This window comes from Panthera onca, chromosome D2, assembly GCF_046562875.1.
Source record: "Panthera onca isolate mPanOnc1 chromosome D2, mPanOnc1 haplotype 2, whole genome shotgun sequence".
NCBI lineage: Eukaryota > Metazoa > Chordata > Mammalia > Carnivora > Felidae > Panthera > Panthera onca.
Genome location: NC_138349.1, coordinates 42209859 through 42352726, shown reverse-complemented (window position 1 = coordinate 42352726; position 142868 = coordinate 42209859). Strand labels below are relative to the sequence as shown.

The 142868-nt window shown below is 46.8% G+C and overlaps 3 protein-coding genes across 4 annotated transcripts in view; all 3 read right to left on the bottom strand.

Moving 5' to 3' along the window:
- Positions 1-16707, bottom strand: part of LOC132685199 (annexin A8) — a 17306-nt gene extending 599 nt beyond the window's left edge. Inside the window, exons 1-12 of the mRNA XM_060642251.3 lie at positions 16562-16707; positions 11669-11759; positions 10566-10660; positions 9102-9215; positions 8254-8344; positions 7433-7512; positions 6870-6929; positions 6249-6342; positions 5899-5994; positions 4143-4201; positions 2882-3004; positions 1-275 (exon numbers count right to left, since the gene is read on the bottom strand). The exon at positions 1-275 is cut by the window's left edge and continues 599 nt beyond it. Of these exons, the coding sequence (XP_060498234.1) occupies positions 216-275; positions 2882-3004; positions 4143-4201; positions 5899-5994; positions 6249-6342; positions 6870-6929; positions 7433-7512; positions 8254-8344; positions 9102-9215; positions 10566-10660; positions 11669-11759; positions 16562-16582 (984 nt within the window). The 5' untranslated portion in view covers positions 16583-16707 and the 3' untranslated portion in view covers positions 1-215. The remainder of the gene's footprint in view (positions 276-2881; positions 3005-4142; positions 4202-5898; positions 5995-6248; positions 6343-6869; positions 6930-7432; positions 7513-8253; positions 8345-9101; positions 9216-10565; positions 10661-11668; positions 11760-16561) is intronic.
- A 10796-nt stretch (positions 16708-27503) lies between these two features.
- On the bottom strand, positions 27504-64743 carry ANTXRL (ANTXR like). 2 transcript variants are annotated; one of them, XM_078434492.2, is made up of 18 exons: positions 64237-64743; positions 54450-54521; positions 53081-53152; positions 49314-49395; positions 49187-49220; positions 48088-48167; positions 47943-48011; positions 47523-47603; positions 47369-47429; positions 40922-41020; positions 39646-39715; positions 38994-39084; positions 37244-37429; positions 35953-35988; positions 34787-34867; positions 33270-33347; positions 28166-28449; positions 27504-28016 (listed from the first exon to the last, which is right to left on the bottom strand). In XM_078434492.2, the coding sequence occupies exons 1-17, from the start codon at positions 64509-64511 to the stop codon at positions 28195-28197; spliced, it is 1722 nt and encodes a 573-aa protein (XP_078290618.2). In that variant the 5' UTR covers positions 64512-64743; the 3' UTR covers positions 27504-28016; positions 28166-28194. The 2 variants fall into 2 exon arrangements, with proteins under 2 accessions (XP_078290618.2, XP_078290617.2); XM_078434491.2 differs by lacking the exon at positions 27504-28016 and having other exon boundaries at positions 28134-28449.
- Positions 64744-81683: 16940 nt separating this feature from the next.
- LOC132685198 (uncharacterized) lies at positions 81684-133841 on the bottom strand. Its single transcript, XM_078434494.2, has 8 exons — positions 133335-133841; positions 120146-120221; positions 118852-118923; positions 108468-108543; positions 98427-98642; positions 97207-97290; positions 95914-95991; positions 81684-85905 (listed from the first exon to the last, which is right to left on the bottom strand). The coding sequence occupies exons 4-8, from the start codon at positions 108537-108539 to the stop codon at positions 85678-85680; spliced, it is 678 nt and encodes a 225-aa protein (XP_078290620.1). The 5' UTR covers positions 108540-108543; positions 118852-118923; positions 120146-120221; positions 133335-133841; the 3' UTR covers positions 81684-85677.
- Between the last annotated feature and the right edge of the window lie 9027 nt (positions 133842-142868).

The following is a 142868-nucleotide window of genomic DNA, read 5'->3' as shown; positions in this document are numbered from 1 at the left end:
TTGGCAATGTGCTCACATCCAGAACTGACTGGGGGAGGGGGCAGTGGAGGGAGGAGCCCCAGGCAGAGAAGCTGGCTGGAAAGCACTAGAAGCTGGGAGACAGAAAACTGAAAGGCAAGTTGTGCCCCCCCACCCCCACCCCCCCAATCCATGGCCAAGGTTGAGCAGGCAAGACCCTGTGGCTCCGGCTTCGGCCTTTGCCCCACTCTGAGCCTTCAGGAATCACTGCCCACCAGGTTCAGCAGGGCGTTCTTGTAGTCACCACTGGTGTCTCCCTGAAGACAGGAGGGACAAGAGAGTCACAGGGGTATCTGTCAGCTGCGGTTATTACTACAAGTCATGGTCTTCGGGAAGAGACCTGGCACATCCCCTGTGGGTTCCCATGACACAGGCCCACGCTATGTCACCCACCTGTTCTTGTTTTCCATTTCAGGCTATTTCTTTGTATCTCCTTTGATTCTCTTATGAGTACAGGGGAGCTTAATGTAGAAAATGAATCACAGACACAGTTCTGCTCTGGAGCAAGGAAGGCATTTGGATGGTCCCCTACCCCCGTCAGCTGTCCCAGGACTCTTCCCCATGTCAGGGCCTGGGCAGGCCCCACCACTCATTTATTTGACATGACCCATCATTTATTCAACACCTCCTACTGCAGATCAGGGAACCGAGGTTGGAAGTAGGGCCCCCAGGGCCATATACCCATACCCACATACCTAGAGGCAGTGGGGGAGGTGGTGAGAGCCCCGGCTTTGGGTCCACGCAGAACCCAGACGAAAGCTCTGTCACTCACTGACCCTGTGGCTGAGGCAAGTCCTGTCTCCACCCTGAGACTCCCGCTCATCATGCTGATAATACAAGCATTGCTAAGATGTGCTGAGGAGTGACTAGCAGGGGAAACGTGGGCTTGCCTGCATAGCAGGTGGCTCACATAGGGGTGCAGCAGCTGTCTCCCAATAGGATAGACCCCACAAGGCCAATGGCTGAACCCCATATGTGTGGTCTACCAGTCCCCTTTAGCTATGAGGCGGGTCCTGATAGGTCTGGCTGGTCCAGGATCTGCACACAGAGCCAGGGAGAACAGGGGAGGGCATATCACCAACTCCCTTTTTATGAAGTTGAGGAAAAGGGGAGGGTGAGGATATAAGTGATAGGGGTGGGCCAGTTCCCCTTTCCTATGCGCTACAGCAGTTTATGCCTCATGAGAATCACCGAGTCCTTATCGGTTTAGTCAGCTTTGCTTGTGCAATCATTTGGGCGTGAAATTTTCTTGTAGATTTTTAACCACATTTAAAATTTCTTCCTTCCTTCCTTTCTCCCTCCCTCTTGTCCTCCCTCCCTCCCTCCCTCCCTCCGTTCCTTCCTTCCTCCCCCTCCCTCCCTCCCTCCCTCCTGTCCTCCCTCCCTCCCTCCTTCCTACCTTCCTTCCTTCCTTCCTTCCTTCCTCTTTTACTATTCACAAAACAATTTTTGTAATATAGCATTTTTGTTTCTGTGTTATTTTGCTTTTTTTCAGAAAACTATTCATGGTGTCTATCTTTTTAAATGTGTGGGTATAAAGTTATCCATGGTTTTTTTTTTAATTTTTCTATTAATTTCTATACAGAAGTTTTTAATGCTGGTATCACCATTGGGCATCATTTTTGCTTTGATGACAACTACAGAGAGTGGTCTATATTAAAAAGAAAATATTTGGCAATTCCAAGTAAATTTTCGTAAGTGACAACAGTAGGCAAAACCTAACGAGGGCGGGCTTTCTTGTATGTCTAGACGGGGGACTAGATCATCGATGATATTTTTCAGGCGCTAATTAGCCTGCTAAGTCTCCATCATGAAGTCTATACACTGGATGCATCAAAGTGATCATTTTCGCTCAGTGTTTCTGTTCCTCTGAAGTCTGCCTGTGGCTCAATCTAACTGTGATGGTGAGAAGGTAGAGACATTTCCCCGATGCCATAGAAACCATGTATGGTTGAAAATTTTCCTAACACTCTCCTGGGACTGGAGGCTGGGAAAGCCATTGCTGCAGGTGACACGTCAGGAGCCAGGGGTGGGTTTTGGGCAGCCCTCCTGTCTTTTGACAACACTGGCTGGAAAGCCAAAAACAAAACAAAGAATAATCCCGCGGTCCTTCACCCCCACCTACCCACTGGCCCATCCTGAGACATTTTAAAGTAGAAATGTCTTTTTACCATACTGTGAGCTATGTGTTTCTTGGAAAGAGTGGCTGACAACAGATATTTGTAGAATAACTAGAGACTTGACTTGACCCAATGGAGACTTAAGGGTGTACTTCTCGAGGTTTGACTTCTGTTCATAAAACTGTCAAGACCTCATTTGCATTAATAACTAGAAGAGCTATTACAAAATTACAGCGGTGTGATTATCACTGCATTTTCTCAGGTCCAGAAGGTTTACTGACCAGCATCTGGTTTGGTAGTGTGCTGGAGCCCATCTGACTTATCTCCTTAAAATCATGCTGCTAGGATGAGATGTGAAGTCTAGATTTGAAAGCTACTGCCTCAACTCCTACCAAACTATATACTGTCATTGACATTTGGACATGGCTTCCTCCCTCTGAAATGATTCAGTGTGTCATTTTCAAAGGGACGACCATAGCTCGAACGCAAAGCCAACTCCGGGTGTGATGTACACGGGCCTCCATGATCTGGTCAGTGTGCACCTGCCCAAGTTCCCTCCCAGCCCTAGCCACACTCACCCCCTTGCCAATCCCTGTACCCACTGCGTGGCAATGAATGCTCGAGTGTGACACCCACTGGGAAAGGATGGACACATGTGACTTAGGACTTTGGTCACAGCATCCAGGCCTCCCAGTAATGCCTCCGTTTCAAACTAGTGGTAGAATCAGGAACTCATGGCTTACCATGATCATGCTGCTGAGGGTCTTGCCGTACATCTTCGTGAACTGACACTTGATAAGATTTAAGTCAATTTCGCTTCTTGAAACGATGTTTCTTATCAGGGTTCCATCACGCGTCCCTGCTCCCTGGACAAGACACAGCAATCAACGATCACTGCTGGCCCTTCTGGTCCATCTCTGTGATGAGGGACGCATCTGTGCTTTGGGTGCAGGGGGCCTTACGGGGGGACGGAGATGCAGGAATGAGCCTCTGCTTCATCGGGTGAAGCACTGAGAGGGGTACTTTCGTAGCTCAGGATCTCCATTCCCTCAATCTCTTCTCCCTCACTGGCCCACGTATCAGCCCCTACTGGGAGCCAAATGTCCCAAAGTGCACTGTGTGTTGGCTTTGCCACATCAGATTCTAGGCACAGAATACTCACCACTAAAGGAATACGACGTCTTCCTAGGGTAGCGACATCATGAAGCTCGGCTCAACTGGCCAAGTCACAAGCAGGACCTTCCTGCTTACTTTCATCTTTGACTAGTCTCATGTCAGATGGCCAAGGGAACCCCATGCCCTCTCTCACTTCCTGGCCATAGAACTTAGGACTCTAATTGCAGGTGGTACCAACAAGCACAGATCAGAGAAGGTGGCCACTGACTTCAGTCTCAGGGAATCACTTTGAATGTCTATCTTCCAGTTTGGTTCCAGGTGCCGGAAACTTCACCCGATACAAGTGGCTTGGATGTCTGTTTGAATGGCTAGTGCAGCCTCTTGGACAACAGACAAACCCAGATTGGCATATCTGGGATGCACACGAAAGTTGAGTGCTGCGTGTGACAATCTCCCTCTGAACTTCCATTCAAAGGGCGCCTTGACTTCCTGCTCTCTCCAGGACGTCACATGGTGGGATAAAACGGACAGGTGGACTGGCTTGGGTTCAAATCAAGGCTCTGCCACTTACCAGCTGTGTGACCTTGACCACAAGCCCTACTTTCACCATCTCTAGGATGGCAGCTATGACACAGGTCTCACAGGATTGTGATAGAAGGTCAGTGCAATGAACACCTGCGAAAACACCTGCTCAGATTCACCCTCACGAGGTGTGGATTCCCTTCTCTGGACTCAGCTTGCCCTTTGAGAGCTACAGCATTCTGATCACAAGAGGTTGGAATAAGAGAAGACACAGGGTTGAAGACGGTAGTGGCTCTGAACACCTTGGCTTTGTAGTTGGTGCCGAGTAGGGCTGACAATAAAGGGAACAAAAGGCAGAATAGTTACCTTCAAGGCGTAGTAAAGTCGCTCTGCAAAGTAGCTGTGGAGGTTCCGGGTGCATTTCACTGACAAACAAGAAAGCTCTGTTAACACTAGAGGTTGTAGGTGGCATTGTGTACATGTTTATTTATTTACGTCCTGCCTTGGGTCTTAAGGGCCAGCATTATGAAATTCTTGGCCTATTTATTTATGCTTTGCCTCGTTCAAAAACAAGAGGCTTTGCGTTGGGTGGGGCGGGACAGGGAAGGAAGCCTGAGGCACTGGGCACAGGTCCGAAGGCACAGAGCAAGCAGGCAAAGCATGAGGTGTAAATGCACTGGGGTCCACAGGGCTGGCCCGTGGGAGCTTGGCTCTGTCCAGGGCAGCCCCTAGGCTCTTACACTCCAGAGCCAGCTTTGCCAAGAATCCGGCCACTCAGCTCCACAGAAGAGCCATGGTTATAGTGACCACCGGCCTCGGAATGTCCACTTTACCTGTCGCTTATCAGTAAGGTCCCTGCATTTGAATTTCCATGTGACAGATGGGCCCCAGCCCCAGAGCACTAAGGGCATCAGAGGGTGGGCCCCACACTCGCTTTCATAGATGCTGCTGCAGAGACTCGGCATCTGGGTCAGGGAGGTTGGCACTCTAGCCCAGGGCAGCAGAAAGAGTGTGGACTTTGCTTGAGGTAGGCTGGTGTTCAACAGCCTGCTGATGGCCTGGCATGACTTCATTGTCTGACCTGCCTGCCTTACCCAGTCCTCATCTGTGAGGGGGATGATGGGAGTCTTCAAGGAGAATAGGAAGTGGCCAGCACAGGAGGGAACTGCACACCCTGCTTTTCCCTGTCTGAAGATTTACCAGGAGGTCGTTCAAACTCCATGCAGGGGCTGACTGACTGAGATTGGAGCGGGGGGTATGCTGAGATGCTCCGACATAGACGGGTTTTTATCACAGCAGTCAAAGCCTGCTGGGGAGTGTCAGATGCCCCGGGCCACCCTGCAAGACCCAGGCACACCGTGGAGCTCCCCTGACTGCCCAGCACCGGACGGGGACAGCCTGGTGTGGAGGTGAGTGTCCTAGCCCCGGGGCCCTGACCTTGGCTCCATCATGGCAGGGAGGAGAGGACAAGTCCCTCTGCCCCTGGGCCTCAGCTCTTTGCTGTGCCACGGTTCCCCTCCCTGTGATCTCAGTTCTGGCCCCCAAGATGTGGTCAAGCTTTAGGGAAGGTTCTCAGTGCTCCCCAGCATCAGCCCATCAATCACTCAGTTTGGACTCCAACTATGCGTCATCATTTCTTCGATGAGCAACCAAGGAAGAGACCAGGCTGCTGGCTCAGGTCTAGACAGGTGGCTTTCTTCAGGGCTTCACAGCCAGAACCAGAATATTCCCTGTGTGGCTGTTGGAGGGGAGCACAGGCCCTGGGTCTGACATAATCCTGCAAACGCACACACACATTCACATACTCACTTATTCTCACATGCCTCCTGCTCACACTAGCACTCACACTCACACTCGCACTCACATAGCACAGGGATTACGTGGGCAGTACTGAGAATAGTCCTTGGTGGGACACGCCACACGGAAGACACGGGGGGTAGAATAATTCCAGTGTCCTGGGCTGAAGGGTACATGTGTGTGGCCTGGCGGTGGCCAGCGGTGGTCCCTTGAAGGTGGACATAGGGACCCAGTTGCTTGCTATTGCCACCCCGGGCACAGCCCCACTGCCGAGCCCCGTGACTGTGGACGCACGCGTGTCTGAGCACCGAGCCCCATCTCTTACCCACTGTGAGCATGGCCTCCTCCAGGGAGCCGTGGGTCTCACTCTTGATGCTGTCCTCAATGCTCTTGCTGGCGATTTTCTCATATTCCTCAAACACTGTAGAGAAACACCCTTTCTTAAGGGATATGCGGTCTCAGCGCGACACCCCCGGCGTCTCAGATCAGAGACTGCATACCCATGTGCCATCCCTGACCTCCACCTGTTTACCGGGGAAAGGGTCCCTTTCCCTGGCTCTCACCCCAGCTGCATGACTAGACAAGGATGCACACTGGATAGTCAGCGTGAAGGGAGAGGCCCTGTGGCCAGGCCGCCCTGTGCCGCCTTACATTGCCTCCTTCCTTCCCCGGTACCTCTCATCAGGTGCGTGGCACTGCGTGTGCACAGGATGGTGATGAATTTCATCTCGTCAGTCCCGTGAATCTTCTCGCCCGCGGCGTACAGATCCTAGCATTGGGACAGCCGCAACAAGCCAGTGAAGGGGAGCAAGGAGGTGAGGTCTCCCCCCGACCCACCCACCAGGTCGGTTAAAATCCCTTCTGGATACCGGGCCAGAAGCCACCCTGCCAGCTCCCCTGCCTCCCCCTGGGGCTTTGCTCTGCCTCTGGGCATCTCCAAGCACTCTGCCAGCAGGCAGAACTATGGCAATCTGAATGTGCCCAGTGGGTCCTCAGAGGCCTAGAGTCCCCAGGTTGGACTGTTCCAGGACAGAGCTCCAGTGGACCCCTCCCAAGTCACTCCCCTTCTTGCTTTCTGAGTGTCTCCGACAACCTCACTTTCCTCCCGGGACACCAAGGAGATAAAGGTCTGCAGAGAGCGGGGCGGGGTCCCCGCCTAGCTTAGTGCCAAAGAGAACCCGGATGGGCAGAGGGGCTGAGTGAGGCTTCCAGGCATCAGCCCCAGGAGTCTAGATGGCAGAGGGTGGGGCAGGAGGCCTGCAGGGCAGAAGCAGCTGAGGGTGTATGTAGCCTCACCTGTGCATCTTGGACGGCCAGTCCTGGGTCCACAAAGCCGCTCACGTCATCCCTGCTGCCCTAGGAACAGAAAAGGTGACCATGTAAGGCAGGCTAGCCCAGCAGAGCAGCTGAGGCAGAGGGGAGAGCTGGGCAGGAGGGAAGGCAGGGCTCTACAGCTTTCTGGCCATGGGCACTTCAGCAGGCCAGTTACCCTGTCCGGGGCCAGGTTTTCTCATCTGTAAAATAAGAGTAGTAAGGGCTGCCTCCGAGGGAGCTGGGGGAATCAGTGAGCTAAGGTAAGCAGAGTGCCTGGCAAGGGCTGCATGTGTGAAGCACCCCCTAGGGGACAGGGCACTTTCCTCCCAGTTCTGTGGCGCCCCCATGTGGCTGTCAGGGAGGTGCAGGTGTGAGAATCCTCCAACCACGCAGGGAGGTAGGTACCCAATGAGCCCAGGCCGCTGGGGAGGTACCTCGGCCCTTGCTCCACCCCACCCCAGCAGCTCTGCCCAAGAACTGCTCCCTGGGGCCCAGCTGATGCGGTTCTCCAGGCAAGGGGCTCCCAGCAGCCTGGGCTGTGATACCTGCAGGAGGCACACCAGGATCCTCTCCAGGTAGCCGCTGGTGTCTGCCTGGATGTCTTCCTCCAGGCTGGCCCCATAGTCTGCAGGGGAGACAGAACCGTGAGGCACAGACCCGCTTTCCTCCTCCCAGCCCCATTCCCTGCGCTTCCCCCAGTTAAAGCCTTCTGGTAAGAACGAGTCACGTGGAGTGGACATACTCCCCAGGTGCCTGAATGGCAGAGGCCCCACCTCCTGGTGGGGAAGCAACACAGACTGCCAGCCCACCTCCGATCACAAAGGTGGGTCAGGCCAGAAAGCCCCTCTAGGGGCTGCCTCCTGAGTTCTGCTTCATGTGCAGTTTGGCAAAGCCAGAGCTTTCAGGCACATTGCCCACCAGGCAGACCACGGGGAGGACATGCTGGCTTCCGTTTGCCTTGCATCCAGCAGACTCCACGATAGCTGGCCTGTGGTCTACACCCCCCATTGCAATGGGGCCCCCGCACGGTCCCCAGGGTCAGCCTGTGTCCAGCCAGGAAGGAGCCAGCCCCATCCAGCGTGGACACAGCCCGGGGCCCACCGCACTGCCATGCCCTCAAGGGGCAGAGAGTTTAGCGTGCGTGCCCCTCTCCCCCAGCAGCCCGTGGGCTTCAGGGGGCTTAGAGACCATCAGGCACAGGACTGGACATACAGTAGGTGCTTAGCACCCATGTGTGGAAAGGCCCAGAAAGGGTCTCTTCCAGTGTGGCTCAGTGCACCGCTTGTCCCTCATCCCCTCCCAGGCTGCCAAAGCCTGTGGCCATTTCCAAGTGAGCCTCGATCTCAGGCCTCGCACCTTCCCTCACCTTCCTCATAAGCCTTCATTATCTCCTGCAGCTGGTTCTTGGTCCGAGAAGCCAGGATTTCGATGATGACGCCCTCTTTGGTTCCCAAGCCCTGTGGATAAAAACCTCTGTCTGCTGGAGAGCTCTGCCCGTGCCCTCCTGCTCTGTCCACACCCTCTTAACTAGAGGCAGAACCGGTCACTGCTCTGCCCCCTCCGATGGGGGCCTTCACTGGGGGGTGTTTCTGGAGGAAGTCGCACGTGTTTGTCTCCAGTGGTGGATCCTGTGGGCAGGTGAGGTGATGGGAAAGTTCTGTTTTGGCTCCGCCCTCCATGCTGGTTGGTCTCCAGCCAGGTCTCTCCACCTCTCTGAGCCTAAGGCTTCTCTCCTCCGGATAAAAAGCTGCCCGCCCCGAAGGAGGATTAGAGATAACAGATGTCAAATGCTGGGGCCGCACACCCAGTGAGTGTCCTTTCTATGGAGATGATTCTTCTAGCCGGACCCTGATTCCCTCCTTGATCATCTGCCAGGGTGGAAGGAGCAGTGGGAGTAATAGGAAATCCGAGAGACCAGGCAGAGACCGCAGACGTAGCTCTCTATTTCTTACACACCTGGTCTGGCGCTGTCCTGAGAAGTGCTGAGTTTGGCTTCCTTGTGGTGGGGGGACGGCAGAGGCCAGCCAGTCTGGGTGTGGGGGCAGTCAGGGCAGCAGGCTGCAGGCTCAGCCGGCCCGGTCATTTCAAAAGGTGGCTCAAGGGGAGCTCGGAGCTCCCAGTGCCAGGCTCTCTTGGGAAAGGTGTCCCAGGCAGCGCCCCCACCCAGTCCTCCTAGGTGTTTCTGCCCCTCCCCCACCCCACCTGCTTAGTTACCTTCATGGCATCGTGCAGCTCCTTGGCTTCATATCTGTATGGTGGGTACATGAGGGCCACGATGAGCCTCTCAAACTTGCCACTCAGCTCCGACTTCAAGGTCTCGGTGAGATCCTAATGCAAGAGAAGGAAGGACAATGTTCTGGGTGTCCTGCCCACCTGAGTGTGGACAGCAGGGTGTGCCAGCCAGTCCTGGGGGCTCTGGCTGGACTCCCCTGTGGGCTCTGCCACACGCTGGTGCTGGCTGGGGTTTCTTGGGCCAACCGCTTTGCCTCTCTGAGTGTCATCATCCTTACCTGTGAAATGGAGACAGAGATGCTCCTGCTTTATACCATTGCTTAGGGGACTGGCCGAGAGATGTGTGTGGCTCGACTCAGCTCTCAGTGCGGTGCTGGGCCGAAATACACATTTATCATTGCTCATCATCAAATCCCATCATAGCCCATGGGCACTGAATAGATGCATGATTGAATTAAGGAATCTATCTCATGTGTGTCTCCTTCTAGGGACACTGGTCTCCAGAAGAAGCCACAAGACCACACCCAGCTGATCTGCACGACACAGCAAAGGACCAAGGACCTTGTCAGACCTGGATTTAAATCCCAACCTTGTTGCCTGTAGGCTCTGGGATCTTGGGTAACTTATTCCACCTCTTAAAACATCAGTTTCCCCTAATGCTGAATGCAGAGAATAATGCCAGTTGTGAAGATTAAGAGAAAGAAATTTAAAAAAAAAGTTAAAAAGGACACTGGTGCCCCCTGGAATATTTAGACTTCATCATTCACTTTCCTGCGTCAAATCTTCCAACTCATGGCATGCGTTGGTGGAGGTTTCCTCCAGCCATGGCTATGTGTGCCTTTGTTCCTGTGTTTGGCTAGTGCCCCAGTGCCTGGCTCTGACCCGAGCTGGTGGAAGGAAAGGGGAGAGAAGAAGGGTCCAGCCTGTGTGCTCCCTGGAGCTCCCTTGAGGCAGAGAGAGGAGGCACAGGGCACAAGAAGCTCCAAAATGAAGGGAGAGTCCTGTGCCATAGAACGGAGCGGAGCTTGGCCTGCACCTCTGTGCGTGGGCAAGAGAAGGGCGTTCCAGGCTGTGGGAACAGGGTGAGCAAGGTACAGAGGCCGGGAAACAGCTCAAGGACAGGGCTGTGGAGCCAATGTCAAGGAGCTCGGTGAGAGAGACGGGGGTGGAGAGGAGGAGGCGGGCAGGCTGGACTGTAGAATGTCTGACACCAAGCCAGGGGTGTGAGGAGCCATAGGTAGCTTTTCCCAATAAAACGCAGGATGGCTAGTGAAATTCTAACTTCAGATAAGCAATTAATATTTTTGGTGTAAGCGTGCCCTATCCGCCCCATGGTTCTAGAAGCTGGCCTCAGACAAGGGCCACACCCAGAAGAGGCTGTCTCCGGCCACAGCAGTGCCTGCCCACCCCCACCCCGAGGAAACCGGACTCCCGTCCCACCCTTACCTTGCCAAACTGCGCCTTGAAGGACTTGGCAATCTGTTGCCGCTGTGCGTTGCTTCTCTTCGTGAGCACATCAATGATGGCCTGCTCGTTGGTCCCTGCAGGGGGTCACAGTGTGAGCACCCCCACTGCTCCCAGGGAGGCTGGGGGCTGAGCAGGAAGGAGGGAAGCTGCCTGGTGGCCAAGAAGTGGGCACACACCTCCTAGATAGCTCCAAAACCTGACGATTTCATGGTGTCGATAAGACACCTAGGCCGGAAATCCTTCTGTCCTTTCCCCACCTCCTACCCACACAGTGTTGGGGTGCTGCCTGGGGCCAGTCTCAGGGTGATAGAATCTGAGGACCCTCTGGTCATCTGGTCTGCTCTGGACGTCGCCTGGGGCCTTTGGAGCTTGGACAGTGAGACCTCCCATCCTGTCTTCTCTTGTGCTAATGGCAGTGGGGGGAAATAGGACCGAGCGCCCAGCAAACTGGTTCTTAGTCCCATTCCAGCAGCCCGTGGGCAAGCAGCTTCATCTCCCCGAGCATCCCTTTCCTCCTTTGGGAAGTGGAGATGATGGCAGAGATCTCACAGGAAGTAGAGGTCATGAGCATGCTGTCAAGGTTCACCTAGAAACGGCGCTTCCAGGCCCTGGCTGGATTCAGGAATGCGCACACCGGAGACAAGGAAGGAGGCCCCCTGTGCCCAGCCCAAGCAGAGGAGGGAAGCTGAGTGTCCCAGTTCAGCCCTACAGAACCTTCAGCTTCATCCCTTCCAAAACTTACAGTGACAGGCGGGTCCAGAGTTCCTGAGGCCATTCTGTGAGAAGCCTCAGACCGAGCCGGGTAAAGTTGCCCACCCAGGGACGCATAGGCATGCACAGCAGATGGCCTCTTCTTCCCGCCCAGGGAGGCGCAACCACCCTTCCCCTTCTCCTGCCTTGGGGGGTGGGGGTGCACGTAGACCAGGGCTGGGGGAGGGGGCCTGTGTGCTTCTCTGGGTGCCGGGAGTCAGTCCCAGACTCCCAGGCTGTCCCCTGACATCCCCTTTGCAGAGCCGTGAGTGCAGCGGTCTTGAGCAGAGTGGGCAGGCGCTCCTGAGGGAAGGCGGAGGACGTCCACTCACCAATCCCCTTCATGGCTTTGTAGAGGGTCTCCGCGTCGGGGTCTGGGTTAAAGTGGGGACTGCCCTTGACGGTAACACCCTCCTGTTCAATCTGTAAAAGAACCCAGGCCTGTTCAAAGTGGGAAGGCAGGGAAGGCAGAGCAGACTGCCAGCCCACCTCGCAGGCTGCCCCTGCAGGGCGAGCACACAGTTCAGCCTCTGTGGGCCACTGGTGGAGGATCTCAGCTTTCGGTGCCAGCGCCAGCCCTGGGGAGTTGGGGGACGCAGACTCGTGAAGGTGGCTGGCACTGTGGCCACTTTCAGAGCCGCCGCCCAGCCTCTGGTGTCGGGAGGAGGGAAAAACCAGAAGGAGGCCCTAGGATGGGGGGCTGGCCTGAGAAAGGAGCAGCAGGGGCTTGGGGGGACCTCCTTCAGAGTCCAGCAATGGTTCTATGGGGATGACAAAGGCAATTAACCACGACGTGCTCCTGTCCACCTGGCTGCCTTCGGAAGAGGCTTACAGTTTCCCTGCCTCAATGTTCTCACCAGACCTGTTCTTGGATCTTTTGTGAGAAGAATCCTGAGGCTGGGGAGGAGGTTTACCTGAGGTGATGGGAGCTTGGGAGGAGAAGGGGGGGCCCTGCAGGGTGTGTGTACAAAGGAACACGAATGGCAGTATATCCTATGAAGTGTAGCTTGGGGTTAGACCTCCTGGGGGGTCTCTGACTCAGGCCAGCCGCCCAGGAGTCAGCTGTGTGGGGAAGCTACTATTAAGTGAGGGTTCCCTGAGAGACCACAGCCTGCCTGGCCTGGTTGTAAGGGGTCCGTGGTTCTCCTCTGGGCTCTGTGGGACTGCCAGATCACCTCCCCAGAACCGCTCTTTGGTTAATAGGCTGGCACCACCCAGAACCACAGCTTGTGGAAGGGAGCCACATAACCTCTCCTGCCCCTGCCCCTGCCCTGGGGTGTGGGCTCCGATCAGGCCAGGCCTCTCCCAGCTAGTGCCATCTGAGGGCAGGGAGCAGGCCCCACCCACCACACCCCCCAGCTCCCTCCAGCATGGTTGACAGGCAGTGGGAAAGGACAACGCACCCCAAACCACAAGGACAATGAGCAAGCAAGGACAGGCTTCATGGAGTTGAACGCGCTACCTGGAGAGTGGGCAGACAAGGCTGGGAAGAGAGGCATGGTCTGAGCTCAAGCTGCCTCCTTTCTGAGAAGCGGGTACTTAGAAGAAGGTAGAGAGTCAGGGCACCCAGCTGAGCATCCTGACAGCTTAGGGCCTTTGCAAGTCCCCAGGCTCATGGAGGACAGAATGTTAGGTTTAGAAAGACCTGCATGGTGCTCTGAAAATTGTGATATAAACAAGATAACCAAAGTACTTGGGCCCTTGACCTGGGCCAAATCTTTAATTAAGGGCTTGCCTGAAGGCTCTTTAGAGTTGTGCCCTGTAGAATTTCACAGATGCAAATGAATGATCTTTTTTAAGTATGTGTTTGCGGGAAAGGGATAGTAGAGGAGTGAAGGGAGATTGGACATTGGAATCTGAAGAAGACTCAAGAGATCCTTCAAAGGAAAGGAGTTTAGTCCCATTGTGTTTGGTCTCTCGTGCACTTACACACCTACTTCTTCTATCTGCCCCTCATCCACTCATCTACTTTCCCACCTACCCACCCACCAGCCCACTCATTCATTCATCTATTCATCCATTCTTCACCCATTCAACAGCCACATCCACTCATCCATCCACCCATCCATCCACCCATTTAATCACCACATCCATCCTTCCTTCCTCCCTCCCTCCCTCCCTCCTTTCCTTTCCTTCCTTCCTTCCTTCCTTCCTTCCTTCCTTCCTTCCTTCCTTGTCCTGATTAGATACAGGGCAGATTGCCATCCATGGGGTATATATGAGGATATTCCTTTTGAGTAAGAGGTAAAAAGCCTTTCTATACCCTTTGGTTGAATGTCCAATGTCCAATGTCTGGTAACAAATTTTCCTATCTCATTTCTTAGCACCATGCACAAGAAACATTTCCTTGCTCAAAGTCCATCCAGAAGAGCCTGTGTGGTCCCAGAGGTTGCCCAATTGTGTGCATGAATACAGTGTATCCCTTGTTTTGTGGAGTCTGAGCTGCTGTTACTACCCGTAGCCATTTGATCATCTCCTTTGGGCCAGGCCCTCTGTGCAAGATGCTGTAGGTGTTGTAAGTGCAATGCTGCACAACTCCTTGACTTCTCCAATAGTTGCACTAGGTAGGTATGAATGCCCCATTTTACAGGACAGGGAGTTGGGCTCAGAGCACTTGGCAAGGTGACACAGCTAGTAAGTGGTGGTGTCGGCACTGGTCCCAGAATCTGACTCAGAAGTTGAGCTCTGTGTACTTCCTTCTTTCGATGATGACTATTGATGACTCCACCTTTTCGAGACAGTGAACTTCCCTAGAACCCTTCACTGAAGGAAGCCTTGCCCACAGGGTGTCTGGGGGCTCGAGCTCTGGGTGCCACCCGTGAGGGGCTTTCTCCCTGCCCCCAAACTGGCAGTAAACGTGCAGTGACCGAGTCACTGGGGAGCAGCCCATTCAGCAAGTCTGAGGTCAGCTCGGGCGGTGGTGTTAGTCAGCTGCTCCCAGGGGGCGGGGGTGGTGATTTTGCTGCATTAAGAAGCCTCAGCCTCTCTGCCCACTCCGAGGTTTTAGGGGATAAAAAGTACAATTATCTGGAATCAGACCCCCGAATATTAGCAGGGAGGGATAGAACTCCAGATCTTCCTATCTGAAACACCGCGCTGTTGGAGGAAGAGTCTGTCTGGACCCCCTGCCTGGAGTGAGCTTGTCCAGACAGGAACATTTTCACCGAAAGGATGACCGCCCTGCCTGAGACTCTATCTGTAAGAGCTCTGTTCAGGGAAGCCGCCACACCTTTACCCTCCCTCGTCTCGTCATGAGGCTGCCCTGGGAGACAGGACTTCATCTCAGTGAGACAGGCACAGACAGGCGCCCTCTAGCTGATCTTTCACAAGCCACCCCCCACCCCCACCCCCACCCCAGTCCTGGGCCTGGTCCTCACTGGCAGCTCAAGCTGTCCCAGGTGGGGTCTACCTGTGATCTTGCTGACCCAAACCAGTTCCCTCCACTGGTTTTGGGGCAGCCAAGGTCCACCGTTTGGGCTCTGGAAATGGGTTTCTCAGAGTCTAACCCAGATTCTAGCACTTACTAGCATGGCCACCTTGGGTACCCGCTGAGCCTCCCGTGCCTCAGTTTCTTCATCTGTGGATAAGGACACTGGCATCTACATTGTAGAGGTGGGACGAGGCTCAAGGGAGATATTGAATGTGAGATGCTTAGAGGGATCTCTGGCACACGACAGGTGCTCAGCGAAGGTCATCATTATCCTGCCAGGTTGGCAGGTCCCTGCAAGGAGGCTTCACCCTGGGGTTCCTGCCACACTGAGAGCAAGGCCCAGAGCCAGGCAGGCTAGGCCAGCAGCTGACAGTGGGAAAGTGCCCAACACCGGGCTCTCCCTGCCACATCTGCGTCAGGCCAGGCCAGGCCAGGACAAAACTGGAGGCCACTGTAGCCCCTTGACCTGTCCCGGCTGCTTCGCCGGGACCCAGACAACTGCCCCACCATTGCCACTAGCTTCCTCTCTGTCCAGGCCTGGTTTGTCTGAACCCAACAACTCCTGGGTTGAGACATTTGTGGCAAAGAGATTTCCTGAAGCAGGATAAGCCTGGGTCACCCACTGCCCCTCACAGACAGCTTGGGGACGGGGTGGAGAGAGACCTGAATTCTAGCTAGATCCCTGCCTGCTAGCTGTGGGACTGAGCAAGTCACCCAGTGTCTCTGAGACTCAGTTTTCTCATCTGTAAAATGGAAAGAGCAGCCCTGATGTCCTGGGGTGCTTGGGGATGAAATGCAGGAGTCGTGCCTGGGCACAATGTCACCTGCAGGTGTCATCTGCTTGTCCTCTTTGTCCCTGTCTTGTGTTTTCAACTCCTTTGCATGAGATGGCCTCAGACTCAAAGCCAGGTGAAACACTCCCAAGAATCTGTTAATTCAGCTGGGACGCAGGAGACTTGGGGACAGGCTGTGCTGTCTTCCCCACCTCAGTCCTCCATGACTCTATAAAGCATGGATTTTAGCCACTTAAGGCCCCTGTGGGCCAGGTCCTCCTGCCCTCTCTTCTCTTTCTTCAATCTTGATGAATAAACACCACTGATCGCCGGAGGACTGCCTGCCCTCCCATGCCCTAAGGTGTAGGCATTGATGGGTCTGCCAACATCAGCCAATTTGATCGTGTTGCTCATCATCTCAAGGGTCTTCAGTGGCTCCCCATTACTCTTAAGGTAAAGCCCAAGCCCCTTGGCCTGCCATGCGAGGCCTTTTAGGACCTGCCCTGCCTGCTTCTTTAGGTCTCTCTGCCCCCATTCCTCTCTCCTCTCACCCAGGACCCTCTCTGGAGCCACTTCTCTCCAAAGCCAAGCTGCCCACCCTTCTGGGCTTTTGCGTGTGTGTTCCCTCTGCAAGGAGCCATCTGCTTGATTCTCCTCAAACACACGGATGTGCACACATACCACATGCATGCACATATGACTCACACATGATAACCCGTAGCTTCGAGCAGCCTGACCCCTCCTTGCCGGGGCTTGTCCTCTGGGCTTCCCCAGCCTCTCAGTTCCCCTCAGTGCATTTCAGGGTTTCTTTATCTGTCTGCCCCCCGCCCCCCACTACACACACACAACTTCTCTCCTAACTGTGAGCGCCTCCAGGGCTGGGACAGTCTCTTCTCTCTTGCCTCCTCAATGGGCAGTCTGGTGCATGGCCGGCAGGCAGCGTGATTGTTGACTGAGCTGTCTTCTGTCTACCGACACCCTGCAGGCACCCAACCTTCCACCTCTGCTTGCTCTGCACTTACCCAGGCTTTCCACCAGGCCATCTTGTTCACCTCTCGATCGTCCTTCCCCAGGGAGACGAAGTAGGACCGGTCCACCTTCCCTCCGCTCCGAGAGGCACAGGACTGGCCCTCCAGAGGAGGGGCCGGGTTGCTTGGGGTTGGGTGTGGTGGTGCAAGCAGGCCCCAGGCCCCACCCTGAGCCGCCCCCGCCCCCCTCCCTTTCCCTCTGGGCTCTGCCTGGCTCTGGGTCCCTCCTGTGGCTCCCAGGCCGCACCCAGGCACCGCCCCGGCCTGCCGGTGGAATTTTGCCACTCGCTGCCAGACGTCTGGGCTGTGGCTGTTATGCAGACTGGAAAGTCTGAGTCCCGACCTTTGAAGTCCCCCCTTAGTAAACATCTTTACTAGATCCGATCTATATAAAAAAAAGAAGGAAACCACCTCTCCCTTTCTTTTATGGCGCAGTTTCTATGCCATTAACAGGGCAGTGGGGAGCCCGGCAAAGGACATGGGCACTGGCGGCCTCCATTTGTTGGGGTGTCTCTAAGTCTGGACACCTCTTTAATCACTGCGTGCATTCTGTCCCCCTTATTCTTTGCCTCAACCCCAAAAGCAGGTGTGGGCGCCATGTGCTACAGTGAGAAAGAGGTTCCAGTGTTCAGATCCTTTGCACAAATCCTGCTTCTTGAGCTGTCATCCACCAGGTCTCTCTGACTTGTTCTGCGCCTGCTCTGTGCTGGGCCTCATAGGATGCCAGCCGAGGGAGGGAGCCAGCTCCCTAGGGAAGAGGTTCATTTTTTCCTCTCTGGAGCTTGGCTTCCCTGGGTCCCCTGACTAGAATGTTCCGCAGCACACTCTTTCTACCCAACTCTTAACCCTCCCTTCAGGGTAAACACAGTGGCTCAGGGTTACAGCGAGGCCCCTCCATCCTGGGGAGGCTCTCCCAGGGCTTCCAGAACCCCTGAGCGAAAAATAGCCCCACAGTGGTGTGATTGTTTCATGTTTAGTGAAACCTCTCAGGGTAACAGATAAAAGTGATCCCTTGATGCAAAAATCCTCTGGTTTCCTGACCCTGAGTCCAATACTCTTTGCTCCACACGCACGGTGTCCCAGGCTGTTCTTTCTGGAAGTGTGGGCTGGGGTGGGTGGGGACAGAGCTGGATGCATAGGCTGAGGGAGGCAGCCACCACCCAGAGCTGCCTGAAGACTGGGTATCACTATTGCATAGCGCTGTGCGGTGCCATCAGAAAGTCACATGGACTTTGGAGGCCAACACTCCCAGGCTCCTTGGGAGCCCTTTGGGTCAGAAGCGAGGTGCCCTCAATGGTGGGGCTTCTCAGGACTTCAGCTGCCCATGCCCATGTGCATGTGGGGGCGTGCCCATGCTGTGGCATGAGTATGAGTGTCTAGTGAGTGCGTCCCCTCCAGGAGGCTGCGGTTGAAGTCTAGTTATGAGGATGACCTTAGACAGGCCTAGTGTGATGGGCCCTGGCAGAGCCCAGAGAGTAATGCTGGACCCTGAGACCAGGACAGGCCACAGAGTTTGGTACAGACACGATCTGGCCCTCTGAGGGGCCATCCTTCTTAGTCTCTTTATTACTACCCTAACTGACCCCTGGGTCTCCTTCCTGGGCCCTCTGTTCTTCCCCCTCCTCATCAGAGGTTCTGAACCTTGGCCGTCCTTTGGGATTGCTTGGTCACCTCCTACTCCAGGGACAAAAGCCCTGAGCCTTCCCCGTCTCCCATCCCCCCTCCTGCAGGGTCCCTTGACTCAGTAGCCCCATCCCTGGATCATCCATTGGGCCCCACATTCCTGTGGGCCTCTGACATCATGTGTTGTCACCATGCCCATTCTGGAGTCTCTCACTTGCCCCCTTGTGCCCACGTTCTGCCCTTGTGCCTATTTCTTCCTCCTGATGGCCTTTCCTCACTTTTGGGTGGATGTGGGCAGCTTGCTGGCCTTGGCTATAGTCCTCCACCCCATCTGGAGTGACACTTTGTCCCTGGATTACTGGGTCACTGAGTCAGGCAGGCAGAAGTTGCCTGAGGCCACGTTGAGTGCCTGAGCACAGTGCCTGCGCCCTGCTGAGTGAGCTCTGGCCCAGGTGTCAGACAGAACAGATCGCTGGCCACCTCTGGGGTGCCTGTCTGAACACTTTGTGTAGGCTCCTCATGGGGGAAATCACTGCAGTCTGTCCTTCCCACAGCTCAGGCAGATAGTGTGAGGGCCACACCCAACAACAAGGCTGGCAGAACCTGGCCCAGGGCCTGGGGGTGCTCAGTACCTACCCAGGCTAAGCTAGACTTCTCATGAGCAGTGTTAGGAGCTTCCTGTGGGGTGCCAAGATCTCCAGCCACACGTGTCACTCATGGCACAAAGAATGATGGATGCTGCTGTGTTCCTGACACCCAGCTGTGCGGGGGAGTGGGAGGGTGCTGGAGAGCAGTGGGTGCCATGGAGCAATGCGGTTGGTATGAAGGCAACACGAGCAGAGAGTGGCCTTACCAGGAAGGCCGTGTGGGCCAAGGAAGGCGTTTTTAAGGCAGGAGGGCATTGAGAGTGTTTAAGTGCTCTTGGAATGTCGAGAAGGAGAAGTGAAGACATAGGAGAGAGAAAACAGAACAGTGACACCAGTTCCCTAAGAAGTGGGAGCCAGGGCACAGCCAGAGACTTTGACATTAGTTAGGAAGGAAAACCCCAACCCCAACCCCAACACTCTTTGTCGTGATCTGTAAAGGAGATGGGCAGAGAATGAGGGCATGTCAGTAAAGAGAAGGCATTCCTTCCAAGTGTTCTCAGGTTGTTTTAGTCTGTTTAGCAGGAGGTGATAGAAAATGCTGAGTGTGGGGTGAAGTAGTGAGGTCGGAGGTTGGCCGAGGTTTGAAATTGTCATTGTGGTAAAAAATGAACCTACGGCGGATATCCAACTTGAATATTGGTCATAGACTGAATCACCCTGACGTGCCAAGCCTGAGTGAAGACCTCCCTGGTCCATATGAACATGGGACTTGTTTTAACCAACTGTGTACAGACCCAGGAACCCGTTCTGTCCCATCCAGAGAGCTAGTTCTGCCTCCTTGATCAGCCCCACGAGCCCTTCTAGAGCCTTCTGGAGAGTCTGCTGCCTCTCCCTCTCAGCAGACCTCTCAGTGGGTTTCTCTGTGGTGTTTGCTCTCTGGCCTGGTGAGTCAGCAAACGTGGATTTGTTCCTTTGTGTGTTTGAGTTCCAGGGCCTTTGTTTTATCCTTTGATCACTGGGGATGAAAGAATGAGCTGCTATGGCTATAGTGTCTCATTCTCTCCTCATTTATTAATTTCCCTTTTCTGGTTTCCATCTCAGGGAAAAACCAGGGACAGCATCTGCAGATCCATCTCTCAAATTCTTCCATTTTTTTTTTCTCTTCAATTATGTCTAGTCGTAGTAAATTTCTAAGTTAATGCCATTTTAAAACTTTGATCTTTGGTAAGCTCTGGCATTTTCATAATTAGTTGTTCTTGTCTTACAGCTTTTCTTTCTTTCTTTCTTTCTTTCTTTCTTTCTTTCTTTTGTTTGAACCTTTCACACAATCCTATTTTAATGTCCCGTTTAGACTTCTCTATTATCTCTACTTTCTGGGCCCTGAGTCTTATCGTTTCTTTTATCTGCTGGCTCTCTTTGGTTAGACACCTAGAATTTTTTCCCCTTGAGCTCCTTTTCAGCAGCAAATGTTCTCCAAGAGACCCCTATGCCCTGGATGGGGAAGGCATCTCCAGAGGGAGAGGGTCATGGTTGGTTTTGCTGAAACCTGGTAGATTCTGTTAGGTCCAGAAGGACTTTAACGCTAGGTTTCAGCTCATATTTTCCACACCCTCTCATACCACACTGGGGACTTAGGGCCCTAATTTCCCCTCATCTGGGCACTGGCTTGGGCTGGGGTTGAGGATTCTGGTTCTGTTTTATGGGGACCATTACCCTCTGCAGCTCTGACCTAAAAGGGAGTAGATCCAATCTCTACGTGCCTGAGGGCTGAGGCTTCACCTCTCAACGCATCTGGCCAGAGGGCCTTTGCTCTGACCAGATGTAAATATCGTGCTCAAGTCTTCAAGGTCTAATAGCCACACACCGTTGTGAATCGACTTAACTTCAAGTTTCTTCCTCCTCCTCCTCCTCTTCTTCTTCTTAAATTTCTGGCAATTAGAAAATGGCCTCTCTTGGGGCGCCTGGGTGACTCAGTTGGTTAAGCGTCCCGCTTCGGCTCGGGTCACGATCTCGCGGTCCGTGAGTTCGAGCCCCGCGTCGGGCGCTGTGCTGACAGCTCAGAGCCTGGATCCTGTTTCAGATTCTGTGTCTCCCTCTCTCTCTGACCCTCCCCCATTCATGCTCTGTCTTTCTCTGTCTCAAAAATAAATAAACGTTAAAAAAAATTAAAAAAAAAAAAAAAAGAAAATGACCTCTCTTATGTTTAGCCAGAACTTGTGTTGAAAGTTGTGTTCAGCACTGAGGCCTCAGTGGCATAGGTTTCCCCCAGTAGTATTCAGTAGCCCAGGGCAGGCACAGAAAAGGCAAAGAACTGGTTCCATCCATGTGAATCAGAAGTTTTACGCTGAGCGTGTGACACAAAGAAATGGGACCAGAGAAGTGCATCATATTGGAGTGAGGTTGGTCTAGATGCTGGGCCCTGGGGCCTGTGCTGTAAAGAGAAGGGGAATGACTATGGATGGGCCGTCCTGACAGGGTTAAAAAGCAATGGGGTGGGAGGAACGAGTCAGTAAATTGGGAGCATACATGGTGTTGGTGAGAGGGAGAGGTCTGAATTGTGCAGTTAAGGGATTACGGGGCTCAGGGTGCATTCAGGGGTAGGGAGATGGAAGTTCGGTGCAGGAAGGTGGCCAAGAGGTCAAGGATTAAGAGGTCACGGCATTGGATGGGACATGCCACGAATGTTGAGGTTCCCTGGGATAACAGCATGCGTCGGACTGCATGGCTGTGTCAGCCAGGTGCCCACGTGTGCAGTCAAAGGGGAGGAGATGGGCGACTGGGGGGAGAAGGGAAGAGGGCGGCACAGCAGAGTGGGTCTTCCCTGAGCCTTGGCAGTGTGCAGAGCCCATGCACTTGGGCACACTGGGCTGGGGTACAGAGGCTGGAGTGGGCCCCCTGGCACAGATCTAGCCGCCCCAGCCATGAGTCTGCTGTTAAACAGGAGGCTATCTGTTTGGTGAGAGGCCTGTGGGTTGGAAAAGTGTGTGCTGAGGGTTTAGGGCATTTCAGACCCCCCCAGCCCTGCCAATACTCTCCCATTTCTCCAGGTTTTAAAGACATATCTACTGTCTCCAGAAAAAGGAAAAATATGTGTGACGCATAATGGACGCTCAGTTAACTAAGTGGCGAGACAGAAGCCTCCATCATGTTTGTTCCATGGCTCTGTTTAACACGGACATTTTAAAATGGATCTTTAAGTTGGGCTAGTAAATGAATGTAAGCTCTGAGCGCCATCTCCTGGAACGATCTATCACATCATACTGGCCTCCGGTCATCCTCATCCCATCCCTAATGAGGCACCTGGGTACCTACTGCCCGAGGTTACAGGCAGGAAGGCTCCTGGGCTGGGGACATGGGGGAACACTACAGGAGATGCCCATCCATCTCTGCCTTCTGCCTCCTGACCCCCCGGGAACTTCTGCTGATTTAGCCCCGTCCCATCTCGGCCCAGCTCCTGGCCCTGGCTCACCTAAAGCAGGGCCCCTGCTCTTATCCTCCTTCCCCTTTACGGCCTCCTGTCTGTGTGGCAAACACCTTTCGCCACCAGCCATCTGCTGTCTGAGCCAGAGTTTGCTTCCCAGGGATGTCCACCACCCATGGGTAGAGGAAAAGAAAACAGAAAGGTTCAGGGTTTCCAGTTACAAGGAACTGCACTTTTGGGTTTGAGCGTCCCAGCTCACCTTTGGGCTTAAGGACTGCAATGCTGGGCATTCTGTATGTCATTGGAGCCCCAGAACTTCTGCAAGGATCATGGACACGGGACCGTGGCCCCCAGAATGATGAGGCACCAACACTCTCGTTTTCAGCTCCTCATTCGTCAAAGGAGGTGATGAGCCCCCAAGGTCCCTTCCCTATCTTGCAGTCTGACCTGAGCAGGTGGGTCCTGACCCAGCATCGCCTCAAATTCCCAAGAGAGCGTCACAGGATCTGCCACTTCGGAACCCCCACTCTGTGTGTGAGGTCAGGGAGCTTTGCACATCAGCACACTCAATCCTCACATGGCTGTAGTCTCTACAGAGGCAAGAGTCACCTGCCTGTGCTCCCCCAGCTTGTCCTTAACCATGGAGCTTTTTCACAGGACCTCCCCCATCTCCCCCAGAACCCCCACTTCAAAAAGTATCAGCTGATAAATAGCTATTAGGGGCTGAACTGTGTCCTCCCCAAATTAATCTGTTGACGTCCTCATCCCCTAGTACCTCAGAATGTAACTATTTGGAGATGGGGTCGTTAAAGTAATAATAAAATTAACTGAGGTCATTAGGGCGGGCCCTATTCCAATATGACCACTGTCCTGAATGGAGAGGTTAGGACACGGATACACATAGAGCAGACACCTGTGAGGACACAGGGAGGAGATGGCCATTTATTTACAAACCAAGAAGAGAGGCCTCAGAAGGAATGAAACCTGCAGACACCTTGACCTTGGAATTAAGAAAATAAATTTATTTTTTTAAAGATTTAAAAAAATGTTTATTTATTTATTTGAGAGAGAGAGAGAGAGAGAGGCAGAGATAGAGGGAGACAGAGAATCCCAAGCAGCCTCCACACTGACGCAGGCTTGAACACATAAACAGCAATATCATGACCTGAGCCAGACGCTCAGTGGACCGAGCCACCCAGGCACCCCAAGAAAATAAATTTCTTTTTTTTAAATTTTTAAAAAAAATTTTTTAATCTCACTGACATCAGGTTCTGCCATGTAAATTCCTTTTTTGCTGATTAAAGGTGAGTGTGTAATATGTGACCCCTCTGAACAAACGTTTTTTGTTTTTAATTTTTTTTCTGTTTATTTATGTTTGAGAGACAGAGCGTGAGCTGGGGAGGGCCAGAGAGAGGGAGACACAGAATCCGAAACAAGCTCCAGGCTCTGAGCTGTCAGCACAGAGCCCGATGCGCGGCTCAAACCCACAGACCGTGAGATCATGACCTGAGCCGAAGCCGGCTGCTCAACTGACTGAGCCCCCCAGGTGCCCCCCAGGTGCCCCAAGAAAGTAAATCTCTAGAAAAAAAAAAGAAAAGAAGTTTCTGCTGTTTATGGCCCCAAGACTCTGCTACATTGTTCCGGTAACCCATGCAAACAAGTGCCACTGGATATGCATACACTGCATGTACTATTTGCTGTTAACTGAGCCCGGACTGCACATAAGGGACCAGACTTCTCTCTCCTCACACTTGCCCAAGCCCTTCTCTCCCAGCTGGCACGGGCCCAGTCTGTAGGTTGGAGGCAGCAGGCAGGTGTGGGACACTGGTAGAAGGGGCAGGTGCTGGGGGCAGGTGAGAGCAGATACTGAGGGGCTCTTACATGCTCACACGGCTTCCTGGGGCATCAGGAAGACAAAGTAGGTGGGAGAAATGAGTGGGAGTGAAGGGGGTGGGGCGACCAGGGCCACTCGTGGAGGGACAGATGGGTCAGGCTCCTCAGCGTGTCGCAGACCACACTGGAGGCACCTGCTCAGCCTGCAGTCACACAGTCAACACTGTTCCCACACCCCAAGCTGGGACTGACAGCAGCCATGTGCCCAGGTGGATGTCTTTCCCCCATCAGTGTGGCACTGGGGAGTAGCCAGTCAACCTGAGCAGCGGACCAGCAACCGGGGGCTGTGGGGGGCTGGGCAGCTAAGTGCACAGGGAGGCGGAGATGGGGGTGAAAGAAGCAGATGCAGAGAGAGGGGGACGGACAGAGGCCACATGGCCCGGAGAGCAGGAGAGCCTGAAACAGAAAGCCAAGCATTGTTCCATGGGCTTTCCAGTGCTGCTGGGGCCTGGCTGCCTGTCTGACCCCAGGTCAGGACCTACAGCCACTGTTGTTCTGTCCTTCTGGCGTCTGCCGTGGGCTCTGCCTCTGTACCGCCCGGAGGCAGGGTCGGGTGGGGTTGGGCTGGGCTCTCCTGTCTGGAGAACCCTGATGGCAGGATTTCTTAAACTTTTCCATGGAAATTCCTCAACTGACGGAAGGCGTGAACAAGGTGGGGGTACATCCTGAAGCGGTATGTGAAACTTTTGCGAGCTTCGTGGTTCGTCTGAAAGATTCATGATTTAACAATGCAACTCTTCAAATTTCAGAATGTAGTTTTCATGTGCTCATTCCTCGTCCATTCTACCCCCTCGTTCTGAGATGCTAAAGCACTGCCCCTGAGAAGCTTCAGTCTTGACACAAGGTGGGAGGCAGGTGGCCTTCAGACCACTTGTCTCCCACTGAGACCAACCAGGCAACATCCAGGGCCTGGGTGCCTACTTGGAATGTGGAATGGAAAGCAGAGAGAGCGAGCGGAACTGAATGGACATTTCCGCAGATTCCTTCACCATGTGAGCAGACCGCCGAGCGCAGCGCAGTTGGAACACCAGGCAGTGCCCGAGACAGTACCCTTCTTCCACCCTGACCTCGTCTACTTCCTGGGCCTGCTCTGGGAGTCCTGGTGCATGACAAGGAGGTGGGGGAACTGTTAAGGCCACAGCTTTAAGTGTGCATGCTCCAATATGGCGGTGGGTGTGCGTGGGTTTCTTTTTGCGTGCTTGTGAAGGAGGTTTGTGTCTGAGCCGGGTGGGGTCTGAGGGAGGATCCTGGCTTCCAGAAGCACAGGCTTTGGCCCAGGCTTGGAGGTCTGCTGTGAGTCCACGTGGGCTGCTTCACAAGACACCAACAGGCCTTCAGAAAATGTCTAAAATGAGGAAGAAGCATTGCCCAGCGTATTCTGTTTTGTAGACATGTCAGCTTGGGACGGCTCAGATGTCAGACTTGTTATAAAGATAGCTTGCCCCAGGTAGGAGGGGGAGGTGGGAGACCAAAGGCAGCCCACCTCTGAGTCAGCTGTGAGCAGCGGGCTATGCCCCTTTCTCTCTTCACTAAGGTGAGGAGCCCCCTGCTTATGACAAGCCAGAGGCTCTGCTGAGCTAGAACTGGGGAAGGCAGGGCAGGAGCCTGGGCCCAAGGAGGGATCCCCAATGAAATTCCCTTTTGCTGCTACCTCCTGATACCGTCACTCCTGGAAGCGAGGCCAGGGTCGGTGGCTGTGGATGGCCAAAGGCAGGCCGATGTTCCTCTAAGATGTCCACATCTACCTCCCTCTTCAGCTCAGGGATGAACAAGGTGTGATGAGACCTAGTTATTATCGGCTAAAAATAAGAAGGCTCTCGAGGTCCATTAATGAACAGATTTCATTCGCAGTCACATTAAGCCCTTTTATTGAATCACAGATACATTTCTCCATATAGGGTCACAGAGGCTGCGAGACGGGCCTGCACTGTCTTACAGTCATACTTGGATATGATGCAGAGGCACAGAGCTACTTTCAGAAAAGTGTCCTTGAACCTCTCAGGCCAGGACACTGCTTTCACACCAGTTACAGACAAAACAAAATATTCTACTTCTTGAGAAGAGATCAAAATCTCTCTCTACACTTTCATGCTGTTTCATTCTCTTTCTTTCCAATAAAAAAAAATGTTTCACACAGTTTTCTTGGTATTATAAGTACAGTAAACATTTTCCCCCTAGATTCTCAAAAGACCCATGGTCTTAGCCACCTTTTAAAAGCTGGATGTGGCTGTTCTTGGCTCATTTGTATATGACCCATAAGTAACTGCAGCTCAGTGGAGGCAGTCTAGAACCAGTGGGACCCATCCCGCACTACACAGGCATCTGAGACCCACCGGATGCCAGTCCTGTGGGGCCAGCCCTGTGTCACCTGCCAGCCTTGTTAACATGCTCTGTGCTTATACAGCTGGTGATTTTCACTCTTGCAACACTAAACCAAAGCAGAACATTGGCTAAGGCCTCACAGTCCATGAAGGACCTCAGGAAGTGAGGCATGGAGGGGTTGCTTGTGGTCTTCAAGCACCTATCACTCACTGCTCTGGAATGAGTCGCTGAATGGAGTCCCAGTGAAACTACTGAGTCCCATGCCACAGGGGCTAGGCCCCCTCCTCTATTTCCTCCATCTTGAGTTGGCTTATTTCTCTGAGACACCCCGTGCCTGGCATTTCGTGCCAGGAAAAGGCTTCCCATAAATAGCTTGCAAGACAGATGTACTGGCAGAGGTAGAAAAGGCCCACCATGCGGGTGGACATGTTCTCTGTCACCGTTCCTGTCCTGGCAGGACACTGATCTGCGGCCCAGGCTGGGACAGGGCAGATAAGTGGGGGAGGGTCCACAAGAAAGAGCAACTCCAGGTAAAAAGGCTTTGGAGAGTTACCCTGCAAACACTTTCCACATCCATAGCCATTCCAGGAAAACCGTTATTTATTTGTTTATTTATTTATTTATTTATTTATTTATTTATTTTAACGTTTATTATGAGAGACAGAGAGACACAGAGCGTGAGCAGGGGAGGGGTAAAGAGAGGGGGAAACACAGAATCCGAAGCAGGCTCCAGGCTCTGAGCTGTCAGCACAGAGCCCAACGCGGGGCTTGAACTCACAAACTGCAAGATCATGATCCGAGCCAAAGTTGGTCGCTTAACCAACTGAGTCACCCAGGCGCCCCCAGGAAAACCTTTTCTTTTTCTTTCTTTCTTTCTTTCCTTCTTTCTTTCTTTCTTTCTTTCTTTCTTTCTTTCTTTCTCTTTCTTTTCTTTCTTTCTTTCTTTCTTTCTTTCTTTCTTTCTTTCTCTTTCTTTCTTTTAATTATGGGCATCGCTATGCAGCCATTTTAATCAATACAGACTAAGAACCCAAACCTGATGTATTTTTTTTACCTATACTTGTCTTACAGAAATTCTACTGAAATGCATAATTATGACATTCAAGGACATGAGGCTGAGGGTGCAGAGTACTTTAATTTACTATCGACATGGGTTAGAGATAACTGGTTGTGGTCTTGCAAATGGCAAATGACAAATAGGGGAGGTTTACATTCCCTAGGGAAACAGAGAGGATTCTCTAAAATTCTTCTGGGCCTGGGGACGGTTTGGGGTATCTGGAAAGAGAAGTTACCCTGGCAGCTGGTGACCTTGGGGGAGGCTTGTCTCTTTCTAGGACACATTCAGAGTGTGGGTAGTGAAAAAAATGAAAACCAAGAACATGGAGTGAAGGAGGGTGAGAAACTCAAGTCTTTCTCTCTACACAAAATTAGGGAAGGAGACACAGGATTGGATTCCTATTTCAAAGACATGTTGGGCTTTTTTCAAAGAGCAGAATTTGGCTAAAATCCCAGGTGTCCCAGCCCTTGGTGACAGATGAAGAGTGGGCCGTGGGGACTGGAGCACATCCATGTCTGCATCCACAGGACACCAGGGTGCTTTGTCCTGGAAGGAAGCAGTATAGATCGTCTCATACAGTGGAGCAAAGTCCACCAAATTCTCTTGCTGATCAGCAACTAATTCCAACTCCCTTTGACTGTAAACCAAGACTCAAAACGTATGTCTAATTCAGTGCACAAAGGGCTCTTAATAACCTTGGGGTTTTGGTGCGATGGAGGCTGGGCTATGGGGGTGGGAGTGACAGAGTGGTTCCGCAGAGTGCCCGGGAAGAGGGGGCCATCAGTGGCAGCATCCTGGAGGGAAGCCGGGAACACTTGCGTGATGGGCATTGGCAGCATGAGTAGCAGTTGCTGATGGGGAAGCACTCCTGGCTGGGTGGAAAGCAGATCTTTGGGGTGCAGGGTAGAAGGCAGATCTTTGGGGTACAGGGATACTTCATGCAGGGGGGCCTCAATCGGGCAAAGTTGAGGCACCTCCTCTGTAGGGAAGAGAAGAGAGAGAAGGTCACTGAGAAACCAGTGGAATTGGGTCCAGAAAGCTGTGGTTTCTCTGGCTGCTGGGGCCTGTCGAGCTCCTTCTCTAATCACACCTGTGCTCTTCCTACTGCCCAGATCCCCAGTGATCCCCTGCTGAATCTGTCTGGGCCTGTCGGTCCCCAGAAGGTCCCACCAGTCCCCACAGGTGCTCCATGTAGTGGGCAAACTTTGGGCTTCTGTGAACCCATCATTCCCTCATAGTGTTATGCTTGAGTGCCTGAGAGTGACAAAGGGTACTGACCACTGCTTTCTTTTACTGAGACTTTCATTGTCATCACCCTACTGTTAAAAATCCTTACTAACCCTTTCGAATAATCTTGGTTTTCCCTCCTAACAGTAGCCACATTAGAAAAACAACACACCTAAAACCCCTTGAATTTATAAGTATGTTATTAATGAATCTGGGACACTTAGAGGCAGACCTTGTCCTTTCCCATATCCACAAGGATATTGATCCAATGAAAAGTTCAAGAAAGACACACACCCTTGGGGACCTGCATGCCTGTGTGCAGAGTGGAGCCAAGCCCACAGATGGGTAGGGATTCCTCGCTGTGACTTTCCCTAGCAGGACAGCAAGACTGACATACTTTGTAAAATGTCACTTTCTAGGCAACTTTCTATGTAATATCACCTTAGGCTTTATCAAGTTAATATTATTACCTTTTACAGATAAACATTTCTGCTTCTCTTGATCATAACAGAGATATTGTAGAGAGCCCAGACAATACAGACATGCACGAGGAAACAAAAGTTGTTTATTTCCCAATCCCATTCTCTAATGCCGCCTTTGCACAACCACATTCCAGGGCCGAATAGGGGACCCTCTGGTCCATAGCCCAGAGCACTGCAGCTGGGTCTCTTCTCAATACCATAGACTGTTTTGGGCCCATGGGCAGAGTCTCGGTCATCTGGCAGGACGTTCACCATCCCTGCCCCAGGATCACATCAAAAACTCCCAAACTATACTCAACTGTAATTTTTTTCAATTCATCCTTAAATCAGTTTGATCAAATTCCCTAAGCATGTTCATTACAATTACACTAAAGCAGAGCTAAGCGCATGATTCCTCTGGGAAAAGCTGACGATGTGGTCTAGGTTTTCACATATTCAAATCTTCTGTTATAGCAGTGAGTGAAGGTTTGTGGTTTCATTATAGGTCAGTACACTTGCGTTACACGTGTGCATGGGTGTGCTGCTGCTGAGAACAGATCGGAATCTTTATCTTTATTTCAGGCTCCTTTATTTCTGCTTATTTACTCCTGAGCATAAACAGATTATCTAGACCTAGCAACCACTGTGGGATCTCTCTGATTTCATCAAGGGATGACTGTGGGGCACCTGTGCGGAGGCCCGTCCTGTCTCCCACGCCTGAGTCCATCTCCGGGAGCTGCAGGCTGCATCTTCCCATGGACTACTGGGAGAAAAGAGGGGCCCCACGTGGCAGGGGGAACGCAGAGGGCCAGAGAGACCCTGAGACTGTGTTGCAAGTGTCATGGGCTGAGTGGAGGGGTCTGGGGGTGGAGGCGAGTCTCCTTCCTCTCTGCCTTCCTACCATTTGATGACCTAAGGCAGTGACCAATTACTGTTTACATCAGTTCAGTGCTGCACAGTGAAGGGACTAACCTTGGATCCACTGGCAAATGGGTGACTGCTAGCCCGAATCTCCATGCTTTGGGGCATGGGCTCCATTACCTTGTTTCCTGCTACTTCATGGGGAATGTGTGCATGTGTCAGCATGTCCTTGCACATGCTTGGGTTGCCTGTGTGTGTGTGTGTGTGTGTGAGCGTGTGTGTGTCTTTGAGTTTTGGGTCAGGGGGAGGAGAGGGTTGCAGAGCACAGGAAAGCCAGCTGCAGCACAATCCCAAGGTTATGATCTGAGATCTTCTCAAAGTTCACTGGCTTGACAGACAGCTATCAAGTTCAGTCTTCCTGGAGAGGGGAAACTACGTCCCAGCTTTGTCACACCCCCCTCCCTGAGGGAGCTCCCTCCGTGCCATGGGCAAGGACAGAGGACTCAGGAGCTCCTTGGCATGAATACATCATAAGGCCGATCTGTATCCAGGTTCTAATTGTTCCATGGAAGAACACTTTCCCAGCAGACATACATGAGCTCATATTTAGAAGGAGGTCTGTTATCAGCATACCATCAAAATAACATAGTGACATTCACAATTGTTTGCATATATAACACACGGTGCTGTGGACAGATGGACTCTGTGGACTCTGTGGACAGAGTCCAGATGTTTCCCTATGACCCTGGCAGCAGGATATGGGTATTGGAGCCTAGACTTGTACGTGAACCTTCCGGGGGTCATCACCTGCCCTGCCGCACCTCTCCACAGCCCCGTCACATTGAGTCCATCACTAAAATTCAGGCACTCAGTTTCCACAGCTGTGACATGCAGAGAAGTGACCATCTTGCTAGAAGAGAAGGAGCCAGGGTGGCAGTGAGGCGTCAGCTCCTGATGCGGGCCCTAGGGCTTCTGGGCAGGAGACTTCACTGTGCGGGGCCTCGGCTTTCTCCCCATGGAATTGTGGGGGGGATGAAAGAGTTAGTTGTATTAAACACTTAGAACAGTGTCTGGCCTCGGGAAGCTCTGTGTCACTGGCAGGTGTGGTCCCTGCGGGGTGGCTGTGAGGAGGAAAGGAGACGCTGTGCACAGGGCGTTGTGTGGGGGACACGCAGGGTATGTGCACTGGGACACAGCTCTGTGACCGTGCATCATGTGCAGTTGGGGAGGGTAAGGTTGGCCACTGTTGGCCCGATTTCCTGGCGGACCTGGCAGTGGTCCAGTCGGTGAGCTAAAGGGCTTCCCTGGGATAAAGCAACAAAGGAAGAGAATCAGGACCTTGGATGGAAGCCAGGGTTTGACTCAAGATTAAGAAAGTAGAATGAGTCTTGTTGGGTCATTCTGTATATGTGCGTAGGGAGAGACGGTCTTGAAGAAAACAGCCACACTCGGGTCTCCAGGAGGATGGTCAGAGGGACAAAGTCACATGGGAGGGACCCAGGAGTGGGAAGGGAGCCCACACCCAAAGGGCCTACTTATGGGCTCCCAGCTCTGCTCAGGATGAGGGGGGTTACTTTAGATGGCCCTGGGTGTTGCCACTTGCTCTCTGGGTGGCCTCTGTGACTTTGCTGGCCTCTCAGGACTGTTTTCCCATCAGCAAACAAACGGGGTCACTGCCATTCTCAGCTTGAAAGAATACTGGGCTGACTCCAGAGCTGGCATGGTAGGGGCCTGGCAGAGCGCTGGGCAGCTGCAAGTGCCCCACAATCCATGACACTCCCAGTAGGGTCTTGGGAAAGGGACCATATCAGAAGGCGCCCAGTGCCCCTGCCCTCCCCTCGATGGGGTAGGATGGCCCTTTCTGGTATCTCTCCCTTGTCCTCCCTCTGGTCTTGGGCCTCCCTCCATGTCTTGCTCTGTCCCTCTGCCCGGAGTGGACGTGGCTGGGTGGGTTCAGGGCACAAGGCCGGTGTGGTGCTAGCGACCATAATGGGACTGTGGCCCTGGAAGAGGCTCCAGGAGATCCAGATGCAGAATGGGCGTCTGTGCAAACATGGCTGGGACCGCGAGTTCTGTTCAGACCCAGAGCCAGGAGCCCAGTGGTCTCCTGAGGAGCCTTGAAACCTCTGACAGCAGACATGGCCCTGCTGGGTGTCAGCACACATCCATGAGTCTCCTCAGCAGGGTCCCCACCCCCAGGTGTGCTCAGGACTCCTAATGCTCACCTGGCCACCAGGGACAGTCATGCTTGCCTGAACCAAGCAAATGACTAATGCAGCCCTCACTATAGATACTGGGGACACCACGTCCTCCAGGCACCTGGCCCAGTCTGAGGTTCTGATCATGGGGAAGCTTAGGCACATGAGTCCCAGGCAAGCCAGGAGCATGCTCTTCATGGGCCCTAATTCTGAGCCCTGCATTGGTTTTGGGGAAACCATTATGGTTTCATGAGTGCTGACCTGATGGGGGCAGGGCAGTGAGAAGGGTGGTGGCAGGCCCTGGGGTTCAAGTCCAGCTCTGCCACTCCTAGGCTCTGTGACCTGGGGCACGTTGCTTGATTTCTGTGTGCCTTGGTCCCTCCTTGGTAAAACTGGCATATTAGTAATACCTGCACGTACAGTTACTGGCAGGATTGAATGTGAAATTATGGAAAGTTCTTAGACTGGCAGCTGGCATAGGAGGAACTCTAACAATTAGCCGTCACAACTAATAAATTCCAAGGGGGACACCTGTAACATGCAGGCTTCTCCCCATTGTCACAGGCAGTGGCACGTGGAGGGACTCTACTAGCTGGCAAAAGCACGCAATGTTGGTCAACAACATGGGGATGTCACCATGACCTCCAGCATTCCTGGCACATGAGGGAGCCGCCCAGGAGAGTCTCAGAGGATGAGGGTGTGGATCCAGCAGATACAGGTTGGGGAGCTCGGTGGGGAGGGATGATGGCTGGGGGTCAGGAGAACTTGTTGGCCTGCTTCCTTCTCCAGCCTCTTTCACTTAAGTTTGGAGGCACCGGGTAAAACTCTCCCCAAGAAAGCTTCTTGTCCTTCTGATGGGGACCAGCAAGGAAATGCAGGCGCCCCACCCAGAATCCACACGGGAGGCTCATGAGCACCGCGTCTCCTCGTCTGGGGCATCCTCCCGGCCGATGCCTGGACAGGGCTCTCTGACCCATAGTCCCTGAGCTCAGCTGCCAAGGGCAAAGAGAAAAGGGCGCCTGCCCAGGGAACATCCCTGTGCCCCTGCTTACCGCGTTCCTGGGCTGACACCACATCAATGGGATCTGGTTGCAGCCTTGCACAAAGTCACACAAGGTGTCCAGTTTGCCCTGAAAAGCAGATGTGGCTGTGAGGAAGCTCCAGGGCCTGGCCGTCACCTCCAGAGGGGTAGAGACCCCTCTGCCTGAGATGGCTCCAGAGGGCTCTGTCCCCAGGAACACACCGAGGCCGCCCTGTAGTCTCCACCTGGGGCAGGGGCCTGGTGGCCTTGTGTGTTTCAGGGCAGGCAGTGTCAGTGTAGGTCACAGATTGTTTTGGAACCCGAAATGAGTCTGTATTTCTGGTGTAGGAGGAGAAGGCAGGGGCTACTTTGAGAGGAAGGGTCCAAGGTGGGGGACATGCAGGGTCACAAGGAGAGGTCTTGCAGGGGAACGTGATGTGGGCATCAGGGAGCTGGGCAGGAGCTGGGAGAAGGGGACAAGGGCCTGCACGGGGGCACACCAGGAGCAGGTGGGGACGAGGGCTGATTCTGGGGCTGCTCTGGAGAGAGGAGGGGAGGACACCAGTGAGAGGCCCTGGACCCAGGGGCAGGTGGCCTCCTGACTTTAGGACCTGCAGTTCAGGCCTCTCTGGGCCCTACTGAGGGGGCAGGTGGGGCTGTGCCTTGTGAGCAGGAACAAGCCCCAGGCCATGACCTTTGCCCTGTCTGGAGGCGGTTTGGCTTCTTTGAGCACCCAGGCTGAATGTCCACAGGCTTTCCAGCTGCCATCTGAGGTTCCTTGAGGGGTCAACAGGGAGACAGCCGGACTAGGACTAATGTGCCCGGGCCCTGGTACGGTGGTTCCAACTGGTGCATCACCTCAGATGCAGGACCAGGAGGAGGCCAAAGCTCACGAAGGAAGATTATGGGGTTCTTCCTTCCTCAACCAGGGCCACCTGGGGCTTCCCCACCCTGTCTTCATGCCCCCCTGCAGGGCTGGGAGCTCCCACCCAGGGTGTGGCCCTAGCACTTCCTGTGAGGATATTTCCTCACAGCCTCCTCCTCCTTGAGGCCCTTGTCCCCATGTCAGTGTGTCCAAGGACAACGTAGTTAGCTTAGTCCCTCACTCTGCTGAGCTGACTCATGGAACAAACTTTGCTCAGAATTTTCCTTAAAGGATTCTTTTTCTGACTTGTGGGAGACAGTTTGTGATTGAGCTTGTGTTTTACCCCTCTGCCTGCTGGCCAGGAAAATGGAAGCCATTGTTGGAGCCGCTGAAAACCTCAGACAGCCTGGGACTGGCGGGCTGTGGCCAGCCACCAACATCTGCAGACCTGGGCCCCTTCCAAGCCTGGTGCCGGGCTCCAAGTGGTGTTGGTGATGGCAGGAGCCCTCACAGTCTTGCCCTCTCCTGGGGCCCAGGATCGGGATGGCTTCTGCAGTTTTTCCTGTGCCCAGTGATCGATGTAGTGCCCACAAAGCTCATCTCCACCCAAGCCACGGTTCATGTAGGGCCATGGACTGGCTGCCCTCCCTTGTCCCTCAGCCCCACCTAAAGGCCCTTCTCACCTCTATCCGTCTTATCCCACCTCCTCGGCACCTACAAGGGACCACCACTGGGCGGGGCTGTATACATTCCCTCACGGGTGCCTAGGAAGAGAAAGTACAGTTTGCTTCCTGGTCTGACAGCTCCCGGGTGCAGACACATGACATCTGTCTGTTGCCCCAGCAGCTGTCAAGCACTGGCCACTCGACAAGGGGAATTTGGAGATACCAAGGACAAATGAGGAGCACTCTGTACTGTGACAGTGTCCTCCTTGTGAAAACAAGCAAACTCCTTTGGTTTGCAGATATGGCTTTTCCCCAAAAGGCCAACAAACTCTGTCCTGTCCCTCTGTGCCCTGGTGCCGCCCTTGGTGGAGAAGCCTGGTCCTGCGGCTATCAGTGGATAGGAGGGCCATCAGGGTAAAGAATTGGTGGAGGACAGGGCTGCATTCACCTGACCCTGGCACATCCAGTCTCCTCAGGTGACAATGTAACCTGCTACTGTACAGCCCCAGACACTGAGGGCTGTTTCCTACCAGCTCTCAGGCTCAGGTCTCCCTGTTTGGACACTGTGTCCCTGCCACTGAGTGAGCCATACCCGCTCCCCAGATCCCTGCTCTCTGTGCTAACCCGGCATGGGCCTTACTCACACTCCATGCCAGGGAAGACCCCTTCCAACCTTCCCAGCTCTGCACTCCCCACAGTACCAGCCCGGTCAAGCCTCTTGCCTGCCAGGTGACAAGGATAAAGATCAGTGAAATTCAGCCCGATATTCATTAGAGCCTGAAGGAGGCGACCTGGTCCTGAGACCTGAAGCTCTTTTTCCAAGAACTCACGTGAGACCGGGTGAAGGTACAGCTATGAACTGTCCTTTGGGAACTGGCAGAAGTTCCAATATTTTTGGGTCTACAGCCGTTGCTGAAATAGGCTACCCCAAGTTGCTAACTGAGTGGCACAGCTCTTGATCAGGCTGAGTTGCACACTCGGGAAAGGTGTTTTGAGTCCTAAGTCCTCCCGAGGGCCCTCCCTGCCCCTCCATCACCCTCTTCTTTCAGCCAGCTCTCTCTGCCCAGGTAGGTGAGAGGTGGTGGGGTAGGGGGTAGAAATATCCCACAGGCAGCAGGACCCCTTGTGTGAAGGTCAGCGTGGGCACCAGGCACACTGACATGAGGACAAAAATCAGGACTTACCATTACTATCTTCTGCACTGGTGGCTCCTTGCAGGGCTAGAATGTTAAAGAGACATGAACATAGGCTGGAGGAGCATGAGGGCACTGGCTCGGCCATGCAGACAGAAGGGGACCCTACTCAGCAGCAGTGGGACAGAACGTGGGCTTTGGGTGTCAGTCTGCGAGCCCACTGTCTATGGGATGTGGCCAACCGGCTCCAGCATCCCGAGGCTCAGGCTCCTGGGTTATCAAAGGGATATCGGACCTCCCTTGCGGTGGACAGGGAGACAGCCAGACTAGGGTGCCTGGTCCCTGGCGGAGGTGTCCACGCAGTAGTTTTCATTAGGAGCCCTTCCATGACATGAAGACAAGAGAACACATCCAATTCCCTTCCTCCTCTCCCCTCACCTCCCACAGCCCGCAGCCTTCCCTAGTCCCCACTCTGTGCTGACAGCCCCCACTCCCGCTTTCTGTCCTCACAGCTCCCCCTCCACAGCAATCTGGCCTGCTTCTGTCTTGCTGCTTTGCTCTGTCCTTTCCCACCTCTGTGGTTTCCTCTTCCTTCACCCAGCTCTGTCCCGGGTCCTTGCAAACCCAGCAGCCAGTACGTCTGCCCTTCTCCCTCCCCGGAGGCCAGTGTCTCTCCTTTGCTAGGGCCCTGATGCCACAGCCTATGAGGCTGACATTTTACCCGCCACCCCCAGGTACCAATACCAGAGCAGACACCAGACTGTGAGCTCCTGTGTGCAAGATGGTGGCAGCTCCTTTCCCATCCCTGTGTGCCAAGTATGGGGCCCATCATGTCCTGGCTCTTAGTAATGACTGAGAAAGGAAGGAAGGCACACTGGCTGTGTGCAGAGATCTGGTTTCCAAAGCTCAGCTGCCCCAGAGTCTAGGAATCATCCCAACCATCAGGATTGTCCCTTGGGGCCCCCAATGCCTCCTGTGACCCACTTTCTTCCCTCAGCAGCAGAGGCCTCTTCTGGTGCTTGGTCTCCCTGAGTTCTCCAGAAGCCTGGCTGCTGTGATGCCTCCCTTGTCACTGGGTACTGGGGTGGCTTATCCCCAGAGGACAGGGTAGCTCATAGGATGCCTCTGGAAACAAGCATGAAGCAGGGGGTCCCTGAGATGCAGGCTGAGTTTCTGCCCAGGAATGGTAGACACAGTCTGTGCTTTTGTTTACTCATCTCATGGCCTGGGAGTTTATGGGAACCCGCCCAGAGGCAGGATCATGGGGCAGGGGTAGGGGCTGTATCCCTCAAGTTGTTGGCATGGGCCTGGGGAATGGTACTATGTTCAAGATATCACTTACCTTTTTGCAACAGCATAGCCAGAAGCAGCAGGAAAGACACAGGACTGTGAGCACGGCTGCGAGGAGCACAACCAAGTAGATAGGTTGGATAGGTGGCATAAATGATGCCAGGTTTTCCGGGGGAGTCGTGACTTCTGGAGAAGGAGGAGCTGCAGAGGGTGGTTCATCACCTACTGATGGCATATTCTGCAGAAAGCACACGTCAAAAGTCTAGGGGAGATCTGGATGGTCCTTACTGGGTGCCTCCCCCCAGCACACTATACCTGCACATTGCGTGTTCCCACTCACCTCAGATTTCCCCACCTCCAGGGAGCACTGAAGGCCTGGAGGACAAGACTGCACTCAAAGAGCCGCTGCGGAGCCCTGGGCCACAGAGCCCACCACTGGCTTCGTTCCGAGGCTCTGGCCCAGAGCCCTGACAAGGACCGGAATCCCCATGTGTGACATGCCAGCCCTCACTGCACGCCTCAGCCGCACGCGGTGCAGTCCTGCCCTAAACCAAATGCTCGGCTTTCCCTGACGCAGGGGAGCTACAGGGGACAGAGTCTGTGCCCAGGAGGGCGAAGCAGGGTGGGGGCCCATGAACTCAGGCTCCTCCTGAGTTCTTTCCTAAATGTGCCTGCTGAGGGCGGCCTGTCAGGCTCCTGAGGGACAAATGGCTGAGTGTGGTCTGCTGGTCGGTGAGTGCCTGTCCTGGCACAAGTGAACACACAGTCGGAGGACTGTCTGTGCTGCTGGAACCCTCCCAGCTGGGACTGGACACTAGGCTGGTGGCAATCAGGCACGGGCATCGCTCCTCCCAGGCAGCCCTCTTCCTGTGCCTAACGTGCTCTGTCGCCCATGTCATGCTGCCCCGCCCCAGGTGTCCGGGTGACGTGGAGCTCCGAGAAGTGGGCACCTGGGAGCAGCACCCTCTTTCCCACGTGCCCGTCCCTGAGCTGAGTCCCAGGCCCTCCCCACAGCCCTGGCAGCTTCCCACCAAGTGCCGGAGAGCAAGGTCCAGCAGAGGTCAGAGAGTTAGCGGAGACGGAGCACGAGAAAGCAGCAGAGGCAGAGGGGAGGCTGATGCCCTCTGCAAAATGACAGGGGTGTTCCCCAAGTGGGCTTGGGCTTGCGGGCAGTGATGGGCGTGTGTGGGTTCAGCTGTGTCAGCAACTGCTGAAACACCCTGACTGCACAGGGCCACAGTGGGTCCCGCTCTCCAGATCCCCTGTGCCTGGGGCCCGGGTTTGGAGCACCTCGCTGCCCCAGAGGTTCTGGACTCAGGCTCCTAACACACTAGCCTCCCAGCCTCTCCCACCTGCCCAGCTGGAATGCAGGATGGAGCCCCGAGCTCCCCACTGCTATTCTTGGGCCAGCAGAGGTGGCAAGGGGCGAGGCGGGGTGGCAGAGCCCCAGCACCATTTCTGGACTCTGCTTAGAGCTCTAACTGTTCCCTTTCCTTTGCCTTCAGGGACACCTGGTTCCCAGAGAGAGAGAGCAGAGGTTCTGCAGGACCTGGACAGAAGGCTACATGGCAGGTGCTCTTGTGGAAGCACTCCCAGGGCACCTCACAAGCCCCATGTGCGGGCAGCTTGCCAATGAAGGGCTGAGGGCCCCAAACTGGCTCTGAGAAGTCATCCCAGCCCCCTGTCTGCACAAGCTACTTTCTTGGGCCATTGGCACTGTGTCCCTTCTCCTGCCTCCCAGGGCATGTGCTCCTTAAGTGTAAGTGCTCTGGACAGCCCCAGGAGGGAACCTGCCACCTTACCCTGGCACTCATACAGTTGTCGCTGGTGATGTTAGCATCACTCTTGATGAAGCTGATGGCATTATTCAGGCTAACTTCCACATGGACCAACCTGCAGCATAGAAATTGTGGATAGACAGAAATAGCCCCAACAGACATAGTTCTTGCATGTGGATCAAACCACATCCCCCATTTCTTCTCATTGTAACTGATCATCAGGGATTGGGGCCACCAGTGAGCACATGGCATGGGTAAGGAGAGCTCACACCAAGCCCTTGAGATCAATCTCTGCAGTGAAGACTGACCAGGCATGAGGAGTCCTGCCTGGGGTCAGATGCCCTCCTGGCCATGGGCTACGTTTCCAAGGAGGGTGGATGGGTGTCACCATCCTGACTTTTCTCAATTTGCAGAGTATGTTGGCTTAGCTCTGATGGCTACCTGGAGCAAAGACTTTCCCTGGGGACATCATCTCCAGTAGTCTCCCTCCTTGGCAGAGACTGGGCTATAGCATATCCCTGAGCATCTCAGGTGACCACCAACAAGGAGAAGTGGAGAGTATGCCCTGAGACTTTGGGAGATACACATGTGCTGCCCCAGCAGAGGTGACATCCCACAACCTATATACTTCATAGTGGCAAAAACTGCACCTGTGGCCCTTGACCTGGGCACTTACTGGTCTGGTTTTTGTATCATTACTCCTGAGCATGTTATGGTGTTATCATCCACAGTGGTGGCTTTTTTATCTAGGAGAAAACCACAAGAGAATAATGTCAAGGAGCATGTCCATCCATCCATCTCCCCTCAGCTGGCCCCTGGCAAGCAGACTAACACTGGCAGATGCCAGCTTCTCTTTGCTGCCTTCCTCTGAGCCCCTGCCATGCACCAGGCCCTGTGCAATGCCTGGTTGGAATGGAAAAGGTTGAGTCCCTGCTCTCAAGGGCCCTACATTTGAGGGATGGGAGGGAGACAATGAAATAACAAAGAAGAAAATAAATGTGGAGAGGGACACTTCTTGAGACCACAATAAACAACAGAAGGCACAGCGAATAGAGGGGAAGGGACAGCTGCTTAGGAATGTGGGGCCTGTCCTGTTCCTAAGAGACACCATTTCCCTTAAGGGACTGAAACATTTACCGTGTAATGTTGTGATGTCTGGAGGTAGTTCTGGATTTACCAGATGGCCCTGCAGTAAGACATCACTGCACATAATCTCAGGTCCAATGAATGCACTGGGGGCTCAGTGGGAGATAGTCCTACTGTACCACCCTGCTCTCTGGGGAGGATCACACCCATCTCAGTGTGGGGGCACATCTATGTGCTTCTACTGGCCACTCACCCATCATGGAGGAATACCTGATGCCTGAGTATTTCCTTACATTATAGGCTTACATAGGTGATATGGTTTAGCTCGACTATCATATTGGCTTCATTTTGCAGTAGAGGAAAAAGAAGCTGAGAATAGAACCCTCATTTGGTCAAGGTCAGACAAGTAATGTGTGCCTGTGCCAGGATTCCTGGGCCTGGGCCTGGAAGCTGGCATCCTGTCTCAATCCCAGATGCACACATTCTCCTGTGAAGCTCCCAGTGTGCCTGGTCCAGGGCTGCCTGTGTTTCTCGCCAGCAGACTCAACAGATTCGGGTCCTTGTCTCTCAAGGCCAGAGAGCTGAGCCAAGGTAGGGGGAATACAGCTCTGGGGCACACCCAGCACACCACAGCCATTCTTGGCAAGGGTTAAAGCCCTGCTAGGAGAGGCTCTTGTGGTTGATGACTTCCCAGCTTTGAGGTATAGGTCACCAGGCTTCCCAGCCAGGTATCTCCTTTTACTTGATCTATCCTCACAGGACCCACAGTGAATGGTAAGCAAGGGCTCTGAAAACTTGGCTGGCTGAGGGGAAGGCAGCCTGTTGTAGGGAGTTTGTCACTTGGAGGCACCAAGAGAGCTACTTACCTAAGAATTTATCATCGCTGAAGCGGAATCTACAAATAACTTCCTCCTTGTTTATTGCATTATTAAATCCTTTTCCAGAAATCATAATTTCATAGTCTTCTGCAAAGCAACATTCAAAGGTCTGTGTAAGGTGGGGCTGAGGGCTGCCTTCCCTCTGTCTTACAAGGCATGTCCCCCCACAAAATGGAATTCTCAGGAAGCAAACATGTTGAAACAAACAAGGCTGACCTCTGGAGGCCAGATCCTCACCCAGTGTAATGGAGGGTCCACTCTGAGTAACAGGGGAGATTTAGGCTGTAGGGGGGCCTCTCATCTTCACCCCGATACTTGGAGTCCAAAAAGGGACCCAACCTCATCCTCTGTATATGCTAAGATTCTGGGGCCCTGCACAAAGAATCCCCCATGGAAGAAATCCTGTCTTAGCTGTGGTTCTGGAAGTCTCACATGATTGCTCTTCCCCTGCCTTTGCCTGAGGCTTCGTGGACTACACATAACCCACCTGGGGTTCAGCAAGCACTTCCTCTTTGAGTGTGGAGACACTGATATGTGAGGTGCAGGTCTAGACCCTAGACCTTCACCAGGCTGCTGAGCCTCCCCTGAAGCAAACACCAGGGGATACAGAAGACAGCTGGTAGACTGGATCCCTAAGGATTTAGCCAGGATAACATGTGGGTCTTTAACTGCAAGCCCAAGGTCATTAGCCTCCATCACTGCCTCCTGTCCCAGACTGGGTCATTCCAATCCTGGAAGCTTGGTTTGCCCTAGCTCAATTTATTTATTTACACAACCTTTATTATAGCACAACCTTGGACCTGGCTGCCCTTATTTCTCCTGCTTCAGGTCTCCCTGCAACTCCCATTGATCAGGGCAGTGTTTGCAAATTCTCTGCTTTGAAGAAAATAGATTCTGGGCCTGTGGCCCAATGCTGGCTGCTGTTGTGGTTTGTTAGGCATTCAAGTGTCTTCCAAAAATGGGTATCAACACTTAAAGCCTGCACATTTTCCCTAATAACCCAGATCACTAGCATTCTTCAAAAATGGGACCACCTGGAAATGGTGGGTTCATACTTCTGCATGTCAACCATTGTCTGGGCCCTGTTCACATCAGGGGAGCTCCTCAGGGGCCAGTGCCTGCCTTACTGCACTACACCCCACATGCAATCAACCATCCTTGGCTTGGCCTGACACATGCCTCCTGCTCACGGCACCAGCCTGGCCCCCGAGGGCACTGATGGCAGTGGTCCACCCAGCGGAGGCTTGATGTCTGTAAGTGACACGTCCTCTCCCACACACAGTAACCAACAGTACAATGCTGCTTTGAACTCAGTTGTGCCAGGCTGCCTGCTCAAGGCTCACACTTCATAAGGACCCTTCCCACCATGACACGGGGCTCTGTGATTGGCCAGGAAGGAGCAGTTGGGCTTATCTCCTGTGCACCCTTTCGCCAGCCTGGCTAGGGACACCCTGAGCAGAGCTTTGGCTCTCAGTCTCAAGGAAGTGTCATCTGCAATTTATATTCCAGGATTTTTTATTGCAAAGAAGCATTTCCTTGCAAGACAGAACTGTAAATTGACAGCCCACACTGTAATTAGATACAGACAGAGAAGGGAACAGTCAGCTGGCTGCATGTGGACAGATCAGGCTCCAGAGGAGCCAAAAATAGTGAGTAGAGCCTTCCTGCCACAAGCACACAGGCAGAAGGAACCAGAAGTGGGCAAATCTGTGCCAGGCCAAGCCATGTAACACTGGTGTTCATCCAAAATGACACTCCTCACTAACTGAGCGTATACTATGGGCCGATCTACACTTTCCTTAACCTCTAATACCCGTGAGCTAGGCATTCCTACCCAAGCTTACAGAGAAGGAACCTGAGGCTAAGAGAGGGCAGGTGGCCTCCTCCAGACCCCTGGCAGGTACAGGGCCAGGACCTGACTTCAAGTACCCATTCCAGGACCCACTTCTGCCCCCTTTGCTCTTGTCTTAGTTCTGAGCAGCTATCATGAGGCTGCTTCAGAGGGATGGCCCCATAGTGCCTGCACTTCTCAGGAAGAGCACGTGCTGTCCATATGCCTGTGACCCCCTTCCCAAAGTGTGAACCCTGCAGCCTTCAGGCCCTGCTCAGTCACCACTTCTCCGCAGCAGCACCCTCTGTGTCCCCAAGGCACTGCCCCTTTAGAGGGTCTTATCACTCTGGCAAGTCTCGGTAAGTGGAAGGCAGGGTGATGGTGTCAGACTTTCGAGCAGAAGAGATGTGGACTTAAAGGATTTTGCTTTGTCTAGTAGCTGCTCCTTGGTTCCAACACCCCTCACCCAATTCCTCCAACAGTAACACACACAGGAGGAGAATGAAGCCAAGGATGGATGAACATTGGCTTGCAGGGAGCTATGTCTCTTAGGTAGAGTCCCACTGTGTACCTGCTCTCGGGTGGCACGGGGACCATCCAGTCCCTGGCAGGGAGACCAATCCTTCTTTATGAGAACTTTCTTTCTGGAGGAAGAGTTCTACATCAGGCCTCCTGGGGCTCCAGAGAGAGGAGCTGGGAAGGCAGGCAGCCCACTGACAAGGTCAGGAGGAAGCCAAGCAGTGAGGAAGGACAACCAACCAACCATGAGACTGACAAGGGCACCAGGTGGAAGTGACCTGTCCTGGGAGGGTTGGGCTCTGGGAACACCATCTGTTGCCCAGCACAGGCTCTTTGGGAGAAATTCGACTCTACTGACCAACGTTTAAGCTGTGTGTCCTCTTAATGCTACAATTCTACTTCTGGAATTGATCCGGGGAATCCTGACCCATGCCCACAGAGAGGTGAGCTTCAGGGTGTGCACAGCCTGCTGTAGCCACAATATCGACCAGGGGAGACTAATGAAAGAAATTTCCCCCATCCGTGTAATGGGGTATGTGCAGATGGCTGGAAAATGTTATGAACTGCATGATCCCATTAATGTAAAAATACCTTGAAAAGCATATGTAAATATCTATTTGAATCTATATGATCAATTATATATGGTAGCTATTTCTGGGAGGCAGTAGTAGTAGAAAAAGGGGAACCTCATTGTAGAGGGACAGTAGCTATCCAAGCTGGTAGCAATGGTGTCTTTGCACTGCTTTTGCCTTCTGGGTCCTACTGCCCCACAGTCTGCCTTGCCTTCTCACACAGTGAGTCTCCTGGCCACCCTGCAGGAGCTGTCCATCAGCTCTCAGAGAAAAGCCCGCCTCTGCCCTGTGTCCTACTATGTGCCACCACTGATGTGCCATGGTTGTTGGGCTTTGTAGACACTCGCTCTGGGCCAGCCACACACAGGAAAAAGAATGAGAAGGTGCCACCTCTAGCTGTCCTCCCAGACACAAAAATCCAAGTATACCCAACAAACATACAGGAGTGATGATTCTCCAAACCACTGTGCCAAGAGTACCTGGCCAAACAGAATGTTTAAATACAATGTTCATATTACATGAGTCTACTGAGAAGAGATTTTAAAGGATTAAACAGCCTATGGAGGAAAAACTGAGAAGAATTGCCTTCAGGGGTTAGGGACAAGGATTGTCTGGCAAGTGATCTGAGGGGATTTTCCAGGGACAATGGTAAATTCTGTCTTCCTGGAGTGTGCATTTTTCAGAAGTTGTCAAAAAATACACTGAAGTTTGCTGAAATTTAAGGAGAGCTCTTAAGTAATATTTCTATAAATAAAGATATGCAGAATGATGGGCTTTAGAAGTGAGGTAGCCTGATGTCTGTAATTGACTTGAAACACATAAAAAAATAAGATGCACTGTGTGTGGTTGTGTGTGTGTGTGTGTGTGCGTGTGTGTGTGTGTGTGAGAGAGAGAGAGAGAGAGAGAGAGAGAGCACTGATTAGATAAATGTTAAAGAAATATGGTGAGATATTAAATATTAACTGCAAAATCCAGGTAGTGGAGACAGGGGTGTTCATTGCACAGTTGTTTCCACTTTGCTGTACATTTGAAAATTTCCTTCATAAAAGGTTGGTAACACATCAAAGAACTGAATGAGAAGAATCAACCGTGACACAGCCAAGCAGAAGTCATGGCACATTCAAGGTGAGAAGCGACTAATGAGAAGGACAGACCAAGGGCTGTGGGAATCCAGAGGGGCCAGTGAACCAAGAAAGGGACAAGGATGAACCTCCTGTGAGTGTGGCATCAAAGGATGGATGGGCTGGACCCTGTAAAGTGGGGGGAAATAGGGTCTTGTAGGAAGCCTAGTGACACCCCCAGCCTGAGAGCTGAGGGAAGACCTGACTGGCCCTGCTGTGGGGCCAGGGGCCTCAGACTTCCAGGCCAGGCTGGGGTTAGGGAAGGGGCTTTCTCAGTGCCCTCAGGCACTGTGCAGAGGATGCCTGGAGCACAGGCCTAGAGGCAGGAAGGCCAGCAGAGGCCTCTCTGCCTCATCCTGGAGAGCACCCTGAGAGACTGAAGAGGTCAGGAGTGTCGTGCTCATGCCCTGTCTGCTTCCCAAGGCACCCTGACCCACTGATTTATTTCAAATGACAGCCTGATGAAATGGCTCTTTCTATTTCATTTGGGGTCCAGGTTCCTGCCTTGAGCTTTGCCTCCAAGTGACTGTCATGTCGTGTGGCAGCTTTCGTCAAGAGGGCGACAATCTTAAAGGTCAGAGCAGGAAATGCTGAGTTGAGCTGTCAGCGGGTGTGTGGCAGGCACCTGTAACCCTGGCCAGGCCGCCATGGGGGATGGACAACGACTGATGTCTGCACCTGCAGTTTGACATGCTGCTCAGACGCCATGACCTGCGTGTGTGCAGGGGACATAATCAGAGGAATGAAGCTGTCAGGTCGGCTGCACGGTGGGGTGCTTTAAAGCAGAAGCAGGGCAAGAGCCTACTTGTGTGGGAGTCTCCTGCCCGCCTCCAACCTCTCACTGCGAGTTGGTTAAGAAGACAGGAAGAGTCGGAGAGCTGCTGCCAACAGCTGGCTCAGCGGGAGACGCTTTCATACTGGTGATTTTTTGTCCTCCCCCCCCGCCCCCCCCCCCCGCCCATGAGCTCAGCCTTGGGGTGGAGGCGTCAAGGATGGTGGGACTATTAGTACCACTACTATTGGTTAAGGCTTCCCAGCTTCTAGATCCTGTGCCGGTCCTTGTAAGATCGCCCGGCCTTACGTCTTACGAGAGATGTGCGAGTGGGTGTTGTTGGAGACGAAAGGGGAGCTCACAGATATTTGGTAATTTGCTCCAGGTTGCAGCAGAGCCAGATCTGAACACAGCTGTGTCTGACCCCATGGTCTACTGCACGATAGCCTTACAGTTAAGAGCACAGAGGCCGACCCGGTCTCTGGGTCTGCGTTTGGCCAGATCCAGCTGTGTGTGCTGTTACCAGGGGAGTAAGTGTGCTTATCCACCCTCCTCAGTACCAGTCTCCATGATGAGACATATAAGCCTGTACACACAGAGCTCATCGCAGGGAGGGGGCTTCTATCACAAAAGTCACTGCACAGGATGTCCTCACCAGACTGACTCAGGGACCTTTGTAGGGGGGGAGAGGGCACGCTTGTGAAGTTCCAGATGTCGGGGAGAGGCGTTCCCCACAGAACAAGGTGTGTTGTTTGCTGTATTTGTGTGGATACCTTTTGTCGGACTATGTTTCTAGTATGATGCTGGCCATTGAACTGTTCCAATTCTTTTATTCGTCCTTTGAGATAATCATGTTTTTCTTTCTTCATGTTGCTGATGTGGTAAGTTACACTGATATTTCAAATACTGAATTGACTTGCATTGCTGGGGTGATACCTAATTATTATTGATGGACTCTTCTTTTTACATGTTGTCAGATTCAGATTCCATTTGCTGGCATTTTGTTGAGGGCTTTCAAAATATACTTTTTCTTATTTCTTAATTAAACTTTTGGTTCTGATATTTTAAAAAGTTATAACAGGGGGCACCTGGGTGGCTCAGTCAGTTAAGCGTCCGACTTCAGCTCAGGTCATGATCTCGCGGTCCGTGAGTTCGAGCCCCGCGTCGGGCTCTGTGCTGACAGCTCAGAGCCTGGAGCCCATTTCAGATTCTGTGTCTCCCTCCCTCTCTGCCCCTTCCCTGTTCATGCTCTGTTTCTCTCTGTCTCAAAAATAAATAAAAGTTAAAAAAAAAGTTATAACACTAAACGTATTGTGGTACTCATTTTGCAATATGTGTATGTGAAATCATGGTATATTTTAAACTTATACAGAGAGATATATACAAATTATGTCAAAAACAAAAACAAAAGAATTACACACATACCCACTTATCATTCCTGGCATGAACACCTTACAAAATGATACAGTTGCTTACATATCCAATGCACACGTCTATACAACTACGCATGCATACACACACCACACACTGAAACTGCATGCTCACATCACACCCACCACACACACAACACATACTCACAACATACACCCCTGTGTTTACAACAGTGACTCTAGCTCTTACCTCCTGCACACAAATGCAAAGGCTCTACTTTTGTAATTTCAATACACGCCTTACTTGTGAGCTGGAATAGAAAGAGGGGTGGCAGGTCAGGGACAGTGTACAGGAGGTTGTGGTGAGATGTCACCCCATCCCCTTTCTCACATCCCTTACTCACTGGTTCTACGATGCTTCTCAGTTCCTTAAATCCGTTGTCCACTCCAATCATGTGTTCTGGGCTGTCTGCAATTTCCAACAGCTACAAGGGAGAGGAGGTGACTTGGGCGCATAGGTAGGGGATTAGGACCCAGAAGTCCCCATTCCAGGAGGCAGTCTCTTGGCTCATGCCACGTTAGACTCTGAGGGCCAGACCCTGGCCTTGGCCAGCAGCCCACCATTAGGGAAGGGAAAGCCCTTAGTTTACTTTACTCCGCACTTTGGGTGTGGAGATTTGACACGATACTTGTTATTCATTTCTTCCTTGTTAGCCATTATTCTCCTCTACCGAGAAGCATCCTTGGGCAACCCTGGGAAAGCCGTCTTTGAAAGTTCCTCATCTAGGATTATAGGTGGCACCTGGTTACCTGTTTGGAATTACCTGGTCTTTCCTATAGTCTTTTACACCAATGGCATAAATGGTTGACCCCATTTTCCGAGCCTTTGCAGCCTAAGAGAAGGAAAGTGGTAAGTATAAATCACTAACTATGTGGAACAAAATACTGGTAATGATGGACTGGACTCACTTCGTACTTAGTCTCATCAAAGGACTCTGGTAGCAGTGTTCCCTCTGTCAAGGAGATAATCATGGAAGGAACTTTGTTTTCTGCAGAAAAAGCAAGTGGCCTGGTCAGTAAAGGCACCCAAGTGACACTCTGTAGGCTGCTGGGTCCACAGCACTGTTCCTCACACCTCCTCCTCCAGAGGACAGGCACCCGACCTTAGCACCCAGTATCAGAAGTGCCTGGAGGACTAGAAGCCCAGTCCTGGAAGGAGGAGGGGACTTAGACAGGACCCACATTACAGATGGCACTGAGCCCTGCTCCAGCCCTTCCTACTACGGTCACTATGACCAGACTCACAACCTTTGCCCTGAAAGGCAATTCCATTGGCTTCACTGGACAAGCGTCAGCCTTTTAGATGAGCAAAGGGAGTGACAGCCAGACTCGACTGTACAAGGTGTCTCGCAGCTCGGTGGAAGGCGGGACTCTGGCTCAGGCAAGCACGTGCAGAAAGACCTGCTGTATCCACAGGCCCAGGGATCCAGAAAGTGAGGTCAGAGGCTCTCGGGCTGAGGATGCCGTGCCCAGCTCAGTGCCTTTCCCCACCAGGCCCATGCTTCTTTCCTGGCAAGAGCTGGAGCCCTAACCTAGATGAACATGGTTCCGGGCAGAGCACAGCCGTTTCCAGTGTTGGAGGCACAGTCACAGGATGACATCAACCAAAGGGAAGGAACCGCAGGGAAAAGGCACCAGGGCCAGAGATGTGATGGAGACAAAGTGTGGGCAAAGGGGAAATCCAGCTCTTTTTTTCTGAAAACAGAATCCTGTCTGCTCCTGGTTCCTTTGGCTTTTCTTGTTCAGGCAGCCCAAGTGTTGGTCAAGCACCTCACAGTTACCAAGAGCCTAGATGGTACACACATGATCCCATGTGGTTCTGAGACTCATCACTGGGGGTGGTTTTCATCCTCACTGCACAGAGGACGAACCTGTGGCACAGAGAGGGCAAGCACCTTGCTCTAAGAATCAGCGCTAGGAAGGGGCCAAGGAGGGTCTGCACCTCGTTGAGGTCCAGGACTGGCTCTGTCCCCACACCTGCCTGTAATGAAGTCACCAGGAAGCTTACCTCCAGAGTTTGCTTTTTCAATCTGCTCATTTGCCTGCAAGGAAATGAAGGAGTGTTGGAGTCCTGGGTGGGAGGACCCAGGATACTCTAAGAACTCCATAAAGCATCTCTGCTCTAGATTCGGTACCTTTTTAAATCCTTCATGCATGTTTGTGGCTCCAGTAGGCACTGTATTCTGAAGTTTATTAAGACCATCACTTATTTCATTTCTGAAAAAAAAAATCAGAAAAGGGATTGTGGTGGTATGAGGTATTGACTATTAAAAAGAGCCCAAAGCTAACCTTTGTGCACTGCTGGTGGGAATGCAAACTGGTGCAGCCACTGTGGGTAAAATTATGGAGGTTCCTCAAAAAATTAAAAATGGAAATGCCATATGATCCAGTACTGGGTATTTACCCAAAGAAAATGAAAATGCTAATTTGAAAAGATACAGGCACCCCTACGTTCATTGCAGCAATATTTACAATGACCAAGGTCTGGAAGCAACTCGTGTCCAATGATAGATGAATGGATACAGAAGATGTGGTGTATATATTCAATGGAACATTAGCCAGCCATGAAAATTAACAGATCTTGCCATTTCCAACAACATGGATGGATCTAGACGACGTTATGTCGAATGATTAAGTCAGACAGAACGATAAAATACTATATGATTTCACTTATATGTGAAATCCAAAAAACAAAACAAAGAAGAAAACAGACAAAAATCAGAAACAGACTCATAAATACAGAGCACTATCTGATGGTTGCAGAGGGGAGGGGAGGGTGGGGACGGGCAGAATGGATGAAGGGCAGTGGGAGATACAGGCTTCCAGTTATGGAATGAAAAAGTCACATGAATGAAAGCTACAGCAAAGGGAATATAGTCAAGGATGTTGTAATAATGTCGTAGGTGACAAATGGTAACTACACTTGTGGTGAGCACAGCTAATGTATAGAAGAGTCAAGTCACTATGTTACACGCCTAAAACTAATGTAAAACTAATGTGTGTCAGCTATATTTCAATAAAACGAAAAAACAAAACATCTCCAAGCCATCCTGGAGCCACTGTGCACTGTGCAGACCTGTCTAGTCGGGACAGAATACAAATCAAGTAGCCTGGTCATGACCTTATGCTCTGTGTCCTTGATATGAACAGGCCTTGCTCAGGCCTCCTCTGTCCCCCATCTGGTGAGCATGGGGTGGGGGGAGGCTGCTCTGCTGCTCCCATGGGTATGGCCTGGCTTTTTCTGCACTCACCACTGTCTCAGGCACACTACCTGGGGGACCCTCAAGAGCCCTGCCTTGATCATCCATGGTGAATGTGGGGCACACCCATGGATGTGCCACTGTGAATCTGTACTCGCAGTGTAACTGGCAGGGCTTCTAGCACCTACTGGGTCCCTTGGGAAGGCACACTCTTCCTTCAGCAGGTAAGGCTGAGTTTGGAAAAGGTCATTCTGCTGATAGCCCTGCCCTGTCCCATCTTACCCTATCACAGAATCCTGAGGTTGGCTCGTTGCCCTCCCACCACCCCAAAAAAGCCACTTCCCCTTCTGGATTGACACCAAAGGAAGAAGCAAGCTGCTTAATGAGAGAACTAGGGCTCCTGGGTTCACGTACTCCTGAAGAAAAAGGCCAAAAGCTGGGGAAGTGCCTCGAGGGCTGCCCATGCAGGTGGAGGGGCAGTGCTCCCCTTGCTGCCATGGGTATGTGGCCAGGCGGCTGCTGTTAAGGGGGATTTCACAGGTGGGACTGGGGCCCTAGGTTCAGGATAATCCCATGTGACAGGCCGAGCTGGCACAGCAAGGCTAGGAGAGCTGGGACCCTGAGAGGGCTTCTCACTGTGGGAAGTGGAGATGTTGCTGTGGGGTGAGATCTGAGAGCCCCAGGTCCAGTCCCACCCAGCCCAGGAGGTGAGGCCTGGCACCCATGGACAGTGGAGGCCAAACCAGGTGCTGTTCCACTCAGCAGAAGCCCTCTCCCTCCTCACCACATACCAGAAGATTTTCTTCCACCCCTTCCCAGTGTCTAGCCTAGGAGCCCCCAGGCTTTTTCTTGCCCAAGCAGGCTCTCCCCAGGGAGTGTTGCTCCTCTAACTTTGCTCCCAGCTATGTCCACGGAGGGGATACCAGCTCCTTGTCTCCTAGAGTCCTTCTTACTCTTTAACATCTGTCTCAACCCCTTGGATCCCCTCCATCTCTTCCCTGTCGTCACCCTCCTCACCATCAACCCTGGGGGCTTCCTAGCCTCTGGGCCCCTGGCTTTTCTAGTACCCAGAACAAACCCCCTTTCAACTCTGTCTCCTCAGCCTACTCTCTCCTAGCAGAAAGGGCTCAGAAAGCATTAAGCAGGGTCCCATCCCTGCTCCCACATTCTCTGCAGACCCTCCAGAATCACACCCATATCAGGCTCTAGTGTCCCCTCCTGGATTCTCTCTGCATGAGGTCCTTCCCAGGCTCCCTGCCAAAGGCCTCCTCAACTCCTAGGCAGTGGAGCATGTTTAGGAAGGCCAATCCCAGGCTGAGCCCAGCTCCAGTCAAGGTCCTGTGGGGGTTTGGGAGCTGGCAGCTTTAGGGCCCTGATCTGAGTGTGAGTTGTCTTCCCAAATGCACATCTTGCCCCTTCCCACCAATTTCACACCATTTCCACTCCCCTAGGCCTCACTCCCACTCCTGAACCCTGGCTTGGGGAAGATGTTACTTTGTTCACTCTCCAGAGATGACCATGGAGACCCTACCTGGCCCCCCCCCACAGCTTCTCACATCTGGGCCCTGAGCCCCCCACCTTGGAGGAGGCAGAGGTCTTACCCTCCCCAGTGGGCAGCTCTTCCTCCAGAGCCCCCTGCCCAGCAGCCCTGTATCTCTCTGCCACCTGCCAGCGTCTCTCTTAATGGACTTGCTTCCTTCCACCTCAACCCCACTCAGGTCTCTCTGTCCTAATGCAAAACCCCACCTATGCACAAATTTGTGCCTCCACTAGTGCTTGGAGCAGTCAGCCCTCTCTTCCTGCTTGTCCTGGAGTCAGGCAGGAGAGTGCTGTCTCCATGCACTGACACCACCACACCCCTCCCCTGCAGGTTGGCTGTTCACTCTGTTGCTCTTGGCTTCTTCCCATGGTCCTGAATGCGGTTCTGTGCCACAAATACTGGGGCCCATCTAGTCCTGAGGGTGCTCAACCTCTCCTTGATGCTTAACTTTCTCTGAATTGGGCTCCAGTCATTTGTGCTTTTGAGAATCTTAACCTCCTTACCCAGCTACTCAAAGCTCCATAATTCCCAGTTTACAGACTTTGGGAAAACTGCTGGTCCCACCATGGCCAACCTAGGATGGTGGTCATGACTTTCTCAAGCACCCTCTCCCAGCCTGATGCTTAGGACCCCACTCTTGGGGTCCCATGTCTCAGACCCACTTAAGGAACAAGATCCCTTCACTGAGACCATCAAAACTTTGATGCTGCTCAACCCTTCCTCCCTGGTTATGACTTTTTCTCACTGGAATCCCCACTGGCCCAAGGTAGAGAGTGACACACAACAGCAGGTTCTTAATGCAGGTCACCATTTATAAAGAAAACATACACCTGCTCCAAAAAATTCTGGGAGTCCTCACAGCCAGCCTGTTCTAAGAACAGGGAACAATGAAGATAGAAGGACTCAGGCAGGTGAAAGGCAAAGCTTAGAGGGGGTGGAGATAGTCAAGCTGCACAGGGTTGGCCATTGTCAGAGCAGCCGGGGGTCTGAGAGGGCAGGGGAGCTAGACCTGGGCATCAGGGTATACAGTGGAGTCCAGGCCTGCCCAGTAGTCTTCACAGCAGTGGGCTCCCCACTGTGATCTCAGGGAACCCATTTTCCCCCTGGCTGTTTCATCAGTCTCACCCACTGGGCCTGTCTTGGGGATCAATGTGGCACTTACTTATCTGAGGTGAGTTTCATGAGGGTGTGGCCCTCTGTGGAGTAGGTGATGAAGGATATCCGCAGTTTCGGGCTGGGGAGAAAGCACATGCTTGTGAGAAGTCACCAACACAGGTGGCAAATGATGAACGAGCAGCCAGGGAGAGGTGCATGACAGTTTCCCTGCCCCATCCCAATTCTTCTGCTTTGGGGTCCATTTCCCAAACCCCAGAGCTTCCTATAACCTTAGTAAGGAATTCTGAGGTCTGTAAGATGTGTGGCCTTCTGGGAAGGGAGGAGTGTCCATCCTTACACTCACAACACCCCAATAGTGTTTGTCTGTTTGCCTGTTTGTCTCTCTCTCTCATGTGCGCATGCATGTGCACGCACACACACAGGCACTCACACAGATAGTTGCTCACACAGACAGCTGCATGCAAAAGGAGATAGACATCTACACACTCCTGCAGGAGGGACTTCCACTTGGCCTCTCTTCTGTAACATTTTTTGGAGCTTCACTGCCCTTCCTTCCTTGCCTGTCTTCCCCAGCTCAACTCTTCTCATCTCAAAGAAATTATCTTCCCCCTTGCCAGCCATTCATATACATCCCTCTCTTTCCTGCTCCTGTCCACTGTCTTCTGGTTTGTTGACCCTCATTATCCCTTGGCTAAATTGGTACCATAGATCCCCAGCTGAATTCCCTACTGCTTTTAGCTCTTGTTCCCATTCATTTTACCCACTTTTGCCAAACTTTTCTTCTTAACGCACTACCTTACTCATGTCAGACCTCTAATCATGAATCATCTGTTGCTCCCTATTGCTCACAGCAGGAGATCTAGGTCCTGTGTGCTGGCACTATGAGCTGCTATGGCCATGGCCCCAAGCTGACATGCGCAGCCTCATCTCCCAGCCCTACCTTGAGTTAAACCTACTCTGCTGCCAAACAGACTACTCACTCCACAAGAAGTCTCCCTGATGGTTCCTGTTACCCTGTCTTTCCCATCCATCAAAGCCTAGTTAATATTGCCACATCTTCTGGAAGCTATCCTTGAATTAAAATTCTTGCTTTTTCTTTAAGCTCATCATATAAGCCCTTTGCCTTTTCTTTTGACCCCTGACACCTTTAAACCAGGTGTTTAATTATTATGTTACTGGTTTGCCTGTTTCTTAATCTATTAGGTCCTCAAAGGCAGACTGTGTCCTCAGTCATATAGCTTCTCAGGCAGGAGCCAAGTAAAGCTGTTGGGGCCCTTGGAATCACTGCGATTTGTCTTTTCCTCACTGTGGGCTCTGTGCTCCTGCATGAAGGGACTCCAATTCTCACTGAGTCCAAACAGCTCTGTGCTGGGTTTAGCAGAGGAAATCACACTATTAACACAGAGAAGCCATACTTTTCGAACTTTTTGACAAAATCTTCCACAAGGTTGTAAATGTCCATCCAGTTGTTGTTCACACTGCCTGACCTGAAAATGAAGAAACATGAGTGAGAGGGATGAGTTACATCTGTCGTGTAGGAATAGTTTCTGCCTTCTCTGCCCTCCTGCAGGCTCTTCAGCAACCTCCTCATCCCTACTCTCTTCCACATAGCTAAAGTCTGCCACACACCTTCAGTGACTTCAGCGGGTCACCCTGGTGGTGACTTTCATCAGTGTGAATTATGGGAGACCTGTGTGCTTGGGACTGAGGGACCTCTGAGGTTGCCACCTCTGGTGGCAAACCAGGATATTTGGTCATGCTAGGTGAGACTGTTGGACAAGAAACAAAGGGGATGCATTGGTTGGCAAAGCCTCCACCAGTTCTGATCTGTTGGCTCTCCTGGTTGCCATTGTCTCCCAGATGAATGCTCCTTCCCTGCCCCTTGAAGGTGTGGGTGGCTTGGTGTGAGGCAGAGCTCTTTGGCACCACATCCCTACAAAGTACTCTTGGCTTTTCCTTTCCATTATTCCTTCCACCTCTTCTAGGCTATATCTAAAACTGCCAGTAGATGATGAGGAAACTAAGGATAGACGTTCCTGATGATGTCAGGATTATTATTCATGGGCACATACATACCAGACACTTTACATGCATGATTTCCAATTCCAGAGCAACTCTATGATATCAGCATTATTCCCATTTTACACATGAGATTCACAGGTCATGACATTTGCCACATTTCCATAGTTAGCATGGATCTGAACCCAGATCTAGCTTCAAAACCCATGCTCTACCCATCGTACTAGGCAGATCAGGGTGAGTTAGACAATTGCTGGGTAGCAAATTACTAGACTCTGACAACCAACCTATGACGCAGACTTTATCTCAGAAGCTTCCATGCTAAAGTGCAGGACAACTTCCTTAATTAATGGTAACCCTTTCCATGCTCCTTCTTATTACTTTTCTTTCCTGTTTTCCCCCTGTGTGAAAAGGATCTTCCAAAGAATATTTATAGGAAACAAGAGTCTACAACTCACCTACTTACTCTGGGGAAGTTTCCAGTTTGTGATGATTTTGAAGAAAGGTTTAGACTCTAGAACATAGACAAACATGAGTATTCATTGGCCATAGAAGATACCACAGGACTTATAGATCCCTAGGAAGGAGGCAGTATGGAAAACAACCATGTGGGCTTCTAGTACAAAGAGCTCCAGTCATGTTCTAGTGACTCACTCTTAAATGAGAATGGAGATGATTAGCAGATATTTGAAGATATTGTTATCATTGAAGCTTGCGGCCAAAACACCTAGTGATACAACTATGCTGGGAGAATGGAAAGGATGGGTAAAAATCAGATAGGGGAGCTGAGCTATAAGAAAGCTTAATTCCCTTTCCTCATAATAAGAAGTCAATAGAGAATGAGTAAATCTCGAACAGCAAAAAGCAGCATCAGTACTAACATGTTATTAGAAACAGGGTCATATTACCAGAAGAAAAATCTGCAAAATGATGGACAAAAACACAAGTCCCAACTAATTGCTTCCTGCCAGAGACTCATTAAGCTTTAAAGACACATGTAGGTTCAATGTGAAGGAACTCAAGATATTCCATCCAAGTGAAACCAAAAGAAATTAGATAGTTATACTTATATCAGACAAAATAGACTTTAAGCCAAAAATGGTAACAAGAGTCAAAGAAAGTTACTACATAATGATAAAATGGTCAATACATCAAGAAGATATAACAATCATAAATACATATGTACGCAACATCTGAGCACCTAAATATATTAAGCAATACTAACAAATCTGGAGAAAAGATAACAATACAATAATAACAGGCAACTTCAATGCCCCAGTTTCAGCAATGGATAGATCATCTAGGCAGAAAATCAACAAGGAAACATTGGAATTGAACCATATCATGGTCAAATGGACTTAATAGACATATATAGAATATTTCATCCAACTTTTGCAGAATGCACATTCTTTTCTGGTCCACACAGATTATTCTCCAGGATAGATCATATGACAGGACACAAAACAAATTTTAGCAAATTTAAAAATACTTAAATCATACCAGCTATCTTTTCCAACTACATGGAATAAAAAACAAGAGGAAGGAGCACCTGGGTTGCTCTGTTGGTTGAGCATCCAACTCTTGGTTTCAGCTCAGGTCATGGTCTCATGGTTAATGAGATCAAGTCCTGCATCGGGCTCTGCACTGACAGCACAGAGCTTACTTGGGATTCTCTCTTTCTCTCTCTCTGTCTCTCTGCCCCTTCCCTGCATGTGCTCTCTCTCAAAATAAATAAACAAACATTTAAAAAGCAAGAGGAAATATGTAAAGTCTACATTTATGTGAAAATTGAGCAACATACTTTTGAACAACCAATGCATGAAAGAAAAAAACCAAATGGGAAAATAAAACCTTAAAAGTAATGGAAATGGAAACAAATAGCAAAACCTACAGAATGTTGCAAGCTCAGTTCTGAGAGGAAAATTTATAGTGATAAATGCATATATTAGGGATATAGCAAAATATAAAAAAAAACCCTTACTTTACATGTCAAGGAACTGGAAAAAAAAGAGAACAGACTAAGTCCAAAGTTAGCACAAGAAACAAAATAACAAAGGTGCTGAAATACATAAATTTAACTTAAATTAGAAATAGAAGAGGAGACATTGCAACTGACACTATAGAAATACAGGATCATAAGAAACTACTCTGAATAATTACATACCAACAAGTTAGAAAATCTAGAACAAATGGATAAATTCCTAGAAACACACAAACCTGCCAAAACTGAAACATGAAGAAATATAAAATTTGAATAGACCTATGTCTAGTAAAGAGATTGAATCAGAAAACACAAATCTTCCCAAAGAGAAAAGCCTGGGACCAGATGGTTTTTTAGGTTACTGTCACCAAACATTTAATGAAGAGTTAACATCAATCCCTTCCAAATTCTTTCAAAAAATGGAGAAGAGGGAACACTTCCAAACTCATTCAATGAGGCCTGAATTACCTTGATATCAAAGCCTGACAAATACTACAAGTACAGACCAATATCCTATAGGAATATGGATGCAAAAATCTTCAACAGCAACAAAAATCTAGCAAACTGAATTTAGCAACATATTAGAAGATTTTTATTCCATGACCAAGTAGGATTTATTTACACAATGGAAACATGGTTCAACATGCAAACATCAAACAATGTAATTAACAGAATAGAAGAGAATTAGCAGAATAGATTGGAAAAAAAACCCAACTACATGATCATTTCAATTGATGTAGAAAAAGGATTTGATAAAATCCAACATACTTCCTTCACAAAAATACTCCCACTAGGAATAGAGAAATGTTGTATGACAAACATAATAAGGGCCATATATGAAAAACCCACAGTTAACATATTGATGGTGAAAGACCAGAGCTTTTCCCAAGATCAAAAGTAATACAAAAATGCCCAGTTTCATAATTTCAATTCATTGTAGTATTGGAAGTCTAGCCAGATCAATTAGGCAAGGGGAAAAAAAGGCATCCAAATTTAAAAGGAAGATGTAAAATGATCTCTTCTTAGATATGATCTTACTTGTAAAAAACCCCATAGATTCCACACACAAAAAACTATTTGAGCTAATAAAAGAATTCAGCAAAATTTCAGGATACAAAATTAACATATAAAAATCAGTTGCATTTCGATATACACTAACAATGAACATTCCAAAAAGGAAATCAAGAAAATAAATCCATTTATAATATTATCAAACAGAACAAAATATTTATGAATAAATTTAACCAGAGGCAGAAGACTAGTACACTGAAAACTACAACATATGGCTGAAGGAACTTTATATTTGTTTAATGTTTATTTATTTTGAGAGAGAGAGAGAGAGAGAGAGAGTGGGGAAGGGGCAGAGAGAGAGGGGGAGAGAGAGAATCCCAAGTAGGCTTCACACTCAGCACAAAGCCCGACATGGGGCTTGATCTCACGACAATGAAACCATGTTTGGAGCTGAAATCAAGAGTCAGATGCTCCACTGACTGAGCCACCCCTTAGACCCTATGGCTGAAAGAAATTTAAAAGACACGAATCACTGGAAGAACATCACATATTCATGGACTAGAAGAGCTAATATCCTAAAGCTGGCAATACTAGCCAAGGCTATCTACAGGTTCAATGCAATCTTTATTAAAATGTCAATGACGGGGTGCCTGGTGTCCAACTTTGGCTCAGGTCATGATCTTGCAGTCTGTGAGTTTGAGCCCCACGTTGGGCTCTGTGTTGACAGCTCAGAGCCTGAAGCCTGATTCAGATTCTGTGTCTCCCCCTCTCTTTGTCCCTGCCCTTCTCATGCTCTGTCTGTCTGTCTCTCTCTCAAAAATAAATAAAGATTAAAAAAATTTTTTTAAAAGTCAATGACTTTTTTCTTGCAGAAACTGAACAATCCATCCCAAAATTCATATTGAATCTTAAGAGACCTTAAATAGTTTTAAAAAATCTTGAATAAGAGCAAAGGTTGTGGACTCACATTTTCTGGTTTCAAAATTTATTACAAAGCTACAATAATCGAAATAGTGTAGTACGGGCATAAAGACAGACATATAGACTAATGGAATAGAATAAAGAGCACAGAAATAACCCCTCATATATATGTTCAGTTGATTTTTGACAAGGATGCCAAGGCCATTCAATGTGGGAAAGGACAATATTTTCAACAAATGGCGCTAGGAAAACTGGATGTTCACATGCAAAACAATGTAGTTAGGCTCTTATGTCATCCACAAAAATTAATTCAAATGAATCAAAACCTAAATGTAAGAACTAAAAATATTAAACTTTTTAGAAGAAAATATAGGGGAAACCTTCATGCTGTTGGATTTGGTAATGGTATTTTGGATATGGCAACAAAAGCACAGGTAATAAAAGAAAAAACAGATCAAACTACATCAAAATTAAAAACTATTGCATGATTCCACTTATATGAGTTACCTAGAATAGGCAAATTCATAGATATAGAAAATAAAATAGAGGTTCCCACGGTTTGGGGAAGGATGAATGGGGAAATAGTGTTTAATGTATACAGATTCCAATGACTTCTGTCCTCATCAAAGCACATAAGCCATGGCTAGCTTGAGGGGTTGTGAGGGGTCCTGAGAAGGAAAAAATAAAAGGCATGGGATAGTTCACCAAAAGTGGTACACAGATCAACAGACTGTCCCTGCATAGTCCTGTTCTGTTCACCTGAGCTGAGGGAGAAGCTATGAGAACACAAACATGCTGAGTACGGATGCTCTTTCAAGGATGCTCCTTCAGCTGTCATCCCCTCTAAGATCCTTTAACCTGCAGAGTTGCCTTACCTAAGAGCATGCCTTTCCTGAGGTTCCCACCTGAAGTGACTGATGGCCCAATCGTTTGGCCCAACTTGGCACAGCCCTGAAGGCACCTTTTAGCTCCAAAGCTCCCCATGAATCAGGTGAGGCTGTCATGTCTGCATTGAAGCTCCACTGAATCCTATTTTTGCCTGTTCCCTTGCACAGATATTAATGTCAAGGCATCCCCTAATGAGCATCCTGCACAGGCTTCGTCCTTGGTTTGGATGGGTCTTGAAGCTCTCCCTCTCTCCTCTATGGAAACCCCTCTTCCTCCACCAGTGCCACACATGTGGGTGCTCCCTAAATTCTGTCTGCCCTTTCTCCTCTCAGTAGACACACCTGTTCTGAGCTTCTAATTTTTTCTCCAGCCTCACAGTCCTCCTGGGACCTTCTAGGCCCTTCCCCTTTCCACTCCAGCCATGCTATCATCCTTCCCCCTTCCAATCTATCCTTCCCAAGGCAGCCAAGAGGTATTTTTGAAAACACAGGTCTGATCCTTCTCTCTTTTGATAAAAGTGATTCTTTAAATAATGTCCATATGCCCTTGAAGTGAAAAACACACCTCTACATGTGCGCAAGGCCTCACTACTGGCCTGTGCCCTTCCCTTCTCCCCCCGCCCACAGGATCCTCTGAGGGCCTCACTTCTCAGGCCTTTGCACTGGCCACTCCCTCAGCCTGGAGCTCCCTGGCCCACCACCTCCCTGGTGCCTGAGAAAATAGTGCAGGCACACAGCAGGGCTCACTAATTTTCATCCAATTCAATCTAGTGTATGACCAAATAAATAATGAATCTAATGAATAAGGTTGGAGTGAACCACTCAAGGCTTTCCTGCAGGTGACAGACTATGTTTGCTTCCAAAACCACCGCAGGGACCCACTCAGCCTCAGGGACTTTGGAATGGGCTTTGGAGGGAGACATTCCAGAGTTTCAACTCCTGTTCCATGTCTTCCCATCTGAGGGCTTTAGGGGGTCACTCCTTGGCCCTGCGTGGCTTCCTTCCCTCATCTGTGAAATAGGGGTAATAACATTTACCTACAGAAGACTCAGTGATGAAGCTGCTTCCCCCTTTACCCTTGTCCCCAGTCCAGAGAAATGCCCCAGTCATGAGCAACTCCCTCATTCAATATGTATAGATTCTTCAAAATAGATCCAGAATCTGTCCACTCAGCACCTCCACCCCTACCCTACTGGTCCATACTCCCATTATCTCCTCCCTGAATCCCTGCATTAGCCTACCCCCCGACTCACCACCACCACTACCACCACACTGGTCTGCCCTTGGGCCCTTCATTTGTGATCTTTTCAGCCAAGACCCAATGGCATGCCCTCTCTGCTCAAAAACACCTTCTTATCCCCCTTCGCCTTCTAGTCTGTCAGCCCCACCTTCCCAGACCACCTCTTCAGAACAGGCCCTCCCTCAGCACTTCCCATCTTTCTGCCCTGATTCCGGCCCCCACCTCCAGCCTGTGCTAATCCCATCTGACACACTACTTCCTCTCCTCTTTTATTTATTTCCTCTCTCCTCATGGAAACTCCAGGAAGTGTTTGATGCCTTATCCCCATGCCCAAACAGTGACTAACATACTCAGTTGCTCAGTCATTATTTGTGAGTGGACGAATTGTTAAGGGAATGAATGAACAAATAGAACTGCTCATCACATGGGTGAGAGGTCCCAGAGAGCCTTGGGAGAGTCAACAAGCAGAGGCATTTGACCTCTACCCTGGCACCCCAAAGGGCAGTTCAGAAGAGAGCTGATCTAGGGAGGAGAGGGGGGCCCTGCAGTTCTGGGGAGTTCCCAGCCCCAGTGTGCATGACTCTGCCTTCTCTAGTAGCATTTTATACTCATCTTCCACAATTGTATCTGCTGCTGTGCTGGGAAAACTGCCTCCAAACTTGCCTTCATCCTCATCACAACCTGGTGAGGTGGGTATGAAGATCCCCATCATACATACGGGGACCCTGAGGCACAGAGAGGTGAAGCAGTTTGTTCAGGGTTTCGTGACTGGTGAGTGCCGTCTGCCTGACTTGCACACTTGGGGCTGCCCCCTCAGTGGTCATTACTCCCCTTTCCCCAAGAGCCGCAGGGAGAAGTGCCTGAGGGAGTCTGTCCTCACCCTCCAGGAATCTCTCATCAAGCTGGCCCTCAAAGGAAGTGTAAAGCCTTCTTCAACCAGACTGGGTGTGCGCAGGTCCTGGGGAGATGGTGTTATTTCCCTGGGGCTGAGGAGTTTGCTATGGTTTCAGACAAGCCTGGCCTGGTAAACCACAGGCAGGATCTAGCTGGACTCCTCACTGATGACCTGGGGCTGGGAAGGGGGTGTGTAAGGACTCTTTCATGGACACCCTCAGTTCCTCTCCAATCCGCACAATCCAGCAGGATTCAGTCCTGACACTTGTTATTCTGGCTTGTCAAACTGAATGACCCAGAGAAAGGCTGTCAACCCCCTTACTGCCTTTCTACCCCCAGCCCTAATGCCTAAGAGAGAAACCTCCATCCCCCTTGGCCGTGCCAAGTATCACTGAGGCAAGACCTGCCCAAGGCAACTCAGAAGTCCCTCCACAGGACAGTGAGGAAGGACTTATTCCAGTGGGCAGGGTGGCTCCCATCTCTGCAGGCTTTGCTTAGAAGCTGGTGGCTGGACACACATCCCCCTAGTCATCAGCCTCCATGGAGAATAGAAGGACACACAGGAAGCTGAGTCTTGCCACGCCCATCAGCTTTGGGGCTACTTCATCTAGCCTTTAAATGCCATCCCCGGGGCGCCTGGGTGGCGCAGTCGGTTAAGCGTCCGACTTCAGCCAGGTCACGATCTCGCGGTCCGTGAGTTCGAGCCCCGCGTCGGGCTCTGGGCTGATGGCCCAGAGCCTGGAGCCTGTTTCCGATTCTGTGTCTCCCTCTCTCTGCCCCTCCCCCGTTCATGCTCTGTCTGTCTCTCTCTGTCCCAAAAATAAATAAAAAACGTTGAAAAAAAAAAATTAAAAAAAAAAAAATAAAAATAAATGCCATCCCCTTTCCATGAGATCACAGATGCAAATGCCTCTCTACTCTACATTCCACGGTGGTTTTGTGGATGACAGAAGTGCAGTGGAAGGGCTTTGGAGACCAAAATGTGCTTCAACAGTATTATCGACAATCATATCACTGATAGTATTGACTCACTAAAGTTCATTCTCAATCCAACAGACAAGTTGCAAATGGAACCAAGGCAATGTCTCCAATCTCTCCAAGCATGAAGATCCGTCCCCTTTTGAGGATCACAAGGTGCCCTGCTTCCCAGGACAATACCAGGTCAGACATAACTGTTCTCAAAGTGCAAACAAACTGTAACTAGTCTCCAAGCAGTCGAAGAAGAAAGCAAAACCGTTGGCAGGAAAACAAAGGGCTTTCTTTTCTTTTCTTTGCCTTGCCTTTTCTTTCTTTCTTTCTTTCTTTCTTTCTTTCTTTCTTTCTCTTTAAAGTTTATTTATTTATTTTGATGGGGTTGGGGCAGAAAGAGAGAAGGAGAAAGAATTCCAAGCAGGCTCCTGGCTGTCAGGGCAGAGCCCGCTGAGGTGCTTGATCACTGTGAGATGGTGACCTAAGCCAAAATCGAGAGTCAGTCGCTTGGGGCGCCTAGATGGCTCAGTCGGTTAAGCATCTGACTTCAGCTCAGGTCATGAGCTCATGGTTTGTGAGTTCGAGCCCCACTCAAGCCCCACTCGAGCCCCACTCAAGCTCCACGTCAGGCTCTGTGCTGACAGCTCAGAGCCTGCTGCCTGCTTCAGATTCTGTGTCTCCCTCTCTCTCTCTCTCTCAAAAATAAACAAATAATAAAACATTTAAAAAAGGAGAGAGATGCATGACTGAACCACCCAGGTGCCCCGGGAAAACAAAGGAATTTCCAAACTGTGACACTATGAGAATGCCCAGTGGAAGCAACACATAATCTCTCTGGGGCCAGTAAAAATAAAACTTTCCACTCACTTGGGTGGAAAACAACATAAGCAAAACACCTCACAAAGTAGAAACTGAAACCCAGCGAGCTTCTAACAACTGCTGAGAAGGAGCTCCTAGCAATCACTTGCCTATCCAGCTATTTAAGGGGCATGCAGGCCACAGATCCAGTCCATGCTGGTGGGAGGACTTAGAGCCATTCAGAAACCTTATGGTGGCCTTTTATTCTCTCAAAAAGGAAAAGTCCCAGAGAACAAATTTTGGGGGCATTCCTTCTCCCTCAGGAACAAGGGGAGACATACAGGTTCCTTGGCTCTGACCAAGGTTACTCCCTGGCCCCTCCACTCACAGAAGCTGGCATCCCCTTTGGCCATCACCTTCCCATATTGACTTCAGGGACCACACCACCCTGGAGCGCTGGGTAGGGCAGGAGGACCACTCACTTATCCAAGATGAAGTAAAGGTCATATGCGCTCTGGCAGGATTGCTTTGTATCTTTTTCCGGGTTATCCCAGGAATAGTGGCTGCGGAGGTGGTGGACAGCTCCCCCCTTTGGGCGGAGGTAGTTATGGAGGCTTTTCCCACTTAGAACGAGGCCATGCAGGTCTCTGGAGCCCCGGACGCTGTGCTGCAAACTTCCGGCTTTCAGCAGTGGAGGCCGCAGCACAAGCAGCAGAAAGAGCACGGGGCCCGGCACACCCAGGCCGTGGTTCCCCATTTTCCTGGCCACCTTCTTGGAGCTGCTGGCTGCTGGCCGCTTCAGGTCACCTCAGGCGGCTGCCTCCGGAGACTCCACCTGTGCCCTGGGGCTTTGGCTCCCGCCAGCACTTTCCCAAGGCGCACTTCAAGCCTGCACCTGCTATCTGCCCTTTGGGCGGAAGAGGCAAACAGCTGGCTCTGGGGCGATGGGCCCAGTACCTGCTGGCCCTTCCCCCACGCAGCTGGGGCAGAAGGCCTTGTTATGATGGACAGGGGGGTTGGCATGGTGACTTTGTGACCTACAGCTCTGCTCAGTGTCCTGCCTGTTGACAACCCCAGGCAGGAGTCATGGTATCTTTAGATGGGGGGTAAGATGAGGCCTCCATTTGTCTCTTATCCTAAACCCTCACAGGTGGCCATTAAAATCTCCCAAGACTCTCTTTTTTTTTATAATTCAAAGAAGGCAGCTGAGGTGGCTTAGATGAGGACATCCCTGTGAGTGTTCACGAGGTCAAGGAACTGGGAGACTAGAGTACAGTAATTAATGGTCATTGGTGAATACTGAAGTCACCTGTGGACATGGAAGGATCTAGAAGGAGAAGAAGACAGTGCAGTGTTACCATAGTCCTTTGTGAATGAGGGACATTCCTGTTACCTACTCCTGTGTAACAAACTACCCCCAAATTAATGACATAAAACATTTTATATGTGCACAGTTTCTGTGGATCAGAAATGCAAAGAGGGCTGAATAGGGATGGTTTGTCTCTGCTTCATGGAAAAACATGGAAAACCCATTTGGTCTTTCATATAAATTTTAGAAGCAGCACATCCTCAGTGCTCCCCCAATCTTCTTAATGCTTGATTACAGTAACATTAAATATATAGATACACTTGGATGGATTTGAATCTTCCCTCTAGACTCCCCTATCAGTGAACCTGGCAATGTTCTCATTTATCTACTCCTTTTCCAGCACCTTAAATAAACTTCCCTATGAAGATCTTCACTTTTTTTATCAAGTGCCTTCCCTAAATATCTTATATATTTGCTGTTATTGTAAATGGCATTTAAAAAATAAAGCTTTTAAACTGTTTATTGGTGTTGTGGACAAATGTATTAATTTCTTGATTATTCACACAGCTTGTTAAGCTTCTTTATTCTAAAATATATCTGTAGAGTGGTTTTGGTTTTTCTATAAAAACAAAACCCAAAAAACATTGCTCTGACGAGTTCTCCAATGACATGTTGCTGGAAGGTGTGATGGAAGTATTATTGATTTTAAAGAGAATACTTCTGGGGAAGAGCAAAGATGGCAGAACAGCATGGATGTTTTTTGTGTGTCTTGCATCCAAGAGATACAGCCAGACCAACGCTAAACCATCCTGCACACCCAGAAAACTGATCTGAGGATTAACACAACAATCTGCACAAACTGAACCACAGAACTCAGCAGGTACACAGTGTGGAGAGGTGAACTTAGGGAGAGAGAAGCCATGGAGGACAGGGAGCCGTTTTGCATGCGGAGAGAGGACAGAGATGGGGGGAGGGGAGAATATGGGAAAAGCACCCCCCTGCCCTAAAAGCAGCTGGAGAGAAAGTGGGAAAGTGGAAATAGCCACAGGGACTGAACTAAAAAAGGATAAAGGAGAAAGGAGAGGGTTTAAATTCCATTAAGACTATAAACAGGGGAGCTCAGAGACTTAAACTCTGAAGCTTGATACCTGGAGGAGCTCTGGTGGGAAGGGTGAATCCCCAGGAGCAGAGTGGAGTCTGGGGTTCTTCAGGCCACATGGGGAGAGGTGGTTCCCTTGCTGAGAGGACACCTGAGAGGACACTGTGGGTTTCCCATAGGCAAGGCCCCAGTGTACCTAGGAGAACAACCACATTCGCTGGTGCTGGAACAAGGTCGTTAAGGGTGAAGCCTGGTGCCAGATGTGTATTGTGATTTTCCCTAATCCCTGAAACGCTGCTGGTACACTATTTCGCAAACTTTTTCTGGGGCGGGCTGGCACCCAGCCACAGTTTCTGGGTACTGGCAGCAGCATGGTTCTGCAAATGTTCCTGGGTGCAGCCGGCACCCAGCCATTGCTTTGTGAGACCCTCCACAGAAGGGCAGAATGGGTCAAAGCCGCTGTCCCTCAGAAGTAAGGAGTCGGGAAAAACAGCCACATATCAGACAAAACTCAGGAGAGAAGTGCTTCCTGGGACTTGGTCACAACAGTGTAAAAGTGGGGAGTGGATGAAAGCTGAAGACAAAGGATGGGTGTGTGATTGTTGATTGGGGAGAAGAGAGTTCTGATACTAGAGACTGGGTAGTTGGGTGATGCCATTTTCACCACTCCTGCTCATGCGCATATGCACCTACAAGCGCCATAACAATCCACCCCAGTAAGCTAAGCAGCACTATCTAGTGGAGAATGGAGCTGTTACACTAAGCCCCACCCAACTGGGCCAACCTTGCTCTTCAGGATTACAAGTCTCTCCTCCTGCTTAGTTTATGGACTATAAAGCACTTCATAGTTTGACTTCTAGGGGAAAACGAAGTAATTTCAGACATATTTCAGTCTGTTCACTGGTCCATCTAAAAACTTTCTTTTTTTCTTTTTTCTTTTTCTTTTTTTTCTTTTTCATTTCTTTTCTTTTTCTTGAATACAGAAAGAGAAGAAATTCATTTTTATTTTCAATTTTTATTAAATATGTTTCTTTAATTTTTTCTACTGTATTTTTTACTTTTGTGTAAATTTTTTCAAATTCTATTTTACTTCCATCATTTCATTTTAGTCTCCTTCTGTGTATTCATTTTTTCAAATTTTCAAACGATTTCCTTTTTTTTTCTTTCCCCTTTTTTCTCTAATCTACAAAGCTCCTTTCAACACCCAGACCAAAACACACCTTGGATCATTTATTCGATTTTTTTGTGTGAATGTGTTTATTTTTATTTTTTTTTAATTTTAATATTTTTTTAATTTTAATATTTTTTAAATTTTAATTTGTTTTACCCCATTAATTCCTTTTCTTCCTTCAAAATGATGAAATGAAGAAATTCACCCCAAAAGAAAGATCAGGAAGAAACAACAGCCAGGACATAACCAACACAGATACAAGCAAGATGTCTGAACCAGAATTTAGAATCAGGATAATAAGAATACTAGCTGGAGTTGAAAATAGATTAGAATCCTTTTCTGCAGAGATAAAAGAAGTAAAAGCTAGTCAGGATGAAATAAAAAATGCTATAACTGAGCTGCAATCTCAAATGGATGCCATGGTGACAAGGATGGATGAGGCAGAGCAGAGAATCAGTGATATAGAGGACAAACTTATGGAGAATAAGGAAGCAGAAAAAAAGAGGGAGATTAAGGCAAAAGAGCAGGATATAAGAATTAAAGAAATCAGTGACTCATTAAAAAGGAACAGCATCAGAATCATAGGGGTCCCAAAAGAGGAAGAGAGAGAAATAGGGGTAGAAGGGTTATGTGAGCAAATCATAGTGGAAAACTTTCCTAACCTGGGGAAAGACATAGACATCAAAATCCAGGAAGCACAGAGGACTCCCAGTAGATTTCAACAAAAACGGACCATCAACAAGACATATCACAGTCAAAGTCACAAAATACTCAGGCAAGGAGAGAATCATGAAAGCAGTAAGAGAAAAAAAGTCCTTAGTCTACAAGGGAAGACAGATCAGGTTTGCAGCAGACCTATCCACAGAAACTTGGCAGGTCAGAAAGGAGTGACAGGATATATTCAATGTGCTGAATCAGAGAAATATGCAGCCAAGAATTCTTTATCCAGCAAGGCTGTCATTCAAAATAGAAGGAGAGATAAAAAGTTTCCCAGACAAACAAAAATTAAAGGAGTTTGTGACCACTAAACCAGCCCTGCAAGGAATTTTAAGGGGGACTTCCTGAGGGGAGAGAAGATGAAAAAGAAAACCCAAATTAATAAAGACCAAAAGCAACAAAGACTAGAAAGGGCCAGAGAACACCACCAGAAACTCCAACTCTACAAGAAACACAAAGGCAATAAATTCATATCTTTCAGTACTCACTCTAAATGTCAATGGACTAAATGCCCCAATCAAAAGACATAGGGTAACAGAATGGATAAGAAAACAAGACCCATCTATATGCTGTTTATAAGAGATCCACTTTAGACCTAAAGATACCTTCAGATTGAAAGTAAAGGGATGGAGAACAATCCAGCATGCTAATGGTCAACAAAAGAAAGCCGGAGTAGCTATACTTATATCAGAAAATCTAGACTTTAAAATAAAGACTGTATCAAGAGATGAAGAAGGGCGTTAAATCATAATTAAGGGGTCTATCCACGAAGAAGACCTAACAATTGTAAACATTTATGCGCCAAATGTGAGAACACCCAAACATATAAATCAATTAATCACAAACATAAATAAACTCATTGATAGTAATACCATAATAGTAGGGGACTTCAACACCTCACTCACAGCAATGGACAGATCATCTAATCAAAATATCAGCAAGAGGGGCGCCTGGGTGGCTCAGTCGGTTAGACGTCCGACTTCGGCCCAGGTCACGATCTCACGGTCCGTGAGTTTGAGCCCCGCGTCGGGCTCTGGGCTGATGGCTCAGAGCCTGGAGCCTGCTTCTGATTCTGTGTCTCCCTCTCTCTCTGCCCCTCCCCCGTTCATGCTCTGTCTCTCTCTGTCTCAAAAATAAATAAACGTTAAAAAAAAATATATCAGCAAGAAAAACAATGGCTTTGAATGACACATTAGACCAGATGGACTTAACAGGTATATTCAGAACATTTCATCCTAAAGCAGCAGAATATACATTCTTCTCCAGTGCACATAGAATGTTCTCCAGAATAGACCACATACTGGGACACAAATCAGCCCTAAGCAAGTACAAAAAGATTGAGGTCATACCGTGCATATTTTCAGATCACAACGCTATGAAACTCGAAATCAACCACAAGAAAAAATCTGGAAAAGTAACAAATACTTGGAGACGAAACAAAATCCTACTAAATAATGAATGGGCTAACCAAGAAGTTAAAGGAGAAATTAAAAAGTTCATGGAAGCCAATGAAAATGATAACACCACAACCCAAAACCTCTGGGATGCAGCAAAGACAATCGTAAGAGGAAAGTATATAGCAATCCAGGCCTTCCTAAAGAAGGAAGAAAGATCTCAGATACACAACCTAACCTTATTCCTTAAAGAGCTGGAAAAAGAACAGCAAATAAAACCCCAAACCAGCAGAAGACAGGAAATAATAAAGATTAGAGCAGAAATTAATGCTATCAAACCAAGAAAACAGTAGAACAGATCAGTGAAACCAGAAGCTGGTTCTTTGAAAGAATTGACCAAATTGATAACCCCCTAGCCAGTTTGATCAACAAGAAAAAGGAAAGGATCCAAATAAATAAAATCAAGAATGGAAGAGGAGAGATCACAACCAACACAGCAAAAATAAAAACAATAATAAGAGAAAATTATGAGCAATTTTATGCCAATAAAATGGGCAGTGTGGGAGAAATAGATAAATTCCTAGAAACATATACACTCCCAAAACTGAAACAGGAAGAAATAGGAAATTTGAACAGACCCATAACCAGTAAGGAAATTGAATTAGTAGTCAAAAATCTGCCAAAAAACAAGAGTCCAGGGCCAGATGGTTTTCCAGGGGAATTATACCAAACATTTAAGAAAGTGTTAACACCTATTTTCTTGAAGCTGTTCCAAAAAATAAAAATGGAAGGAAAACTTCCAAACTCTTTCTATGAGGCCAGCGTTACTGACCAGCATTATCTGACCTGCCAATTACCTTGATTCCAAAACCAGACACAGACCTCACTAAAAAGGAGAACTATAGACTAATTTCTATGATGAACATGGATGCAAAATCCTCAACAAGGTACTAGCCAACCAGATCCAACAATACATTAAAAAAATTATTCACCACGACCAAGTGGGATTTATACCTGGGATTCAGGGCTTGTTCAATACCCGCAAAACAATCAATGTGATTCTTCACATCAATAAAAGAAAGGACAAGAACCATACGATCCTCTCAATAGAGGCAGAGAAAGCATTTGACAAAATTCAACATCCTTTCTTGACAAAAACCCTCAAGAAAGTAGGGATAGAAGGAGCATACCTCAAGATCATAAAAGCCATGTATGACCCAACGCTAATATCATCCTCAATGGGGAAAAACTGAGAACTTTCCCCCTGAGGTCAGGAATAAGACAGGGATGTCCACTCTTGCCACTGTTATTCAACATAGTATTGGAAGTCTTAGCCTCTGCAATCAGACAACGCAAGGAAATAAAAGGCATCCAAATCGGCCAGGAGGGAGTCAAACTTTCACTCTTCGTAGATGACATGGTACTCTATGTGGAAAACCCAAAATTTTCCACCAAAAAACTGCTATGACTGATTCATGAGTTCAGCAAAGTGGCAGGATGTAAAATCAATGCACAGAAATCAGTTGCATTCCTATACACCAACAATGAAGCGACAGACAGAGAAATCAAGGAATTGATCCCATTTACAATTGCGCCCAAAACCATAAAATACCTAGGATTAAATCTAACCAAAGAGGTGAAAAATCTATACACTGAAAACTATAGAAAGCTTATGAAAGAAATTGAATAAGACGCAAAAAAAAAAAAAAAAAAAAAAAAAAGGAAAAAGATTCCATGCTCCTGGATAGGAAGAACAAATATTGCTAAAATGTCGATACTACCCAAAGCAATCTACATATTCAATGAAATTCCTATCAAAATAACACCAGCATTCTTCAGAGAGCTAGAACAAATAATCCTAAAATTTGTATGGAACCAGAAAGGACCCCGAATAGCCAAAGCCGTCTTGAGAAAGAAAACCAAAGCAGGAGGCATCACAATCCCACACTTCAAGCTGTACTACAAAGCTGCAATCATCAAGACAATATGGCACAAAAACAGACACTCAGTTCAATGGAACAGAATAGAGAACCCAGAAATGGATCCACAAACGTATGGCCAACTAATCTTTGACAAAGCAGGAAAGAATATCCAATGGAATAAAGATAGTCTCTTCAACAAGTGGTGCTGGGAAATCTGGACAGCGACATGCAGAAAAATGAACCTGGGCCACTTTCTTACACCATACAAAAAAATAAACTCAAAATTGATGAAAGACCTAAATGTAAGACAGGAAGCCATCAAAATCCTCAAGGAGGAATCAGGCAAAAACCTCTTTGATCTTGGCTGCAGCAACTTCTTACTCAACATGTCTCCGGAGGCAAGGGCAACAAAAGCAAAAATGAACTACTGGGACCTCATCAAAATAAGAAGCTTTTGCACAGCGAAGGAAACAATCAGCAAAACTAAAAGGCAACCGACAGAATGGGAGAAGATATTTGCAAACGAAATATCAGATAAAGGGTTAGTATCCAAAATCTATAAAGACCTTATCAAACTCAACACCCAAAAAACAAATAATCCAGTAAAGAAATGAGAAAAAGAAGGACTAGTTACTTCTCCAAAGAAGACATCCAACTGGCCAGCCGACACATGAAAAAATGCTCAACATCACTCATCAACAGAGAAATACAAATCAAAACCACAATGAGATACCACCTCACACCTGTCAGAATGGATAAGATCAACAACTCAGGCAACCACAGATGTTGGTGAGGATGCAGAGAAAGAGGATCTCTTTTGCACTGCTGGTGGGAATGCAAACTGGTGCAACCACTCTGGAAAACACTATGGACGTTCCTCAAAAAATTAAAAATAGAACTACTCTATGACCCAGCAATTGCACTACTAGGTATTTATCCAAGGGATATAGGTATGCTGTTTTGAAGGGACACATGCACCCACATGTTTATAGCAGTACTATCAACAATAGCAACAATAGCCAAAGTATGGAAAGAGCTCAAATGTCCATCGATGGATGAATGGATAAAGAAGAAGTGGTATATATATACAATGGAGTATTACTAGGCAATCAAAAAATGAAATCTTGCCATTTGCAACTATGTGGATGGAACTAGAGGGTATTATGCTAAGCGAAATAAGTCAGTCAGAGAAAGACAAATACCATATGACTTCACTCATATGAGGAATTTAAGATACAAAACAGATGAACATATGGGAAGGGAAGCAAAAATAATATAAAAACAGGGAGGGGGACAAAACATAAGAGACTCTTAAATATGGAGAACAAAGAGAAGGTTACTGGAGGTGTTGTGGGAGAGGGGATGGGCTAAATGGGTAGGGGGCATTAAGGAACCTACTCCTGAAATCATTGTTGCACTATATGCTAACTAAATTGGATGTAAATTAAAAAAAATAAAATTAAAAAAAGGAAAGTATATCAATTTTTAAAAGAAACAAAAAGTGAATACTTCTAATATATCACTATTAAGAATAATATTTATGGAAGGCTTTTGGTAGAAATTCTTTATTAACTGAGAACAAACTGAGGGTTGATGGGGGGTGGGAGGGAGGGCAGGGTGGGTGATGGGTATTGAGGAGGGCACCTTTTGGGATGAGCACTGGGTGTTGTATGGAAACCAATTTGACAGTAAATTTCATATATTAAAAAAAAAAAAAAGAAATTCTTTATTAAATTATGGAATTTCCTTGCTCTTCTTGGTTTTCTACAAATTATGAATAAGGGATGAATTTTATCCAGATTGTTTTTCTGCATATTTTGTATGAATATATATTTTCACCAGTAATCTATTAATATTTAATTACATCAATGCATGTAAAACTAATTTTAACATTTTACAAATAAAACCTAACATGGCCATAGTAATTTTTTTAAAAAATGTTTATTTATTTTGAGAGAGAGAAAGAAAGTGTGAGTGGGGGAGAGGCAGAGAGAGAGGCAGTGAGAATCCTGAGCAGGCTCGCAGAGCCTCACATAGGGTTGATCACATGAACTGTGAGATCATACCTGAGCTCTAAATCAAAAGTTGGATTTACTTAGCTGACTGAGCTACCCAGGTGTCCTGGGAATGGCAATTTTTTAAAACATTGCTGAATTGAGTTTCCCACTAGTTTAAATCACAATCATGAGAGAAGTTGGCTTATAATCTCCTTTTTTTGTCCTGTCCTTATCTGGTTTTGATATTATGTAATATTAGCCTCATAAAATGCACTTGGGAGTGTTTTTATTTTCTTTTCTCCTGGAAAAACTTTGAATATGAAAGATACAATTTATTTAGTATGTGCTGAATATCATGGACTGAATTCTGCCCCTTCCTCTGTTTATACTTTGAAGTCCTAACTGTAATTTGACTGTACTTGGAGATAGGGTCTTTAAGAAGGTGATTAAGGTTAAATGAGATCCTAAGTGTAGTCACCTAATCCCACAGGAGAGGGGTCCTCACAAGAAAAGAAACACCAGAATCTTTTCCTATGCACGCACAGATAAAGGGGCCATGTGAGGGCACACCAAGAAAGTGGCTATATATAATCCAGGAAGACAATCCACACCAGAAGCTTAACCTTGATGGCACTTTGATCTTGGACTTCCAGCCTCTAGAACTGTGAGAAAATAAATTTCTGTTGTTGAAGCCACTCGCCTATGGTACTTTGTTATGACAGACCAAGCAGACTAACACTGGATTATTTAGTGCTTGTATTTCTTTTATAAGTCATTTTAGGTAACACAATTTCCAGGAATTTGAACATTTATTTGCATATATTGGTATAAAGTTGTTTGATTTTTATATTTCTGCTCTATCTGCAGTTATATCTTCTTTATAATTCCTACTGTAATTTACTTATGTCTTTTCTGAACGCTATACATTGACAACAGGGAAGATACTGCCCTCAAGGAGATGAAAATTAGTCTTACCTTTTATTTTTTTAAAAAAAAATTTTTTTTTTTAACGTTTATTTATTTTTGAGACAGAGAGAGACAGAGCATGAACAGGGGAGGGGCAGAGAGAGAGGGAGACACAGAATCAGAAACTGGCTCCAGGCTCTGAGCTGTCAGCACAGAGCCCGACGCGGGGCTCGAACTCACGGACCGTGAGATCATGACCTGAGCCGAAGTCGGACGCTCAACCGACCGAGCCACCCAGGCGCCCCTAGTCTTACCTTTTAAAAGTATGAAGCACAGCACATAAAGAGATATAGACTATATCTGTGGTATTCCATTATTATTGTTGTTGTTGTTATTAGTTTGACCTTCTTTTATATCATCCAATTTATGTTAAAAAATTTTTTGTAGAATTTCCCACATTTCAGATTTGGTTGATTGTTTTCTAATAGTCTAATTAACTTTTATCCTATTGTCAAATTTCCTGTAAGCCAGTAGTTAGAAGCTAGAAGCTTGCTGAATTTCAGGTTCATTTTTGTTGTTGTTGATGGTGTTATTTTTCCTGCATTACATCAGGAGACACATATTGTTTAACAGTTGCACTTCTAGTGATGCTAAATGGGTCAGTGGGATCAGGTTTGTGAGTCTGCTACCACCATTAAACATGAAACAACATTTCTACTTATGGTTATATCCCCTGACATTAAAAATTTTTTTTTAATGTTTATTTATTTTTGAGAGAGAGAGAGGAAGACACAGCATGAGCAGGGGAGGGGCAAAGAGAGAGAGAGAGAGGGAGACACAGAATCTGAAGCAGGCTCCAGGTTCCGAGCTGTCAGCACAGAGCCCGATGCGGGGGTCAAACCCACGTGCCCACAAGATCATGACTTGAGCGGCGTTGGACGCTTAACCAACTATAGCACCCCTATATCCCCTGACATTTTATCTGATGGTTAAAACAGTTATTGGTAGATGTCTGAACCTATTATTTTAATAGATTCAATAGCTGTCTGAATCTATTATTTCAATTGCAAAAATGGTGATTTCTAATTTTCTTATTTCTTCTGCATTTATTAACCGAGATTCCCCTTTTCCCAGTCTTATTTAGATATAATTGACATATAGCACTGTGTAAGTTTAAAGTGTACAGCAAAATAATTTGGCATATATTGTGAAATTAATACCACAATAAATTTAGTTAGCATCCATCATCTCATACAGATGCAGAAAAAAATTTTTTTTCCTGTGATGAGAGTTCTTAGAATCTCCTCTCCTGACAGTGTTCGAATATACCATAAAGCAGTGTTAACTATATTCATCATGTGCATTACACCTCTATTCCTTATTTATCTTCTAACAGGAAGTTTGTATCTTTTGACCAGCTTCATCCAATTCCTCCTCCCACCCCTGCCTCTGGTAACCACAAATATGATTTCTTTTCCTATGTTTCTAAAATTTGATTTAGATTTCACATATTAAGAGATATCATACAGTATTTTTCTTTTCCTGATTTATTTCATTTACCACAATGCTCTCAAGTTCCATCCATGTTGTTGCAAATGGCAGGATATCCTTTATTTATGGCTGAATAATATTCTTATTGTTTATATATGTTACAACTTCTTTATTCATTCATCAGGTAATGGCCACTTAGGTTGCTTACATATCTTGGTTATTGTAAATAATGGAGCACTAAACATGGGGATGCAGATATATTTTTGACATAGTATTTTTGTTTCCTTCACATGTATTCCTAGACGTGGGAGTGCTGGATCATATTGTAGTCCTACTTTAAAATTTTTGAAGAACCTCCATACTGTTTTACATATTGGCTATACAAATTTCCAATCCCACCAATAGTGCACAAGGATTACCCTTTTTCCACATCTTTGCCAGGATTTGTTACCTCTTATTTTTTTTGATGATAGCTATTCTAACAGGCATGAGGTGAAATATCATTGTGGTTTTTATTGAATTTCCCTTTTGATTAGAGATGTTGAGCACCTATCCTGTATCTGTTGTTAATTTATATATCTTCTTTGGAAAAATGTCCTTCAGGTTCTTTGCTTATTTTTTAATAGGATTATTAATTTCTTTGCTATTGAGTCATATGTGTTCTTTATATATTTTGGACATTTTAACAATATTAATTCTTTCAATCCATGAACCTGGGATACCTTTCCATTTATTTGTATCTTCTTCAATTTCTTTCATTAATGTCTTTAAATTTTCAGTGTAGAGATCTTTTGCCTCTTAGTTAAATTTATTCCTAAGTACTTTGTTTTGATGCTATTGCAAATAGGATTGCTTTCTTTATTTCTTTTTGGACTATGTGTTGTTAACTGCTTCTTATCATATATATGATTTGCAAAATTTTTTCCCATTCTGTAAGTTTTTTTCATTTTGTTTATTGTTTCTTTTGCTGTGTGGAAGCCTATTAGTCTGGTGTACTCTGACTTGTTTATTTCTGCTTTTGTTGCTTGTGCTTTAGGTGTTATATCCAAAAAATCCTCACCAAGACTGATGTCAAGGAGACTTTTCCTATGTTTTCTTCTAGGAGTTTTATGGTTTAAGGTCTTATATTTAAGTTTTTAATCCATTTTGAGTTAATTCTTGTGTTATAAGATAGGGGTGTACTTTCATCCTTTTACATGTGAATATCCAATTTTCCCAGCACCATTTATTGAAGAGACTGTCATTTCTGCATTGAGTATGCTTAGCTCTCTTGTCAAATATTATTTGACCCTAAATGCGTGGGTTTATTTCTGGACTCTTGATTCTGTTCCATTGGTCTATGTGCCTGTTTTCATGATAGCAACATACTATTTTGAATACTATAGCTTTTATAGTATACCTTGAATTCAGGAAGTGTGATGCCTCTCACTTTGTTCTTCTTTCTCAGGATTGTTTTGGCTACTTGGAGTCTTTTTGTGGTTCTGCATAAATTTTAGGATTGTGTTCTGTATTCTTGTAAAACTGCAATTGGAATATTAATAGGGATTGCCTTGAACTTATAGATGACTTTGGGGAGTATGGGTATTTTAGCAATATTAATATTTCCAACCCATGAACGTAATACCTTTCCATTTATTTGTGCCTTCCATTTCTTTCATTAATGTCTTTAAGTTTTTAGTGTAGAGACCTTTCATTTCCTTGGTTAAATTTATCCCTAAGTATTTTATTGCTTTGATGTTATTATAAATGGGATTGCTTTTTTATTCCTTTTTGGATAATTTGTTGTTAAATGCTTGCATTCGTATAGAAATGTTACTAATTTTTATATGTTAATTTTGTATTCTGCAACTTTACTGGATTCATTGATTAGGTATAACTTTTTTTTTAGTGGAGTCATTAGGATTTCCTACATATAAATTCATGTCAACTGAAATGGGGCCAATTTAACTTCTTTTCCAATTCTGATGCTTTCCCTCTCCCCCCTTAGCTTATTGCTTTGTCTAGGACTTCCTACTATGTTGAGTAGGGGTGGTGGGAGTGGATACCCTCATTTGCTTCTGATCTTAAAGGAAAATATTTCGACCTTTCTTTCCTATTGCATCTGGTAGCTATGGGCTTGTCATATGTAGCCTTTATTATGTTGAGGTAGGTTCCTTCTATACTTAATTTGTTAAGAATTTTTATAATGAATAGGTGTTGAATTTTGTCAAATGCTTTTTTTCTTCATCTGCTGAGATGATCAGATGATTTGTTTCATTAATATGATGTATCACATATATTTATTTGTGTGTGGTGAACCCATCCTTGCATTCTGTGGATAAATCCAACCTGATCATGGTTAATGACCCTTTTAATGTACTGCTCAATTTGGTTTGCTAGTGTTTTACTGAGAATTTTGCATCTATATTCTGTATTTGCATCAAGGATATTGACTTGTAGTTTTATTTATTGGTAGTATCCTTTCTGGCTTTGGTATCAGGGTAATTCTGACCTCATAAAATGAGTTTGTGAGTATTTTCTAATCTTTGATTTTTTGGAACATTTGGAGAGATATTGGTATGAAATCCTTTTTAAATATTTGGTAAAATCCACCAGAGAATTCATCTGGTTCTGGGCTTTTCTTTGCTGGGAGATTTTTGGTTACTGATTCAATCTGCTTATTAGTAATTGGTCTGTTCAGCTTTTCTAACTTTTCTGATTTAATCTGGGTAGCTTGTATGTTTATAAAAATTTTTGCATTTCTTCTAGGTTGTACAGTTTGTTGGTATATATTTATTCATAGTAGACTCTTAGGATCCTTTGTATTTCTGTGGTATCAGTTGCAATGTCTATTTTTTCATTTATAATTTTATTGATTTGGGTCCTTTATCTTTTTTTCCTTAGTTAGTCTAGTTATATGTTTGTCAGTTCATCTTTTCAAAGAACCAACTCCTAGGTATGTTAATTTTTCTATTGTTTTCCTCTTCTCTATTTCATTTATTTCTGTTCCAGTCTTTATTTATTTATTTTTCTTCTGCTAATTTTGGGCTCAATTTGTTCTTCTTTTTCTAGTTCCTTGAACTGAAGAGTTATGTTGTTTATTTGAGATCTTTCTTGTTTCTTAATGTAGATATTTATTGCTATAAAGTTCTCGTTTAGAGCTGCTTTTGCTGCATCCTATAAGTTTTGGCTTGTCGTGTTTCCATTTTCACTTGTCTCAACATACTCTTAAATTCTCCTTTTTTAAAAAAAATTGTTTATTTATTTATTTTGAGAGAGAAACAGAGAGAGCAAGCAGGGGAGGGGTAGAAAGAGAGGGAGAGAGAGAATACCAGTCAGGTTCTGTGCTGTCAGCATGGAGCCTGATGTGGGGCTCAAATTCACGGACGATTCCTTCTATACTTAACCTGAGCTGAAACCAAGATTCAGACACTTAACTAACTGAGCCACCCCAGGTACCCATTAAATTCTCCTTTTAATGTCTTCCTTCATCTACTGGATTATTCAGGACAGTAGTTAGTTTCTATGTATTTGTGAGTTTTCTAGTTTTCCTCCTGCCATTCTTTTTTAGTTTCTCACCATTGTGGTGAGAGAAGACACTTGGTATGACTACAGTCTTCTTGAATTTGCTGAGATTTACTTTGTGGCCTAAAATATGGTCTATCCTAGAAAATGTTCCAAGGGCTCTTGAGAAGAATTGTATTCTGTTGTTTTCAGATAGAATGCTCTGTATATATCTGTTAGGTCCATTTGGTCTATAGTCTTGTTCACATCCACTGTCTCCATATTGATTCTCTGTCTGGAGGATCTAGCCAGTGTTGAGAGTGGGGTATTAAAGTTCCAAAATATTATTGCATTGATATTTATTTTTCCTTTTAGTTCTGTTAATTTTTGCTTTATATATTTAGGTGTTTCAAAGTTGGGTGCCTAAATATTTACAATTATTATATTTTCTTGATTTATGACCCCTTTATCATTATGTAATGACCTTCTCCGTCCCTTTTTACCATTTTTAGGTTGAAGATTGTTTAATCTGATATAAGTATAGCTACCTCTGGTTTTTTTTGTTGTTTGTTGCAATTTGGTTGAAATATCTTTTACCATCCCCTTCCTCTATCTATATGTGTGTCTTAAAGGCTAAAGTGAGTCTCTTGTCGGTAGTATATCATTGGATCTTGGGTATTTTTTTAAATCAGTTCAGTGATTCTATGTGTTTTGATTGGAAAATTCAATCAATTTATGTTTGAAGTAATTATTGATAAGGACTTATTAATGTCATTGTGTCAATTGTTTTCTGTTTTGTAGATACACTTTTCCTTGCTTCTTATCCTGCTGTATTTTAAAAAAAATGCTTTGAGGGGTGCCTGGGTGGCTTAATCGGTTAAGCATTGGACTTTGGCTCAGGTCATGATCTCGCTGTTCATGATTTCAAGCTCCATGTCAGGCTCTGTGTTGACACCTCAGAGCCTGGAGCCTGCTTTGGATTCTGTGTGTGTTTCTCTCTTTCTCTGCTCCATCCTTGCTCATGCTCTATCTCTTTCTCTCTCAAAAATAAATAAACATTAAAAAAATTTTAAAAATGTTTTGATGTATTTTGATATCAGTATACTTTGACTTCTTTATCACATTATTTTGTGTAATTATTATAGGTTTTTCCCTTGTGGTTACCATGAAGCTTATTAAAATTGTAGCATCCTATTTTAAACTGGTAGCAACTTAACATTGACAACATTCCTAAACTTCACACTTTTGCTTCTCTTTTTCCTCACATTTTAGGTTCATGTTACATATATATTTAAATTTAAATTTATATTTGTAATTTATAATGTTGTGTATCCAATAACAGACTATTGTAGTTATGGTTACTTTTACTATGTTTACTTTTTAACTTTTAAAGTAGGAAGTGAATTATGCACCATCATTACTATATTACAGAATCTAACTTTGATTATATATTTACCATTACAAGAAGGAGTTTTACACTACCTTCTTATGTTTTTATAATATTAATTAACATCTTTTTACTTCTCAAAGAACTCTCTTTTGTATTTCTTGTAAGTCAAGTCTGTTAATGATGAACTCTCTCAGTTTTTATTTGTTTGGGAAAGTATTTCTCTTTTATTTCTGAAGGACAGCTTTGCCAGATACAAAATTCTTGGTTGACAGGTTTTTTTCCCTTACAATATTTTGAATATGTCACTCCTTTCTCTTCTGGCTTGAAATGTTTCTGTTGAAAAATCTCCCAAAAGTCTTATTAAGTTTCTGTTATATGTAACTTCTTTCCCCTCTGTAGCTGCTTTCAAACTTTTCATTGTCTTTGACTTCTACAATTTAATTATAATGTATCTCAGTGTAGCCCTGCTGCGATTTAACCTGTTTAGAAGTCTTTTGGATTTTATGGATCTTGATGTCAATTTTTCCAAGATTTGGGAATCTTTCAGCCATTATTCTTTTAAATATATGTTCTCTCCCTTTCTGTTTCTCTTCTCATGTTGGAATTACCATAGTGTGGATATTGTTTCTTTTAATTGTGTCCCATAAGTCCCATAGGCTTTCTTTACTCTTTTCCATTCTTTGTAATTTTTGCTCCACTGGCTGGATAATTTCAAATATCTTGTCTTCTAGGTCATCGATTCTTTCTTCTGCATGGCTGAGTTTTCTTCAAAGGTCCCTATTGAATTCTTCATTTCAGTCATCATATCTTTCAGCTCTAGGGTTTTTATTTTATCTCTTTTGATGGTTGCTATTTCTAATTGAATTTCTTACCTTGTTCATGTATTGTTGCCTTAAGTTTATTTAGTTGTCTGTGTGTTCTTGTAGTTCACTTCTTTAACAAGATTATTCTGAATTCTTTGTCTGACATTCATAGTTCCCAATTTCTTTAGTATCAGTTATTGAAGTTTTGTTAGTTACCTTTGGTAACTTTGATTTTTTGTGATTCTTGATTTTTTTATGTTGGTATCTTCATGCTGGAGTAAGTGATCTCCTCTTCCAGACTTTACCGGTTCACTTTGGCAGAGACAGTTCTTCACCAGCCAGCTCAGTTTGGGTTTCTGGATATATCTGCTGGTCATATCCTTGGACAGGTAAAGCTTGCCTTTTTAGGGCAAGGCCACTGACTGAGCTCTGAGTTCAGGGTGTCAGTGCTAGTGGCTGAGAACAGTTGGATAAGACTGTTGGCTTAGTTATTTCCCCAAGTGAGACTGTGGGATGGGTCTGCAATTGCCTGGGTTCTCTGGTCAGGCTTACTCTGGTTAGAACTGATACTATATGCAGTAGTAGGTGGGGCTCTAAATTAGTTTCCCTGCCCTGGTATGGCAGCAGAATGGGCCTCAGGGCCAGCATGGCTCACTGTTTAGGGACCTGAATTGAGAAAGACTATGCACTAAATTCCCTGTCCAGACAGGGTCACTGGTTTTGCTACACAGATGGGGAAAGCCATGGGCTGTGTTCTCTGTTCAAGTGCCACTATAATGAGGGCTGGTAGATGGCATACGAAGTCTCCTGTGTGCTCTGGTTAGGTTCCCTCCTAGGGAAGGCTGAAAGTTATATTCAGCAATTTGTGGGGCTATGGATGAATTTCCTTGTCTGGGTAGAGCAGTGGAACCAGCCCCAAGACCTATAAGGCTTTATTTGTGCTTTTTATTTGTGCTCTTTATATGTGCTCGTGACTCAATCCAACTCAACCCTAAGTTCCCTGGCAAATCATGTCTGTAGCTTTGTTCTGCAGATGATCGGCTTTGCATGCCAGAATATTTGCTCAAGTGTTGCTGGGCTAGGACGTTTTCTGGTGTTCTAGCTAGGCTTTCTGGTTAGGTGGGCAAGGAGCTATGCTCAGCAGTGGGTGGGGCTATGAATTAACTCCCCTGCCTGGACAGAATAGGAGGGCCAGCTCCAAACCGTCTTCCAGGTGTTCCTGGTCAGGCTTTCTGGTCAGAGGGGCTGGGAGCTATGCTCAGCAGAGTGTGTTGGGTGGGACGTGGGGAGGGACTATGGATTAGTTCCTAAGAAGAGTATGGAAAGGATATAGCTCCAAGGCCAGAAGAGATCTTTGTGGTATTGAAACAAGCCAACTTGCTCCCCAAGTTTTCTGGTTGAATGGTGCCTCTGGCTTTGCTCTGCAGATGACCAGCTCTGCCTGTTTTACTCTCTGCTCAAGTGTTGTTGGGCTGTGCAGCTGCCAGGTGTTTTGGACAGGCTTTCTGGCCAAGTGAGTCTAGGAGCTACACTCAGCACTGTCCTGGGCTATGACTCAGCTCCCATGCCTGGGTAGGAGCAGACCTGGCTCCAGGGCCACCCAGAACATTTATTGAATGATTATAGAAGGAGCAGGGACTCAGGGCTGGTTTCCCTTTAAGTTCCTCCAGAATTTTCTCTTGCTTAATTCTCATCTGCTCTGCATCCCTGGCTCAGCTCAAACAATAACCCAATTGGTGCAATTGCACCAACAATTTCAGTTATGTGAGACTCTACTTCCATTTTCTTTTCATTCACTATAGGGGACAATTCTAGGTTTTTCAAGCCTGGCACAAAGGTTGCATACTCAGAAGCCATTCTGTTTAATCTCTAGGATCTCTATCTTTGCTAGTCGAACCCTCCATGGGGAGTTAAGTTCCCTGAAGTCTTTGAATTCTGTGAGGTCACAGACTTCATCAGTATCTGGAACAGTGCTGTCATTTCACAACTGAGGAGGCTTGGAAAAGGCATAGAGGCAGGACAGCTCTAGAGCCTTGTAATGGGTAATAAACAACGACAACAACAACAACAACAACAACAAACCACGTGCTTTTCATATCATGGGGTGTGTGATGGTTCATTCTTCACAATGAAGCACTTCCTAAGTTGGTTAGTAGAACCCTGGTTGGCAGCCCAAGAAGGGTGGGACCTGAGGGAGAAGTATCCCCTTTGATAGGGAAGGGTGGAAATGGTCAAAGGTCCTGTCAACATGGGGAGTTCAGTTTCAGAGTTTCAAAAATCATTACTTCATGATCCCATGCCCTAGGGCTCATAAAAGGTTGGACAGTCTGGGATTATTTTGTAGTTTATTTCATTGTAAAACATGGTGTAGTACTGAAATATGTCTGTGTGGCTCAGGGGGTTGTCTTGCCAAGCTCAGACTGAAAAGAACCAAAGACAAGAAAAGCCTTTTTCAGGACACATAACAGAGACACGAAGATGAGTAAATAGTGTCAGGGGGTGACAGTCCAGAATGAACTGAGGCTATTGAGGACAGTGGAGGGACAGCAAAGGGCCCCTTAAGATTGCATAGGAACAAGGAGAACAAGGGCTGCATACATCCACTGGAATGTCTGGCTGGGAACCGTCTCTAGTGGCAAAGGGCATGGGTAGGTCCACGTAGGAAGAAGGAGCAAGGCAGCACCAAGCTGCTGTGCCTGTGATCTCCTGACTCAGAACTCACTGGCCAGGGCATGATGTGATCCCAGAGGTGACATCATGCATCTGCACAGGTCACCTGAGTGCTGGATCACAGGTCATCTGAGTGCTGGATCACAGGGGAGGTGCATGGAGCCTGGAGCTGGATGAGACCCAGAGTCTGATGCTGACCCTGGGAAAGGGCCTGTGAGTCCTTCAACAAGAAGAGACGAGCATCAGGAGCTAGCACAGGCTCACTGGGGACAGGCCACGCCAGGCACATGTCATTTTCGGCTGTGAGAGGTTTCAATCTGTTAATGTCATAGACAGTGGACCAGTTAAAATTTTTTTAATGTTTATTTATTTTTGAGAGAGACTGAGACAGAATGAGAGTGGGTTAGGGGCAGAGAGAGAGGGAGACACAGAATCAGCACACTCCAGGCTCTGAACTGTCAGCACAAAGCCCAACAAGGGGCTCAAACTCACGAGCTGTGAGATCATGACCTGACCTGAAGTCAGACGCTCAACCGACTGAGCTACCCGGGTGCCCCAAGAGTGGACCAGTAAGAGGGAGCCCCAGACAGAGTTTTGTAGGACATTGTTTGCACTTGCCTGAGTGACCTTACCTCAGCAGTGCTGATGCATGAGACAGAGGTGACCCTCCGGGAGCTTGGTCATGTCAAAGGTCTCCAGCCAGTTCAGTACTCTCCTCCTTTTCATCTTCTTCCTCCTCCTTGTTCTTCTATTTTCATCTCTTTTTCCTCCTCCTCCTTGTATAATAGTTGTTGTTGTTATTATTATTATTATTATTATAACATCATCTCATTTTCATCTCCCCCTTATTATTGTTATTATATATTCATCATATGATTTCTTCCTCCTCCTCTTGTTCCCATTAGTAAGACTTGGGTGATACCATAGATGGAGCTAGAAGTATGGATATCTAACACTGCAATTGGCAGAATCTAGACACACAATGGTCTCAAGAATCTGGCAGGCTGTGTTTAGGAACATGGCATTTGGTGGGTTGGAGATGATGCACATGTGGCTTCCTATGTGTGGTTGTTAGGAAAATTACATGCAATAAAGAGAATTAAGCCTTCAGCATGTAGACACTTATGTAGTCAATAAATGGTGACTTCTGTAAAGGAGACACCATTATTTCCATCTTTTCAATGAGGAAATTAAAGCAGAGATAAGTAACAGCCAGTGAATGGAGAAACGGGTTGCATTCACATTTCAAAGATATTTTGGGCTTTTTACAAAGAACAAAATTTGACTCAGACCCCATGCATCCAAGCCCTTCATGACAGATGAAGACCAAGCTGTGGGGAGTGGGGCACATCCACGTCTGCATCCATACATACCAAGGTGCTTTATCCTGGCAGAAAGAGTATAGATACATTTCCTACAGTGGCACAATGCTCAAAAAGTAACAAAGTCTCTTGTTGATAAGCAACAATTTTAACTCCTTTAGACCGTAAACCAAGACTCAATTTCTATGTCCAATTTGGTACACAAAGAGCTCTTAACATTCTTGGGTCTTGGGGGTTTTAGAGGCTGGGCTATGGGGCTAGGAGCGGTAAAGTAGTTCTGGAGAGCACGTGGGCAGGGGGAGGCAGCAGTGGCAGCATCCTGGAGGGTGGCCGGGAGCATATGGGAGAGGGGTGTTGGCACCATGAGCAGCAGTTATGGAGAGAGAAGCATTCCTGGCTGGCTGTAAGGCAGATGTTTGAGTCACAGGGCAACTGCCTGCAGAGGGGATTCACTAAGGTAAAGTTGAGGCATCGACCCTGCAGGGAAGAGAAGAGAGAAGTCACTGAGAATACATTGGAGCTAGAACCAGAAAGCTGTGGTGCCCTTGGCTCAAGAGGTTCAGGCTCATGACCCATCAGGGCCCACATGGTAGGACCTTCATGATGCCCTTCCTCTTCCTGGGTGCTGGCCTCCAGGCTGGGCTGTTATTTCAAGGCTCAGTTGGAGTCTGCCCTGCCTCCTTCAGGCAGCTCCAGTGTTCTGACCCTGGACTCCTTCTGTTCTGGTATTGAACTTGTCTGCTCCTCCCTGGACTGGGAGACTCAGGAACAAGAACAAAGCCCGACTGCCGCAGCAGCATGAGCCTTGCCCAGACTCCCTTCCCTCAGCAAATGTATGCTGAAGGGTTAAGTCCTCACTACAACTCTCAGGCCAGGCTCTGGGCTCCCAGGGCAAGGGCAGCAAGGGGCATCCTCGGACTGGAGATGGGCTGTGGAGGCAGCAGCAAACATGAACCCCTTGGTTTGGGAAAAGAACAACACAGATGCTTCGGGACAGTGAACTTTGCCCCTAGTTTACTGTCATCGCCTCCTTGTCCCTAGCTCTGAATCAGCTGAGAACTCCTGGGTGAAAGGCTCAGATAAGCCAAAGAGGGTGGCCTGGGCACACTGGCCATCTGGCAGTATCTCTGGCCACTCTAGACAGTGATAAGAAAGGGCCTGCATCTTCCATAGGCAGCACACCTGAGAGGAGGGAGACCATGTTGGCCTTTCCCAGACCTCCAGCTCCCTTCTAGCAAGTAGTTCCTCTAGGGCCACAGGGTCTGCTTTTAACTCAAACAAACCTACCAGCACACCAAGGTAGCCAGACCTTTAGGAACACTGACTGGGCAAAGTCTCTGGGCATGGCCCTTCCTTAGTGTGGTCTTTGCACACCCCCCTCCACAACAGGTACACTTGCACCTTCAGGCCTTATGACCCACTGCTCATTCTGTGCTGCACAAGGTGCAAAGTGCCAAATTGGACAGTCCCTGCTCTCAAAGGAGCTTCTAGTTCATTGGCTTGCTGTGGTCACTTGAACAATGGCCCTGACAGATACCCAGGTCCTGGTCCTTGGAACCTGTAGCTGTTTTGGGGTTACACTGGAAAAGGGCCTTTGAGGTGTGATTAAGTTAAGGATCTTGAGATGAGGAGGTTATCCCGGGTTATCTGGGTGGCCTGCAGGCGACCACAGGGTTCCTGTGAGAAGGTGATTTAACCACCGAAGAGGAGAAGGTGTTGGGAGGGGGAGGAAGAGAGATTTAAGGTGCTGCTCTGCTGACATATAAATGGAGAAAAGGGCCAGGAGCCAGGGAACCCTGGGAATGCAGCTCCAAAAGTAGAAAAGGCAGGAAGGGGATTATTCCCAGACCCTCCAAAACGAGAGCAGTTCTGGCGAGAACTGGATTTCTGCTCAGGAAAACCCATTTCACGCTGCCAGGCTCCAGGACTGTGAGAACTCTGGAACTGAAAACCTATTGCTTTCTGCTACTAAGTTGGTGACACTTTGTTAGAGCAGCACAGGAAAGTAGTGCACTTGCTCAACTGAGGACTCACAATGCGAGCAGTCATGCAAAGCGCTGGAGGAAAGAGCAGACTTAGCCTGGAGAGCACACCCCGTTTAGGATTCATGCTGAATCTTTGGAGTTGTGCACACCATTCCCCTGCCAGCTCCCACTTGTGTTGTGCATGTATTATGAGTGGCTCAGGCCACGAGTAGGGTTTCATCCACAGAGGAGGCGGGCAGACTCAGGAAGCAGGAGAGGGGGTACCTGTTCTGGCCCAGCTGTCTTTTGCCTGAGGGGGCCTGGGTAGGCTTTGACCCTCAGTGTTTTTCTCTGGAAAATACAGATCATGCTGCCAGGGATACAGCAGGGATGAGATTAAGGCAGCAGACGTGAAAGAGCTGTGTTAATGACACATGTGGTGACAGGCCAGTTAATGACAATACTGTACATACGGAGTGACCTAAGGATAGGGAGAGAGCTGTTGCTATGACACACAGGTGCTTCTGTGCCCCACCTGGGCTGGGCCCCTTGTCCTGGCTTCTGTAGCACCCCTGCCCCCCAATTCTGATGTCTGCTGTCATGGTCCTTACATGTCCCCATTTGTAGCCTGTCTCACTCTTCCCTATGGTCTTTTGCCTTGACTTCCAGTGGCCACAACCAGCTGTTAGGGCAGCCTGCACATGAAGACTCACAGGCTCCAGCACAAGGAGAAAAGGCTTTTCCTGGATGAGAGAATGCATGTCCTCTGGCACAAACTTGTGGCTGAGTGAGATGCTGTGTCTGAGCAGTTGTCAAGCCAATAATGTCACAGCCAGACTTACAGTGGAACTGAAGAGAAGCCAAAGAGAACAGAATGGGGAGGCTTCATGTCCATGCTATGTTCCTGATCTGGAGTCTCCTGGGAACGGAGGAGGATACAGGGGCCTTGGGAATGCCGGATGCTACAGCTCTTTGTCATTTTTAACACGGGTTTATTCAGGCCTCTATTCAGTGTGGATGCTGTAAGTGCTCATGGGTCATATACAAGAATGACTGCACTGCCATAGGATTTATTTTTCCCCAAATACCTGTTCTCCCCTTTGCCAGTGTGCTGATGCTAATCTGGTAGCAAGGGTGCTGTGTTCCACCCAGAACAGGCTGCACAGAAAAGACTTTACTTCAAAGAAAGCTGGTGGGGGAGGGGGCTGGCAGGTGTGAAGAAAGACAGGAAAAAAGTGGTTCCTGATGCACTGGATGCCTGTCTTCAGAGGTCCCCATCCCTCTCTGCTCTGGACAGCTTCAGGCCCATCCTGCCCATGGGCGCACATCAACAAAGGCCATCCATACGTCACACAACAGCTGCAAGACACACAGGTTTCTCTCCAAGTTTCTCTGGGTTATTATGCCTTTCTGTGAAAAGTTGATTTGGAAAAGCACTAAATATTGCACACTCTATGTGAAGGGGAAGGAGCTGGTTCCTATTGTGTCTCTGACCACAGGCAAGTCACTTGGTATCTTGGTAACTATTTTCCCATCCTTAATATGGGGCTAAAATCTTTAATGTGGTGAGTGGGGAATGGCCATGTCCATTCTTCCTGTATTCCTTGGTAACAAAGACCTGATTTTGTTGGGGGAGCCAATGCACTCAGCTGTAAAATGACATTTCCAAGTCTCCCTTGCTGATCAAGGTGGCCATATAAATCAACTCTGGCCAATGGAAGGAAGATGGGGTTGTTGGGCAGTGATTTGTAGAAAGCCCCTGTGCCTTTCCTCCATCTTTCTCCCTGGAATGTGGATGTGATAGCTGGAGCTCCAGAAGCAATCTTGTAAGCATGAAGGCAAATAGAGAGCCTGGACTATTAAAGATTAGGTAGGTTTCTTGGGGCGCCTGGGTGGCTCAGTCGGTTAGACGTCCGACTTTGGCTCAGGTCACGATCTCGCAGTCCGTGAGTTCGAGCCCCACGTCGGGCTCTGGGCTGATGGCTCAGAGCCTGGAGCCTGCTTCTGATTCTGTGTCTCCCTCTCTCTCTGCCCCTCCCCCGTTCGTGCTCTGTCTCTCTCTGTCCCAAAAATAAATAAACGTTAAAAAAAAATTTAAAAAAAAAGATTAGTTAGGTTTCTCATAAGGCTGTGCTCTGGAGCTTAGGATGCAAGCAATCTGATAAAAGTCTTTCTCAGAACCACTAAGTTCCCATTTATCAGTTTTTGCTCAGGTTGTTCTGTCTCTGTGGAGTGCCTTTTTTATCTGGCCTGCCTAGGGGATTCCTAACCACCTTTCAAGACTGACTTTTCAGCCTTTCCATGTTCCAAGACCCAAAGCCCTGAAGAATTGCTTGGCTCTTTTATCTTCTTGGAAGGACTTCTGATTTTCACTCTATGGACTTCTTATCAATTGGCTCTCAGCTTAAATGTACTGTCACTGAGATTCTGCTCTGGCAACCAGGCACTAGGCATACTCATGACTTTCAAGTCTCTAGACAGTGTTTTTCACCACCTGATACTCTTCAAAAGAAATGCATGACATGGCTCCTACCCCCTCTTCCTGACAGGAGATAGCTTTTTTCTGCCTAACTTCTGTCTCTCAGCACCTGACATGCAATAAATCTTTGTTGAATTAATGGATACAGTTCAATCTGTGAATACGAACTTTTGTGATTTCCTTCCTCTGGTTTAATACTTACCTAGACACCTAACCTTAAATAAATATTTGTTTGCATTTTATTCTATTACTACTACGAGTTAAAGCTTTTTAAATATTTAACTTTCAAAGCTACTTGGAATTTATGTTGGTATGTTGTTAAATGTGCTTTAATTTGTATTTTTCCCCAAGAGCTTGCCAAATTAAAAAAAAAATCATGTTACAGAAAAGACTCCAAATAGCAAAGCAATCTTGAAAAAGAAAACCAAAGCTGGAGGCATCACAATCCCTCACTTCAAGCTGTATTACAAGCTATTGTCATCAAGACAGTATGGTACTGGCAGAAGAACAGAGATTCAGATCAATGGAACAGAATAGAGAGCCCAGAAATGGACCCACAAACATATGGCCAACTAATCTTTGAAAAAAACAGGAAAGAATAGCCAATGGAAAAAAGATTCTCTTCAGCAAATGGTGCTGGGAAAACTGGACAGCGACATTCAGAAGAATGAACCTGGACCACTTTCTTACACCATACACAAAAATAAACTCAAAATGGATGAAAGACCTAAATGTAAGACAGGAAGCCATCAAATTCCTACAGGAGAAAAAGGCAACAACCTCTTTGACCTTGGCCGCAGCAACTTCTTACCGGACATGTCTCTAGAGGTAAGGGAAACAGAAGCGAAAATGAACTATTGGGACCTCATCAAGGTAAAAAGCTTCTGCACAGAATAGGAAATAATCAGCAAAACTAAAAGGCGACTGACAGAATTGGAGAAGACATTTTCAAATGACATATCAGATAAAGGGTTAGTACCCAAAATCTATAAAGACCTTATCAAACTCAACACCCAAAAAACAAATAATCCAGTAAAGAAATGGGCAAAAGACATGAATAGACAATTTTCCAAAGAAGACATCCATATGGCTAACTGACACATGAAAAAATGCTCAACATCCCTCATCATCAGGGAAATACAATCAAAACCATAATGAGATACCACTTCACACATCACAGAATGGCTAGAGTTAACAATTTAGGAAACAACAGATGAACAGATGTTGGCAAGGGTGTGGAGAAAGAGGAACCCTTTTGCACTGCTGGTGGAAATGCAAATGTGTGTAGCCACTCTGGAAAACAGTATGGAGGTTCCTCAAAAAATTAAAAATAGAACTACCCTATGACCCAGCAATTGCACTACTAGGTATTTATCCAAAGAATACAAAATTGCTGATTCAAAGTGGGTACACGCACCCCAATGTTTACAGCAGCACCATCAACAATAGCCAAATTATGGAAAAAGCCCCATGTCGTTCGACTGATGAATGGATAAAGATGTAGTATGTATATATATGTATACACACACACACACACACACACACACACACACACACACACACTGGACTATTACTTGGCAATCAAAAAGAATGAAACCTTATCATTTGCAAAAATGTGGATGGAACTAGAGTGTATTATGCTAAGGGAAATTCATCAGAGAAAGACAAAAATATGACTTCACTCATATGTGGAATGTAAGATACAAAACAGATGAACACAAGGGAAGGGAAGCAAAAATAAAAACAGGGAGACAAACCATAAGAGACTCTTAAATACAGAGACCAAACTGAGGGTTGTTGGAGGGGTTCTGGGTGGGGGGTTGGGCTAAATGGGCAAGAGGCAGTAAGAAGGACACCTTTTGGGATGAGCAGTGGGTGTTATATGTAAGTGATGAATCACTAAACTTTACTCCTGAGACCATTATTACACTATATGTTATATAACTTGTATATAAATGAAAAAACATAACAAAAAAAAGATAAAACCAAAAAAATATCATGTTAATAATTAAACATATGTGAGTACTCTCAAGTTCACATGCTCACACAGATGTGCAAACACACATACTCTCACCAACTGGGGCCATTCCTTATTTATACAATCGCTTCCAGTGTATAAGTGTTTAGTTGAATTGAGACCATTATTCTATAGGATCATTATATTTATTCTTTAAATTGCTGGAGCTTAATGTTTTAGTATAGGATAAGGTAAATCTTGCATTGCTTACTTTTTCAAAAATTCTTAAATGTCTATTTTTAGAGGAGAATTTTAAATGAGTTTGATCAAATTCCCTAAGCATGTTCATTACAATTACACCAAAAGAGAGCTAAGACCATGAGCTCCTTTGGGAAAAGCTGACGATGTGGTCTAGGTTTTCACATATTCAAATCTTCTGTTATAGCAGTGAGTGAAGGTTTGTGGTTTCATTATAGGTCAGTACATTTGCGTTACACATGTGCATGGGTGTGCTGCTGCTAAGAACAGATTGGAATCTTTATCTTTATTTCAGGCTCCTTTATTTCTGCTTATTTACTCCTGAGCATAAACAGATTATCTAGACCTAGCAACCACTGTGGGATCTCTATGATTTCATCAAGGGATGACTGTGGGGCACCTGTGCGGAGGCCCGTCCTGTCTCCCACGCCTGAGTCCATCTCTGGGAGCTGCAGGCTGCATCTTCCCATGGACTGCTGGGAGAAAAGAGGGGCCCCACATGGCAGGGGGAACGCGGAGGGCCAGAGAGACCCTGAGACTGTGTTGCAAGTGTCATGGGCTGAGTGGAGGGGTCTGGGGGTGGAGGCGAGTCTCCTTCCTCTCTGCCTTCCTACCATTTGATCACCTACGGCAGTGACCAATTACTGTTTACATCAGTTCAGTGCTGCACAGTGAAGGGACTAACCTTGGATCCACTGGCAAATGGGTGACTGCTAGCCCGAATCTCCATGCTTTGGGGCATGGGCTCCATTACCTCGTTTCCTGCTACTTCATGAGGAATGTGTGCATGTGTCAGCATGTCCTTGCACATGCTTGGGTTGCCTGTGTGTGTGTGTGTGTGTGTGTGTGAGCGTGTGTGTGTCTTTGAGTTTTGGGTCAGGGGGAGGAGAGGGTTGCAGAGCACAGGAAAGCCAGCTGCAGCACAATCCCAAGGTTATGATCTGAGATCTTCTCAAAGTTCACTGGCTTGACAGACAGCTATCAAGTTCAGTCTTCCTGGAGAGGGGAAACTACGTCCCAGCTTTGTCACACCCCCCTCCCTGAGGGAGCTCCCTCCGTGCCATGGGCAAGGACAGAGGACTCAGGAGCTCCTTGGCATGAATACATCATAAGGCCGATCTGTACCCAGGTTCTAATTGTTCCATGGAAGAACACTTTCCCAGCAGACATACATGAGCTCATATTTAGAAGGAGGTCTGTTATCAGCATACCATCAAAATAACATAGTGACATTCACAATTGTTTGCATATATAACACACTGCGCTGTGGACCGATGGACTCTGTGGACTCTGTGGACAGAGTCCAGATGTTTCCCTATGACCCTGGCAGCAGGATATGGGTGTTGGAGCCTAGACTTGTACGTGAACCTTCCGGGGGTCATCACCTGCCCTGCCGCACCTCTCCACAGCCCCGTCACATTGAGTCCATCACTAAAACTCAAGCACTCAGTTTCCACAGCTGTGACATGCAGAGAAGTGACCATCTTGCTAGAAGAGAAGGAGCCAGGCTGGCAGTGAGGCGTCAGCTCCTGATGCGGGCCCTAGGGCTTCTGGGCAGGAGACTTCACTGTGCGGGGCCTCGGCTTTCTCCCCATGGAATTGTGGGGGGATGAAAGAGTTAGTTGTATTAAACACTTAGAACAGTGTCTGGCCTCGGGAAGCTCTGTGTCACTGGCAGGTGTGGTCCCTGCGGGGTGGCTGTGAGGAGGAAAGGAGACGCTGTGCACAGGGCGTTGTGTGGGGGACACGCAGGGTATGTACACTGGGACACAGCTCTGTGACCGTGCACCATGTGCAGTGGGGGAGGGTAAGGTTGGCCACTGTTGGCCCAATTTCCTGGCGGACCTAGCAGTGGTCCTGTTGGTGAGTTAATGGGCTTCCCTGGGATAAAGCAACAAAGGAAGAGAATCAGGACCTCGGATGGGAGCCAGGGTTTGACTCAAGATTAAGAAAGTAGACTGAGTCTTGTTGGGTCATTCTGTATATGTGCGTAGGGAGAGACGGTCCTGAAGAAAACAGCTACACTCGGGTCTCCAGGAGGATGGTCAGAGGGACAAAGTCACATGGGAGGGACCCAGGAGTGGGAAGGGAGCCCACACCCAAAGGGCCTACTTATGGGCTCCCAGCTCTGCTCAGGATGAGGGGGGTTACTTTAGATGGCCCTGGGTGTTGCCACTTGCTCTCTGGGTGGCCTCTGTGACTTTGCTGGCCTCTCAGGACTGTTTTCCCATCAGCAAACAAACGGGGTCACTGCCATTCTCAGCTTGAAGGAATACTGGGCTGACTCCAGAGCTGGCATGGTAGGGGCCTGGCAGAGCGCTGGGCAGCTGCAAGTGCCCCACAATCCATGACACTCCCAGTAGGGTCTTGGGAAAGGGACCATATCAGAAGGCGCCCAGTGCCCCTGCCCTCCCCTCAATGGGGTAGGATGGCCCTTTCTGGTATCTCTCCCTTGTCCTCCCTCTGGTCTTGGGCCTCCCTCCATGTCTTGCTCTGTCCCTCTGCCCGGAGTGGACGTGGCTGGGTGGGTTCAGGGCACAAGGCCGGTGTGGTGCTAGCGACCATAATGGGGCTGTGGCCCTGGAAGAGGCTCCAGGAGATCCAGATGCAGAATGGGCGTCTGTGCAAACATGGCTGGGACCGCGAGTTCTGTTCAGACCCAGAGCCAGGAGCCCAGTGGTCTCCTGAGGAGCCTTGAAACCTCTGACAGCAGACATGGCCCTGCTGGGTGTCAGCACACATCCATGAGTCCCCTCAGCAGGGTCCCCACCCCCAGGCGTGCCCAGGACTCCTAATGCTCACCTGACCACCAGGGACAGTCATGCTTGCCTGAACTAAGAAAATGACTAATGCAGCCCTCACTATAGATACTGGGGACACCATGTCCTCCAGGCCCCTGGCCCAGTCTGAGGTTCTGATCATGGGGAAGCTTAGGGACATGAGTCCCAGGCAAGCCAGGAGCATGCTCTTCATGGGCCCTAATTCTGAGCCCTGCATTGGTTTTGGGGAAACCATTATGGTTTCATGAGTGCTGACCTGATGGGGGCAGGGCAGTGAGAAGCGTGGTGGCAGGCCCTGGGGTTCAAGTCCAGCTCTGCCACTCCCAGGTTCTGTGACCTGGGGCAAGTTGCTTGATTTCTCTGTGCCTTGGTCCCTCCTTGGTAAAACTGGCATATTAGTAATACCTGCACGTACAGTTACTGGCAGGATTGAATGTGAAATTATGGAAAGTTCTTAGACTGGCAGCTGGCATAGGAGGAACTCTAACAATTAGCCGTCACAACTAATAAATTCCAAGGGGGACACCTGTAACATGCAGGCTTCTCCCCACTGTCACAGGCAGTGGCACGTGGAGGGACTCTACTAGCTGGCAAAAGCACGCAATGTTGGTCAACAACATGGGGGTGTCACCATGCCCTCCAGCATTCCTGGCACATGAGGGAGCCGCCCAGGAGAGTCTCAGAGGATGAGGGTGTGGATCCAGCAGATACAGGTTGGGGAGCTCGGTGGGGAGGGATGATGGTTGAGGGTCAGGAGAACTTGCTGGCCTGCCTCCTTCTCCAGCTTCTTTCACTTAAGTTTGGAGGCACTGGGTAACACTCTCCCCAAGAAAGCTTCTTGTCCTTCTGATGGGGACCAGCAAGGAAATGCAGGCGCCCCACCCAGAATCCACACGGGAGGCTCATGAGCACCGCGTCTCCTCGTCTGGGGCATCCTCCCGGCCGATGCCTGGACAGGGCTCTCTGACCCATAGTCCCTGAGCTCAGCTGCCAAGGGCAAAGAGAAAAGGGCGCCTGCCCAGGGAACATCCCTGTGCCCCTGCTTACCGCATTCCTGGGCTGACACCACATCAATGGGATCTGGTTGCAGCTTTGCACAAAGTCACACAAGGTGTCCAGTTTGCCCTGAAAAGCAGATGTAGCTGTGAGGAAGCTCCAGGGCCTGGCCGTCACCTCCAGAGGGGTAGAGACCCCTCTGCCTGAGATGGCTCCAGAGGGCTCTGTCCCCAGGAACACACCGAGGCCGCCCTGTAGTCTCCGCCTGGGGCAGGGGCCTGGTGGCCTTGTGTGTTTCAGGGCAGGCAGTGTCACTGTAGGTCACAGATTGTTTTGGAATCCGAAATGAGTCTGTATTTCTGGTGTAGGAGGAGAAGGCAGGGGCTACTTTCAGAGGAAGGGTCCAAGGTGGGGGACATGCGGGGTTACAAGGAGAGGTTTTGCAGGGGAATGTGATGTGGGCATCAGGGAGCTGGGCAGGAGCTGGGAGAAGGGGACAAGCACCCGAAGTGGGTCACACCAGAGGCAGAAGGGGAAGAGGGCTGATCCCGGGGCTGCTGGGGAGACAGGAAGGGAGGACACTGGCAAGAGGCCCTGGACCTAGGGACAGGTGGCCTCAGGACTTCAGGTAGAATGGTTCCAACCGGTGCATCACCAGAGATGCAGGACCAGGAGGAGGGCACAGCCCATAAAGGAAGAATATGGGGTTCTTCCTTTCTCAGCCAGGGCCGCCTGGGGCCTCCCCACCCTGTCTTTATGCCCCCCTGCAGGCCCTGAGCTCCCACCCAGGTGCGGCCCTAGCACTTCCTGTGAGGATGTTTCCTCACAGCCTCCTCCTCCTTGAGGCCCTTGTCCCCATGTCAGTGCGTCCAAGGACAATGTAGTTAGCTTAGTCCCTCACTCTGCTGAGCTGACTCATGGAACAAACTTTGCTCAGAATTTTCCTTAAACGATTCTTTTTCTGACCTGTGGGAGACTGTTTGTGATTGAGCTTGTGTTTTACTCCTCTGCCTGCTGGCCAGGAAAATGGAAGCCATTGTTGGAGCCGCTGACAACCTCAGACAGCCTGGGACTGGTGGGCTGTGGCCAGCCACCAACATCTGCAAACCTGGGCCCCTTCCAAGCCTGGTGCCAGGCTCCAAGTGGTGTTGGTGACGGCAAGAGCCCTCACAGTCTTTGCCCTCTCCTGGTGCCCGGGATCAGGATGGCCTCTGCAGTTTTTCCCGTGCCCAGTGATCGATGTAGTGCCCACAAAGCTCATCTCCACCCAAGTCATGGTTCATGTGGGACCATGGACTGGCTGCCCTCCCTTGTCCCTCAGCCCCACCTAAAGGCCCTTCTCACCTCTATCCGTCTTATAGTGTCTTCCTGGTACATACAAGAAAGGACAATCACCGGAGTACGTGTCTGTATACATGTCTCTGGCTTCTAGGAAGAGAAAGCACATTTTGCTGTTTTGTCTGGGAGCTTCTGGTGCAGACATATAACATCTGTTGCTCCCGCACCTCTTAGTGGCCACTCAGCAATGGTGCATTGGGAGATTTTAAGGACACATCAGTAGCATCCTACACTATGGCAGTGTCCCATATGGTAAAAACCAGGAAATGCAATTTATTTATAAATATGACCTTTTCCCCAAAGGCTGACAAAGTCTCTCCCGTCCCTTTGGTCCCGGGGTCTGCCTTTGGTGGAAAACCCTGGTCTTAGGGCTATGCAGTGGACAGGAGGGCTGTCAGGGTGGGAGCGTTTTCAGGGGCCCGGGCTGCATTCATTTGCCCCTGGCAGATGCAGCCTCCTCAGGCAACAGGGCCATCAGTCAGTACAGCGCTGGCCAGTGGGGTCTTTTTCCTACCCAAACCCAGGCCCGGTCCCCTTCCTCTGACATAGTGTCCTGCTATAACTACTTCCTCTGGATTTCTTTTAGGCTTCTACCCTGAGGATCCACAGACAGCTCACCGGCCCTGGCTCTTTGTGCTCATCTGGGCCGGGCCTGCCTCACAGCTCAATGCCAAGTAACACACTCTCCTCCAAGCTCCCCAGCCTGTAGTCACTAAAATATAATTGTGGCCAAACCTCTTGCCCTGGCGGGTGACAGGGATGGAGATCAACAAAATGCAGCCCAACATACATCAGAGCCTGGGCAGGGACCAAGTTCTGAAATCGAAGGCTCCTTTTCTGAAAGTTCACCTGTGTTTTGTAATAATCTTCCCTCAGCATCAGAGGCCTCTTCTGGTGCTTGGTCTCCCTGAGTCCTTCAGAAGCCTGGCTGCTGTGATGCCTCCCTTGTCACTAGGTACTGGGGTGACTTCTCCCCAGAGGACAGGGCAACTCATAGGCCACTTCTGGAAACAAGCATGAAGCAGGGGGTCCCTGAGATGCAAGCTGAGTCTCTGCCCAGGAATGGTAGACACAGTCTGTGCCTGTGTTTGCTCATGTGATGAACTGGGAGCTGCTGGGAACCTGCCCACTGGCAGGATCATGGGGTGAGTGGGGCTTGGTTACCTTGTGGCCTGGGGACAGTTTGTGTCATAGGGCCGTGTGGATCACTCACAGGGGTCACTCACCTTCCTGCAGCAACAGAGACAGCAGATCACCACCACGATAATGATCAGGGTTGGGACGAACAATGGGAATAGGTAGTCAAGGGTAGGCTTTTCTGTGACAGCCATGGGTGCTGGTGCCTCCTGTGTGACAACTGTGGGCACTGTTGTCTTCTGTGTGCCAACTGTGGGGACTGAAGTCTCCTCCTTTGGGGCATCTGTGGGCTCCGATGTATTGGCCTGAAAAAAGCACAAAAGTCAGAGTCCTGGGTGGGTCTGGATGGCCCTCACTGGGTGCCTCCCCCCAGCACCTTACACTACACCTGCACATCGCCTGTTCCCACTCACCTCAGATTTCCCCACCTCCAGGGAGCACTGAAGGCCTGGAGGACAAGACTGCACTCAAAGAGCCGCTGCGGAGCCCTGGGCCACAGAGCCCACCACTGGCTTCGTTCCGAGGCTCTGGCCCAGAGCCCTGACAAGGACCGGAATCCCCATGTGTGACATGCCAGCCCTCACTGCACGCCTCAGCCGCACGCGGTACAGTCCTGCCCTAAACCAAATGCTCGGCTTTCCCTGACGCAGGGGAGCTACAGGGGACAGAGTCTGTGCCCAGGAGGGCGAAGCAGGGTGGGGGCCCATGAACTCAGGCTCCTCCTGAGTTCTTTCCTAAATGTGCCTGCTGAGGGCGGCCTGTCAGTTAGGCTCCTGAGGGACAAATGGCTGAGTGTGGTCTGCTGGTCGGTGAGTGCCTGTCCTGGCACAAGCGAACACACAGTCAGAGGACTGTCTGTGCTGCTGGAACCCTCCCAGCTGGGACTGGACACTAGGCTGGTGGCAATCAGGCACGGGCATCGCTCCTCCCAGGCAGCCCTCTTCCTGTGCCTAATGTGCTCTGTCGCCCATGTCATGCTGCCCCGCCCCAGGTGTCCGGGTGACGTGGAGCTCCGAGAAGTGGGCACCTGGGAGCAGCACCCTCTTTCCCACGTGCCCGTCCCTGAGCTGAGTCCCAGGCCCTCCCCACAGCCCTGGCAGCTTCCCACCAAGTGCCGGAGAGCAAGGTCCAGCAGAGGTCAGAGAGTTAGCAGAGATGGGTGGCTGAGGAGCAGGAGAAAGCAGCAGAGGCAGAGGGGAGGCTGATGCCCTCTGCAAAATGACAGGGGTGTTCCCCAAGTGGGCTTGGGCTTGCGGGCAGGGATGGGCGTGTGTGGGTTCAGCTGTGTCAGCAGCTGCTGAAACACCCCGACTGCACAGGGCCACAGTGGGTCCCGCTCTCCAGATCCCCTGTGTCTGGGGCCCAGGTTTGGAGCACCCCTGCCCCAGAGGTCCTGGACTCGGGCTCCTAACACTTGCCTCCAAGCCTCTCCCACTTGCCCAGCTGGAATGCAGGATGGAGCCCCGAGCTCCCCACCACTATTCTTGGGCCAGCAGAGGTGGCAAGGGGCGAGGCGGGGTGGCAGAGCCCCAGCACCATTTCTGGACTCTGCTTAGAGCTCTAACCATTCCCTTTCCTTTGCCTTCAGGGACACCTGGTTCCCAGAGAGAGACAGCAGAGGTTCTGTAGCACCTGCTGGACAGGAAGCTACATGGCAGGTGCTCTTGTGGAAGCGCTCCTAGGACACCTCACAAGCCCGATGTGTGGACAGCTTTCCGATGAAGGGCTGAGGGCCCCAAGCTGGCTGTGAGAAGTTGTCCCAGCTGCCTGTCTGCACAAAGTAGTTGCTCGGACTGGCTGGGACATTTCCCCTTCTTTTGCCTCCCTTGGTGTCTGCTCCTCCCGTACAGTGGTCCTGGATAGTCCAGGAGGGAGGCCGCAGCCCCACCCTGGCCCTCACACAGTCGGTGCCATCGAAAATCATGTTGCCTCTGAATGTTTTGCCATTTTCCAGGCTGTATTGCACGACGAGGGTCCTAAAGCGTACAAAAGGTATATGGTAACCACCAATCTAGATAGGTATAGTTCTTGCAGTTGGCTCAGCTGTAGCCAGTAGCTTTCTATATTGCAATGATTTTGATCATCAGGCATTGGGTCCATCAGTGGGCACATGGCATGAGTAAGGAGGACTCACCCCAACTCCTACAAGATCAACCTCTGCACTGAAGTGTGTCCAGGCACAAGGAGCCCTGCATGGAGACAGATGCCTTTCCAGGGAGGGTGGCTTGGTATCACCAACACTGACTCTTTTCTATTTACAGTGCATGTCGCCTTGGCTCTTGAATGGCTGTCTGGAGCACAGTTACCATCCCCAGGGACATCATCCTCTCAATCCTACCTTTCCCAGCAGAGCCTGGGCTGAGAGAATTCTTGAGTGCCTCTGGGGACCACCACCAGGGCAGGTGGCCAGGATGCCTTGAGTCCTCCCTAAGTTAGGCACGTACTGCCCATGACATGGCATCCCACACTCTGTACACCTCATGGTGGCAAAAATGCCCATCTGACCCCCAACCTGGGGTACTTACTCTCCATCTGTCTTAAATTCATGGCCATGGCAAAGTACTGAGTCTCCTTTTGGAGGGTAAGGTTTATTAGCTAAGAGAAAACCACAAGAGAATAATGTCAATGAGCATGTCCATCCATCCATCTCCCCTCAGCTGGTCCCTGACAAGCAGACTAACAACATTCTGGTAGACGTGAGCTTCCCTTTGCTGCCTTCCTCTGAGCCCCTGCTATGCACCAGGCCCTGTGCAATGCCTGGTTGGAATGGAAAAGGCAGGCTGAGTTCCTGCCCTCAAGGGCCCTATGTTTGAGGGATGGGAGGGAGACAGACAATGAAATAACTAACAAAGAACAAAATAAATGCAGAGAGTGACAAGTCATGAGACAATCATAAGCCACAGAAGGCATAGAGAACAGAAGGGAAGGGACAGCTACTTAGGAATGAAGGGCCTGTCCTGTCCTTTAGAGAAACCGTTTCCCTTAGGGGAACTGAAACATTCATCCCACAATGATGCGATGGTTGGTATTTGCTTCAAAGTAATTCACGATGAAGGCATCAACAAAAACAGACTAGCCAGTGTTGATTATTGAAAGTAGGTGAAGCTGTGTCAAGTTCATTATACCATTTTTGCTACTTTTGTATATTGTTGAAAATTTCCATTAAAAATAAAGTATCTTTGAGGAGGAGATCCAGGAGGTGAAACCAGGTGAGGGGAAATCTGAGGAAATATTCAAGGGAAGAGTGTCCAACCTGTTGAGCAGCATGTGCCAAGGGCCTGGGGCAGAACTAGCTGAGCTTACTGAGGTAAGACGTGAGTGAGGAGAGGTGTGCAGGGCATTGTGGGCCCTCAGAAGGGGTTTGGGTTTTATTCTAAGAATGATGGCTCTGACAAGGGGCTGGCCAGATCCAGGTATGTTTTGGACACTGGGGCAGCAGGACTTGCTGGTGGACTAGATATGGAGTGAGAGCAAAGAGGAACTACAGTTGATGGGCAGGGTTTGGCTGGAACAACTGGGATGATGGTACCATTTAATGAGATAGCAAAGCCTGAGGAAGTGAGAGGGGCTTTGTTTTGTTTTGTGCTTAAGCAGGAGCTGGGAGGTGGCACTCAAGAGGCCCAAAACAATTGTGTCTCTTGTAGCTGTGGCACCCTCTCTCTCCTGAGACCTAACTCTTTTCACACCCCGAACTTTGGTCACAAGTTATGTATATTCCCTCAGAATGGTTCATTTTCTTGTGGGTGAGCTTTGGCCCTAACTCACCCATCAGATTAGGTATAAGCTCCTGAACTGTTTGACCCTTTCACTGGGATGATAACAAAAGTTAATCGCCACGTATGGTTATGGGAAAAGAGTTGTATCGGCGAGGTAGGATGGTTGGGGTTAGTGGGGAAAAAAATCCCTAAGAAATGCAGTTTACTTGCCAGTAGGGTGTTCCCAGCAGAGAATAGCTGATGGCAGGCAGCCAGCATACTGAGGCTCAGAAGCTTGCCAGAGTGTAAAGTTTTCAAACCACTATTAACTGATTAAATTGAATACTTAATTTGCCATGTTACAGAATTGCTTAAAACATAAAAACATTATACACTAAAGACAGAAAAGATAAAACACAAAGAAATGTTAATTTTAACACTTTCTATAAGCTTCTCTATATTTTCTAAAATGTTTTCTCAGATGTGTAAATCTCAGAAAAATGTAATTAGAAAAAAAAATCAAATCACTCCTCATCAGTGCATCAGGGGTCTTGGCAATAAAAAAAAAATCTTGCTGGGCCACTTCCGACCAGCCTCTGAATGGATTCAGACTGGCCATCAGCTGAGATGCACAGGAATTTATGTTGGATTCTCCCACGTGAGGCCCTGGCACAGGTCCACACTGAAGAGAAACACTGGTGACCTCCATAGTGGGAACCAGTACGGTCACAGACCACAGGGGAAGTATCTGTGCACATTTCCTAGGAGATAGGTTGTGTCTAATGTTCCCCAAGAACTATCAGCTCAGCAAGGCAAAGGCCCAGACTAGGCAATCAGATCACCTGTCTACTTTCTGGCTCTTCCTACACTGGCTCCTGGCCTTGGGCAAAATCATTAATTGCCCCTGTGCCTCATTCCACAGCTCTACTGAGAAATGACAGTAGGTCTGTTTGAGAATTTTGGGGATAGCATATGCAAGGTACTTAGCACATTACCTGATGTAGTGAGTGCACTATCAACATTAGTTCTCCATGTAAGTCATACTCAGTCCCTAAGCCACTCCCAAGGAAGTACAGAACAAAGAAAACTCATTTCCTGAGGACATCTACACACTGCAAGTGTGGAAATGTGGCAACAACAGTTCCCTGCCCCGTTCTGTGGACCCACGGAAAGGAGAGGGGCTAGAGATGCTCTGGGGGAGAGGATTTGCTATGGGTTTACCAGATGGCCTTGCAGTAAGACTTCACTGCATATAATCTCATTAGGTCCACTGGATGCACTGGGGGCTCAGTGGGAGATAGTCCTACTGTATCACCCCGCTCTCTGGGGAGAATCACACCCACCTCAGTGCTGAGGGCACATCTGTCTGCCCAACTGTGTGCTTCCTCTGACCGCTCACCCACCATGGAAGAACACCTGATGCCTGAGCATTTCCCAATTATAGGCCTACATACGTGATATGACTTAGTCAGCCCAGCTACCACATTGGCTTCATTTTACAGTAGAGGAAAAAGAGGTTGAGAACAGAACCCTCGTTTGGTCAAGGTCACACATGTGATGTGTGCCTGTGCCAGGATTCCAGGGTCCTGTTCTGGCAACTGGCATCCTCTCTCAATCCTAGATGCACACATTCTCCTGGGAGGCTACCAGTGAACCTGGCCCAGACTCGAAGCCCTAGGGCTGCCTGTGTTTCTCTTCAGCAGACTCAATGGATTTGGGTCCTTGTCTCTCAAGGTGAGTAAGAGCTGAGCCAAGGGAGGGGGAATACAGCTCTGGGGCAAACCCAGCACAGCACAGCCATTCTTGGCAGGGGTTAAAGCCCTGCTCTGAGAGGCTCTTGTGGTGTTGGGGGTTGATGACTTCCCAGCTTTGAGGTGTAGGTGACCAGGCTTCCCAGTCAGGTCCCTCCTTCTATGTGTCCACGCTGATCTATCTTCACAGTGCCCACAGTGAATGGCCAGCAAGGGCATTGAAGGCCCAGGTGGCGGAGGGGAAGGCAGCCTTTTGTAGGGCATTTGTCACTTGGAGACACCAAGGGGTATACTTACTGAATACAGTGATGTTGTTCTTAACATATTTGCAAAGAAGTTGTTTATTATTGGTTAGATCCACGCCAATTACGAAAAATTGTGCATATGTGGTTCTGCAAAGAAAACATCCAAAGATCTTGTGAGGTAGCACTGAGGGCTGCCTTCCCTCTGATTCTTCCCAGTGACTCCTGTGAGAAAGCAAACATGTCGAAACCTAGATGCGGGACTCCCTGGGGCCCGATCTTCACCCAGTCTCACTCTGAGGGTCCATTCTGAGTGAAAAGGGGCCTTGAGTATTCAGGGCCACTCTCCACTCCTGACAGTGGGACAGCATTAAAGGCATTCAGCCTCAGTCTTGCATAGGGGCAATTCCAGCCATAAGTTTCTGACCCTGAAATGCCCAAGTACACACTGAAGGGTGCAGACAGTCCTCTCCATGGGGTCTCCCACATTAATGAGAGAAGACCGAGGACAATGAAGCTGGAGACCCCAGGAGCAGGGCTGGGACTCAGATGAGGCAGACAAAGAGCCCAGGACCCTGCACAGAAGTAAAGATAAGTTAAAGTAAAGATAAAGTAAAGGTAGGTTCTGTCTTAGCTGTGGTTCTGGAAGTCTCACATGATTGCTCTTCCCCTGCCTTTGCCTGAGGCTTCATGGACTACACACAACCCACCCGGGATTCAACAAGCACTTCCTCTTTCAGTGTGGAGACACTAATATGTGAGGTGCAGGTCTAGACCCTAGACCTTCACCAGGCTGCTGAGCCTCCCCTGAAGCAAACATCAGGGGATAGAGAAGACAGCTGGTAGACTGGATCCCTAAGGATTTAGCCAGGATAACATGTGGGTCTTTAACTGCAAGCCCAAGGTCATTAGCCTCCATCACTGACTCCTGTCCCAGACTGGGTCATTCCAATCCTGGAAGCTTGGTTTGCCCTAGCTCAATTTATTTATTTACACAACCTTTATTATAGCACAACCTTGGACCTGGCTGTCCTTATTTCTCCTGCTTCAGGTCTCCCTGCAGCTCCCATTGATCAGGGCAGTGTTTGCAAATTCTCTGCTTTGAAGAAAATAGATTCTGGGCCTGCGGCCCAATGCTGGCTGCTGTTGTGGTTTGTTAGGCATTCAAGTGTCTTCCAAAAATGGGTATCAACACTTAAAGCCTTCACATTTTCCCTAATAACCCAGATCACTAGCATTCTTCAACAATGGGAACACCTGGAAATGGTGGGTTCATATTTCTGCATGTCAACCATTGTCTGGGCCCTGTTCACATCAGGGGAGCTCCTCAGGGGCCAGTGCCTGCCTTACTGCACTACACCCCACATGCAATCAACCATCCTTGGCTTGGCCTGACACATGCCTCCTGCTCACGGCACCAGCCTGGCCCCTGAGGGCACTGATGGCAGTGGTCCACCCAGTGGAGGCTTGATGTCTGTAAGTGACACGTCCTCTCCCACACACAGTAACCAACAGTACAATGCTGCTTTGAACTCAGTTGTGCCAGGCTGCCTGCTCAAGGCTCACACTTCATAAGGACCCTTCCCACCATGACACGGGGCTCTGTGATTGGCCAGGAAGGAGCAGTTGGGCTTATCTCCTGCGCACCCTTTCGCCAGCCTGGCTAGGGCCACCCTGAGCAGAGCTTTGGCTCTCAGTCTCAAGGAAGTGTCATCTGCAATCTATATTCCAGGATTTTTTATTGCAAAGAAGCATTTCCTTGCAAGACAGAACTGTAAATTGACAGCCCACACTGTAATTAGATACAGACAGAGAAGGGAACAGTCAGCTGGTTGCATGTGGACAGATCAGGCTCCAGAGAAGGCAAAAATAGTGAGTAGAGCCTTCCTGCCACAAGCACACAGGCAGAAGGAACCAGAAGTGGGCAAATCTGTGCCAGGCCAAGCCATGTAACACTGGTGTTCATCCAAAATGACACTCCTCACTAACTGAGCGTATACTATGGGCCGATCCACACTTTCCTTAACCTCTAATACCCATGAGCTAGGTATTCCTACCCAAGCTTACAGAGAGGGAACCTGAGGCTAAGAGAGGGCAGGTGGCCTCCTCCAGACCTCTGGCAGGTACAGGGCCAGGATCTGACTTCAAGTACCCATTCCAGGACCCACTTCTGCCCCCTTTGCTCTTGTCTTAGTTCTGAGCAGCTATCATGAGGCTGCTTCAGAGGGATGGCCCTGCAGCGCCTGCACTTCTCGGGAAGAGCACATGCTGTCCATATGCCTGTGACCCCTTTCCCACCGTGCACTCCCTGCAGCCTTCAGGCCCTGCTCAGTCACCACTTCTCCTCCACAGCAGCACCCCCTGTGTCCCCAGGCACTGCTGCTCTCAGAGGGTCTTTTCACTCTGGCAAGTGTCGGTACATGGAAGCAGGGTGATGGTGTCAGACTTTCGAGCAAAAGACATGTGGAGTTAAAGGATTTTGCTTTGTCTAGTAGCTTCTCCTTCTGCTCCAACACCCCTCGCCCAATTCCTCCAACAGTAACACACACAGGAGGAGAATGAAGCCAAGGATGGATGAACATTGGCTTTCAGGGAGCTGTGTCTCCTAGGTAGACTCCCACTGTGTACCCGCTCTCAGGTGGCACAGGGACCATCCAGTCCCTGGCAGGGAAACCGATCCTTCTTTATGAGAGCTTTCTTTCTGGAGGAAGAGTTCTACATCAGGCCTCCTGGGCTCCAGAGAGAGGAGCTGGGAAGGCAGGCAGCCCACTGACAAGGTCAGGAGGAAGCCAAGCAGTGAGGAAGGACAACCAACCAACCATGAGACTGACAAGGGCACCGGGTGGAAGTGACCTGTCTTGGGAGGGTTGGGCTCTGGGAACACCATCTGTTGCCCAGCATAGGCTCTTTGGGAGAAATTCGACTCTACTGACCAACGTTTAAGCTGTGTGTCCTCTTAATACCACAATTCTACTTCTGGAATTGATCCGGGGAATCCTGACCCATGCCCACAGAGAGGTGAGCCTCAGGATGTGCACAGCCTGCTGTAGCCACATATTAGGAACCACCACAATATCGACCAGGGGAGACTAATGAAAGAAGTTTCCTCCATCCATGTAATGGAGTATGTGCAGACGGGTGGAAAATGTTATGAACTGCATGATCCCATTAATGTAAAATTACCTTGAAAATCACATTTAGATAGCTATGTCCATCTATACTATCAACTATATATGGTAGTTATCTCTGGGAGGCAGTAGTAGTAGAAAAAGGGGAACTTTATCATCATAGAGGGACAGTAGCTATCCTCGTTGGTGAAAATTGTCTTTGTGCTGCATAGTGGGTCCTGCCTTCGCCCTTTGGGTCCTACTGCCCCACAGTCCACTCTACCCTCTGCACACAGTGAGTCTCTTGGCCACCCTGTGGGACCTGTCCACCAGATCTCAGAAGAAAGTCTTCTTCTGCCCTGTGTCCTACTATGTGCCCCCACTGATGTGCCCTGGATATTGGGGTTCTTTGCAGACAGGACACATCAATGATGGCACATATTAGGGCCATCTCTCTGGGCCACCACGTGGAGGAAAAAGAATGACAACGTGCCAGCCACAACCTGCCACAGTGGGTGAAAAAGCCTCGAGTATACCCAGCAAACACACAGGAGGGATAAATCTCCAAATCACCATGCTAAGTGCATCAACAAAACACAGTGTTGATACCACATGGACCCATTAAAGAGAGGTTTTTATAGAGCAGCCAATGGATGGACAATCAGAACATTAAGTGCCTTTAGGTTTCAGGAGGAAGTTTTGCCAAACAAGGGTATAGAGTGAATTTTCTAGAAGCAAGTGTAATGGTCTGTGTTTTCATGGGGGTGTAGTCACACATCGGTTGTGCACATTTGTCAGAACTCATCAAATGATACACTTACGTTTGTCCTATTTCATAAAAATAACTCTTAACAAATATAGGTCCCTAGTTCAAGATATGCATATGAAGGGTTTGGTAGCAGAGTAGGCTGATACATGTAATTTACCTTAAAATGTGACAAAAATTAATATGAATTGATGGAGAGAGAGAGCGAGAGAGAGAGAGAGAGAGCGAGAGAGCAAGATACTAGACAGTGGCTTGTCTTATGCCATGTTAGACTCCAAGGGCCAGACCCTGACCTTGGCCAGCAGCCCACCATTAAGGAAGGAAAAGCCCTTACACCTGCACATGGGTGTGGAGTGGCTACCAGCTGCCCAGACACTAGGGGTGGGTTAGAGAAGCATCCTCTGGTTACCTATTCAGAATTACCTGGTTTCTGTCATATTCATCGAATGCCACAAAGTAAACTAGGGACTGCTTTCTCATAGCTTTTCTAACCTAAGAGAAATAAGGCTTTCAGTACAAAATACCCAAATATATGCAACAAAATACTGGTAATGATTGGCGGGACTCACTTGGATCTTAGTCTTCTGAAGTGATGTTGTTGATAGTGGTGTGGTGGTCGTAGCGATAATCAGCCTAGGCATGGGGCTGCAGAGGAGGCAGAGAGTGGTCTGGTCAGTAAAGGCACCCAAGTGACACTCTGCAGGCTTCTGGGTCCACAGCACTTCTCCTCACACCTCATCCTCCAGAGGACAGGCACCCGACCCAAGCACCCACTATCAGAAGGGCCTAGAGGACTAGAAGCCCAGTCCTGGAGGGAGGAGGGGCCTTAGACAGGAACCACATTATAGACGGCACTGAGCCCTGCTCCTACTACTGAACTGTCCTTCCTGAATGGCCCTTCCTACTGAACTGTCACTACGACCAGACGCACAACCTTTGCCCTGAAAGGCAACTCTATTGACTTCACTGGACAAGCGTCAGCGTTTTAGATGAGCAAAGGGAGTGACAGCCAGACTCGATTGTACAAGGTGTCCTGCAGCTCGGTGGAAGGTGGGGCTCTGGCTCAGGCAAGCACGTACAGAAAGACCTGCTGTATCCGTAGGCCCAGGGATCCAGAAGGTGAGGTCAGAGGCTCTCGGGCTGAGGATGCCGTGCCCAGCTCAGTGCCTTTCCCCACCAGGCCCATGCTTCTTTCCTGGCAAGGTCTGGGGCCCTAACCTAGATGAACATGATTCCGGGCAGAGCACAGCCGTTTCCAGTGTTGGAGGCACAGTCACAGGACGACATCAACCAAAGGGAAGGAACCACAGGGAAAAGGCACCAGGGCCAGAGATGTGATGGAGACAAAGTGTGGGCAAGGGGGAAATCCAGCTCTTTTTTTCTGAAAACAGAATCCTGTCTGCTCCTGGTTCCCTTGGCTTTTCTTGTTCCGGCAGTCCAAGTGTTGGTCAAGCACCTCACAGTTACCAAGAGCCTAGATGGTACACACATGATCCCATGTGGTTCTGAGACTCATCACTGGGGGTGGTTTTCATCCTCACTGCACAGAGGAGGAACCTGTGGCACAGAGAAGCCAAGCTCTATGCTCCAAGAGTCAGCGGTAGGAAGGGGCTGAGGAGGGTCTGCACCTTGCTGAGGCCCAGGCCTGGCTCTGTCCCCACACCTGCCTGTAATGAAGTCACCAGGAAGCTTACCTTTGTGCCACTGATTATTAATCTGCTCATTTGACTGCTAGGAAATGAAGGAGTGTTGGCGGGGGCAGTGGGAGGACCCAGGATACTCTAAGAACTCCAGAAAGCAGAGATCCTCAGAGCTCTAGATTCGGTACCTCCATAAATGCATACTTTATGTTTGTCTCTCCTGAAGGCTCTAGATTCTTAAGGTCTTTAAGAATGTTTCCTACTTTCCCCCTTAAAAAAATTAGAAAAGAGTTTGAGGTATAATTTGGGGTTGAATTTACAAGCAGCCCAAGCCGTCCTGGAGCCACTGTGCACTGTGCAGACTTGCCTAGTCAGGACAGGGCACCAGTCAAGTAGCCTGGTCGTGACCTTATGCTCTGTGTCCTTGATATGGACAGGTCTTGCTCAGGCCTTCTCTGTCCCCCATCTGGTGAGTATGGCGTGGGGGGAGGCTGCTTTGTTACTCCCATGGGTATGGCCTGGCTTTCTCTGCACTCACCACTGTTTCAGGCACACTACCTGGGGACCCTCAAGAGCCCTGCCTTGATCATCCATGGTGAATGTGGGGCACACCCATGGATGTGCCACTGTGAATCTGTACTCACAGTGTAACTGGAAGGGCTTCTAGCACCTACTGGGCCCTTTGGGAAGGCACACTCTTCCTTCAGCAGGTAAGGCTGAGTTTGGAAAAGGTCATCCAGATGATAGCCCTGTCCTATCCCATCTTCCCCTGTCACAGAATCCTGAGATTGACTTGCACCTGCCCCAAGCCTCTTCCCCTTATGGATTGGCACCAAAGGAAGGAGAAAGCTCCTTAATGAGAGAACTAGGGCTCCTGGGTTCACATACTCCTGAAGGAAAAGGACAAAAGCTGGGGAAGTGCCTTGAGGGCTACCCATGGAGGGGCAGTGCTCCCCTGTATGCCAAGGATATGTGGCCAGGTGGCTGCTGTTAAGGGGGATTTCACGGGTGGGACTGGGGCCCTAGATTCAGGCTAATCCCATGTGACAGGCCGAGTTAGCACAGCAAGGCTAGGAGAACTGGGACCCTGAGAGGGGTTCTCACTGTGGGGAGTGGAGGTGTTTCTGTGGGGTGAGACCTGAGAGCCTTGATTAGAGCTGGGATCAGCCTGGGGTTGGCTTTCCTAAACATGCCCCACTGCCTAGGATTTGAGGAGGCCTGTGGTGGGGTTCCTGGGAGGGACCTCATGCAGAGAGAATCCAGGAGGGGACACTAGTGCCTAATACAGGTGTGATCTAGCCCTGCCAAGCCCAGGAGGTGAGGCCTGGCACCCATGGCCAGTGGAGGCCAAACCAGGTGCTGCTCCACTCAGCAGAAGCCCTCTCCCTCCCTCACCACATACCAGAAGATTTTCTTCCACCCCTTCTCAGTGTCTGGCCCAGGAGCCCCCAGGCTTTTTCTTGCCCAAGTAGGCTCTCCCCAGGGAGTGTTGCCCCTCTAACCCTGCTCCCAGCTATGTCCACGGAGGGGACACCAGCTCCTTGTCCCCTAGCAGTCCTTCTTACTCTTTAACACCTGTCTCAACCCCTTGGATCCCCTCCATCTCTTTCCTGTCGTCACCCTCCTCGCCATCAACCCTGGGGGCTTCCTAGCCTCTGGGCCCCTGGCTTTTCTAGTACCCAGAACAAGCCCCCTTTCAACTCTGTCTCCTCAGCCTACTCTCTCTTAGCAGAAAGGGCTCAGAAAGCATTAAGCAGGGTCCCATCCATGCTCCCACATTCTCTGCAGACCCTCAAGAGTCACACATATCAGGCTCTAGTGTCCCCTCCTGGATTCTCTCTGCATGAGGTCCTTCCCAGGCTCTCTGCCACAAGCCTCCTCAACTCCTAGGCAGTGGGGCATGTTTAGGAAGGCCAATCCCAGACTGAGCCCAGTTCCAGTCAAGGTCCTATGGGGGTTGGGAGCTGGCAGCTTTAGGGCCCTGATCTGAGTGTGAGCTGTCTTCCCAGCTGCACATCTTGCCCCCTTACCCTTATTTCACCTCATTTCCACTCCCCTAGGCCTCGCTCCCACTCCTGAACCCTGGCTTGGGGGAGATGTTACTTTGTTCACTCTCCAGAGACGACCATGGAGACCCTACCTGGGCCCTCTCACAGCTTCTCACATCTGGGCTCTGAGTCCCCTATCACGGAGGAGGCAGAGGTCTTACCCTCCCCAGCGGGCAGCAACTTCTCCAGAGCCCCCCTGCCCAGCAGCCCTGTATCTCTCTGCCACCTGCCAGGGTCTCTCCCAATGGACTTGCTTCCTTCCACTTTGAACCTATTCAGGTCTCTCTGTTCTAAATGCAAAACCCCACCTATGCACAAATTTATGCCTCCCCTAGTGCTTGGGACAGCCAGCCCTTTCTCCCTGCTTGTCCTGGAGTCAGGCAGGAGAGTGCCACCTCCATGCATTGACATCACCACTCTGCTATTCCTGGCTTCTCTCCATGGTCCTGAATGGTGGCTCTGTGCCACAAATACAGGGGCCCATTCAGTTCTAAGGGTGCTCAACTTCTCTTTGGTCCTTCACTGTCTCTTTTTTTTTTTTTTTTTTTTTTTAATTTTATTTTTATTTTATTTTTTAATATATGAAATTTTCTGTCAAATTGGTTTCCATACAACACCCAGTGCTCATCCCAAAAGGTGCCCTCCTCAATACCCATCACCCACCCTGCCCTCCCTCCCACCCTGCCCTCCCTCCCACCCCCCATCAACCCTCAGTTTGTTCTCAGTTTTTAACAGTCTCTAATGCTTTGGCTCTCTCCCACTCTAACCTCTTTTTTTTTTTTTTTTTTTTTTTTTTTTTTCCTTCCCCTCCCCCATGGGTTTCTGTTATGTTTCTCAGGATCCACATAAGAGTGAAACCATATGGTATCTGTCTTTCTCTGTATGGCTTATTTCACTTAGCATCACACTCTCCAGTTCCATCCATGTTGCTACAAAAGGCCATATTTCATTTTTTCTCATTGCCACGTAGTATTCCATTGTGTATATAAACCACAATTTCTTTATCCATTCATCAGTTGATGGACATTTAGGCTCTTTCCATAATTTGGCTATTGTTGAGAGTGCCGCTATAAACATTGGGGTACAGGTGCCCCTATGCATCAGTACTCCTGTATCCCTTGGATAAATTCCTAGCAGTGCTATTGCTGGGTCATAGGGTAGGTCTATTTTTAATTTTCTGAGGAACCTCCACACTGCTTTCCAGAGCGGCTGCACCAATTTGCATTCCCACCAACAGTGCAAGAGGGTTCCTGTTTCTCCACATCCTCTCCAGCATCTATAGTCTCCTGATTTCTTCATTTTGGCCACTCTGACTGGCGTGAGGTGGTATCTGAGTGTGGTTTTGATTTGTATTTCCCTGATAAGGAGCGACGTTGAACATCTTTTCATGTGCCTGTTGGCCATCCGGATGTCTTCTTTAGAGAAGTGTCTATTCATGTTTTCTGCCCATTTCTTCACTGGGTTATTTGTTTTTCGGGTGTGGAGTTTGATGAGCTCTTTATAGATTTTGGATACTAGCCCTTTGTCCGATGTGTCATTTGCAAATATCTTTTCCCATTCCGTTGCTTGCCTTTTAGTTTTGTTGGTTGTTTCCTTTGCTGTGCAGAAGCTTTTTATCTTCATAAGGTCCCAGTAATTCACTTTTGCTTTTAATTCCCTTGCCTTTGGGGATGTGCCAAGTAAGAGATTGCTACGGCTGAGGTCAGAGAGGTCTTTTCCTGCTTTCTCCTCTAAGGTTTTGATGGTTTCCTGTCTCACATTCAGGTCCTTTATCCATTTTGAGTTTATTTTTGTGAATGGGGTGAGAAAGTGGTCTAGTTTCAACCTTCTGCATGTTGCTGTCCAGTTCTCCCAGCACCATTTGTTAAATAGACTGTCTTTTTTCCATTGGATGTTCTTTCCTGCTTTGTCAAAGATGAGTTGGCCATACGTTTGTGGGTCTAGTTCTGGGGTTTCTATTCTATTCCATTGGTCTATGTGTCTGTTTTTATGCCAATACCATGCTGTCTTGATGATGACAGCTTTGTAGTAGAGGCTAAAGTCTGGGATTGTGATGCCTCCTGCTTTGGTCTTCTTCTTCAAAATTACTTTGGCTATTCGGGGCCTTTTGTGGTTCCATATGAATTTTAGGATTGCTTGTTCTAGTTTCGAGAAGAATGCTGGTGCAATTTTGATTGGGATTGCATTGAATGTGTAGATAGCTTTGGGTAGTATTGACATTTTGACAATATTTATTCTTCCAATCCATGAGCAGGGAATGTCTTTCCATTTCTTTATATCTTCTTCAATTACCTGCATAAGCTTTCTATAGTTTTCAGCATACAGATCTTTTACATCTTTGGTTAGATTCATTCCTAGGTATTTTATGCTTCTTGGTGCAATTGTGAATGGGATCAGTTTCTTCATTTGTCTTTCTGTTGCTTCATTGTTAGTGTATAAGAATGCAACTGATTTCTGCACATTGATTTTGTATCCTGCAACTTTGCTGAATTCATGGATCAGTTCTAGCAGACTTTTGGTGGAGTCTATCGGATTTTCCATGTATAATATCATGTCATCTGCAAAAAGCGAAAGCTTGACTTCATCTTTGCCAATTTTGATGCCTTTGATTTCCTTTTGTTGTCTGATTGCTGATGCTAGAACTTCCAGCACTATATTAAACAGCAGCGGTGACAGTGGGCATCCCTGTCGTGTTCCTGATCTCAGGGAAAAAGCTCTCAGTTTTTCCCCGTTGAGGATGATGTTAGCTGTGGGCTTTTCATAAATGGCCTTTATGATCTTTAAGTATGTTCCTTCTATCCCGACTTTCTCAAGGGTTTTTATTAAGAAAGGGTGCTGGATTTTGTCAAAGGCCTTTTCTGCATCGATTGACAGGATCATATGGTTCTTCTCTTTTTTTTTGTTAATGTGATGTATCACGTTGATCGATTTGCGAATGTTGAACCAGCCCTGCATCCCAGGAATGAATCCCACTTGATCATGGTGAATAATTCTTTTTATATGCTGTTGAATTCGATTAGCTAGTATCTTATTAAGAATTTTTGCATCCATATTCATCAGGGATATTGGCCTGTAGTTCTCTTTTTTTACTGGGTCTCTGTCTGGTTTAGGAATCAAAGTAATACTGGCTTCATAGAATGAGTCTGGAAGTTTTCCTTCCCTTTCTATTTCTTGGAATAGCTTGAGAAGGATAGGTATTATCTCTGCTTTAAATGTCTGGTAGAACTCCCCTGGGAAGCCATCTGGTCCTGGACTCTTATTTGTTGGGAGATTTTTGATAACCGATTCAATTTCTTCGCTGGTTATGGGTCTGTTCAAGCTTTCTATTTCCTCCTGATTGAGTTTTGGAAGAGTGTGGGTGTTTAGAAATTTGTCCATTTCTTCCAGGTTGTCCAATTTGCTGGCATATAATTTTTCATAGTATTCCCTGATAATTGTTTGTATCTCTGAGGGATTGGTTGTAATCATTCCATTTTCATTCATGATTTTATCTATTTGGGTCATCTCCCTTTTCTTTTTGAGAAGCCTGGCTAGAGGTTTGTCAATTTTGTTTATTTTTTCAAAAAACCAACTCTTGGTTTCGTTGATCTGCTCTACAGTTTTTTTAGATTCTATATTGTTTATTTCTGCTCTGATCTTTATGATTTCTCTTCTTCTGCTGGGTTTAGGCTGCCTTTGCTGTTCTGCTTCTATTTCCTTTAGGTGTGCTGTTAGATTTTGTATTTGGGATTTTTCTTGTTTCTTGAGATAGGCCTGGATTGCAATGTATTTTCCTCTCAGGACTGCCTTCGCTGCATCCCAGAGCGTTTGGATTGTTGTATTTTCATTTTCGTTTGTTTCCATATATGTTTTAATTTCTTCTCTAATTGCCTGGTTGACCCACTCATTCGTTAGTAGGGTGTTCTTTAACCTCCATGCTTTTGGAGGTTTTCCAGACTTTTTCCTGTGGTTGATTTCAAGCTTCATAGCATTGTGGTCTGAAAGTATGCATGGTATAATTTCAATTCTTGTAAACTTATGAAGGGCTGTTTTGTGACCCAGTATATGATCTATCTTGGAGAATGTTCCATGTGCACTCGAGAAGAAAGTATATTCTGTTGCTTTGGGATGCAGAGTTCTAAATATATCTGTCAAGTCCATCTGATCCAATGTATCATTCAGGGCCCTTGTTTCTTTATTGACTGTGTGTCTAGATGATCTATCCATTTCTGTAAGTGGGGTGTTAAAGTCCCCTGCAATGACCACATTCTTATCAATGAGGTTGCTCATGTTTATGAGTAATTGTTTTATATATCTGGGGGCTCGGGTATTTGGCGCATAGACATTTATAATAGTTAGCTCTTCCTGGTGGATAGACCCTGTGATTATTATATAATGCCCTTCTTCATCTCTTGTTACAGCCTTTAATTTAAAGTCTAGTTTGTCTGATATAAGTATGGCTACTCCAGCTTTCTTTTGGCTTCCAGGAGCATGATAAATAGTTCTCCATCCCCTCACTCTCAATCTAAAGGTGTCCTCAGATCTAAAATGAGTCTCTTGTAGACAGCAAATAGATGGGTCTTGTTTTTTTATCCATTCTGATACCCTATGTCTTTTAGTTGGCGCATTTAATCCATTTACATTCAGTGTTATTATAGAAAGATATGGGTTTAGAGTCATTGTGATGTCTGTATGTTTTATGCTTGTAGTGATGTCTCTGGTACTTTGTCTCACAGGATCCCCCTTAGGATCTCTTGTAGGGCTGGTTTCGTGGTGACAAATTCCTTCAGTTTTTGTTTGTTTGGGAAGACCTTTATCTCTCCTTCTATTCTAAATGACAGACTTGCTGGATAAAGGATTCTCGGCTGCATATTTTTTCTGTTTAGCACACTGTAGATATCGTGCCAAGCCTTTCTGGCCTGCCAAGTTTCAAAGGAGAGATCAGTCACGAGTCTTATAGGTCTCCCTTTATATGTGAGGGCACGTTTATCCCTTGCTGCTTTCAGAATTTTCTCTTTATCCTTGTATTTTGCCAGTTTCACTATGATATGTCGTGCAGAAGATCGATTCAAGTTACGTCTGAAGGGAGTTCTCTGTGCCTCTTGGATTTCAATGCCTTTTTCCTTCCCCAGTTCAGGGAAGTTCTCAGCTATAATTTGTTCAAGTACCCCTTCAGCACCCTTCCCTCTCTCTTCCTCCTCTGGGATACCAATTATGCGTATATTATTTTTTTTTAGTGTATCACTTAGTTCTCTAATTTTCGCCTCATACTCCTGGATTTTTTTATCCCTCTTTCTTTCAGCTTCCTCTTTCTCCATAACTTTATCTTCTAGTTCACCTATTCTCTCCTCTGCCTCTTCAAGCCGAGCCATCGTGGATTCCATTTTGTTTTGCAATTCGTTTAAAGCGTTTTTCAACTCCTCGTGACTGTTCCTTAGTCCCTCGATCTTTGTGGCAAGAGATTCTCTGCTGTCCTGTATACTGTTTTCAAGCCCAGCAATTAATTTTATGACTATTATTCTAAATTCACTTTCTGTTATATTATTTAAATCCTTTTTGATCAGTTCATTAGCTGTTGTTATTTCCTGGAGATTCTTCTGAGGGGAATTCTTCCGTTTGGTCATTTTGGAGAGTCCCTGGCGTGGTGAGGACCTGCAGGGCACTTCCCCTGTGCTGTGGTGTATAACTGGAGTTAGTGGGCGGGGCCGCAGTCCGACCCGATGTCTGCCCCCAGCCCACTGCTGGGGCCACAGTCAGACTGGTGTGTGCCTTCTCTTCCCCTCTCCTAGGGGCGGGATTCACTGTGGGGTGGCGTGTCCCGTCTGGGCTACTTGCACACTGCCAGGCTTGTGTTGCTGGGGATCTGGCGTATTAGCTGGGGTGGGTAGGCAAGGTGCACGGGGGCTGGAGGGGCAGGCTTAGCTCGCTTCTCCTTAGGTGATCCACTTCAGGAGGAGCCCTGTGGCAGCGGGAGGGAGTCAGATCCACTGCCGGAGGTTTGGCTCCGCAGAAGCACAGAGTTGGGTGTTTGCGCGGAGCGAGCAAGTTCCCTGGCAGGAACTGGTTCCCTTTGGGATTTTGGCTGGGGGATGGGCGGGGGAGATGGCGCTGGCGCCTTTGTTCCCCGCCTAGCTGAGCTCTGCCGTCCGGGGCCTCAGCAGCTCTCCCTCCCTTTGTCCTCCAGCCTTCCCGCTTTCCGAGCAGAGCTGTTAACTTATGACCTCCCAGACGCTAAGTCGCGCTTGCTTTCGGAACACAGTCCGTCCGGCCCCTCGGCTTTTGCCAGCCAGACTCGGGGGTTCTGCTTGGCCGGCGAGCCGCCCCTCCGCCCCGGCTCCCTCCCGCCAGTCCGTGGAGCGCGCACCGCCTCGCCGCCCTTCCTACCCTCTTCCGTGGGCCTCTAGTCTGCGCTTGACTCCGGAGACTCCCTTCTGCTAATCCTCTGGCGGTTTTCTGGGTTCTTTAGGCAGGTGTAGGTGGAATCTCTTTGATCCTCTCCGGATCTCTGCGTCTGCATCTGTGACCACATTCCCTTCTCTTCCGAATAAAGGCTCTTTTTGTCCTTCACTGTCTCTAAATTGGGTTCCAGTCATTTGTGTCCATGAGAATCAACCTCTCAACTACTCAGAAGCTCAATTATTTCCTATTTCCAGGTTTTTGGGCAAACTGTTTGCCCCACCACGTTCCACTTCAAGCACCTTATCCTAGCTTTGTGTTCAGGACCCCACTCATGGGCTCCCCTGCCTCAGGCACACCAAAGGGCAAAGATATGTTTCCTTGTGATGAATCAACACTTCAATGCTGCCTATCCCTCCTCACCAATGGCCCAGGGCAGAGAGTGACACACAACAACAGGTGCCCAACATTGGCCAGTGTTCATAAATAAGCTGCACATCTGACTTATCCCATTCTGGAAGTCCTCACAGCTGGTCTCTTCTAAAGACAGGGAAAAGCATAGGCAGAAGGATTCAGGACACATGAGGTCTGGCACCCATGGCCAGTGGAGACCAAACTGGGTGCTGCCCAGCCCAGCAGTAGCACCCTTAGAGGCCTTAGAGGGGTGAGGGTGGTCTAGAAGTACATGGTTGGCCATTGTCAGAGCAGCCAAGGATCAGAGGAATCAGGAGAGTTGGAGCTTGGGGTCACGGTGCACAATGAGGGAATGCCAGCCCAGCCCATGTTGCACATCAGTGGGTGCCCACTGTGTCTCAGGGAACCTCTTAGCTCCTTGGCTTTTTCTGGGGTCTTGCCCACTAGGACTGCCTTAGGGTCAATGTGACACTTACCTGTCTTTGTTGAGTCATAAATGGGTGAAGCCATATAAGGCATAGGTGATTATGGAGATCCGCAGGTTTATGCTGGGGAGAAGCACATGCTTATGAGAAGTCATTAATGCAGTCTCAAAATGAAGCCAGAGACCAGGCCACACTGCTGGGGACACAGCTCCCACCTCAACTTTTCTATTTTTGGACCCACTTTTCAACCCCCAGAACTTCCTGTAACTTCAGTAAAGAATTCTGAGGACTGTGGCCTGGGCAGATTTCCTGGAAGAGTGTGCCAGAATGGCATCCTGATCCATCCTTATACTTACAGCATTCCAACACACACACACACACACACACACACACACACACACACACACGATCATGAGTACAGTGCATCACAAAGAGATAGACACCTTCTCACTTCTGAATGAGGACCTCCCAAATGGCCTCTTCTCTTCTGCAACCTATTTTGGACCTTCCTCCCCCCCTTCCCTCCTTCTAACTCCTCCTCTACCTCCCTTTCTCCTCAAAAAGTTATTCTCCCTTTTGGTAGCCATTCATATATATCCCTCCCTTTCTTCCCCTTGGTTACTGTTTTCTGGTCTGCTGACTCTCATTATCTTTTATCTAAACTATTTTGGTTCTTTTACAACTCATTTTACCACTACTATCCGACTTTTCTTCTTGGAGCACAACTTTGATATTATCACACCCCTGAACAAGAATCATCTGTGGCTTCCTATAGCTCACAGCAGGAAATTCAAGCCCCATGGCCTGGCTTGAATGACTATGTTTTGGCTCCAAGCTGATCCATCTGGCTTAATCTCCCAACCTCTCCCTGAGTTAACTCTATTCTGTACCCAAACAGACTACTCAGTCCATAAGAAGTCTTCTTGTTCCTGTTACCCTGTCTTTTCCATACTTCAAGAAATAGATCAAATTTCCACACCCCCTGGGAAGACATTCTTGATTTTTTTCTGTGAATTCTTAATTTTTCCTTAAGGTTGCCATGTAAGTCCTGTGCTTTTTCTTTTGACCCCTGATACCTTTTAACCAGGTGCTTAATTACTGTGTTACTGGTTTGTCTGTTTCCTAACCTGTTAGGTCCTCAAGGGCAGCCTGTGTCCCCAGCAGTGTGGCCTGAATCTCAGGCAGAAGCCAGTTAAAGCTGTCACGACCTAATGGAATGACTCTAGTCTATCCTTTTTTCCTGTGTCACAGCACTGCCCTGGGCTCTGTGCTCCTGACCTAAGGGACACTCATGCCCACTAAGCTAAAGAGCTGTGTACTCTGCCTGGCAGAGGAAAACACACACCTACTTTGTGAACCTCTTCACCACTTCCTCCACAAATTTGTGAATGTCCTTCCAGGACTTCTTTGTACTTCCTGACCTGAAAAACCAAGAAGACATTGAACAGAGGGATTGCATGCCTCCACTGGGTGGGCAGTGTTTCTACCTCCCATAGTCCCTTGAGCACTCCCTCCACAGCCCACATAGCTGATGTCTGCTACACCCCGTCAGTGGCCTTCGTGGGTCACCTTGGTGGTGATTCTCATCAGTGTAAGTGGTGGGGAGGATGTCCATGTAGACCTGTGCTTGAATATGGGGGACTTCTGGTGCAAACTTGGATGGGTGGTCATGAAAATTGCTTTGTTAGACAAGAAGGAAGGAGGATGGAAGAGCCCCCAGTGATTCTGATATGTTGTTCTTTTGGCTCCCCCACTTACCAACACATCAGTAGGAGCCCTGGCCTCAGCCAGGAAGGATGTGATACTCAGAATATTTTATTTCCCTCTTTCCTGTCAGCCTACAAAGCTGAACCACTCTGGACACAGTATGCCTTTTCCAGCCTCACTGCCATGGAAGGTGTTGGAACAGGCCCAGGACAGTGCTGTTCTAGTGTCATCATGATCCAACCATCAGGGAAAGCCACTGGTACCTCCTATCCCTACTTTCAGTTTCTTACTCCCATTGGCTCCCACTTTACTCCCTGGATGGACAGTAGGAGTATAAAGAATGTTTGTGTCATGATGACCCCTCTGCCTAGGTGGGAAGTACTTAACTGCGCCCTAGGTGCCAAGGGTTCAAAAAGTCTTTGCAATGCTACATCTCTCTATGTCTGTACAATTACAAATTGTGGAGGCTTATTAAATGTTTTGGTCAGGGTTCTGTAGATGGTGAGAGCAAAACATACTGATGCCAATACCCAGACTCTTTCCTTGGATCTGTGATGTTTTGTGTCTTTCCCATATCATAGGAGTCAGAGAAACCCACAAGGAGGCTCTTCCTTTCGCCTCCAATTATCCCTATATTCATTAACATCCTGAATGTCATGTTTACATGTGTGATTCCCACACATCCAAAAGCATCCTTATCCTCTCTGCCATTCCTTCTGCCTCCTCTAAGATGCTTATAAAACTGTTGATAGATGGTGAGGGAACTAAGAATAGATGATTCTAACCATGTCAGGATGATCATCATGAAGCACATATATATGAAGCACTTTACATGCATGCTTTCCAATTCCAGAACAACTCTGTGATGTCAAAATTATTCCCACTTTACAGATGAGAAAACTGAGGTTCTCATAGGTCAAAGAATTTGGCACAATAGATACGAACTCAGATATAGCTGTAAAAGCCTTATTCTTGCCATTGGACTTGGGAGACTGGGGTGACACTGCTGTGCCAATAATTGCTGGGAGCATAGCAGTGGACTCCAACAACTTACCCATAATATAGACTTTCTTATGGAAGCTCCATGCTAAAGTACAAGGAAGGCAATTGCTTTTCTAAGTAATTATAACTCTTCCCACTTTTCTTCTCATTATTACTCTCCCCTGTTTTTCCCAAGAATGAGGAAGATCTTCCAAAGAAGATTCACAGGATGAGTCTTCAACCCATCTACCAGCCCTGGGAAAGTTTGTGGTGGTTTTGAAGGAAGGTCTAGCATCTAGAACATGGAAGAATGTGAGTGCTCTTATGCAGTGGGAAAAACCACAAGGATATAAGTGCCTAGGAGAGAGGCAGTATGGAACAGAGCAACCACATAGAGTTCCAGCACACAGAGCTCCAATCATATTTTAGCACCCCATACCGAAATGAGAATGGAGAGATGGGGATCACCAGACATTTGGGGGCATCTCTACTGTTGAAGCTTGAGTCCAAAATATCTTAGTGATGTAACTACTCTGGGTGAATGGAAAGGGTGGGCAAAGTCCATGTAGGAGAGCCTACATGCATTATAAGAAAACTAAATTCTCTTCATTCCTAGGCAGAAGTCAATAGAGAATGAGTAAACATCAAACAACAAGAAACAGTATCAGTACTAGCATGTTCTTAGAAACAAAGTTATAATACCAGAAAAAATACCAGAAAAAATCTGGAAGATTTGTAAGTGCCTGTCCCTGGGGAATGAGATGAGAGGAAATGAGAAGTGGTGCAGGAGCCCCAAGTTCTTTATTGTCAAGTTTGTAATGTGTTTAAATTTAAATTTATGGTCAAGCATTTCTTCCTAAATGTAAAAAAAGGAATTAGAGGGGTGCCTGGTGCCTCGGTTGAGTGTCCAGCTTCAGCTCAGGTCATGATCTCGCAGTTCGTGAGTTTGAGACTTGTGTTGGGTTCTGTACTGACAGCTCAGAGCCTGGAGCCTGCTTAGAATTCCATGTCTCCCTCTCTCTCTGTCCCTCCCCTACTCACTCTCTGTTTCTGTCTCTCTCAAAAATAAACATTAAAAAAAAGACGATTTCTGCATTAGCTTTGTAGGAGCTTCAGAAAACAATGAAAAGTTTATCACAGTAAAGCAAATGTGCAATCCAGAAACAGCCATCTTCAAAAATAGAGAGGTTAAGATGGTGGTGAATTAGGGGGACCCTGGGCTTTCCTTGTCCCTCAAACACAGCTGTATTGAGGTCAGATCACTCGGAACACCTAGGAAATCAATCTGTGGACTGGCAGGAGGACATCCATGGTTGGAAGGAGACAATGAGGCAGGTGTGAGGTGCATGGAAGTGAACTGGGGGAGAGAAAATTGTGGTGCTGTGGAGGGGAGGGAACACTTTCTGCAGGGAGACAAAAGGAAGAGAAAGGGAGAGGGGTTGAGAAAGTGCGGCATCAGGTATGCAGAAGAGGAAAACATCTCCCAACCACGGACTGGGGAAGGAGAAGTACCGAGTGTTGCACGTTTTTGCAAACAGCATGTGGAGCTCAAACTCTGAGGTTTTGGAAGTGTTTGACTTTCCCCAGAGTGGAGCTGTGGTATGCACTCCTGGGGATAAGGAAGGAGCTGGCCTCAGAGTGCATAGCATGATATAGGGATTGTCAGGGCACATTGGGAGAGAATAGTCCCCTTCCTGGAGTACTTTTGGAAGAGCGAATATTGCCTCTCCAAAGACAAAAGACCCTATAGGTGCCAGCAAAAGGTCTTTCATCAGCAGGGGACAAAGGTGTGCCCAGAGGGAATATAACCTTTGCTACTTTTAGTGGTGTTACACCATAGGTTCTGCACACTGTGCAGACTTGAGATTGTTTTTCTAGAATAAAGGACATCAGACAAAGTGTAGAGAGGCTCCATTCTGGAGGAGGGGGCAGGTATACGTGGTGCCAGGTCCTGTAAGATTTTCAGTTTTGAATCCCAGGCACATGCCAAAGAAAAAATGCAGGAGAGCTGTGTCGCAGGGCAAGCCACAGTGTCCTCACTGCACCCTCACTATTCTGTGAAGGCTGCCTGAACAGCAGGGCTCTGAGATCCCCTGTCTGGGGATGAGATATTGGGGTGGCACCATATTCCTCATATTCCTTCTTATGCCAAGCACTGTCCCCCTTTGCCTGGGAACTGATTATTTACTGGGGCAAGACTGACTCTGAACGAATGGAATGGGCCTCTCCTCCAGGAGACCAGCACAGCCAGGTCCCTGCCCACACCAAGCGTACTGAAAATCAAGTGCTTCAAAATGACACCTGCAGTTCTGGTGGAAATAGAACGAGGCCTACTTTTTTTTCTTTCTTTTTTTTTTTTCTTTTGAAATCAGGCTCAAAGTTTTTTGTTTCTTTGTTTTCATTTCCTTCTCTCTCTCTCTCTCTCTCTCTCTCTCTCTCTTTCTGATCAGAATTCTTCTGTTATTTTCCTTTTCTTTCTTTTTCTTTGGGATCAGGCTTATAGTTTTTTGATTGTCCATTTTTTTTCATTCCTTTTCATTTTCTCTTTTTTGGAATCATGATTTTCCCCCTTTTTTCCAGGTTTATTTTGACAAACTAATCTAAGCATATCTAGACAAAGGTCCAGACACTCCACCACTGCAAGCAAGGAGGAGATCTGCAGAGGACTGACTAATGGAAAGAGCAGCCAAAATGCAATAGCAGAGTGCACACAGCCTATACCAGAAACACTTCCTGAAGTGTCAGGCTCTGAACAGTGTGTGACCCCTTTTTAATAGAGCAGTACTCTCGGGTACAGGAAACATAACAAGCTTTCAAAACATGCAAAAGACAGAAACTTAGCCAAAATGACAAGATGGAAGTATTTTCCCCAAAAGAAAGGTCAAGAAGAAATCACAGCCAGGGATTTGCTCAAAACAGATATAACCAATATATCTGAGTAAGAAGTTTGAACAACAGTCATAAGACTACTAACTGGGCTTGAAAAAGCATAGAAGACACCAGAGAAACCCTTGCTATAGAGATCAAAGACCTAAGAACTAGTCAGGATAAAATAAAAAAGGCTATAACTGAGATGCAAAACCAACTGGATATAGTCAAAACGAGGACTGAAGAAGCAGAGGAGAGAATAGGTGATATAGAAGATAAAATTATGGAAAATAATAAAGCTGAAAGGAAGAGGGAAAGAAAACTATTAGATCATGAGAGGAGACTTAGGGAATTTAGTGATTCCATAAAATGAAACAACATTCATATCATAGGAGTCCCAGAAGAAGAGAAGCAGGAAAAAAGGGCAGAAGGTTTATTTGAACAAATTTTGGCTGAGAACTTCCCTAATCTGGGGAAGGAAACAGGCATCAAAGATCAAGAGGCACAGGGAACTCCCATTAAAATAAATAAGAACAGATAAACACCATGACATTTCAAATTTAAACTTGCAAACTACAAAGATAAAGAGAGAATTTTTTTTAAAAAGCTTTTATTTATCTATTTTGAAAGAGAGAGAGAGTAGGGTAGGGGCAGAGAGAGAGGGAGGGGAGAATCCCAAGCAGGCTCCATGCTGTCAGTGCAGAACCCAAAGCAGGGCTTGAATTCACAAACCATGAGATCATGACCTGAGCTGAAATCAAGAGTCAGATGCTTAACCAGCTGAATCGCCCAAGTGCCCCAAGAGAGAATTCTGAAAGCAGCTAGGACACATGACCTTAACCCACAAAGGTAGTCACATAAGGTTAGCAGCAGACCTGTCCACTAAAACTTGGCTGGCCAGAAGGGAGTGGCAGGAAATATTCAATGTGTTGAATTGGAAAAATACACAGCCAAGAATTCTTTATCCAGCAAGGCTGTCATGCAGAATAGAAGGAAAGATAAAGCATTTCCCAAACAAAAACTGAAGGAGTTTGTGACCACTAAACCAACCCTGCAAGAAATTTTAAGGGGGACTCTTTGAGTGGAGACAAACAAACAAAAGAACCCAAAGTGACAAAGACTAGAAAGGACCAAAGAACATCACCAGAAACACCAACTCTACAGGTAACACAATGGCACTAAATTCATATCTTTCAATAATCATTCTAAATGTAAATGGACTAAATGCTCCAATCAAAACATAGGATATCATCAGGGAAATACAAGTCAAAACCACACTGAGATAACACCTCACACTGGTAAGAGTGGCTAAAATTAAGAACTCAGGAAACAACAGATACTGGCTTGGATGTGGAGAAATGGGAACCCTCTTGCACTGTTTGTTGGTGGGAACGCAACCTGGTGCAGCTGCTCTAGACAACAGTGTGGAGGTCCCTCAAAACATTAAAAATAGAACTACCCTATGATCCAGAAATAGAACTACTAGGAATTTATTCAAAGGATACAGGGGTGCTGATGCATAGGGGCACATATACCCCAATGTTTATAGCAGTGCTTTCAACAATAGCCAAATTATGGAAAGAGCCTAAATGTCCATCAACTGATAAATGGATAAAGAAGATATGGTTTATATATACAATGGAATACTACTTGGAAATGAGAAAGGATGAAATCATGCCATTTGCAGCAACATGGATGGAATTGGAAGGTATTATGCTAAGTGAAATAAGTCAGTCAGAGAAAGACAGATATCATATATTTTCACTCATATGTGGATCTTGAGAAACTTAACAGAACACCATGGGGGAAGGGAAGGGGGAAAATATAGTTACAAACAGAGAGGGAGGGATGCAAACCATAAGAGACTCAAATATAGAGAACAAACTGAGGGTTGATGGGGCGGGGAGAGGGGAAAATGGGTGATGGGCATTGAGGAGTGCACCTGTTGGGATGAGCACTGGGTGTTGTATGTAAGTGATGAACCATGAGAATCTACCCCCAAAACCAAGAGCACACTTTATATGCTGTATGTTAGCCAATTTGACAATAAATTCTATTAAAAAGTAGGGTATCAGAATGGATAAAAAACAAGATCCATCTACGTGCTACCTAAAAGAAACTCATTTTAGACCTACCTAAAGAAACCTTCAGATTGAAAGTGAGGGGATGGAGAACCATCTATCATGCTAATGGACATCAAAAGAAAGCCAGAGTAGCCATACTTATATCAGACAAACTAGATTTTAAAATAAAGACTGTAACAAGAGATGAGGAAGGGCATTATATCATAATTAGGGGGTCTATCCATCAGGAAGATCTAACATTTTTAAACATTTATGCTTCCAACTTGAAAGACCCAAATATATAAATGAATTAAAAACAAACATAAAGAAATTCATCAATAATAATACAATAATAGTAGGGGACTTTAATAACCCAGTTATAGCAATGGACAGATCATCTATGGACCAGATAAACTTAACAAATATATTCAGAACATTTCATCCTAAAGCAGGAAAATACATTCTTCTCATGAAGAATGCACATGGAACATTCTCCAGAATAGATCACTACTGGGTCATAAATCATCCCTCAAGAGGCACAAAAAGATCGAGATCATACTATGCATATTTTCAGATCACAATGCTATGAAACTTGAAGAAAAAATTTGGAAAGCCCTCAAATACATGGAGGTTAAAGAATATCCTATTAAAGAATGAAGGGTTAACCAGAAAATTAAAAATTGACTTAAAATACATGGAAGAAAATGAAAATGAAAACCTGATAGTCCAAACCATTTGGATTGCAGGAAAGGAAGTCCTAAAAGGAAACTACATTGCAATTTAGGCCTATCTCAAGAAGCAATACAGGTACCAAATACACAATTTACCTTATGCCTAAAGGAGCTAGAAAAGGAATAGCAAATAAAGTCAAAAGCCAGCCAGAAGAAGATTAGAGTAGAGATAAATAATACAGAAACAAACAAACAAACAAACAAACAAACAAACAAACAAACAGTAGAACAGATCAATGAAAGTAAAAGCTGGCTTTTTGAAAGAATAAACAAAATTGATAACCCCCCAGCCAGACTTTCAAAAAGAAAAAAGACACAAATAGATAAGATCACAAATGAAAGAGGAGAGGTAACAACCAACACCACAGAAATACAAACAATTATAAGAGAATAGTATGAAAAATTATATTCCGACAAACTGGACAATCTGGAAGAAATGGACAAATTCCTAGGAACTCACAAACTACCAACACTGAAACCATAAGAAATAGAAAATTAGAACAGACCCATAACCAGCAAAGAAACACAATTAGTAATAAAAAATCTCCCAAGAAACAGGAGTCTTGGGCCAGATCATTTCCTAGGGGAGTTCTACCAGACATTTAAAGAGCAGTTAATACCTATCCATCTCAAACTCTTTCAAAAAATAGAAACGGAAGGAAAGCTTCTACACTCATACTATGAAGCTAGCATTACTTTGTTTCTAAAACCAGACAAAGACCCCATTAAAAAGGAGAATTACAGGTCAATATCCCTGATGAATCAGGATGAAAAAATTCTCAAAAAGATACTAGCAAATCGAATTAAACATAACAGTAAAAGAATTATTCACCATGGTCAAGTGGGATTTATTCCTGGGCTGCAGGGCTGGTTCAATATTTGCAAATCAAGCAACACAATACACCACATTAATATAAAAAGGATAAGAACCATATGATCCTGTCAGTAGATGCAGAAAGAGCATTTGACAAAATATAGCATCCATTCTTGATAAAAACCATCAACAAACTAGGGATAGATGGAACATACCTCAACATAAAAAAATTCCATATTTGAAAGACTCACAGCTAAAATCATCTTCAGTGGGGAAAACCTGAGAGCCTTTCCCCTGTGGTCAGGAACATGACAAGAATGCCCACTCTCATTATTACTATTTAACATAATACTGGAAGCCTTAGCCTCCGCAATCAGACAACAAAAAGAAATAAAGGTCAGACAAATAAGCAAGGGAGATATCAAACTTTCACTATTTGCAGGTGACATGATACTGTATGTAGACAACCCAAAAGACTCCACCAAAAAACTAATGTATGAATTCTAGAACTAATATACGAATTTAGCAGAGTCACAGGATATAAAATCAACATGCAGAAATTGGTTGCATTTCACACATCAATAACAAAGCAACAGAAAAAGAAATCAATCCCATTTATAACTGCACCAAAACCAATAACATACCTAGCAATACACCTAACTAAAGAGGTAAAAGATCTGTACTCTGAAAACTATAGAATACTTATGAAAGATTTTGAAGAGGACACAAAGAAATGGAAAGACATCCCATGCTCATGGATCAGAAGATCATTGTTAAAATGTCTATACTACCCAAAGCAATCTACACATTTAATACAATCCCTATCAAAATACCACCAGCATTTTTCACAGAGATAGATCAAACAATCCTAAAATTTGCATGGAACCACAAAAGACCCCAAATAACCAAAGCAATCCTGAAAAAGTAAAACAAAACTAGAGGTATCACAATCCTAGGTTTCAAGCTGTATTACAAAGATGTAGTTATCAAGACACTATGGTACTGGCACAAAAACAGACACATAGATCAATAGAACATAATAGAAAACCCAGGAACGGACCTATAACTATATGGTCAGCTCATCTTTGACAAAGCAGGAAAGAGTATCCAATGGAAAAAAAGACAGTCTCTTCAGAGAATGGTGCTGGGAGAACTGGACAGTGACATGCAGAAGAATGAAACTGGACCACTTTATTACATCATACACAAAAATAAATTCAAAATATATGAAAGACCTAAATGTGAGAGAGGAAACCATAAGAATCCTAGAGAATACAGGCAGAAACATCTTTGACTTTGCTGTAGCAACTTTTTTTACTGGTTGTGTCTCTGAAGGCAAGAGGAACAAAAGCAAAAATGAACTATTGGGACTTCATCAAAAAGCTTCTGCACAGTGAAGATAACAATCAACAAAACTAAAACACCACCTAAGGAATGGGAGAAGATATTTGTAAACAACATATAAGATAAAGTTGTAGTATCCAAAATCTGTAAATTACTTATCAAAGTCAACACTCAAAAAAAACCCCTCAAAAAACAAAAAACCAAACAATCCAGAGAAGAAGTGGATAGAAGTCATGAATAGATACTTTTCTAAAGAAGACATCCAGATGGCTAACAGACACATGAAAAGATGCTCAACATCACTCATCATCAGGGAAATCCAAATCAAACCCATGATGAGATGCCATCTCACACCTGTCAGAATGTCTAAACTTAATAATGCAAGAAACAACAGATGTTGGTGAGGATGTAGAAAAGGGGAACCCTCTTGCATTGCTGGTGGGAATGCAAACTGGTGCAGCCACTCTGGAGAACAGTATGGAGTTTCCTCAAAAAACTAAAAATAGAACTACACTATGAACCAGCAATTGCACTATTCACTATTTACCCAAAGGATATAAAAATACAGATTCAAAGGGGCACATGTATCCCAATGTTATAGCAATGTTTATCCCAATGTTATGGCTATTATTAACAATAGCCAAACTATGGAGGGAGCCCAAATGTCCATTGACTAATGAATGAATAAATAATATAATAATATGTGGGAGATATATGTATATATATGGGAATATTGCTCAGCTATCAAAAAGAATGAGATCTTGCCATTTGCAATGACATGGATGGAGCTAGAATATATTATGCCAAGTGAAGTAAGTCAATCAGAGAAAGACAAATATCATGATTTCACTCATATGTGGAATTTAAGAAACAAAACAGATGAGCATATGGGAAGAGGAGGAAAAGAGAAGAAAGGGAAACAAACCACAAGAGACTCTTAATGATAGAGAAAAAACTGAGGGCTGACGGAGGGAGGTGGATAGAGGCTGGGCTAGATGGGTGATGGGTATTAAGGAGGGCATTTGTGATGAGCACTGGGTGTTGTATGTAAGTGATGAAATCTACTTCTGAATTAGTTTCTACTTCTGAAACTAATATTGCACTGTATATTAACTTAAATTTAAAGTAAAAAAACCCAAAATGGTAGTTTGGTGGCATTTTTAATCACCCTTCTCCCACTCTCTTTCTAGCTGGTGGCAGTTTTGGTCTTGATTGGTAGTCTAGTTCCAAGTTCTCCTTGAATCAGAGGGAGTAGTAAGAACCTTACTTACAAATTATTGTGTACATCTGTTAGAATGGCTATCATAAGAAAGAGCAGACATAACAAATGCAGGTGAAAATGTGGAGAAAATCTTCCCCCTTATATAAAGAAGCAAATTGAAGATAGTGTATTAGAGGGTGGATCAGTCCCTTGATATCATTCAGACTGCAATCCAGTTCTTTGAGTAATAAAAACAACTGCACTCATCTTACAAATTGAGTCTTTATAAGAACAGAAAGGATCTATAGAAGTGATTCAAAGCCCACCTATCCTTTTTACCAGTCCCAAGAGAGTACAGTACCAAAGGAACACTTCTGATCAGTGCATCATGGTATTGGAGTCACCAACGAAATCACAGTGGTTGAGCACTGGATGGAACAATGCTTTACTGACATAAAGTGACAGAACAAAATCAACTTCACTAGTGGGCATTGGTCCCCAGGCCCAGTGGGTGTATTCTGGTGGCTGAGTCATGGCAATTGGCCTAAGCACACCTCTCCTGCCACAGTGGAAGGAACCTTGTCCCTTTCCACATAAGACAGGTATAACAGTGGATTGGTCAGGTACCATGTGATGCATATCCTTTAAGCAGAGACAAAAGAACATTCAGAAAGTTAAACAAGGAGCAATATATCCAAAGTGATAAGCCTGACACAGGCTATATAGGCTCTTTCTCTTTGTATCAGGAAGCACTCCATACCCAAGGTCTATTCTCATGTGGCTGAATGGGGGGTCAAAAGCCTGCATGCATGAGACTGTCTTTATAAACAATTTCCAAATAAGGTATAAAATACTGAAACAATTTGTTAACAGGTTTATCTAATTTTGGCTTATTATAGAGGAACTAAAAATATTTGGGCTTGTTAATAAATATGTGCCACACTGAAAAAATTCCTATGAGGAAGAATATACTAGCAGAAATTATGAAATGCATTAAAAAATTTGCCAATCTACAGATTGCTGGGATAACAGTCTATACATGCTTACTTCTTGGTTTTTGCAAGAATTTAAGGTTTCTAAAAGTTAATAATTCTAATCAATATATGTAATTAAAACCACTAGAACTAATAAAGAAAATGAGTTCGTACAGGGAGAATAGGATGTGTTTCTGGTAAGATAAGGTATAAGGCATGGAAATGTGCTTTTGTTAAGGGGAAAAGTAAAATTGTTTAAAGGAGAATAGTCATTTCAGAATGAAAAAAGGAGGGATAATGGCTAAAAATTAAATAAATGGAACTAAAAAAAGGAATAGAGAAAAAAATCTTATGTGGTCCAAGTGGTTAAAATGGAATTAATTCATTATAAGAATTTTAAAAATAAGCTTTGATACCAATACTATGCCTATCAAAATTAAAACATAATTCTCTTTCATTTGTTGAACAAAGTTTTCTTGGACTATTGGTGTGCTCTTAATAAGAGATTATGAAAAGTTGTTCTTTACCCTTTTTGTAATCTATCTTCAAAGAAATATTTTGTGTCTTACCAAAATATTTTCCTGCATCTCATGTTGTCATTAGCAAGTCTTTGATTACTTGGAAGAATTGAGTCATCTCTATTCAAAGATCTAAGCCTTTTTACAAGAGCTACGGTTTTTCACCACTAGGTAACTTCCTGTGTTTGCCTTAGAAATCTCTTGTCACTTTGCTTAAATAGATAACCCAGAATGTATTTAATCAAGTGTTGATACCTTTTGATTTTTTTTTTTTTTAGAAACTTCTCTTTGTCAATTTTGAAATGAAGTCTTTTTGACCTCAAGATAACTTTGGGATATTTAAGAGAGTCCTTGGAACATCTCAAAATATTTTTCGTCTCTCCTTAGAAAAGAGACATGTTATACTAATTAGGCTAGTTTGACATGTTGAATTACAATGGAAGCATTGTCAAATAAGAAAAGATGTTAAACCCTTTTTAGGTTATATTTGTTTGGATATATGTTAATATGTGTTCCAGAAATTGTATGGAATTCCTAGAAATCAATATGTCTTGGTATTACGTTATTAGTCATAATTCTCAGCCCAACAGACAAGTTGTAAATGGAACCAAGGCAATGTCTCCAAACTCTCCAAGCATGAAGATCTGACCCCCTTTGTGGGCCACAAGCTGCCTAATGCACAGCTCACCTTCCCAAGACAACACTCAGTCAGATTTAACTGTTCTGAAAGTGCACACAAACTGTAATGTGGTCTCCAAATGACTGAAGAAAGAAGCAAAACACTTAGCAGCAGGAGGTCAAAGGACGTTGTAAGTAGTGACACTATGAGAATGTCCAACAGAAGCAACACAGCAATCTCTCTGGGGCCCAGTAAAAATAGAATCCACTTGGACAAAAAACAACACAAACAAAAAACCTCACAGATGGAAACTGAAACACATCAAGCTTCTAATAATTGCTGAGAAGGAGCTCCTAGCAATCACCTGCCTCTCCACCTGTAAACGGATATGCAGATCACAGATCTAGGCCTTGTCAGAGGAGGGACTGAGAGCCACCCAGAAACCCAATGGTGGCTTTTTTTTTTACCTTCCCAAAAGCTCCAGGGAACAAATTCTTGGTGCATTCCTTCTGCCTCACGATCAAGGGGGACACAGAATAAGGGGCTCTTATCTTGGGTGTTGGTAAGACTATCCCCACCTCCCTTTTCCCAAGGCTGGGGTCCCCTTGAGCCCCTTTATGACCTGAGGTCAGAGGTGCCTTGAGGGACACCCAGGGCCAGCATGGGAGGGCTGCTCACATGTCCAGGAGAAGTAGACATTAAAATAACCCTTACAGGTTTTTGGCTTCTCTATCTTGCTCCTGTAGTGCCTGGTGCCCTGGTGGAAGGGTCTCCAGGCTGGGAGGCGGTGCAGGAAGCTCCCTGTGCTCAGCAATGGAGGTGGCAGCAGCAGGAAAAGGAGCAGGAGCAGGGAGAGTGCAGGGCCTGGCACCCAGAGGCTGCTGCTCCCCATTTTCTTAGTTGTCCCTGAGGCCCCACTCTCTCCTGGAGCAGGGGGATCAGCGCTGGCCATGCCCGGCCACCACAGGCTTCTGCCTCATCTGCTGTCTCCCCTTCAACCCTGTGTCCTGGAGCCTTGTTCTCTCAAGCTCTTTCTCCAAGGTGCTCTTAGAGCCTCCACCTGGTACCTGCCCTTTGGGCGGAAGAGGCAAACAGCTGGATTTGGGGCAGTAGTCCCACTACCTGAGTGGCCCTTCCCTGCCCCACAGAGACAGAATTCCCTGTGATGTCCCTTATGATGGACAGGAAGGTTGGCATGGTGACTTTGTGACCTGCAGCTCTGCTCGGTGTCCTGCCTGTTGACAACCCCAGGCAGGAGTCATGGGATCTTTGGATGGGGGATAAGATGAGGCCTCCATTTGTCTCTTACCCTAAACCCTCACAGGTGGCCACTAAAATCCTCAAGACTGTGACTTTTTGTATATCAAAGAAGGCAGCTGAGGTGGTTTAGATGAGGACATCCCTGTGAGTGTCCAGGAGGTTGAGGAACTGGGAGACTAGAGTACAATAATAAATGGTCATTGGTGTGAACACTGAAGTCACCCATGGACATGGAAGAATCTAAAAGGCCTAGAAGGTTTGTGTAAACATTCAAAGTTCTTTGTGAATAAGGGACATTCTTGTTATCTACTGCTGTGTAACAAACCACCCAAACGTAGTGACATACATGAGAACCATTTTATATGTGCACAGGTTCTATGGATCAGACATGCAGAGAGGGCTGAGTGGGGATGGCTTCTCTGTGCCCCATGGAAAATCATGGGCATAGACACCTCTGAGTCTGATTCCGTTACTTAGACTGTGATGTAAAAAAGTATTTAGAAATTCATCAATCAACTTATTCTGTTTTGTTTTCTTTATTTTGTATGCACAAAGGAAGAGTGATACACCATAAAAATCATTCTAAGCCTAAAATAGATCTTTCAATACACATTACATAAAAATTACAAGTGATGAAAAGCATGGTGTAGGTGTGATTTTTTTGAATGGTATTTAAAAACATAGGATATCTTAAATAAATGATATTTTGGAATTAATGGAATTAGTATACATCTCTCATTAGCATATTAGCTTTTCTTTGCTTCACATCCTTTGTAAGACTTGGTATTATCACATTTTTATATTTATCTATTGATTAGACATCTCATTGTGGGCTTAACTGGCATTTTCATAATTTCTGGTAGGATTGGTTTTTTGTTCAAGAGATTTTGGGTCACTCATTTTTCTTCATTTGTGAAGCACTGTTTCCTACCTGTACCCATTTCATGATTTGGGTGTTTAGCTTTTTCATACCAATTCCTCAGCATTTCTTACATAATCTGCATACTAATCTTTTATCAATTGTTGTGAATAACTTTTCCAAGAATGTAGCTGTTCACTCTATTTATTGCCTTTTAATAAACCAGGAGTTCTTGATTTTAATGGAGTTGATGTCATTTTTAAAAACTTTTAAGATTTGAACTGTTTTTGTATCTTATTTAAAAAATTCTTCCTCGTTGGGGTGCCTGGGTGGTTCAGTCAGTTAAGTGTCCGACTTTGGCTCAAGTTATGATCTCACGGTTTGTGGGTTCCAGCCCTGTGTTGGGCTCTGTGCTGAAGAGCTCAGAGCCTGGAGCCTGCTTTGGATTCTGTGTCTCCCTCTTCCTGTCCTTCCCCTGCTCGTGCCCTGCCTCTTGCTGTCTCTCAAAAAGAAATAAACATTTTTTTTTTGAAAAAAAAATTCTTCCTTGTTAAAGTGGGACACATTTTATATTAAAGTTTTAAAGATTTGATTTCACATTGAAGTATTTAATCAACCCATAATTAAATAATAAGTGTGATTTGTGTCAGGAATTTAACTTCATGTTTTATCATATAGAGCAATGTGTCTCAGCACTATCCTTTTTGATTTGTTGACTATTCCATCTTCTAAATGATTTGCTTGTCACGTCTGATGTGCTCCAAGTCCCATGTAGGTGTTGATGTACTCTCTTATCCATTCCATTTATCCATCTATTGGCTTATGTTTGTAGTGTCAATACTACACTATCTTAATTATTATAGTCTGGATGAGTTCATAATTTTCCTTGCTGTCCCTTCGTCTGGTAGGGAAGGATTGTGCTTCCCTGCCACATTCATAGCAGGCTTGGACTTGATCCCACCAATGAAATGTTAACAGAAGTACATGTGCCACTTCTGGACAGAAACTTTAAGAATCTAGGTATGATAAAGGTAGACCCAACAGCCTGGTACCTGAGCAACTGTGTTGTGCAATGCCCTCCTGGGAACCTGAGGCAGATATGTATATGCAGGAGAGTGAGAAATATGAGTGGAAAATAAAGTTTGTGTTTTCAAGCCTATCAGATTTGAGTGTTCTTAACAGAAGATAATCCAGCCAAATCGGATACACACAGAGCATCGGTTACGTAATCTAACATACAGAGTTCAATGCAAGCCTTAGCAGGGTAAGGTAAATCATCCACCTTATTTTTCTTATGGTAATTGTTCACTATTTGCTTTTTGATGTACATTTTAGAATCAGTTCATTAATTCTCCACTCCCCCAAACCCTCCTTTTTTAATGATCGCTTTTTTTTTTTATTTTGAGAGAGAGAGGTGGGGAGGAGCAGAAAGAGAGTTAGAGAGAAAGAATCCCAAGCAGGCTCTGCGTTGTTAGTGCAGAGCTGGATGCGGGGCTCGGATCCACCAACTGTGAGATCATGACCTAGACCCAAATCATGAGTTGGATGCTTAACTGACAAGAGTCACACAGGCATCTCCTCCCAAAACCCTCTTAATATTTGATGACAACATTAAATATATAGATATACTTGGGGAGATTTGAATCTGCCATCTGGACTCCCCATATCAGTGAACCTGGGCTTTTCTCGAGTAACATTTATTTAGGTCTTTTCAATGCCTTTAATATAAAATTCCCTATGAAGACCTTGATCTCTTTTGCCATTTTTAAACTGTTTATTGGTGGTGTGGAGAAATATATTAATTTATTAATTATTCCCCAAGTTTCTGGCTCAACTTATTCTAAAACATATCTGTAGAATCATTTGGGTTTTCCCACCATATTACAGTACTTCTCCAGTTAAATGCTATCTAGTAGCTGTGATGGAGGAATTCTTGATCTTAAAGAGAATGCTTCTTACACATTAGCATTAGGAATTATCTATATTGAAGGCTTTTGATAGAAATCCTTTATGAGATTAGGGCATTTTCCTACTACTCTTTGTTTGTTACAAATCATGAATAGTGTTGCATTTTATCTAAATTATTTTTCTGCATATTTTGTGAGGAATATATATTTTATTCAGTGATCTATGAATATTAATACCTGTAAAACCAATTTTAACATTTTATTTAAAAAAAACTATGAGCACCTGGGTGGCTTAGTTGGTTGGGTGGCCGACTACAACTCAGGTCATGATTTCATGCATGGTCTGTGAGGTTGAGCCCCACGTCAGGCTCTGTCCTGAGCACTCAGCCTAGAGCCTGCTTCCGATTCTGTGTCTCCCTCTCTCTCTGCCACTTCCCTGCTTGCTCTCAGTCTCTCTCTCAAAAATAATAAACAATAAAAAAATAAAAAAAAAACAGCTTGGCCGTGAAAATATGGTTAAAACACTGCTGGATTAAATTTACCATTAGTTTATAATTTACCTATGATTATGAGAGAAGCCGGCCTATAATTTTCTATTTTAGTGCTGTCTTTATCTGGTTTTGATATTATGTAATACTAGCCTCATAAAATGCACTTGGGAGTGTTTTTACTTTCTTTCCTCTTGGAAAGACTTTGAATATGATCACAGTAATCTGCTTCTTGAATATTTGGTATGATATCATCTGTGCCTGTTTTCTCTGTGGGAAGTCTTGAAGTTACCGATACAATTTATTTAATATTTACTGAATGTTATGGACTGAATTGTAGCCTCCATCCCCCAATTCATATTTTGAACCCTAATCTGCAATGTGACTGCTTTTGGAGATGATAGAGCCTTTAAGGGGGTGATTAAGGTTAAATGAGGTCATGAAGGTGGGCTCTAATCCTACCGTCTGATGTCCTTCCAAGAAGAGGAAGAAACACCAGAGCTCTCCTTCCATGCAACACAGAGAAAAGGCCAAGTGAGCACAGAGCAAGAAGGCAGCTGTCTGCAATTCAGGAAGAGAGGTCTTTTCAGAGACCAACCATACTGGCACCTTGGACTTGCAGCCTTCAGAACTGTGAGAAAATACATTTCTGTTGTTTAAGCTACCCAGCTGGGGTACTGTGTTATGCCAGCCAGAGCCAACTAACACGCTGGATTACTTAGTGCTTCTATTTCTTTTGTAAGTCATTTAGCTATTATATTTTTCTAAGAATTTGAACACCTATTCACATATATTCGTATAAAGTTGTTCAGAATATGTTTGACTTTATATTTCTGCTCTACCTACAGTTATATTTTCTTTGTAATTCCTACTGTAAGTTAATTATGTCTTTTCTTACTCTATGTATTCACAACAGAGAGGATATTGCTCCCCAAGGGGGTGGAAATTCATCTGTTTTTAATTATAAGGCACAGTACATTAGGGAATAGAGTAAATCTGCAGTATTAACATTTCATGGGAGGTTATAAGGAAAAAATTTGTTTAAAAAAGCTCTTGGCAGGGGCGCCTGGGTGGCTCAGTCGGTTAAGTGTCTGACTTCGGCTCAGGTCACGATCTCGTGGTTCACGAGTCGAGCCCCGCGTCGGGCTCTGTGCTGACAGCTCGGAGCCTGGAGCCTGCTTCTGATTCTGTGTCTCCCTCTCTCTCTGACCCTCCCCCCATTCATGCTCTGTCTCTCTCTGTCTCAAAAATAAATAAACGTTAAAAAAAAATTTAAAAAAAGCTCTTGGCAGAGTTTACAATGAAAACATAGTCTGGGTACTCACTGTTATCTGCTAGAATCATCCCATTTCACAACTGAGGAGGGTCATCAAAGGCAGAGAGGAAGACGATGTGGTAACTTTATTCTCTAATCTGTTCTGCACTCCATCTGTTGCCATTGCACCAACAATTCAGTTACCTGAGTCGCTTCTTCCATCTCCTCTCAGCTGTCACGTCACTACAGGGCAAAGCTCTAGGTTGTTCAAGCCTTGGCACAATGGACACCTACTCAGAAGCCATTCCCATCAGTCCCCACCTTCTTAGCCCTTGCCTATTCCACCCTCAATAGGTAGTTAGGTTCCCAGGTACATTTGCATTCCATCAGGTCATAGAACTCACTGTTACCTGGTACAATCATCCCATTTCACAACTCAGGAGGATCACCAAAGGCAGAAAGGGAGAGGGACAGCATAGATTACTATCATTTGTAGATCCACATGAATTTTAGAGGTTTTATTCCTATTTATATAAAAAATGCCATTGGGATTTTTTTTTTTTTAAGAGAGAGAGAGCAAGCACAAGAAGAGGAGAGGGGAAGACGGAGAGAGAGAGAATTTGAAGCAGGCTTTACGCTTAGTGCACAGCCTGATGTGGGGTTTGATCCCATGTCCCTGGGATCATGACCTGAGCTGAAATCAAGAGTTGGATGCTCAACCAACCAAGCCATCGAGGTGCCCCACCATTGGGATCTTGATAGATATTGCATTGAATCTATAGATGGCTTTAAGGAGTATGGACATTTTAATAATATTATTTCTTCTGATCCATGAACACAGGATATCTTTCCATTTATATATACTCCTTCATCAATGACTCACAGTTTCAGTATGCTGATATTTTTTACCTCCTTGGTTACATTTATTTCTAAATACTTTATTGTTTTTAATCTTATTGTGAATGGGATTGCTTTCATTTCTACTTTTTCAGACAATTCATTGTTAGTGTATAGAAATACTAGTAATTTTTATATGTTGATTTTGTATTCTGCTACTTTACTGAATTTAATAAATTTTAATAGTATTTGGATTCTTTGGATTTCCTATATAAAATATCATGTCATCTGCAAACAGAATATTTTACCTTTTCCTTTCTGATTCGGATGCCTTTTGTTTCTCCTGTATTATTGCTCTGGCTAGGACTTTCAGTACCGTGTTTAATAAAAATAATGATGGTGGGTTACCTTGTCTTATTCCTGATCTTAAAAGAAAACCTTTCAATCTTTGCTCATAGTATGACATTGACTGGGGGACTGTCATATAAAGCCTTTATTATGTTAAGGTACAGTCCTTCCATATACAATTTCCTGAGGGTTTTTTTAAATCATGAATGGATATTGATTTTGTCAACGATTTTTCTGAATCAATTAACATGATCATAAGATTTTATTCTTTCATTCTATTAATGGGATGTATCACATTTATTTATTTGTGTATGTTGAACCATCCTTGCATACCAGGCATGAATCCCACTTGATTATGGTGTTTGATCTTTTTAATGTGCTGCTGAATTTGGCTTGCTAGCATTTTGGGGTGGGGGTGATTTTGGCATTATAATCATCAGTGATATTGGCTGGTAGTGTCCTTTCTTGTGGTTTCTTTATCTACCTCTGGCATTAGGGTAATATTGCCTTGTGAAATGAATTTTGGAGTCCTCTTCAAGGTTTTGGAAGAGCTTAAGGACTGGTATAAATTTTTCAAATGTTTGGTAGAATTTGCCAGTAAAACCTTCTGGTTCTGGGCTTTTCTTTTTTGGGAGGTTTTTGATTATTGATTGAGTGTCCTTACGATCAGTGTGTTCTGATTTTTTATTCATGATTCAATATTGGTAGGCTGCATTTTCTAGGAATTTTCCATTTCTTCCAAATCATCCAATTTGTTGGTGTATAATTGTTCACAGTAGATTTTTATGAACCTTTGGATTTTTGTAGTATCAGTTTTAATGTCTTCTCTTTCATTTATAATTTTATCAATTTGGGTCCTCTTTCTTTTTTTCTTGATTAGTCTAAGTAAAGTGTATCAATTTTGTTTATGTTTTTAAAGAACCAGCTATTAACTTTTGTTAATCTTTGTATTTTTTTGTTTTTGATTTCTGTTCCAATCTTTATTATTTCCTTCCTTCTGTTAATTTTATGCTTAGATTATTTTTGCTAGTTTATTGAGATGTAAAGTAAGGTTGTTTATTTGAGATTTTTTTCTTGATGTGTTTATTGTTATAAGCTTTCCTCTTAGTCTGTTGTTTTCCCGCATCCTATACATTTGGTATGCTTTGATTCCATTTTCATTAAAAAAAAAAAAAAATATATATATATATATATATATATATATATATATATATATTTAATTTTCCATTTTATTTACTCCTGATCCACCGATTGTTCAAGAATATGCTGTTTAATTTATATGTATTTGATATTTTCTAGGTTTCCTCATGTTATTCATTTCTAATTCCATAATTCCATACCTTTGTAGTTACAAAAGATACTCGGTATTTCAACCTTCTCAAATTTTCTAAGACTTGTTTTGTGGCCCATTACATGATCTATTTTAGAAAATGTTTCATTGGTTCTTGAAAAAATTGTGTATTCTGCTGTTGTTGGATGAAATGTAACATATATATATCTTAGTTGTTCAAATCTACTGTTTTGTTTTCAATTCTGTTTGGATGGTCTTTCTATTGTTGATACTGGGATATTAAAGTTCCCAACTGTTATTGTATTGCTATTTATCTCTTCTTCTGTTCTGCTAGCAATTTATTTATATATTTAAGTGCTGTGATGTTGGGTGCATAAATGTTTAAAATGGTTATATCTTCCTGATGGTTTGACCTCTTTATCATTATATAAGTACTTTCTTTGTCTCTTGATCACTTTTTACATAAAGTATATTTTATTTGACTTAAGTATAGGTATCACTGCTATCTTTGGGTACCATTTGCTTTAAATATATTTTTCCTCCCCTTCATTGTCAAGCTATGTGTTTCTTTAGGGCAAAGTGAATCTCTTGTAGGCAGAGTACAATTGGATCTTTTTTTGTTTTTATCCATCCAGTCATTGTATGTCTCTTGATTGAAGAATTTAATTTTTTTTTCTCATTAATTATTGACAGGTAAGGACTTACTATTGTAATTTTTAAAATTGTTTTTGACTGTTTTGTAGGTCCATTGTCTCTTGCTTCTTATCTTGCTGTTGTTTTGTTATTTGGTGACATTTTGCAGGTCTTTGCTTTGGTTTCTTTTTCATAATCTTTGTGTATCTACTATAAAGTTTTTCGTTTGTGGTTATCAGGATGCTTACATAAAATATCTTTTTTTGAAGCATAATTAACATACAGTGTTCTATTAATTTCAAGTGTAAAACACGATTCACATGATTCAACAATTCTGAACATTACTCAGTGTTCGCCATGATAAATGGTGCTCAGTCACCATCTGTCACTAAACAATGTCAATACAATATTATTGACTATATTCCTTATGCTGAAATTTTCATCTCCATGACTTATTCCTTTCATAACTGGAAGTCTGTACTTCTTAATCTTCTTTACCTATTTCGTCCACTCCCCACTCACTTCCCTTCTGGCAAACACCAGTCTGTTCTTTGTATTTAAAAGTCTATTGTTTGTTTTTTTGTCTCTCTGCTGTGTTTCACAGATTCCACATATAAGTGAAATCATATGGCATTTATCTTTCTCTGACTTACTTCTTATTTACAAAATCCTACTTGAAGCTGACAACTTAATGTTGATGCCATATATAAACTTTATTCTTTTACTTCACTGACCCTCTCATTTTAGGTTATCAAAGTTATAATTAATATACTTTTATATAGTGTATTCAATAACAAATTGCTGTAGTTATAGTTAATAATTTCTTTAAATATTTATTTATTTATTTATTTATTTATTTATGGTTAATACTTTTTTATTTTTATTTTTTTAATTTTATTTTTTAAATTTACATCCAAATTAGTTAGCACATAGTACAACAATAATTTCAGGAGTAAGTTCCTTAATGCCCCCTACCCATTTAGCCCATCCCCCCCTCCCACAACACCTCCAGTAACCCTCTGTTTGTTTTCCATATTTAAGAGTCTCTTATGTTTTGTCCCCCTCCCTGTTTTTATACTATTTTTGCTTCCCTTCCCTTATGTTCAACTGTTCTGTGTCTTAAAGTCCTCATATGAGTGAAGTCATATGATATTTGTCTTTCTCTGACTAATTTCCCGTAGCATAATAACCTCCAGTTCCATCCAAATTGTTGCAAATGCAAGATTTCATTCTTTTTGATTGCTGAGTAATACTCCATTGTATATATATACCACCTCTTCTTTATCCATTCATCCCTCGACGGACATTTGGGCTCTTTCTATACTTTGCTATTGTTGATAGTGCTGCTATACATTGGGGTGCATGTGTCC

Coding starts and splice junctions, on each gene's coding strand:
- ANTXRL (XM_078434492.2), bottom strand. CDS start 64,511: ATGGGGAACCACGGCCTGGGTGTGCCGGGCCCCGTGCTCTTTCTGCTG. Junction 41,021..47,368: donor TTTGCATTTGTGTGCAGGAG/GTAAGAGCTAGA, acceptor GTTGCTTTGCAG/AAGACTATGAAATTATGATT. Junction 39,085..39,645: donor ATGATACAAAAACCAGACCA/GTAAGTGCCCAG, acceptor TCTATGCTGCAG/GTTGGTCCATGTGGAAGTTA.
- LOC132685198 (XM_078434494.2), bottom strand. CDS start 108,539: ATGCCTAGGCTGATTATCGCTACGACCACCACACCACTATCAACAACA. Junction 95,992..97,206: donor ACACTATAAGACGGATAGAG/GTGAGAAGGGCC, acceptor TCTGCTTTTCAG/GGCAAACTGGACACCTTGTG. Junction 85,906..95,913: donor GGTGTCAGCCCAGGAATGCG/GTAAGCAGGGGC, acceptor TCTTCCCTGCAG/GGTCGATGCCTCAACTTTAC.